The sequence below is a fragment of the Aulonocara sp. 'chitande type north' Nkhata Bay genome, linkage group LG20, assembly GCF_057382095.1.
Source record: "Aulonocara sp. 'chitande type north' Nkhata Bay isolate Kocher_YH1m ecotype deep benthic linkage group LG20, A_spYH_male_GT1.1, whole genome shotgun sequence".
In the NCBI taxonomy this organism is placed as follows: Eukaryota; Metazoa; Chordata; class Actinopteri; order Cichliformes; family Cichlidae; genus Aulonocara; species Aulonocara sp. 'chitande type north' Nkhata Bay.
Window position 1 is genome coordinate 25,633,315 of NC_141363.1, and position 137,272 is coordinate 25,770,586.

At 40.2% G+C, this 137,272-nt stretch overlaps 4 protein-coding genes across 12 annotated transcripts; all 4 read left to right on the forward strand.

The window, feature by feature from the left end:
• The first annotated feature begins 23,413 nt into the window (after positions 1–23,413).
• zfp64 (zinc finger protein 64 homolog (mouse)) lies at positions 23,414–27,700 on the forward strand. 2 transcript variants are annotated; one of them, XM_086278601.1, is made up of 6 exons: positions 23,414–23,649; positions 23,815–23,982; positions 24,060–24,203; positions 25,248–25,310; positions 25,401–25,652; positions 25,759–27,700. In XM_086278601.1, the coding sequence occupies exons 1-6, from the start codon at positions 23,628–23,630 to the stop codon at positions 27,168–27,170; spliced, it is 2,061 nt and encodes a 686-aa protein (XP_086134727.1). In that variant the 5' UTR covers positions 23,414–23,627; the 3' UTR covers positions 27,171–27,700. The 2 variants fall into 2 exon arrangements, with proteins under 2 accessions (XP_086134727.1, XP_086134728.1); XM_086278602.1 differs by having other exon boundaries at positions 23,919–23,982.
• A 13,681-nt stretch (positions 27,701–41,381) lies between these two features.
• Positions 41,382–57,286, forward strand: sall4 (spalt-like transcription factor 4). 3 transcript variants are annotated; one of them, XM_086278057.1, is made up of 5 exons: positions 41,382–41,558; positions 49,865–50,012; positions 52,065–54,497; positions 54,579–54,886; positions 54,994–57,286. In XM_086278057.1, the coding sequence occupies exons 2-5, from the start codon at positions 49,946–49,948 to the stop codon at positions 55,429–55,431; spliced, it is 3,246 nt and encodes a 1,081-aa protein (XP_086134183.1). In that variant the 5' UTR covers positions 41,382–41,558; positions 49,865–49,945; the 3' UTR covers positions 55,432–57,286. The 3 variants fall into 3 exon arrangements, with proteins under 3 accessions (XP_086134183.1, XP_086134182.1, XP_086134184.1); XM_086278056.1 differs by lacking the exon at positions 41,382–41,558 and having other exon boundaries at positions 48,692–50,012; XM_086278058.1 differs by lacking the exon at positions 41,382–41,558 and having other exon boundaries at positions 48,692–50,012; positions 54,582–54,886.
• Positions 57,287–59,441: 2,155 nt separating this feature from the next.
• atp9a (ATPase phospholipid transporting 9A) lies at positions 59,442–94,366 on the forward strand. The gene is made up of 28 exons (XM_086277008.1): positions 59,442–59,601; positions 61,974–62,118; positions 65,133–65,246; positions 65,444–65,552; positions 66,571–66,629; positions 67,545–67,596; positions 68,583–68,677; positions 68,977–69,057; positions 69,907–69,982; positions 70,428–70,504; positions 70,733–70,893; positions 70,995–71,137; positions 71,740–71,852; positions 72,526–72,735; positions 74,929–75,090; positions 75,668–75,760; positions 75,878–75,961; positions 76,919–77,089; positions 78,530–78,628; positions 81,165–81,254; positions 81,510–81,654; positions 83,113–83,177; positions 85,158–85,313; positions 86,601–86,665; positions 86,870–86,978; positions 87,069–87,126; positions 89,959–90,162; positions 92,494–94,366. The coding sequence occupies exons 1-28, from the start codon at positions 59,534–59,536 to the stop codon at positions 92,628–92,630; spliced, it is 3,141 nt and encodes a 1,046-aa protein (XP_086133134.1). The 5' UTR covers positions 59,442–59,533; the 3' UTR covers positions 92,631–94,366.
• A 6,999-nt stretch (positions 94,367–101,365) lies between these two features.
• On the forward strand, positions 101,366–120,429 carry nfatc2a (nuclear factor of activated T cells 2a). 6 transcript variants are annotated; one of them, XM_086277927.1, is made up of 10 exons: positions 101,366–101,818; positions 103,536–104,457; positions 104,564–104,732; positions 107,068–107,270; positions 107,370–107,542; positions 109,222–109,362; positions 111,206–111,261; positions 111,357–111,516; positions 111,613–112,293; positions 118,518–120,429. In XM_086277927.1, the coding sequence occupies exons 1-10, from the start codon at positions 101,761–101,763 to the stop codon at positions 118,571–118,573; spliced, it is 2,619 nt and encodes an 872-aa protein (XP_086134053.1). In that variant the 5' UTR covers positions 101,366–101,760; the 3' UTR covers positions 118,574–120,429. The 6 variants fall into 6 exon arrangements, with proteins under 6 accessions (XP_086134053.1, XP_086134054.1, XP_086134050.1 ...); XM_086277928.1 differs by having other exon boundaries at positions 111,357–111,489; XM_086277924.1 differs by lacking the exon at positions 101,366–101,818 and adding an exon at positions 102,804–103,152.
• The last annotated feature ends 16,843 nt before the right edge of the window (positions 120,430–137,272 follow it).

Consider the following 137,272-nt stretch of genomic DNA (forward strand, 5'->3'; position numbering starts at 1 on the left):
ACATTATGTGAAATCAAATCATCTCAGAAGACATAAAAAAGCTCTGATCAAGTGTTCGTCCTCCCCTTTGAGAGCCTTCAACAGCTCGACTACCTCCTCAATTACTTTGGGTGTCAACAGACAGCTATCTGCAACGAGGGCATGTTTTCCCACATAATGACAACTGATAGCTGGTGTCAGACAGGTTATGCTTTTCAATTTGTGTCTGGCAATAATAACAATTACAGCTCATGCAAGTCCTCATTACCTTACAGTATGAATTCATTTTGCTGTGCATATTTCCCAAAACGCTTATGTCCACACCCGTCAGCTGAGACGGGCAACGGGAAGGACAACACAGGATGGAAAACAAAATGGTAAACTTTGTTATGGTTGACCATTAACTTTAAGCAGGATTAGTCCTGCCAGACCTGCCTCTGATTCATTTTGGCTACTCAAATTGTCCTGCATTTACAGGGTGGGGTCCTGTTCTAGCTACCAATCCAGGAAGATTAATGGTTTAAGGAAAATATGGCAAAATTAAGGCTGCCGGCTGTTCGGTGACACAGATTTTCCCGTTAGTGGAGAAGATCTTATTGCTGTTGAACTAATTATAACATGAGTCTTTATTTCAGCATCTCTGCAGCATGCCAACAACTGCAGTTGTATTCATGCTGAGATGAACAGCAAAATTTTCAAGCTCTTGGCAGTGTAATTTGCACTAAAACAGGTGGTGTGGTGAGGATTTTAGGATCGAAGCACAATCTACCCCAAACAGACAAATATGTGAATGCGATCTAATAACATTTGTAACTCAGTGCTACGCTGTGTGTTTTAGAGTAAAAGGAGCATAAGCAGGATTACGTGGAGAGAGTGTTTCAGAATAAAAGTCCCATTCATTTGTGGCACAGACTCAGATTCATTGAAAAGAAGAAGTACGGCTCAGTTAAGCAATATCATAGATCCAAAACAAATAGTGTGAATTCAGCTTGTTAACAACAACATTTAGTTTTCTTGGAGGGAAAGGCTCTTTAAGTATTCCACTGAAAAACATTTCCGAATTTTTTTTTCTTAAAGAGACGTATACCAAACCAAAACTCATGTAATATTCGATTTCTTTAATTTTGACGGATGAATTCTATCTCCTTTGACTCTTGTGGCCTTCTGTCACCCTTAAAAGGAATGCACCAAACTCTCCCTTAATACATCAAATTATAATGTAGCTTTAAAAGTAGGTCATTACAGCAACAGTACATCCGTAAACAGTAAAAGATGGCTGCGTTGAGGGTCAGTGCTTCTGTCACTGAGCTGCGGTAGCTCATTTTCCCAGCCTGGCATCAGCCCTATAAGTCACTGCCCTCAGTCTGGAGACTGCCTTTGCATATACAACAAAGACAGACTTTTCTGGACACAATTCAGTGCTCCATGGTACAAGGCCCACCCACTCTGAAGTGCTTGTTTTCCCTTCATGACATGTGCAACGGTATTGTCCATCTGGCAAGAATTTCCCCAAAAAGAAGGAAGAAAAGAAAAGCAGAAGAAACATTAACTTGTTAATGAAGTTTGTATCTTTCAGTCTGTACTTTTAACCTATCTAGCAACTAATCTGAAAACTTTCCCTTACATATAATCTTTTTTAAAAAGCCAATTAAGAGTATACAGCGTTTACAAGTAGCTCTGAGACTGTAGGGACTGCAGTGCCTTGAGATAAAAATGCGACCATGTTCACATCTTCATTTACTGTTGTAGTATGCTAACATTTTCTAATTAGATCTAAAGCTTTGGGTGTTGGGAACATCATAAACCAAAGAGATGACATTTGACCTGATGATTACACCAGATGTAAAGTTAAGGGATTGCTATATTTATTACAATTCATCATGAGCAGGACACAGAAAGGGATCTGCATCCCAGATGAAACACAGTTAAGATATTTAAGTCTTGAACAGTGTGGTAAACCAGTTAACCAACATCCAAGTGACATTTCCATACGCAGAGCTATTAAGCGTGGCTAAAGAAAGTCACTGTGGGGTGAAGATTACCCAGAAAAAACAGCCTTTATGTGCTTGCTTGTGGTTCTCATTCCCGAAGACAAATGAGACTTTGCTGAGCTCACTGCTTGCCTGGTTGAGTCTACTTGCACAAACCTGGCATGACACTATTCACTCTTCTACGTCACCCCACATGGCTGTAATTTGAGTTTGGTCTATCAGCTTTTAGGATCAGCTTCAGACCAGATCAGGATTAAGAACACAGAGCCAAAGTATAATCACTATAACAAATCTGTCAGACACAGAATTTGTTCAAAACATACTAATGAATAGGTACTGGTATTCATAATGCTTTTGGATATTACTCTTCTTTAATTAAAATTGAGAGCAAATATTTTTCCACCAAAGTGGTGCCAGTGCCTAATCTAAAATTACAAAGCTGGAACCACTAATGCTGGTGCCTGTATAATGGGTTTTCTTCCCATAGAAGTAACCCCAGCTTCTGCTTTATAACACATAACCAGCTACACTCTAGCGCCCACCTGCAACCGCAGGGGCTACAAAATTGAAATCAACGCAGTGGTGCCATAAACTGCAATTCCTCTATTGGCCACATGAGGCTTGCTTCACAGCAAGTTGATCACCAGTTTCAATGTTTTTAAAAAATAATTTTTACAGATTGGACCTGTATGAATCATCTCCTCCTTCACGATAACTGTCCAACTCTTCCATATGAATATTGATGAGGCTTAAAGTTAGGGGCAAGGCTGTTTTGATTGACAGTTGTGCCCACATAGGCAGCTGGCTGCTAAGTGTCACCTCTGCAAATTCCATTCACTGGACATCTTGACCTTGTTTATGCTGTTTGTGCTTTATCAACTTATGTTATAAAGCATAAAATGGTTGCATCTTTCAGTTACTAGGAGAGAGGAAAATGAATTTTGATTACTATGACAGTCTCCTGTCTTTTGGAGGGGGTTTGCAACAACTAGTTATTACTGGCAGCCCATCGAAGGCCTGAAGACCAGTGTGCAACCCTGTGGCAAGCACTGGTAGCTGACTGGTTGGTGAGCAGATGTTGGAGGTTACTGGCAGTCAAACAAAGACCATTCACCTTCAAAGTAAAACCTTGTCCTTCTGAAACATGTTGGCTGCAGTGTTAAGGCATGGAAACGTCTATTTTGAAGGCCAACATTCCCTGTATTTAGATTCTGCTGCACTTTTAAAAGTTCCCCTACTGCTTGGTAAGTAGTTGGCGAGTGCAGACAAGTTCACATTTCCCATGCAACCATGCCAATCTGTTGGTAACCAATAATATTGCAAGAAGGTTTTTTGGTGAGCCACACCCTTTAAAACCAACTGCACTTAGCAAAAGCCAAGAGCCTTCAGCAAACACTTGCCAACCACATGGGGAATATACCTTCCTAGCAAGTACTTGCTGCCAACTGGTCTCCAGGCCTGACAGAGGCTTTTCAGGCAGATGGTACACCAGACAAAGGCTTAACTTTGTTGAGAGCAGAGGTTTAATATATGTTTACAGGTAGTTTTTGTGTGGTGTGACTGGAGGTAAATGCCAGCGTGTTCAACAAGTCTTCCAAAAGATAGCCTCTTGAAAATGTTCATGTTCAAATAATGTTTTGGGGAAGTTAATCTGAAATGATTAGGAATTATTTGAAGTCAGTATTAAGTGATTTAAGTGGTCAGTGCTGTGGAGTGTTCCAGGGATTTAACATATTCCTCCAACGTCTTTCTTAATTCTAGCTGACATCTTCCCGTGGAGGGATTGCATTGCACTGGCATCCGTGTGTGTCTGCTCCTTTTTAAGCACCATCCATGTGTGGCCAGAGCCCCACTTGACAATGACGCAGAGTGATGCCCCCTCAAAAGCAGAGAAAGAGGAAATCTGAGATGAATCACGTCCCATGGAGAGAAAATGTGTTAAATAGTACTTGGACACTGCAGCATGATAATTTTCTATCACAGCAGCCTATAAGTATCTGACAAGCCCTATGCTGACTCGGCAGTCTGTTACAAAATGGCAGGCGTGCCCTTTTATCTCGGTACATGTTTCACGGCAATTGGACAATCAGCCACTGCAGTGAAAATCCATAGTATTGATCGGCCTGTATCTTCTCTATAATTCTCCACCAGGAAATCCCTGATGACAAATTATATCTGCACCAGTTTTTGATTGGTGCTTTGATGTAAGCGATCTCCAAGGGCAGACTGAGGAACTGGTTGAAGCTTTATTAACTGAGTCTAAGCTGGCTCTTCCTCGTCTCACACCTGCCCAAAGCCAGACCTTCTGTCAGTCATATCGCAGGCAGACAGTCAAAACCGCTTCAGTGAGTCGGAATATACAGCTGCACATACAGGCCACCTAGCATCATCACAGAGAGACACGCAGGCCTACCGGTGGGAGGGATAGCTGGCTGTGAAGGTGACTGTCTGCCTCCTGTGTCTAGACTTGAAGAGCACACACACACACACATATGCCAATACAAGCGTGGCACAATAAATCTTGCATCAGATATCGCACAACTTTTTCCTGTTTATTTCAGGAAAGTCATTCCTGTATTTCATTACAATTTACAACATGTATACTGCATTTTTATAAGTCTATCCCGAGATAGTCACTGCCTTTTATTATGCCTTTGTAAATTGTGCGGCAGTGTTAAGTTTCAATTTACTGTCAGTGTAAGCGGTCATTTCATTCAAGCAGCTCCTATTCTGTTTCCCTTGCATCTGCCATAATGGCACTGCTACAGTGGAGCTAACCGTCTCCTCCAATCTGCTGTTTATGAACGCAACGCAAAGAGGTAGAAAAGGCAGCACAAGACAAATTAAATGTGATAGTGTATTCTATTGATTCTAAACAAACACAGGCCTTTTCTCACTCTCTGCTTTTAGCACTTGACATGTACAACGAGCCTTATCATTATGCACACTGTACTACTCCCCTTTTTCCTCAGTTGATCACCCTGACCACAATGCATTGCTCAACACCGTGGAGTGCACACATCAAGAGGCCTCTTCTAATCCTGGCGGGGTACTTAGCAGGCATCAAAATTGGCGAAGAACTTTTCCGAAATCCACTGTCATAAATCCGATGATTTTTGAAAGGAGAAGAGGAGAGAGAAAGCCCTTTATTGGAGAGTCGGGTGTGTGTGCTGGGGGGGTGGTGGTGGATAATGTTGGACATAATCCAGCCTCTGACAGAGGAGGAGGGGGAGCCAGCATCGTTCACAGAGAGGCATATGCTCCCTCCCTTCACACAGTCATGAACTACAGCAAAGCAACCTTTTACCAGCCAGTCAGAGAAGGATAATCTTTCCCCTCGTAGCACAATGCAGGAGATTACATGGAGAACATGTCAGTCTGCACTGGATTTGCTAGACACTAGATCTCTTGTCCCTATCGATTTGCAGGCTGCTCATTCATGTTTTCACACGGGTCTCACAGGCAGAGCGGCCAAAGGCATATAGTTAGGAAAGCAGCCATTCTCTCCTTTCTGCTCTCTTACGCTCTTTGTATGATTGGGTGCTTCACATTGTGTGTGTGCATGCATGCGCGCGCTTCGGTTTGCACCATCCTTTGCACATACATGCTCGCAACAGTGTCAATGTAACACCTGCTCCCGGTAAATGCGTTTTGTAATCACAGGACAAGTTAACCTCGACACCGCAGACTGCAGATGTTGTAATCCCTGGTGCTATTCTGTCGCTGTTGATTTGCTTCGGCGCAAGCACAATCATCGCCCTCATTTTAGGGGTTATAGTTTTCCCTAAAGCTTTGCATTATTAATCAATTATTACATTGCGCCCCCACCCCAACCCCATACCCCCACCCGCTCCCCAACACAAATAACAGAAGCTGCTACGGTTTACACACTGCTGGGCCCAGGTGGTTAGGATATTGACCATTATAAACTGGGCTCCTTCCTGTTTGTTTCAATATGCATCACAGAAATTTAAATTACAAAAGCAAAGCTGTAATCTAAAGCGGCTCGGGGAAGCATAAGCAGTCGGTTTATCAAACACAAACGTGTCTAAACTTCAACAGCATTTTGGCAAGTTATCAAACGTTATTTCATGTTAAATGAACTGTTTCTTATACAGTGCTTTTTACACTTTCTAAAACATGATTCACAAATTCATACAAGTACTTTTTGACCTATGCTTAAGGGCCTTCTATCTAACATTCACACACCGATGGATGGATCAGAGAGCAACTTGACGTTAGTAGCTTGCCCGACGATATTTGGCATGGAAACCGGAGCAGAAGCCAGGGAACTTTGTGATTAGTAAATGACCTGATCTACCTCCTGAGCTATAGCCTCCCCAATTGATTTCCTCGTCAGCTGTTTGTTTTATATATAATGAAGACATATTATTCTCATTTCCACATTAGCTACTCTTTGTTCTACCAAAACTGTGGCTTTTTGCAGACCCTCTGTTCATCTGCTACCTGAAACAAGCTGTTTTAAGTCCTTCCCCCCTGCCTGTAAGACATTGGGTACCTTTTGCAAACAGAAGGTTTGAACCAAAGGTGTGTGGGACTAAGTCAGGGCTGTTTTCCAGGGATATCCAATCTTATCATAGACAGCTAAAAATAAAAATTAAAAACTGTAACAGTCTCTATTTAAGTTGTTAAATCTAAATAGGAAAAAAAGAAAGTGAAAACTAATGAGAGTAAAACAACTAAACTAATGAAAACAACACTATACTGAAAGAGTTCATTTTGTAGAAACTTCACCCGACCAAAGTTTTTGATATAAACTAAAGAAAGTCTTTGGTGTGTCTCTTGGTCCTGAATGACAAAAGCCCTGCATCTTTTATGCAACTTTGAGGAGGGCAGATTAAGGCCCACTGCAGTAGACTTTGACAGAAGAGTCCCGTGGACTCACAATGCCCATTTTAAGGAGCAGAAAACAAGAAGTCCTCACTCATGCGTTTCTCAGTGATCAATATGCTAACTCTGGGAATGCTAAAATCGAGGCGGATGCTTGACAAAGATGGATAGATTTGCACCGTCCGTGAAATGTCACTGATTCAGTGGAGGATGTCACCTCAGGATCGCTCGGCTGTGTGATAAGCCTGACACATCAGCTTGGGGTGGAAAGTGGTGTGGCGCCACTCTCTCACTCTCCCTTCCTGTCAGAGCAGACGGATGACAACGACCACCGCTGCACCGAGTCCAGTGGGACCCAGGTAAAAATGAACACAATTAAAAAATGGATGAGTTGCAATCTGTGGAGAAAAGTCAATGTGTGGGGTTTCGGGTGGTTAGCGTCTGAGTGGTCGCAGAAAAGCAAAATCATTAATTCCAAGTGAGGGCTGTCAATCTAGATTTGACAGAAACACTCTTTTTTCGTATTATTTATTGATTACTTGCATGTCTGAGCACTTCTGTTTACTTGCAAATTGTAATCAAATTTCAGCACGTTAAACTGCTGAATACAACCACCTTGACATACTGTAAGTCCACACTCGCTGTGATCTATTCAGACTGACATACATCACTTTCATTTTCAGCACATCAGACACTCCTTGCCAGAGATTTCACTGATAATGGGAACAAAGCTCTGTCATTTTCCATAGATAATGTAATTGCCATAGCGAATGAGGCCATAAAGATGGCAATAAAGGTTTTAATTTTACTGCCTTCTTCTAGAATTTGACCCTTTGTGGTGCCCATATTTCTTCATGCCCCAAGGCAGGTGCTCTGAGACTCTCTATTTGTTCAAGATCAAAGGTCTGTCCAACAACAAGCAGCACTGACAGGCTGCTTTGGCATATGTTGGGCCTTTCTATTGGACCACGGGGAAGGTGAGAGAGCGAGAGGTTTCTGTTTTCTTCATCGCTCTGTCAGAGGGGCACATCTCTGGGGACATTGGGGCAGTTTGTGTGGTCAAAACAAGAGAGTTACACAAGGGGAAAAACAGCAATCAACAGAGTGGTACTTCACACTGACCCATAGCTTGACCTACTGTCAAATTCTCCACCTTCTTCTGTTCTGCTGCTCCCTTTTGGCTGATTTTGACTGATTGGTTTTGTTTTGTCTTTTGTTGATCCGTCTTCCTCCTTTTCAATTCTAGGTAGCAGGTATCATATCTCATGTGGTATTCCCAAAGACTCTGATTGTAATCCTGTTGCCTTCTGAAGGAAAAACACCAGAATCTGACAGAAGACAAAGCACCATCTAGCCACAGGATCCCGGGTAACTAATAGCTCAGGTCAAAGTCTGTCCTTTTATTTATAATCCTCAACAACATGAAAGATGAAGGGGTAGATTGAGATGCATAACTTCACCCCCTTTTTAAGCAGGAAGCCCACAGACACCAAAAATGATGAAATGCTTTGGCTGAGAGGTAAACTATTAATAGACTCCTCTACCTGAAACTGTCATTGTGATCCCTGCTCTACAGCCCTGCATCCACACCAGGAGCACCTTCCCGGGACCTGTAAAGGGCTGCTGAAAAGGACTATCACATATGCCGCGGTGCACACGGCAGCTACTGTACAGACGGCAGTGCTTATCCAGAGACCAGTATGCTTCATAATTGATAGTAGCGTGCATGTGTCAGTAACTCAGTGGGGTAAAAGCAAAGTGTGGGCATGCAGATATTTTATTTTGTGCTGATTCTGGATGTATAACTGCAAATCTCCACAAAAGCCTACAATGTTGTCGAGTCAAACAGAGGATGACAGTAAAACAAGGACGCAGGCATTTTTCATGGCCAACTAATTAGCTATTTCCCCTAAGAAGAACAATAAGAGCTCTTGTGTGTGTCACTACCGTCTGCTGTGCATCATGAATAAAATGCCCATTTTAAATATTTTGGGGACAACTTTCCGTATGTAAATCAGCCAACAGTAAAGTTATGTCAGAGGAAAAGTCACTGCCGATAGCAACTGCATTCCACAAATGATCATTTATTACCCGACACTATTTTTAAGGTGGGAAATGGCAGCCTCCCTTTGTCAAATCTAACAAGGGAATAGCTTTCAGGTGCTTATACCACTATAACTCATCTCTGTGACCTTTTGAGCAGGAATTAGGGCACTTTCATCCTTGCTCAGGTGCTTGTTGGAGTCCATTAGCATTTTTAAAAAGTGCTACAGAGTATAAAGCAAAACAGGGAATCTTTCATTAATAGACCTAGTGAACTTTAGCATGTTGGGTAAATTATGTAGAATCAGCCGATAAAGGATGGCTACAGCATTGCCGCAGACTTTAAAGCAACATCTTACTAGCATGAACTGTGCGGTTCATGTGACTATATTCCCTAAAACTCTCTCTATTTTTGCAACGTATTTAATATGAAAGCTAAGATCCGTGATACCTTCAAGCGCACGTAGCAATCATGAGTTAATATTTCCTTGCTTCAAATGTTCAGTACCTCTTTTATCATTATTCTCCAATTCAACATGCTCCTCCTTCAGGGAAATTACATAGCCAACCACCTAATCCCAGTCGTGTTGAGTGCTATTCTACGCTAGCAGACCAAATTAAACATCTGACTGAGATTGCTGAGAGAGACAGAACACACAGTCTTCTAACCCATTCTCGATTTTTGAAGCTCCTAAATAATTCATAGATAAAACAAAACACAACAAATACCTTGAGACGTGTGCTACACAGTAAGTTAATCCCACAAAATGAAATAGAACTTTATCTTGGAGCTTAAATTGAAGCAATACTGTGATATTAAAGTGTGAAAGAGAACACAAACACTGCAACAAATTACAAAATACCAGGGGGACCGACAACAGTATTACAGAGGACAGCCAAATACCATTTCATTTTAGAGTGTGGGACATGCGGTTCAATATTATCGTTATTGTCAATAAATTGTAGCATGCAAGCTAGTTTGAGTTATCACTGCCTGTCTCACATATCAAAGCATGGGGTATCTTTGATAATTCACAATTGTGCATTGTCAAAAATATCATGCAAGAGCAGCAGAAGCACTGGGAATAATAAAAAAAGGGGGGGGGGGAGAAGTTTGTTTGGGCCAAGCATGAAAAGTACTCCAGAATCCTAATGCACCAGATTGTGTTGAGATGTCATACCTTCTGCCGTCTACTCGTTTTGTATTACCACTTTCCCTGTGATCAAAAGCATTAATCTAAAAAAAGGCGATATCTGAGTGCAAATATCATCTTTATGTGGCCATTACTTATTAATCTTTATGTTCATTCCGGGGCCACTAAGTCATGTCACCTAGATGTCCTCTGAAAGCACATGGGCCGACAGTATATTGAATTACATGTTCCCCTATTTACTGGAAAAGCAGGTCTTGGAGATAACAAGAAAGGTGATATTTACAGTAGCCTGCAGCAGTGTGATGTGTCCTGCCAAATCACAGCTCAGGTGGGCCAAGTAACTTCTTTGTGCTAGGTGGGAGGATGCGACTATGTTAGACACACTGGCAAGATGCATTTTTAAAGATCGCTCTCATATCAGTGTGTTTAAAAGCAATTCATATAATTGTCTGTGAAGATGAGCAACTAAGGTTTAAGTATCATTTTGATTTTCTCCTGTTTTAGATTGTCTCCTGTAACATGCAAGTGTAGGACAAGCATGGTTGTAAATACCAAAATTAATGATGTCTGAATTCCATTTAGCTACTTTAGTTTCAGGCTCCTTGTATCGTGCACACTGCCTCACTGATAATCTGTCATGGCTCACTGGAACAAAAAAGAGCCATCGCTTTGTTATAGGTAACACCTGTGCTTTTACAAACAGTCATATACTTCAAGTTAAGACATGGTGTCCAGTGAATTTCCTCAAGGATGCCAAGGTTTATGTGGCAATAACCAGACAGTTGTATTAGGTTAATTAACACAATTTTTTAAGCAGATAGATAGATAGATAGATAGATAGATAGATAGATAGATAGATAGATAGATAGATAGATAGATAGATAGATAGATAGATAGATAGATAGATAGATAGATATTTTAAGTATTTGGTTTTTATAGTCATGCAACATAGTGTATTATCAAGCTCAGCTCAGCTCACAAGTCTGGTCAGTAACATTTTTGGAAAAACTACAGAAGATTAAGCATGGATTACAACCAAAACAATTACTCAATTAGCAGATTAGTTGATCAACAGAAATCAAAACAGCAAGAATTCATTTATTTTCAAATAAATTAGAATTTCCTCCTCACGTCTGTAACTCTGTATGCCTTCCTAGACCAGTAAATTAGCATTTTTCACCCTTTTCTGTATGCTTTTCTAAGCTCACAGGGCTAAGGCTCATATGTAGTCGAGAAATGTGTTAAGTATATTCATCACTGGCCAATTAAGCTGATTCTGACAGAGCCCAAAGTTGAAGCCATGACAGTAAACAATGCAACAAAAGTGAATGTTGATGCAAGGATGCTACAAATTCTAAAACATGGATGCTTCATAGACATCTTTAATGGAGCAACACTGTAAAGCCAAAATCACCTAGGTGGGCACCTGAGGTTATTGATATTAATTCAGTATATGATCAAATGTGAAATAAATTCACAACCTATCCTTCTTTTAATAAGTAATGGTTATGAATAAGTATTCTTGCACAATATTCTGACGTAACGGTGAATTGACCTTTAACAATTTGAGTGTAAAATGTCATCCCATGTGTGTAAAATGTAGAGCCGACTGATTTATTGGCAGGCCAGTATTACTGGTGAATATTAGCTATTTGCTGATCTATCAGTATCAGCATTTATAACTACCAATATATTAAAATGTGAAAGTACAGGGGAGACAGGAGAAACACCCTTCAATCATAAGTGTGGCTGTTACATGCTTTGTCCACCAGTGGGCACTCTGTAGCATCCCTGTTGACAACAGGTGTTTAAAACGCTACAAACACTCAGCCAATCTGAGAAGAGTCAAAACATAAATGAGCAAATAAATAATTATAAATATAAAATGTTAGGGGGAAAAAATAGCGATTTGTCAGGATATCAAATTTTTATATAAATTTTTAAACCACCAAACATCATTATTTATTATTTATTATAATATTTGGTGAGTTATTTGGTAAAATGGTACCACCATTGTTAGAAGATTACTGAGTTATAACCAAAAAAACATTTTGTCAAGGTGATCTTGACCTTCAAATACCAAATTCCAACCAGTTCATCCTTCAGCCGAAGTTCATGTTTTTGCAAAACAGTTTTTTTCCTGTGACTTTACAAGAATGCTGCCATGATGAGATATCAGCGACCCTGAGATTTGAGTTCATGCATGAGTTTGAGTGGATATTTGAGCAAGGTTGGAAAAGATTATCTTCAGGCATTCAAGAAAGACACATTTCTGTACAACCTAAAAACAGTCATAGGTGTCAAAGTTCAAGCTTCTGATTATGTTACATGAAAGTAAAGTGATAACCATTATGTTCTTTATTTTTGGTTGAACTCAACAAGTCCACAGGTGTCATTTTTGCCCTATAAAGTTGGTATTTTTCATCATCTTTTAATTAAAAAACATAATGAAGATATTAACCAATTTTGGAGGAAAAACACTTACAGTCCTTTATAAGAAGTTTTTTTTCACATTTTAATGGTTACATGACAACATGTGTTGGGGTAGTGTTACACTAAACATTCAGCATGCATAGTGTACTTATCGGCTGACTTCAAAGTTGCAGCTATGCACCTGTTTAATTTTGTAGTTCTTTCCTACCGGCAAATTACACAAAACATAAATCCAGATTTAACTTGTATCTCTCTAACTTTATGTATGAACAACATGACTGATTGGCTTTTATGTACATATGGAGCCAGTTCACAACAATAGTAGTCTCAAGGCACCTAAAGTTAAGCAGCGATGGCATATTTTCACTTCATTTCATTTTGTCTGCCTTGAACAAATAACTTCTCTGTTAAAATCATGAGTGTGTCAAGACCATCACAAGTTTCACACTTCATTTTTATCTTATTAGACAAATTTTAGATTTTCAAATTTGTTTATCTGCTGCAAATATCACATCTCAGCATGGCTTTGATCACAATTACAATCAAACTTGTTACATGCAGCCACATATAGATGAAACAGTGCTTTCATGTATTCGAGAAGTATGTGTAACCGACACAGCACAACTTCTTTCGGTTCTTTATGGCAATGCCACTGTTATTGTTTAGAAAGCTGTACTTTAATATACACAGATCACAACGCCATGGAGCCTGCGTCTCCTTACTGCTGCTGCCGACTATATTCTTGCACGAGCTATTTCTACTGTAGTTTAAATCATTATTTATTAATCTGCAAAAGTAGCATATTCAAGTTTAGGTTGGACATGTTTTCCTTGTTAATGTAACTTGTGACACAATAATACGCGCCACACGACTTAATTATTTCTAATGATATGTGCCTGATACAGACAGTGACATTGTGGCATATGAGCGAGAGCACTTTATGGTTAATAAAGTGTTTTGATCATCATATACAGGACTCGGGGAAACAGGTGCAGATGAAACAACTGGAACACATGGTGGAAGCCAGAAGCTCAGCACACCTGTTCCCTTCCTGCTAAACAGCCTCGCAGTGGATCGTCTCTGGAGCACAAAATAGCTTCCATCTCACACACACAGCACACATTTCTCCAATTCCAATTGCTCAGAGATGGAGAACAGACATTTGTCCCTTTTAGGGCCAATAGCAATAGTGATAAATGAAAGCAGGACTCTTTCTCTATGCTGCTGGAAGATCTTAATGCATTTTCCTCTGGTCTGTGTAGACAGAGCACTCCGCAGGGAGGGAGGGGAGGATAAGTAACTATAGGAGGTGGTAATGGTGTTGGTATCGGCTGGTGTTGTTTGCCCTAGCTGTATTGAAGCGATGGTCCCCGAGGAGCCTGGCACAGGGAGCTGGGTTTGTCAACCTTGTCTGAGGGACTTAATATGAAAACAACACTAATGAGAACCATTTCCATTGCTCTGTTTATTTTCAGAGATGCATTGAGCGGGGCATACACACGGCTCAGTGATCGCACGTTGCATTGCATTCATTATGGGGCCCTGGATGGGCTACTGATACATTACACACAAACACACTTATAATTGCATTTTTTTATTGTTCAGTGCTACTTTTAATGCTGCACTGAAGCAAAATGGGCTCCATCTGACCAAACACAACCGTAACGTTATGCATCTGGCTGGCATCTTTTATCCTTTTTAGAAACACTTACTAAAAACTAAAAATCTGCCCAGAAAAAACCCCACTACGTCTGTACACTATGTCTGTCCATTCTATAGTATGTGAGGAGGAATTCTCTTCATCAATAAATGACAAGCTTCAGCAGACAAGTATCATTTCCTCAAGCAAAATGAATCCTCCCGCGTCCATCTATTCACTCACAGACATGCCATTTTGAAAATCTCTCTAAAGTGACATTACTCTAGAGATTGAAACCACTATTTCATTGAGCAGAAAATTGCTATTGAATTTGGGGCTGAATAATTGGAAGCTATGTTCCAATGCAACCCACAGAAAAGGTGGAGTTATGTTTTATTGTCACACTCAAACCAATGACATTCTGAAGCTGAGCAGCACAAATGGTATGGGTATTGTTGGACGGGACATTGCTCTCCTTTGTATATGAGCCATATCAAGCAAGGAGTTGGAAGGCAATTTGGAAAGGATGCAATTCACTTTGAGCTGAAAGAAGGCCATGGATGGCATGAAAAGATATCAGCATTTTAAGGGAAAAAATCTGAGCATTCAGCTGTGTAGTTCTATGTTTGTTAAAGCCTAGACCAAACATTCATTTTCAAACATGTTTGCTGTATTGAAAACCAAAGAGGGCAACATTTTTCATCCAAATATATTTTTTTCCTTGCAAGAAAATACATTGTAGAGTCTGCAATTATAAAAGCCTGAATTAAATATTTTCATACATAAGCTGCTTCTGATTGCATGTATCTACATCAACAGCGGGCTCTACTCCTTAAAAAAATAGCACTTGTGAAAGCGGCCACCATTTAATAGAAGAATAACTGTTTCTGCTATCCTCTTTGCTGTATTTTGTTTTTAGTTTTGTGGCACTTCCTCTCCCTTCCTGCCCCTCCTTTTATCCAGTGATCGTTTTGTGAACCCTTTACCCTGTCATTGGTTTAGAGACTCCAAATGACTCTCTGTTTCTGCAGAAGACTAATTCATCCCCTTTCCTCCCTCCCTTGGCCACTGGCAATACTGATGACCACCAGAAAGACGCACACACACAAGCGTGAACACTTTTCATACAGCTAGACGTCGGCGCATGCACGTACACACTCACACATACACGCACACACTGATGGCTGCTGTGGTGTGCTGGTGTAATGTGCTTTGTTGTGTGAAGGTATCAATCAGAGGGGAGCAGATTATTAGAGTGTCTGAAAGAGATCAAACAATGTTGCCGTCTGCACCCACACATGGCTGATTTACAGGCAGGCAGATAAAGTACTGCAGCTCTCTGTCAGGGGCTACATGACGGCTCGCCGCGCTCTTAGGATAAATTATTGCAGAGGCCCGCGGTAATGTCTCTCCACCTAGCAACCAGCCGCTCCAGCCGCTGCCAGGGGAGCCCTGCTCGTCTGCCATAATGGCACTGTGTCCGGGGTCAGCAGTTACTGTATCGTTGCAGAGTAGGAGGGATATACACACATGCACGCGCACGCACACACACACACATATATATATAGAGAGAGAGACACACACACATCCTTGAATGCAAGCGCGTGCAGGTTTGAGCACTGTTTCTCGTTTGTCTCTACACCTGCCATAGGAAGCAATGCCAAAAGACACTCAGGGATGACTACAGGAGGACTGAGTGGACACAGGGGAGGTGCCGATGTCTCGCTGCAATTTTGCAGCAGAGCAACATTTTGAAAAACTGACACCAAGGTTCCAAACAAGACAGCGCTGAGGGGAGGGGGGTGCCATTATCAAAAAATAAAACTTGGCAAAAACATTACAGAAAGCCATTTGTAACACTAAGTCTGATCTCACTTGTGCGATTGGCCAAGAGGCAATTGTATAGACGCGTTATTTCATAGTACGCTCCAGCTGCTGCTGTCCTTAGGTTGGCATGTAGGCCAGCACAAAAACAATCACTTTGTGACTGATAAAAGCCTCAGAGGCATATTGACATATACCAGTGACTTTTAGAACAAAACACAGTACCTATTTGATCCACTTTCTGAAACAAGACTACATATTTTGAGCTGTGCTTTAGTAGACAGTGACAAAGATACATACATATATATATATATATATATATATATATATATATATATATATATATATATATATATATATATATATATATATATATATAGACAGACAGCAGGAAATTGAAATGAATAAGTCACTAACCTGAAGTGGATTTCACTTACAGATGACACATAACTATTTTATATGTCGCTGAGCTCCTGGCCTTTTATTTATTTCAAGATGGCATTTTTTTTTCTGAACACCGAGCAAGGTCAGAGTAAGTAAAATTCATCCGAGGAATTGGCAGGAAAGAAACAGGGCTGCAAAAAGAAAGCAGAAAAACTATAGTGAGATGCTAAAAGATAGATGCTGTCGATTGAGTGTAATGAATATTTTAGTGAGGTTTTCTCCATTAGAGCCTTTCAACAGTGTATTTCTATATAAAAAGAGGAGGGAAACTAAGAAATAAAAACACAAACAACTAAAAAATACATTTTTCCTTTTTCTTGAACCATGGCGGTCCACATCAGGAGTTCAGAAACTGGCTTTGGCTAGCCGCTCTGCCATTTCAGTGATGACTGGGTGATCGCCTCCTCCCTGCCCCCTCCCCCGTGTTATCTCGCTCAAAGCAGTGCCATCCCTCCATTGTAATAATGCCGCTTCCCAGCAGCCCTTGGAATGACCTTTCTTTAATTAACTGCATCTTGATGAGCAGATCTACATAGAATGTGAAGGTTAATTAATGAAGTATCACTGCTTAGTCTTAAAACCATCACCTAGCGGATGACAGCCAGCCCACCACTCTCAATTTTACCCCCGATCTCATTAGCGATGTAAGGCCAATGGACAGCTCGGCTCTGGCCAGTGGATCTCAAATAAATTGTATCAAAGATGGGCCCTTTGATATCCTTCATATGGCTACGTAAGACCATATTCTGACTCTACACTTTGAATAATATATGAGAAATACTCACAAATACACACTCACATTCTTGCATCACATAATGTGTTCATGTTTTTCTCTGAGGTATGAATCTAGTCAGCAAACGCATAAATAATTCAAATGAAGGTAAAATAATATTTCAATTAAGATCCATGTAATCTGTTTCCTGCAAACAAATACATGATGGATGGTGATGGATAATTCTTGTATTATTGCACAGTTTCATCTTGATAAGCTTTCGGTTTCCGTGTGATTTCATTTCAGGGCACATTTCAGCGTTGCTTATCATCGCAATTTGGAAAGAAGATCCACATTAGCGAATGTTGCCCGACGACTAAAAGTGTCTAAAGCTGGTAAAAGATGGGACGATGATGACTCGGGGTCTACGGTTACAGCGAATTTCCCAAAACTGGCTGCACTCACACAGCTTTTTGTCTATCCATATCCATCTATCACGCGGGAGGATGAGGTGAGCTATCGCCCACGTATGCTGAGCACTCCTAGCGCAGACACTAGGTGGACATGCAAGACTATCCATCACCGTGGAAGCTTGGTTTTGTTGCCGTTGATTACAAGATTTCCCTCCTGGGTATCACCGTCCAGGAAAGCCACCTGGGCTCACTTACCTCCCAACTTGCCCTGGACATTGGAAAGATGACCCGAAAGTATCCAAGATAAGAGAAGTTTTCTGACCCCTTTCATTCCGAATAAAAGCCTCATTCCAAAGGTGATGATTTCATTCATTCATTGCACCCAATCAAATGGTGCACATTATCCTGCTGTGAACATTATCCTGTTTCTTTCCGTGTAACGCTGTTGTCTATTTAGATGCACATGCAAATCTCCATCAGGAGAACCGCTACTGTCTCTGTATGAAAATTCCTCCTGAAAACAGAGAAAAATGATTGAAGCTCCCTCTGTAACCTTGTTCCAGCCCTAAAGTCAAAGCATTAATGCATGACTTGGCGTCGGGTAGCATAAGAAGCACAAAACAGCTTCCACAAAACAGCAGAGTTTGACAGGTGCGTGTTTATCCTTTTTATCCAACATCTGCAGGATAAAGAATAAAATATGACAAATATACTCAGGCCATCTGGATACGGCTAAACAAGCAAAGCTACCAGTCTCTATTTGTGTCTGTTAGCACTACAAAGTTATTGATTCTCACCATTTACCACTACAACCCTTTGACAGCAGACACAAGCTCATATGTTAAAACTGGCATGGCTGACTTCATGACAAGCTAACAAAGAGTGATAACCCCCTGGTGTCTTGTTGCTGTCTGTGGTTTTATAGAACACAAAAACAAAAGAATAACATATAAGCAGAAATCTCTCCACTGCTTTTATATCCGTGCCTAATCTGTATACTGAATGACAATGATTTCCAACCCTCATTTACGGATCGAGTCATGAAGAAAGACAGAGTGAAATCCCATTTTGTTGCCCTTAAATTGTTAAGATTTTGCCAGAGTAAACTCGATCCCTAATTGGTGTAGCTTTTTGCTACCAGTGATATAGTGTCACACCGTCACTGATGACTGTCAGGTAAACTTTCTATATAGAAGTATTTCTCCGTTGAAGCGTCTATCTGATTTCCCTTTCAGCACCTCGAATGACACCCCACTAAAAGCTGGCACAATACGCTTCCCGCACACAACGCTGTCACCAAAGACAACTTGGGAGAAGCGAGTGTTTTGAGAGTTTGAAACAAAATAGCTGGTGCAGCATTTCCCCATTTCCGTCTGAAATCCTTGACACCAGAGGATTTACAGTGAAGTGAAGTGAGGTGGGTGCTGTATGGAACGAGCTGTGGGGGCTGCGTTAGCCGGGGTGGGGGGTGGGGGTCCGCACTACATTCGTGCTGACAGGGATCCTCCCTGTAGCGCATGCTTTTTTTCCATTAGTTCCTTACTCACTCTCTTGCCCTCCAGACCCACAGAGTGAGGAAGATTTAAGTGGCCAGTCAAGAGAAATCCCCAAGGTTTGGCAGGTGTGAGGTCTGGCTTCATTATCTACAGACACCTCTGTCCAATTATGAGCCTTGCTCCCTCTGTGACGATGATGATGCTGTGTGTGTGACTATAGGTGTGTGTGTGCACGTGCGTATGTGTGTGTGGAGGGCATGAATAAGCCGCCCTCATTGTTATCTGTCTAACTATCAAGATTCTCTCTTCCATTGTGACATCATTGACAATTTCACACAAAAAAATGTATGCACGCGCACTCATACTCACACATCACAACCACGGACACACACGCGCACACAGCATGCACATGCCTTTTGTTTAGATTTAGCTCCATAGATCGGCCTAAACCTGAAATATTCGGCCCATGGCCTCATTTCCTCCTCTGCTCTACTTGGAAGAAGAAAGCAACACCTGAAAACTACTCGTGCGCTCACAGTAACGGTCACTTCCCACCGAAAATAATTAGGACTCGCGATAAAGAATAACCAAAGGCCCATAATAAATTACACACAACAATCCTGTGATCAAAAGTCTCACTGGTTTTGATACATCTCCATGGTTTCTCCATTTTGCTGACCCACTGGTTCCAAAATGTCAGCTACTACAAACTGGAGCAGTGCCTTGTAAGCTGCTTCAAACAAGCACAGGGGTCTCTTTCTCTGGACTGCTTTTGGACACCCCCTGCTGACACTAAAGTGAAACACAACCTACAGAACCTTCTTTCCAAAGCAGACTGGACTGATAAACATGACAGAACAGATGACAAAAATATCATCTATTTTAAGCGACGTGCACCTTAAAGATGGAGAGAAGAAACCTAATTATTTATTTGCTACTAAGGCCACATTTGCATTAATGCATGCTACCACGCTAGATCTTAATACTTGACAATACAGACAATTCTAAACTACATTATTTTTAAAGTGGGGGGGGGGGGGGGGGGGGGGGGGGGGGGTTAACATTTTTGTCTTAATTTATACCCCAGCATGTTCCTTGGGATTGCACACACTCCTCCCAGGGCTATGGCCTGCTATTGTCTATGAAGCCACATGTACCCTCTCCTCTCTGGTTTGCATGCACTCATATGCAGCCCTATCATCTGCATCACTTGGCAGATACAAAGAGCATAGCACTGATTTGCGTGTGAGCATGTGCGCCTTTTGTGTGTAGCACGGCTGCACTTGCTTGCTGTGCAAATGTGTGTGTTTGTGCGCATGCTTGTGTACAGTGTCTTTTTTTTCTTATATGATAAAGTGGGAGTGTCAGAGGCATCTGATGGTTCCCAGACTTTGGCTCTGTTTTATCTGATGCTGAGATGGCAGCTGTTGACCAAAGGAATTCATACATGTGTGTATAATTTGTCTTATGGCTCAAAACAAACTCGGGACATGGGACATCTTTTAGCCATTCAATTTGACACGACACAAACCAAAGGTCGCCGTGCGTGTTTTGGTTTCCTGAGTTAAGGACTGTCTAGAAATAGAACGGACAACAAATCTATCTTATTTTCTTGGAACTGTACAAATAACAAATCATTAACATATAAGAACAAATGCGGGTTGAAGCAGGTTGCAGCACAGCTCTGAACTCACCAATTTATTTGCCTCCTCTTAATGATGATAATCTTAGGACTGGCGGCAGCAAATGAGCTTCGCCTGAAAAAAAAAAATTGCATGAATTAATAATGAGCAAAATTACTCAAACTCTGCACACCACAACCTGCCGCAGCACGGTGGGCAGTGGGCCCTAAGGTGACAAAGCTGGGTAAATATTTTATGTCTAAATATGATTTTGGGGTCCTGAGTCTTGTGTCTGACAATGCTGGCCTTATCCTTGCAGAACATGGGTAAACCATTAAGCTTAGAGGAGACTTGGAATCCATCGGCAGCTCTTATCTGGATGCAAGCGAGAGAGATCAGGTTTGCGTGCAGCAGTCGGCTTTTGAGGCTTATGTCTGTGAAGTGAGTCGACGGTGTTCTTTGGGTGCCCTCAGGTGGAAGCCTGGTATAATTGCTGTTGACAACCTACAAGTCATTGTGCAATTAAAGCATCTGCCGCTCCTGTGTGGCAGTGGGCTGTGATGCCTTGTGACAGCTCGTAGCCATTAAGCAACTGTAAGCAGCTGGCGTGCCTCGGTGGGGGAAAATAATGTGACAGAGGCACTCCCCCCTATTGTTGCCCTTGTCTCATTGGGGAAAAGAGGGACATTACATCACTCACCAAATACACGGGTGTCTCAATGAATGGGAAAGGGGCATGTCTACAAATTAGGACTGGCACAGCTGGATGTCCAAATGATAGTTTGTTTCTGAATGCAAAAACTGAAAGTGCTTTTATTGTTTTCTAACAAGAGATGGAAGCCTAGGGAAAACACAATCAAGACTATGCAGTGTGCTCAACCAGGAGCTATTGGAAATTAATCAAATAGTGAACTGATTGATTAGTTCAAGTGAAAACAATGACAACAATTAGATAATTCAGAGTTTATGGATTTTTTTTCTTTTGTTTTGGTTTTTTTGGGGGGATGTAAAACAACAAATTTTCATTGGTTTCAACTTGTTACATGTTTTTCTTCTTCATATCACTGAAATTTAATATCTCTGGATCTTAAATTATTTTGAGCAGAAACTGAAACATATAAACTGGGAAAAACTGTGATGAGCACTTCTTGTTACTTTCTGATATTTCATTAAGTGGAAAAACGATCTGCCCAAATAATAAATGACTACAATTGTTGTTTGGGAATATTTTCACTGCGGTTATTGCAGTGTTTCTGAACTTAACGAAGTGACCAAACTGCTCAATCATATGAGAGAAAGAAGAATCCTAAGCTTCGAGTATGAAAAGTGAGAAAAACAGATTTACAGTTCTAGATCAAAGTAGGGAGCATTTTGGCCAGTTCTTCACTGCTGGGAGAAGGGCAGGAGGGACATAAGTCTTTTTTTTTATTACACCACCACTAAATCATTTGGGTGTCACATGTAAATGTGGTCTTTTGATGTACATTTAAGTATACTGAATTTGCGAGGGAGGGGGGGATTTATGTGAATGCAATTTGCACACTCTTTAGTCAGATGCAATTATTTATTTAATTAGCTCATTTTCATGTCTCCATGTCTCCTTCTGAGCTGTGTCATCAAATTTCAAACTGCTAAGAAAACAGTACTTTGTTAATAATATCATCAATACATTTACCATATCACTAACTGAACATTTATGGATTATACGTGAAATCATAAGTCAAATAGGGTGATAATCAACTAGTCACATTCATGTGGGTAGGCTATGAAAGGCCTTGCAAGTCTAAGTGTGTGTGTTCATGTGTCTAGTGTACTTAAATATGTGTGTGTACCTCCTGTCTGTCTCAAGGATTTGCTGTTTCAGCAGGGAAGGAATCAGTCCTATGCCTTTGCCATGCAGGAAAGTCAGCGTAAGGAAATTCCTGAGCTTCACAGTGGCAATCAGGCAGTTAAGGACCTGCCACTGAAAATGGAGCTGTATGTCAGTCACTTTCATGGCTTATTCACACTAGCACAACTGCTCTGGCATAAAAAAAAAGAGGCATTCTCATTCACTCACACCAACAACCAAGCAAATTGCCCTTACTTGAAAATGGTAGAGCATGTATATTTAAGTAGCCTACCATCTGAAAGCTTACCTTGCACACGAGCAATACTCTATTAAGTCGCTGCAGGCACCACAGCAAGTGTTAAGGCAATATTCTGCTGCCTAGAGTAAACAATAAAGCTAACTGCTGATTTCCGTGCCTACGTAAGTTAGAATTTGACATTTATATGGCCCAACAAATAGTTTCAACATGCATGTAAAAGCCATCGTTGCCTCTCTTTGTGACATTTCTAATAAGTAGTAACCGTTTTGGTGGCTTTCTAGGAACAAAGAGGTAAGCTAATAGCTACTATCCTCTCCAAGTCAACTAATGCAGCTACTCGTTAAACCTTTAAATAATATACTTTCTGTTTTTAAAGAATTTTAAATTTTGAAATCAGATTTAGTTTTGTTCAGCATCTGGAAAGCAGAGCCTGAAGACCTCGAATGGGCCGGGGGCACCACCACACAACGATGTTGCGTTCAAGTGCTCATAAATACGCAATTTCAGCTTTTAAAATCCCGGTTTGCAAAAGAATTAACACAGTGTTAAATAGATATTGGTTTATTCTAAATAGGACAGTCAAACACTAAGTCAGACAGCTTTATTAATAGTATTATTTAATGACTTATAAGTTGATTTGGGTGATCAGACTTTGTAGTTTGATTTTCCCACGTTTCCCAAAGCAGCATATGACGACACCAGCAAAGCCTTGTGCGGTTGCCGCAAACCCAACGTAGAATGTCGTAAAACGTGGAGTCGGCAGAGAAGTGAAGTGCTAGTTCTATTGATATGCAAACCGTGGTAGATTTCGCAGTTGGAAATAGGTAGTGATGTTTCATTGGCTACTTTTTGACCCCAGTCGGCATGTTTTAAAACTACAATGGACGCAGCGAGGACACAGAAAATGAGCTGATCTCCAGCAAAACCACCTCGAAAATGGCTGCATACACCGCTGAAGGTAAAACAAAACAGTTGCTAAAATTCATAACTGGAAAACAAATCTATGATATCACGATTTAGCTCCAAATTATTGTAGCTATCTTGTAATCACTTTCACAGATGTACATTATGCAACGTCCTATGAAGTCGTTATTTCCTGTTTTGTGTTCTCTGCCATCCGAAGTGGCTGCAGGTCATTCTGTGGTGGTGGAGGTGAGCCCAGATATCCACATCTGTGGCTCCTGCAAAAAGCAGTACAATAATTATAAGGTCTTTCTCGCCCATAAGCAAAATGAATGTTTCCTGTCCACACCTGACACCCCAACCACTACTGCCACATCCACTCTCACAGGTAACATACTCCTCTTTCTGCTTTTGCTGTCCATAATTTGAATGAAAAATTGACTTTGCCTGTCAAATTATTTTCAGACTCCAGCACTGAGTTTATTTTTGAGGAGACCTACCAGACCTGTGTTGTGAGAGGTGTCAAAAAGATGACCAAAGCCCCAAAGACACCTTCCAAAAAACTAAAACCTGCCCTGACTTCAAAGAGACACAGCTGCTGTTTCTCAGGTTGGTGCCTCTTGCTGCTGATGAACACAGATCTTCAATCTCTAACAGGAAGAACTGCACTTCCTGCCACTCAAGCCCCATACCATTAATAGCTGTAAAAAGTATTTGCCTCCTTCACTTTCCTGTTCCATATCATCAAGCAAACTTTATTAAGTAAAATACGAAGAAAACCCAAGTATATACAAAATACAGTTTTTAAATGCTAATTTCATTTATTATTTATTAGAATAAAAAAAGCTATCCAAAGCTGCCCGTGTGAAAAGATAATCAAGCAAAGTAATCCATAAATAACAAAATTACACCCAAGAGTGCATCGATGGAGCATCCAGGGGGTCACAAAAGAACCCATCTAAGCATCTAAGGAACTCTAAGCCTTACTTACCTCAGTTAAAGCTAGTGATCATTATTCAACAATAATAAAGAGACTGTGCAAAACTTGACTTTAGGAAAATATTCTGTGGACTGTTGAGACAAAAGTTTAACTTTTTGGCAGGTTTGCATCCTGTCACAGCATTTCATAAACAACATCATACCAACAGTCAAACATGGTGGTATTGTGATGGTCTTGGGCTGCTTTACTCCTTCAGGACCTGGATGACTAGCTATAATTCAAAGAACCATGAATTCTGCTCTCTACTACAAAATCAGTTTGGCTTATGCAGCAGGACAATAATCCAAAAAACACATTGGCAAGTTCAAAATTCCATTCCAGTTTTGGAAAGTGCTGTAAAACAGCCACCGCTGACACAAAATGCTGTGCATCAGCAAAAAATTGAAAAGAGAGGCAGTAAAGTAGAACTAAAATGTACAAAATGACACAAGTAAAAACAACCATAAAAGAGTTTTATAAACGCACCCCCACAAATTTATGGGCACAAAGCATCAACAGAGTGACAAATAGGCAAAAGAAGAAGAAGAAAGAAATCGGGAACTTTTTCACAGCACTGTATTTATTTAGTACAGTGTTGATTGGACTTTTCACAAATGCAGAGGCTGCACACAATTTAAGAAAATGTTTGTTTTGTTTTTTTTTACAATCTACAGGTTGCACTTTCAAGACACAGTATGGCCAAAAAGACATGGAACGGCATCTTAAAACTCACACCGGTACGCTAATGCTTTCAAAATATGTTCTTCAGTTGCAAAACCCCTTTAGAGTAAGGTTTAACCCCAGTTGTTTTTCTGTCTGCCATCCAGGTGAGAAGCCATTTGAATGTGAACTGTGCCACAAACGCTTCAGTCGGCGGGACAAGCTGAACATGCACAGCCGCTCGCACACAGGTGAGAAGCCACACAAATGTAAACACTGTCCCTATGCAGCAGCAGACAGCAGCAGCCTGAAGAAGCACCTGCGTATCCACTATGATGAACGGCCATTCAAATGCCAGATCTGTCCTTACGCCAGCCGCAACTCCAGCCAACTTACCGTGCATCTCCGCTCTCACACAGGTAGGTAGCCAAAAAAATCCAAAATTGTCAGCAGCTGTGTGACAGTTGTAGCTTAGAGACTGGTATTAAAACTGGCTTTATTTTGTTTATGTATTTATTTTCTAAGGGGATGCACCTTTTCAGTGCCAACAATGCGATGCAAAGTTCAAAATAAACTCAGACCTGAAGAGGCACATCCGGATTCACTCCGGCGAAAAGCCTTACAAATGTGACTTTTGTGAGTACTGCTGCGCCATGAAAGGAAACCTGAAATCGCACATTCAGATCAAACATGGTACGGAGAACTCCTTTCAGTGCGTGCACTGTGATTTCAAGTGTGCCAACAAGACTGCTCTGCGACAACACTTGAGAGAACACCAACCCACTCAGCCCATTCAGTGTTCCAAGTGCACTTACTCCTGCTCCAGCAAGGGGGCGCTCAAGGTCCACGAGCGGATCCACTCTGAAGACCGCCCTTTCAAATGTGACTTCTGCAACTTTGCCTCTAAGCAGCGCAGCAATCTTGTCATTCACAAGAAGAAGTGTCAGTCGGATAAGCTTGAAAAAGGCAGCGGTGGGAAAGGAGGCAGAGGTGGAGGCAAAAATTTAGGCACCGACTCTCCGAAGCCTGTCAGCTCTCGGTATCGAGCCAAACTAGATGCAGCTCGAGCCTTTTGCTGCGACTCGTGTGACGCTTCGTTTGTGAGGGAGGACTCCCTGCGGAGCCACAAAAAGCAGCATCGGGACACTCAGAGTGTGTTGCAACTCCAGCTCTCTACCCCAGCAGAAGCAGTTAACTTGGTTCCCGTTACCATGTCACAAACCAGCTCTGAGCTCGAAGTTCCTATCCCGTGTAACCCAATGCCTCCTTATAGTAATACACAGCTTAAAATCATTGTATCTCACCCGTTAGGCCAGGATAACCCCTTGCTCTCAACTGGTGGGGATGGCCAGAATAAGAGCAACATGGTCTTGCTTAGCCCAGAAAACCAGGACATGGTAGTTAACTCCATGATCCAGCAGGTCAACCTGCTGGCGCCTGTACAACCACTCGGTTCATCCCAAACCACAGAAGCCACTCTTGAACCCCAGACTGTCCTCCTGACTCAACTCAGCACCGACGATGCCAGCAACCCGCTCCACCAGGCCCTGATGCAAACGGCCATAACCGCTCAGGACTCGAGCAGCAGCACACAGACGTTCATCACCACCTGCTCTGAACTGGAGGGGCTCAATGCTTTGATCCAGGAAGGTGGCACAGAGATTACAGTGGTTACGGAAGGAAACTCTGCTTTGGTGACCACAGCACCTCTGCCTGATGTGGACATGTCCAAGCCAGCAGAGATGGTGACGGTTGAGGAGAGTGCCTTACCCTGTGAGGAAAGTGCATTACTGGTGCCAAACATCAGCCTGGGCAGCCAGAATGTGGTCATCCACGGCGTTCCACTTATAGTGTCTCCTCAGCAGAGCACGGTGGATCAGCTCTCCCCTCATGCACTCTATTCCAATTCACACACACTCGAAAGCATCCCACAGTGAACAGCGTTGTGTGTTTCTGAAAGTTAAAAAGACAGTAACTGCATCATAAGCTATTTCTCTGCTGATAGTAACTTGTAGATCTAACGGTAACCACTAAAATAGCAAGACTGTTGGCTTTGGAGGTGTCGTTTGTTTAGTCTTAACATTTTAGAATAAAACATCAATTTTAACATTGTTTCATGCACTGTATTTTCAAGTGTTATATTTGCAGGCATCAAAAATTGAAATTAAACCATATTTCAGTTACAATATTTAATTGAAATCAGGTTTAATTTAAAGCAACATCATACAAAAAAATAAAAGAATAATTCCGCAAATTAACAAAATGTGAAAGTGACTGAATGTATTTGTATGATGTATTTTTTATGTTTGTCCATTAGGTGGCAGCAGAGTGATGAGAGTATATAATGAAACTTGCTCTGCTTTATGGAGTATTCAGACTGTAAGTGTACTGCTGCCCCGTGGTATTGATTATACATATTCTGTATGTATAGCTTTTGTTAAAAATAAATATTTTTTTCAAGCCCTCATTCTGAATCTGAAAAAGTAGATGTCAATTGTAGAAAGCATTAGGCTGCATATCAAGGTCTTAGCTTCTAAAAGGCGACTCGCATTCCCGATAGATTTTTCAATAAAGAGCCAGTTTTTTGCTTGCTGCTTTCTATTATTCTTCCTATTTTTACATTCAGACTTAAGCACTTAGTATTTGCAGAGAGCGGATGCTGCACCTGAATAGGATTCTCCTGTGTAAACACTTGACCATTGATTTCTTTCTGGTCTCTGAGCACTAATGGCTCTGCTGAAGCAGACTCTTACATTTTCTCGCTCAGCATGGCCACAAACTCAGATGAAGTGGTTTGATGGTTTAAAAAACATGTTTGCCAGCACTGTAGGTTGAGAGAGTTGGTGTCTGTTTTAGACAGGGGACTCTAGCTAGTAAGATAAGTCTTTATTGTCATTGCACAGTAAGGGTATTACTGTAGTGTGTGTGCTTTAACACTGAAAATATATGAAGGATGGCTTTTCTATAATATCCCCATACTACTAATTTTCTTGAGAAATGCTGCACTTTTTTATACCATTGTGTTTCTATAAGATACGACTGCTACTCACTTGAAGGTTTTGTCTTTTTGAAAGTGCTAGCCAAGAATAGTTTGATATGAAATGACTGCTGTGTCTGTCAATAAAGGAGCAGGAGACAGCTACCTTAGCATAAACACTGGATATGGAAAACAGCTAGCCTAGCTGGGTAAGAAAGCATAGTTACTTATTTTGTGAATTCTGCTTTGAACTGAAAATTAAGGGTGCTAATTTGAGACATCCTTATGAAAGGGTTAGGCGTATTGTTTTAGAGACTTGGGTGTATCCAAACTATGCTAATTGTGTGCTGATTGGTTTGAGTGCTAGCTTTAGCCCACATTTGCTAATAATTGTTTTACGTGTGAATGCAGTATTTGACCTATCAAATTAAAATGCTACACTTATTTTCTGTTCACGCAGGTCCTCAAACAACAAACATGGTAGAAATCTAATCGTTTGAAATATAATCCATTGTATAACCCAGGATAACTTAAAATTTCAACTTCAATTATTTCCAGTGACAGAAAAAAGCTTCCATGGATAACAGTGCTAACTTTTAATAAATATGACGCCACCACCAGATGCCACAGAAACTACTACTAAAATCTTATTCGTAGATGGTGGTTACCATGTTTGGTTTTTGTTTGTGCATTTATGTAACTTAAGCAAGCTCTTTAGATTGTTTGCTGTGCTTTTTCTACTATTTCTCTATTTTCTACCTTGAAATTAAAAGACAGATCAAAATACTCATTTTGCTCCTAAATAGAAGGGAAAATCTGAAGTTAGGTTCTGTTTCTTGTATTATTTAAGCAACATAAAGCCAGCTTATAGTGAAGAATGTACCACAAAGAGAGCAGCATGCAAACACTAAATCTGCATCAGTTCTGCACTTGGGTTGCATTATGAGTGCCTGCACTCAAACTCAGATTTTTCGAACCACTCTGTGTCACCTCTTCTTCAGGTGGAACTAGGGGGGAAAAAATCCTGAAATTCCATTATGCATGAAGATGAGTGTTATGTGGGAAAACCACAAAGCACTCTGATGTATCTCTTTGATCTATTATCTAACAGACTTCCAGGCCATAATCCTAAGCACCCTTGAGGAGGACAGACCCTTTCTTTCCCCCTTCTCCTCTTCCACATGTGACGTCATAGCTGGGTTAAGTGCCTTTTCTATGGGTTACAATGTCTTAAGAGCCCTACTTGGGGAGAAGGTTTGAAGAGAGTTGTTATATTTATTTATTTTATTCTGTTTACATTTTTTGGAAAAATAGTGAATTGGTTACAGTATAAATCATACCCAATTTGGTCTGTAAGCTTGTTTTCATATTTCAAAGCTAACTAGAGTGCATTCTCTTGGCAAATCCTAAAGCTTTGCTTGCTTTTCTTTTTTTGATAAATGCTAGGATGAGTTTAAAATGAAGCTCTTCATACTGTATAGCACTTCTGTGTTCCTTCCTTCCTGTGTTTGAGATGCCAGCCTTTGAATGGGGGCCATAAATGGCTTCCCAAAAAGCAATTTCCACTCACAGCTGCTTAAAGAAATCGTAACTTGTGATGCATTCCTTCTGGACATAAATAGATCCAGAAAGGACCAGGTGATGGAAAGATGGACAACAACCAGAACAAGATGACACTTTGGCAAAAAACTGCCGGTGCTCTAAATAGTGTGAAAATGGTAGTAAAATAAACCTAAATGAATTGAGTTTGTCCACTTCTGTCATCAGAGGTAGCTATTAATCAGCCACCGAGTCCAAACAGTTTTTCATTCCTTCAGATACAATCTGTCCCTCGGTTCAACAGTGCATATTTGACCTTTGGTTTGTTTGCACACAATTTGCAATCCCATCAGTAAATGGCATTGAATGCCTTAATGAAATTAACTGATTGGCGAAGTATTGATATGGATTTGTTTTTCCGATGCAGGCATCTTCTGGCTGTGACACTATTGACATCTTAAGTGAATTTTGATTTCTTAGTGCACTGGAGGCTTTTATCTTGTCTGTGTTCAATTCTTTTTGTCTTTCTGATAGAAATTCATGATGAAAGCGGTATGTGATCAGCCGAGGGACAAAAAGACACCTCAATTTGCTTTTCTGAATGCAATGTGATTATTTGCTGAGACATTATTAGGCTATTGTAGCGTCTACGAGAGGAATCGATAGTATCACTTTAGGGCAAACTCTGGATTTAAAATGACTTTGCCTCTGTGGGTGGTTGTATATTTCACGCTGCATGTTTGTTCTTCTTTAATGAACTCGGGCACAATTCAAAGCTGCTCAAATTTGTTCCTGTGATTCTTGAGTTTTTCACACTCTCTCAAAGCTTTGACACTATTTTGTGGTATTTATTTAGCATTTGAGTGTTTGGGGTGTTGTTTTTGTCTTTTGTCGTCTATCTTGGGCTGTCAGGAAGCATTACTCTGACAGGCCCTTTTGTTGTTGTTACTTTAAGATTGAAAGCAGAGTTTAAAACCAGTCCTCGGGGTGGGGGCAGCAAAATAAGTATAATTTTGAGCCAATAGGCATGGCTTCAGTGGGAGCACAAGAGCCCATAAAAGTCCTTTAGTGGACAAAAGAATGCTACAGTATCTCCTGCTCTTCAACACAGAGCCAGTGCCTTTTAAAATAATGTCTTTTATTCCTCTGTGACAATGTGGGCTTCACCGTTTTGCAGCGATAGCTGCACGTAATCTTGTGAATGCAAATAACCCGGCTATCAGCTTTTGTGATTCAGGAACAAAGACATTTAGCTATTGTTTTCCTGTCTTGTTTCTGTGCCGCTAACCCTATACAAATGCATGTTTTAATGATTTTGGCCGTGCACATCAGTGCCATATATTCAAAGGGAAACAAGCACTCAGTTGTTTTCTTTTATTCCATATATGGTCGGATGCAGGTTTTGCTGGGAACCCGAGCCAAGTGTTAGTCTTGGGCCATCAGGTTTGGCTCTGCGCAGATATGGGATTTGTTTTTTTATGCTCGGTTTTGCGACAACCTTTGATCATTCTCATATGTCAGCATGTTGCTTTGTGTGTTCTCTGTCCGCATAGTCTCATAGTTTGCAGAGCAGCACAGTCAGTTTTTGTGTGCTTCAACATTTGTTTTCATCAGACTGCCTTTATACGGTGATTTGATTGTTGTTAAGCATTCCATAATTGCAGTCATAGTAAGTTTGATAATAAGAGTATTTGTACAATTACTGATGTGTTTATTATAAGGACACACTGGTTGTTAGTCCCTGGTAGGAGTTGCTTTTTACACATGTAGCTTTTGAATCAATACTTATGTGTTAACTGTGAATATTGTCCTCAAAGAAGGAACAAAACTGTTGCATAAGCAAACAAACCTATTTACAATTTTAGAAATTCCATTGGTTCTCAGCAGATGCCTATGAGCAAGCAAAATATTTTCTCTGTTCACGCATGCCTTATCCTAAAACAACAAACACGATGGAAATCTAATCTTTTGACATACAAGCCATTGTTGTGTGTGCGTGTGCGCGCACATGCTTGTGTATGCGCTTAAGTCTTTGTTTACCATGTGTGCTTTCAGAGTGCTTAATGCGCACAGATACTGCTGCCTCAATAATTCTTACACAATGGGAAACACTGAAGCCTTTGGTGGATCTGAAACACTTCACCTGAGAAATGTGGGGGTTTTAAAACTGCATCCCCGTCAAAAATCTCCCCAGTTTTTATTCTTTTTGTGTGTTTGATGTATTTTACTTAATTAAAACATTTTCTTTTTAATGAACTGCAGAAATACTTTTATATTTCTAAATCTGTTGTGGTGGCCCTACATACATTTATTGCATCCTACCTATAATTTCTTCAGTGTATCTTGTTTGTGTAATAATCATTGTTGATCATTTACTGCACTGCAGGAGTCACTGGCAGAGCCATAGAAATGTTTGAGATGCTCAGGAATGGAATGGTGAAGAGATGAAGGGTAAGATTTAGACTCTTTACTAGTATTAATATTACAATTAATACGATAGAGAAGAAGACATTTCCAGTTTTACTGTTACTAGTGAAAAAGCTTTGGTGAACTGGGGATGGCCAGCCTTTTTTAACCTTTAAATAAAGTTGTCTTTGTGCCACCATAATGTCCACCCAACCCCATGGAAAGTCATAGCCTGTCCATATTTGATGTTTGTTTGACCCCATAAGGGCACGAACCTTGGCTAATCCTTCATCTGAGGACAAAGCTTATGTTTGCAGTGACATCATAAATGCCTGCTCAGAGAAAACAATGGCTGATGAATTTAGCTGGAGTCCAGCACACTGGACAGCAGTGACACAGAGCCGTCGGCCGAAACTTCCAGTGTCATAGAAATGTTTCAAACAGTGACCAACACCTTGGCCAAACATGCAGAGTACTCCCAAAACGAGGGGAGCTGTAGTCTGAAGAGATCAAAATGCTGTGGTTGTTTTAGGGACAGTGGCAGGGAGAGCCTGAGCACGGCTGGGATCATCAGGTTATAACACCAAGTGTTTATATGAATCTTTGTGACTGTTGGAGACAGTCAGGGATGGGGCACTGCTCCTGGGGGAAGAAAGACACTTTGTTTTTATAGGCTGCCTGGAATGTGTTGAGGACTCTGGACATCTGCTTTATTAGCATATGTGAATCTACCCCCAGCTATGTATCTCCTGGTGGTCTGATAATGGATCTTACTGTTACTGATAAATGTAAATACAGACTAGGATGCCTGGTTTGCGTTTTTTGCGCCGTTTAATTAATGGCTTTATTTTCATAATAATGTTTAGACATTTACATTCGAACCCCTGACTAAAGCATAGGAGGCAGGCTTTGTGAAATTCATGCTTTTTTGAATGGAAGTTGGGTTTTTTCCCCCCTGTTTTCTCAGTTGCACTACTTTGCTGTTTCAGTCTGGCTCTCCTGCAGCTTATTGGTGTGAAAATTCCTCAGAAGCATTCTCAGAGTCATTCTCGGGTCGTTACAGATGCACCCCACCCATGCACTCATACCGGCTCGTGGATTACCATTTTCTTTGTTAAGCTAATTGCATTGCATTGTGTCTGTTTAAAAATCAAGCAGGGGGTATGTGAGCCTATGAATGAATGCACAAGGACTTATGGATGAGATGTATTTTCTTCACATGTAAATTAAATAATTGGCATTGTTGGATATGATTTTTAAAATGACTAATCGATTAGTTACATATTTTTTTCTTGCAGTTCTCTGCTCGAACTCGATTGTATTACCCTGTTATGAAGTCGACTCGGGTTGTTTCCTGCTATCACGTCTTCATGACAGAAAATTAATTAGTTTATGAATAATGCACCATTTCGCTTGCGATAAAGATCATGTGGCAAAGTGCCTTCAGACAGATATCATCTATTAAATAAACCAGGCTCGTGTAACCTAACACCTTGTGGGGAATGCACTCAATCAAGCCTATTGTTTCTGTTCACATACAGTTCCTTCGGTGAGATAAGTCTGACCTGGCCACGGAGATAACAACAATGCCCTAAAAGCACTGATGAGGCATTGACTGTCAGCGCCACAGTTAGCAAGATTTCCACCCAGATTCATACGCAATTCAGGTTAGGCAAGCAGCTGCGGTCATCAGAGGTGCATTAAATTAACTTAATAAATAATACAGGGAAAGTAAGCCATTGTTGCTAATATCACATTATCCCAGACTAATATTCAGACTCTTAGTCAGGATGTAATTTAGTGAGCTGGTGCCTGTGGTGTGATTCATGCAGCAATTTGATCATGCCACCATTTGAATAGGCAGCATAAATATTATGGCACAGAGGATGTGAGTCAGGACAGAGAATCCAGTTCACTGGGCCATTACTTGAGTTGAAAGGAAAAAGAGGAAGTTGGTTTGAAGATTTGTCACCATCAGATCTCTCTGTTTTAGAAAGGGGGTTGGCTCAACAAAGCTCAGGAATGTGAAGAAAGATCTGGGTGTTGGGAATGTTTGTTCCCATAAATAGGAGCGACTAGTCGCCAGTTTCTGGGTGGGAAGAACAGCTAATAATACTATTCCAGCTGCATTATTATAGCTCCATTATTAACTGATATAATACAGAGAATTTTAATTTAATTTACATAAAATATATAAATAAAATGATTTCATAATGTGGGACAAAATAGTGGTGCCAGTATTTGGTGGTTCCAATCAACTTTCTTTATTTCTAACAAAACCTGCTTCAAATGCCTGAATATGCATTATGTTTATCTTGATCAGCAGGTTTAGTCTGTTGCCACAAATCTGCAGTGCAACAGGTTAATCAAAACTGACCCTTTGTTTCGTGTCATCCTCCTAAAATGCAGATGTGGTTGTCTTGTTGTATGATTTTGGACCTAAATTCCTGCTAGAAGCTCCTTTGAGGCAGTTGTCCATGCTCAGCCACTCATCACTGGTGGTGGTTGATGTATCCATCTGTGCCAGCAAAGGGGAGCTAATCCCTGACAACTGCACGCCTCTGACACCATGTCTGTTGCACTGCTGGTTGTGCGATACAATAGCTTCTCCTCTTTTGTCCTTGAAATTGTTTTAATTAGCACCACAGCAGGGAGAAGTCGAAAACATAAGATTGAGACAGTAGGATGGACAAAAGTACACAAGTATGATAGTACAGTATTGCAAATGACAGTCAGTGATATAATTGAAAAGGTGAGTGATGTGAAAGCAGCAGTGAATCAACTTCAAATATTATAAAAGCATCTAAATGTTTATGGATAACTGAAACTTCCAAAGCACACGATGCCTTTTTAAATCATAGTTAATTATGCTTATTTTAAAATCAGCTACTCTTCCTAATAAAAATTATGACTTTTAGTATATTTTATTTACTTATTGTTCCATTAGAAGTATCGTCCTGTAGTTGAATAGCCAGAGACTAATTTAAGTGCGCATTAATGAGTATTTCATGAGCGATACACCCACTAGAAAGTTTTAAAAAGCAAATTACTTTAAAACTCTAGAACCTGTTATGCTTGCTAAACCATGCTTAACAAGTGCAATGTAGGTAGATGTGTGCATGTGGGGGTGTGTGTGAACATGCATGTGTAGGCTGAGATAAGCCACAGCCTCATGCGATCACACTTGTTCCACCACCGAGACTTGGTGGACCTCCCAGCAGCCGACGAGAGGTGCGCATGATCCGAGAGGATCATGTGACCTCTAAAATGCCGCAATAATCCAATATCCATGTCTGTTAGTTGTGCGCGTCACTTTCTGTTGGAAAGTTAATGCTCTGAATCTTTGTGGAATGCCAGCCTACGTGTTAACTTTAGATATCGATAAGGAGAAGACGGGGTCGTCATTTTAGGGCAAAGGTTGCCTTTAGTTTCTGTAGATTAAAATGGAGGTTGAAAAACTTAGATTGGCCATTTATGTAAATACTCAACCCCCCCCTCCCAGTTTCTGCTCTCCCAAGTCAAACACCCATCCCCCTCAGACTCTCCTCTTCTCCTTGCCCCATGAGAGGCGAGATGGTGGAGGGGGAAGAGAGACAGAGATCCCAAACCATCTGAATCCCTTTTAACTAAGTGGACTGAGAGCAGTAGGGCAATTATTCCACCATGATGCATTCCTTTTCAAAAGAGGATGCCATCACCGTGCAACAAATGGAATGCAAGCTGTGTTATGGCCAGTGAAGGAATGCCACATCCAACTCACAGAAAAGTACATGAAAGAAAACATTAAATCAGGTGCTTTAAAAAAACTATATAAGTTGAAGCGTTCTATAAATTTATTAGGACCACAATATAAAAACAGAACAAAACATGTAAAGCAAAAGACATTACTTGAAGTTAAGTAGTATTTATTATGCAGAATCTCCTCAGTCGGGATGCTGCTGATGTTAGCAAAAACAAATATCAATCAATCAATCAATTATGATTGGTTAAGATGGAGCACAACTAAAATGCTTGTTACAAGTAACTACAGTTCCTTTTAACCAATATGGTCGACTAAAAAGTAAGATGTTTTCCCTGAAACACTGCAAAAACAAGTGTAAAATAGATCAAATAGTGACATTTGAGTGAAAATCAAGTATATGGATAATAACTAAAAAAAATAAAACTTCTGTATAGACAACCACAGTCTGTAAATTAGGTAACAGTTACAATGGCCCAGATTGCTTTGTAACTGATTAATTCATGTTTAAAGCATATTTCAATAGATTCTCCCATGTTCAGAGCATGAATGCTTGGATAAACAGTGTGTGGTTTGTGGTAGCTGACCACAAGCTGTTAGTTTTCCTGAGATTTGATTATCTATCACTTACATTGTAGGCCAATTTCCTCCAACTATAAACACAGGCTTAATGATGAAAAATACAGCTGTGTGGTGTTTGAATGGAGAAGCCTACAATTAACTAAGATTAATAACAGTGTGCTGTGATGGAGCCCCCCCCCCCCCCCCCCCCCCCCCTCATACTCGGACCCTCAGGCAAAAGTTCTGTGAGAAAAATTTTCTCATTTTCAGTCGCAGCGTCAAAAGGGATGTGTTTTTTAAAGGTTTGCCGATTTGTCTGTTTGGAATTTGAAGGCTTTATTTTTCTATTTCTGTCAATTTTAAACTTTATTTTACAGAAAATATAAGAAAAAAAGGCAATTTTTTTTATGATAAATCATTTATTAACGCCTCAAAGCAATGTTTGCTTTTGTAGTTTATTATTGTTTTATTTATAATAACAATGCTGTTAATTCTTTAAGAAGATATAATAAAAAATTATACACTTTGTGGTCATTAAAGATATGATTTTAGTCTGGCGGGGGTTCTTTTCCCATACCCCACCTGTAGATTGTGCACCGCTGATTACTCCAGACACCCTTTCCAGGTCCACTTCTTCAGTGTTTAATGGAGCTCATCGTCCCCTACTAATTCTCTCACCATTTCCCCTGAAACTGGACACTCTGCCACATGTATCATCCAATAGCACCTTTCTTAGGAAGTGACTGGAGCATGGAGTGAGAGCTTTAGCACTTCTTTTAAAGAGTAAGACAATAGGAACAAGACAAATTTCCAACTGAGCAGCTGTGTGGTGGAAAACACTTGCCTTTGTGTAGTCCTTCCCACAGTCGCATAGGGGCTGTCATATGCTCAGCATTTGCTCAACTTTTTTAATGGGTTTTTGAATGCATGTGGGGTGAAACCAAACACATCCTTAGATGTGTGAAAGTCGCAGGGTATAAAGACAGATGTATGAATGCTCAGTTCCTATTCTCCCACCTCATCTCTGTAATGATTTAGTGCCTGTTTAAAAAGAATCGCCTTTTTTGTCATATAGCCACAGATGTTTCCGCCCATCTGTCTTTTATTTATGGCTGATAAAGCAGTATATTTACATTCATCCTTACAGAGTTAGATGACAGTAGTACATTTGTAAATAACAGTGCTTTGTATCTATATGCTAAATTGCTAGCTTGGTTCAGATCTGTAGGAAGAAACAATGTGTCTTTGTATGTGACCTCATTGTTCCTTGGTTGAACCTAAGTCCATCTGAAAGCCTCACCACTAAACAGCCATCTTGGTAATTCCTCCAGGTATTTATTTAGAATATTTTTTTATTGTTAGGGAAAATCAGCCGCTCTTTCATAATCTCAATTCTTTATTTAGCAGTGACAGCTATTGAACGTGACACGCGAAATGAACGCAAATTAAATTTCATTTAATGATAAAAATGAAAATCAAGCATTAGGATTTATAATATATACTATATATTATTTCAAAAAGCTTTAAATGTTTGGAGGGTTTTTTTAAATATACCTTGCTAGTTTTAATTATTTTTGCTAGCGTTAGCTGACAACCATCTTCTCTAAATGGGTCACTAATGTCTTCAAAAACAAAAACAAAAATGTAGTGGCTTCCTTTTGGGCATTTCATAGTGGCCAAAATGCCCCAAAGGGCTTTAAAACAGCAGTTGAGGGTGCTTGTTTAGCTCATTGGGTTGAGCAGATTGCATAGATATGCTATAAGTCTGAGGTACCTGGGTTCAACTCCATACCAAGGCCAATCTGCTGTGTTTTTCCCCTGGTCTTTCTCACAGTTTTACTATTTCTTCCCCACTGTCAGCCATCAAAATACAGGCTTTAAAAACAGCTGTGAGGTTAATATGGTCTGGAAGTGTAGCTGGTCATTCTACTGGTCATTAGATTACAGGTGCTAACCCTGGTTACGACCCCAACTTCCACAATTATTCAGTGATATCTCAGTGGCTAAATGCCATCTTTTATATGCAGTTTGTTTGTTTACTTTGCTTTAACCGTTGGAGAGACTCAGCCAAACATATTTCTTTCTTTGTATTCATGCTAAGCTATGATTTATGCCGTAGCCTCATATTAACCTTACAAACATGAGTCAAACATTCAATAGTTGAGCAAGAAATCAAAATGTGTCCAATTTTAAGTTTGCAAATGGGAAACAGTAGCTTGAAATCTCTGCAGTCTGTGTATGAAACTTCCCAGTGTCTGCGTCGTGTTAGCAGGCAGTTTCTGTGTGTTGACACACAGAAAGCAGTCAGTTAAATGCGTCTGCGAGATAACTCCAGTCCGAGCCTTTCATCCTCTGGACATTTGGACGGAGGCTCAGACAGGTCAGGGTTAATGACAGGCTGTCAGTGCACCTTTAATGTACTACGTGTTGAGTAAAGGCCGTTTTCTCATCCGCACATAGATAATGGTTTTGAAAAGAAAAAGGTCAACACTGATAAATAACTGGATTTTGATCATCAAATATTGATGAAAAACGAATGATTCATGTCCCAACCTACACTACCCAGGTGAGTTCATATTTCATATCAGTGTAACAGACCTCTCATCTGTCCTGAAAAACATTTCCTTTAGGGAAGTCTGACTGTAATGGAATACTAGTAAAAAACAGAAGAATGTGCTTTAATTTGTCAAGGGGATCTGAGCTGACAACTTTAGTAAAGTCCACTATAACAACCTTCCAGGGCCCCTGACCTAGGGAGGGAGTGACCCCTGACCTTATTTGGGCCTCTTTTATGAGGACTTTTTTGGCTGAGCCAGATGGCTAAACTATCAAAGGGTTTTTTATGAGAAAAATCTGCAGGCAAGGGTGGAGTAGTATATTTATCTCATTGTCTGGAGGACCAAGCCTCTGTAACTTCCGACTAGATCGGGTAGAAAGAGTTGAAGACGAGTTACATAGCAGAGTGTGCACGTGGGAACCTACGCACTATCGATGAGCATACAAAATATGAATTTGTAATTATTGAACGTGAGCTCCATTCTCATGTTTTAAGCCACTGGAGGTGGTTCATTAGACATACTTTTATATTTATCTGAAAAACATATTCATGCACACAGCATCCAACTATACAGAGCGATGTGTTTGCAAGATATTTAACTGTCTGGTCTAAAATTTATTATTAGCAATTTCTTGTTTACTCAGTCATCCAGTCTGCAACCAATGCAAACAGCAGCAGCAAGCAAGGAAAAACGACTCAGCAGCTCAAACAACCTGCTGTCAAATAGCGACCGGCAGCAGAATGAAATGAACAGCCTGTTGTTGAAAGAAGCTGCTGCTCTTCTGAAACTTTTTACAAGTAATGCAAAACTTGTGTATGGACACATGTTGTAATGAATCCGATGTGTTGTTTACTAAAGATCAAAAATGTGTAGAAAGCAGGGGAATTTGCATGTTTGGGGAAGGGAAGAGTTGTGTGTCCCAGGGTCACTATAACTTGCTCTGCTCACATCACTCATGTTGCATCTTTATGAGCGATGGCCTGTTTTGTTGGATTGAGTTTCTGGGGAAGCATTTAGGGCCCGTCTATGAGCTGTGCAATACAGGAATAGATTCAATATTCCAGTAAATGTTTGACGGGACGTGAGCTGTGCATAATCCGGAGCACGTGCTTGTACGTGCATGAATCGGACTTGAAGCTAATCATAACAAAGCTACTTTATGTGTATAGTTACACAGGTGAAAATCCCACTCAGTAGCGCCTTCTTATACGCTTGGGTCGCACAGCTGTTGTAAGCATTACCAGTTTGTTGTTCTCTACAGAAACAAACTCAGCTGTTCCCTCTGAGCCCACTCATCATCATCTTTGGACTTCTGTATAGACAGAGGCACAAAAAAAGTAGACACATGTATCTAATGATTAGTAAGAAAAAAAAAACAGGAGTTTTAAAATAGATCTGAGACCAGATTAGTCATGTATATTCAATTAAAATATAATTTGAAGGATTTATATATAAGCATTCACAATTGTTCCCAGATTCAAGATGAATTATTTATGAATTAACATCACTAATGAATCATTTATGTTATAAATTTTTATAACAAGGGTAACCTAAGCTGTGGTTTGCCTGGTTGTTTTAATGTGGCCATACCTTCCCTTGATTGCACTCAGGGGTCGAGTGAGATCTAAAGTAACTGGAAGCAGTTAAAATAATAGGAGCTTACCATGTGTTTGAGGTTATAAGAAGAGGAGGAATGGCCTCTTTACACAGAACAGCCACACTGAGGACTGCTGATGTTTACTTCAACATTTGGAGGACCTGGAGAGTGTGAATGATAAAAGTTTCTTTAGAGGGTTTTCATCAGGCAGGTCAAATCACAGTGCTGCATTACTTTGCATTGTATCCTGCCTCTTTGTGTTAATTTTGCATTATCAAAAAGCTAAAATCAAGTAGTCAATAACAATGACAACAGCTGAAAAGCAGCCGCTGCAAACAGAAGAAAATCGAAGCAGTTTTGGTTATTTTCCTCTGTCAGACAACAACTCAGCACATGTACACACCCACCTGCATTCAAAAATAGTCATTCTTACATAGATTCCACATAAGCTGTCTCCTCCCATTTTCATTCACAAAGAGAAGCGTGGTGGTGGTGGGGGGTAGGGAGGCGGGGCTAATCTTTTTCCAAATTTGTATGAGTCACTGAAAGAGCACAACAGGCATGTGCCATGTGCTGCAGAGAATGCCACTTGTTTTCCAGCTACAGTGGGAAAAAAATCACTTAAAGTTTGACTGAAACTGTTCACCATACAGACGTTTTTCACTTAGGCGTCCTTTCAGTTTAGTTCTTCGCCATTTTGACTTCACAGTTTGATTTGTGTGTCTTGCAAATGAGCTAGAAACCAGATTTATGGGGGGGATCCTTCACCTTAAGAGGTTTTTTTTCTCCTAGTTTCACTGTTAAATCTCCTAAAGTTTAGAACACAAAGACCCCTCGGCGCTGACCAGCCCACCCCGCAGATGGCCAGAGGATCAGAGACTGTCAGCACGCTTAAACGAGCCAAGAGTCGAGGTTCCAGCCCTGCGGGGAGGACGGAGCATGAATGGGGTATTTCCACCAACTTCTATAGCCCCCCGCTGGGCATTTGTAAAATGATTTGTGGCAAATTTGTTTAATCAATATGGATGCGGGGGAAGTCTAAAGTCTTTCTTTTGCCTTCTTTTCCTGCCTGTAAATGCATCATTGGTCACTACCTATGATGACGACAAGATTACTTTCTGTTTATCTGTGCTTGCATGTGTGTGTGTGTGTGTGTGCATGTAAATGCTAAATAGAAGCATACCTGAGAGAAAGCACTTATTTATCAGTAGTTAACTGGATAGGGCAGGGATTCAAACAAGCAATGCAAGTTTGAGTGCTTCATTGCAGAGAGTTTCTTTTTAAAACATCTATTGAATGTTTGTTCTGAAAGAAAAATCCACTTTCATGTGCTCTAGCTGAATTTTATCGTTTTCCCCTCCTTTTAAGTTGTATTTGTATGAATCAATAAAGTAATTAGTGTGATACGCTGCAAAGGTTGGAATGCAGCTTGAGAAAATTTTGTCAATAATTCGTGGAAAAAATAAATAAAACTGATGTCGAGAGCTTAATAAGCCCTGTTAATAATAAATCCTGTTTTTAGATTTGGGAGTTTTATTTATATTAGGAGTCACCAGCTTTGGGATCTTTTATGTGACTCTACTAAGCACTGTATTCGGTCTGCATGGTGTCTTTGCAGACACGCAGGTGGCTTCGATCCAATTCTTCCAAGGCTGCTGTCTAGAAATCAAAAGACAAAGGCACTATAGGGTTTTCTCCTTTCTATCCAGCTTTTAATTTACAGTTTTGCTTGTTAAAGAGTAACCCCACCCCTTTTCTCTCTATACTTCAAACAATTCCTTATATTACAGGAGAGAGTGAGGCTGTTTACATCCCTCGAATTCATTGTTTTTGCTAGAGGAAACATTAAAAAGTAATTGTACCATAAAATGTATACATTCAGTCTGAGAATAATAGATACCGTGACCTATGTCCTGCATTTTATCCTGGATCCTATGCAAAGTTATTATTCACAGCCCTTTTCAGATGCCTGTTACTGACTCTTCCTCTAAATTGTTTGCCATTATAAACCTTGCAAAGCTCATAAGACCATTTGTCACACACCTTTCAACTCCACTGACTCGAATGAATTCAGCACACTCTCCAAATGTTTCTTTTTTTTTTTTCAAACTTTCTATCTAAACTGTCACAGCAGAGCTTACCACACCACAGCCCCTCCACAGATGTTGGCAGAATTCCTAATTTTATTCTCTTTCTCTCAGCCTGTCAGTTTTGAAAGGGGGAAGCAGGACAGAAAATAATCAGCAGAACATCCCATAAGTCTCTATGTGAGGGCGGCAGATGTGGGTGTGGAGGGGGGGAGTTGCCACTGGGCCTCCCCAAAGACCCATCTGACTATTGTTCAGCAGAAAAGCCATTTCTGTGGTTGCTATAACAACCATAATGCACCCTTATCCATGTTCCTGTGCAGTACTTGTGGTAGTATGAGATCTGATTTTTTTAAACTGTATTCACAAGAATGAGAATTAGCAGTCTTATTCAATTATTTTTTATTGTAATTTTTTAATCAGAGTGCTATTCAACATGTAAGCCTGCATGGGACAAGAGGAAGATACTTCTAATAAGTTTTTATGAGCACACAGTAATAAGAACTATGATATTTAGGCTGCTCGTCTTACAGGAAATGCGAATAGATTTTTTGTTTTAAGTGCCCCCAAGTAAATACTATTGAATACAATAGGCAGAAGCCGAGGGGATAAACAGTTTCATTCAGTGCTCACAAAAAGCCGTCAGTACATCTGGTACGTCAGGTCCACGGCTGTCTTTGTCTGCAGCCACTGTAAACCTCCACCCAGAGACTCAAAGCCCACCAGGTGTTTTAAAGTCTGTGGGCCACCGCATTCACTGTCAAGTGCTATAGGCTGCCAGTTTCTTTTGTATTTAGAAAAGATTTACCCTTTCGATTCCCAAGGGCCCTTTAGAGTGCTTTCAGCTGATGGTAAATCTACCACTTAATTTGCATTTAATAATTTACTTATTTATTTATTTTTAGATCTGGTTGCATTGCCACTAGTAATGCAAAAATTAAAGGTTTATTCCCAGATATTTAAAAAAAAAAATCCATGTCTGACAATGTCAGCATTATGGCAACACTCACTTTTGTCTTCTCATATTTAAGCAGTTTTAGGTTAATATGATTTTATATGTTCAATAAGAAATTCCAGATAGACTTTCTGCTTTTTTGCAAAAACTGAGCATGTGTGTCCCCATGATATCATTGCTGACACACAAAGACGTGTTACAGTCATTAATGTTTCATTGGCACCATACCATACATGTTCTCATCCCCCATGAACCAGCTGAGTTAGTTTCGTCTTCAGGTGACACTGAAAACAATGTGATCTTCCAAAAGAACACAATAAGAGAAATGTTAGAATTAAATTATTTGTACATAGTTTTCCCTTTCATCCCGCCGCTTGAGAGTGATTATTCATTAACTTAAATGAACATATATAACCAAATTTGGATGGTGCGCTGTACTGCTGTATAACCATTATATTCTCATAAGCTAATTAGAAGTGCGAGAGGACTGATATCCTGCAGCCCCTCTGCTCACCACTTCCCACCCTGTAAATCTTTATGGCCCTGACCCAGATTGCATCTCAGATTTGAATGATTGGCCCCCTGTTGACTCACAGCTTGATGTGGACTGCCCAGCTCTCCCTATCTCTTTGTTTATTGTGTCGCAGATTCTTTAAGTTTCACCTCCTCATCCCCCAAACTATAATTCCTTTAGATAATCCCATCAAGATTTGTAAATTAAGAGTGCCTTATTGTAATGCTTTTCTCCCTGACATCTTTATTTTCTTAAACAGCGTCTTAAAAATGATATATCTGTGGTTGTGCATTAACTTCTTTAATGTGTAAATTCAGGTATCGAATCTTATTATTGCACAGACTTCTTTATTGTGGCTCTAACTAAAAAAAAACGAGAGTGAGAAGTGGACACAGTGGGGTTCTATTCATACAGTGAGCCCTTGTTTCCCCCAACACTCTATTGTTTATTGATGAAGGCAGTTGTCATAGTCATGCAATAACAAAAGCCTGACTATTGCTGTGTTTACATCTGCACAGGAACCACTGGGCAATTCTCCATTAAATTACAGCCATGTGTGGGCCACTGATCTCTCCCCTCACCCGCTAGCCCCTGTGCCACAGACACACACATTCACACAGATCCCACACTCAGAGTTGAGCTGGATATTAAACTGTTGCCATCACTGTAGACCAGGACTTAACAAATAAAACCAACACTGACTCATTTTGTGATGTCAGCGCCTGAAATTGTTTAAAATTGTGTGCCGAAACAGTTACTTCAGTTTGGGCAGAAACTACACCCGAAAGCTAAAATCAAAGAATTCACGAGCAGAGTAGAAGTTGTTTGTGGAATGCTGTAGCACATAATCTCCTCAGGCCCCTACCCCCCATCCTCTCAGTCAGTGGTGTGAGACAAATAAGCACTCATCTCGCTATCTCTGAAGACACAGATCTAGTTTAAAGAGTTTTTTTATACTTCCTGTTCCACCCAGGTGTCATAACAATTTCCGGTTAAACTCTTTACATGGAAACGCGTTTGTTAAATTTTAACATTTTATAATCAAGTACCCTCGATGAAATGGTTTTTTTTTTATATTTACTTGAAATGGTATATATTTGAAATTTTATTTGAAATGATATATTTTATATATCCCAAAATAATTAAGACACCTCTTAGAAAAAAAAGCTAGACTCACACTCAGTGGCCCATGAAGAATGCAGAATGCACAAATAAGTAAACATTCTTTGTTTAAAAAGCTTAACTGCTTTTATTGCACTAAATGCACACAGATGGGTCCTGTTTCTCTGAAAGGTTCACATGTCCACTGGAAATGTCAGGTTTCCACACTGCAGGCTGCATGTTGGACCTGGACTGAACCTGGACTTAACTTCACATTTACGACGATGACAGAGAAAAATTTCCCCCTTCAGCAAACAAATGTTAAAAGAGCCTTTTAGCATCCAGCTCTGCACGTACAATGTTCTGCACAGTGAAGGTCAAATTTCCAAGAAGGGTAACAAAACGTGCAGTCCATTTTTAAATAGAGAGACAAGTTGTTGTTGTTGTTGTTGTTTTTTTTTAAAAAGAAAGAAATTATTAGAGACAACCCATCTACATCTATGAAGAAAATTAGTCAGCTGGTTTATCTAATAGGCTCTACATAAACAGAAACATTCACCGGGAAAAACAATATTGGCACAGCCAGCAAACATCCAATACCTTTCACCTCAGTGCCCTCAGCCTCTATTCTAGGCCGATGCTACCAAACAAAAGAACAAAATACACGTTCATGAAAAGGAGGACATTGCAAAGGGTGTTTGCTGATCAATAACGAAAACAGTCGGACACTATAGTAATTGCAGAGAGCCACTATACTTGTATTTTCTAGATAATGCCATGTTTAGGTGATTGAAAATCAACAGTGGCAGGGAAAATGACTGTATAGTCTTAAGAAAAGGCACATTGATTGCCTTCAAGCAGCGCTCACGTTCTGATATGACAAATATGAAGGGGGAAATCACTGGACCTAAGTAACAAAAAAGGTCACCCAAACTGTTTTCATTTTCTTTTCCTATCCTCAGCGTTGCTTACCCTTTCCATGGGACTCAAGTCTTGCATGAAAAAAAAAAACTATTCCCCTTTGTCCTTTGTGTAAATTTAATGACGTTATTTATGACTACAAGGGAGGAAATGTTTTAAGGGGCACCTGAAGAAAGCCATCAAAGGATAAAATAATAAAACAGGATCTGGGAAATACACTCATAAGAAATCCTGATGTCAGTGAGCAAGAAGCTAGTCAACCATTAAAAGACTATTTGTGGTGTCCTGCTGGTGAGAAAACATCTAAAAGGGTCAGACAGCCTGGCATGGTGTTTTTTTAGGTCTTTACATAGAACAAAAATGCCATTTTTCCCTTTTGCTTCTCCAGTAGACAGTTAATTATTTGCAATCTAACACGTGTAATGTCGGTGATTTGATCAAGGAGCTCGGGAATGACACTCAAATGTCATCAAGAGTGTTGATGAGGGTCATGTCAAAGAGATTCATAGCTAATGATACTGCGTAGTAGCTTTTATGTGCTATGAGCCTTTAGGTTTTATCACAAGAATGCACAATTTTACAAAATAATATAACCTCTACCTTTTATTTTAGACTTGAATATATAGAAAAAAGCCAAACGTGGTGTGTTTTCTTCAAACTCTGCAAGATTCTGTTTATATCACTTTATTTGACAGCAAGGAAGAGTAAAGGTTTTCCAGAAATAAAGCTAAAAAACAAATCTGCTTGTTTTGACAGCAGCACTGATTGTCACACTGAGGTGAAATGGCTCACCCTTCCCCGATTGCTCTGTGCCTTTCATCTTTTACTGAGTCCTAAAAAACACATGTTCAATTCACAATTCCTGAGCAAGTGTCAGGCTGTTATTGTTTGTCCGCTGCAAGGTCGTCGTAAAGCTCATCGAGTGACACATCTGAGAAACTTAAAGTCTCTCTATCCCACAGCACTCTCTTGTGAAAAGACAAGGAGGGGGTGAAAATTAGGCCAGGATATAGAAAATAATAACTCAGTAGTTACTGTCCTGAGGCTGTTTTCAAGCTGCCTTGTTGGCCGTTTATGAGACCTTCTGTCACCAGTGTAGATATACTATTGTCAGATACATGACCTGGTCAAGGACACAGTATTAGGTTTGCTTTCTGCGTTCGCTGCCTCTTCTACTGCTGTTTCTCTTTTCTCAAAAATTACATAACTGAAACTGAACAGTGCAAAATGATCACTATAGATTTCAGGCACCAACAAATGCGTCTAACCTCAACACAAGGCCATTGAATCTATATGTCTCAATGGTGTATTACATTATACAAAGCAAGAATGTGTGTCGAATAGAAAACAGTTTTTAGTTTAATTCGCTGGTATATTTAATTATGATTATTTACTTATGGAACTTTTTTCCAAGCAGTCAGCCATTTTTCCAAATTTTACAACTGTGCACAGTTTAAGTTGTATAGATTGAATGTTGAAGAAGAGCGTATTGAAGTATGGTTTCTTATTGGGGCTATAAACTGTCTAGACAACACTCCCCTCTTTTTCACCTTCAGCAAGTCCCTTAAAGGACATTTGTTTATTTGAATATAATGCTGTGTCTTTGTCTCACACTTATCAGCTGTGGCATTATATAACACTTACTGAGGCATTTTAGAGTGATAGAGAATGGTAGAAAGGCCAGTATCACCAAGAGTTACTGAAACTTTGCATACTCCTGTCTGTAGGTCATTTAAATGATATTTTCTTAAATGAACATCAGCGCTTTCTCCTAGTATCAATCACTCTTTCATGCGTGGAGCTACTTGTTAAAAGGAAAATCCAAATTAAAAATGTTTCCTGAACTTATCAGGGTCAAAAACATGTTTTGTATAAATAAATAAAAAATTGAAAGGATACAGTGCAAGCTGATCTGATTTTCACATAGGAAGTTGCATGAAAACCAGCCTTAACTACAGTGTTGCGGTTTATACTTTTGTTTTTTGCTTTTCTTAAAACTTTAACGTTCAAGCCTCAATCTATGAAGCATGAACACACTTGCCCTAACTTGCCTAATAGACTACAAGATCTGCATTTATGTGTCAATTGTGCTTCCACGAACAGTTTAATCCCTTTACAAGCTTTATATCTGTATGCCTGTTGCTTCTTTTCCTGTCAACATGCATAATTTTACCCAAAATACACTTTTGTCAAACTACAGTGACCTTCACTGTCCTCTATGAAAGCAACACTTTAGTATGCCCTTGGTATACCAATTAATGTCTGCATGAGTTAATCTGCGAAAAAGACCTACAAATAGAACTCCAAGGTTACACTACAACCATATTCTGCTATTCCTATACTTTGCCCCACACACAGTCTGCAGCAAGACTGTGTGTTTCCACCGGAACATATAGCACCCTTTAGAAATCTGTGGGTGACTGCTGTTGTGTGGTGAGCTATAAACATGCAGGAGGTGATCACTGTGCTCTGCATTAATAAAGGTTCCCCCTTTGTAAATTCTCCTTTGTGATGTGTAGTGAACTTCCTGGAATGTTTTTTCGGCACACCGACTGTGCCAACAATGTGAATGCCAATGTGAAGCAGGACCAACAGAGTCATTCCAGCATCATCCTGATCCCATAACAGAACCCTTGTTTTTTTTTTTTCTTTATTTTGATTTTCCCCCCTGACAAAACAACATTATTATGGCGAGTACAGCAGCAGGAAATACAGTGACAGATTCAGCCTCTTTAATAAATAATACACCACTGCAAATGGTTAACCACACAGCAGTTAGGGACATCACCTAGCATCACAATAATTTATTGACCAGCTCCTTCAATGCAAAACCACACATTTTGAGCTATTTTGAAAAAAGAGTTGCGTAGTGGGGGAGCTTGACCGTTTGGCTTTCTCATTCATTCAAATATAACCAACAAGACGTTGTTTTCATTTCATGTTTGACTCTGTTTCCTGTTATGGCTCAACGGTATCCTTAGATGACTGTGTTCCCTCCATTAGTGTACATCCTTGAGACAAAACTACTCTAACGTTTCATATTTAGGAGATCAACATTTACTAGTGCACAATATTCTTTTTTTAAAAAGATTAAAGGGAGGGGCACATATGTGCATGTACATGGTTATAGCCTATGTTTTGATGAGCATAAACTGACTTTCTGTAGAACTATTTTGCCATATTTCCCTGTAGGAACATCCTACTTAGTCTACAGTGATGCTATTGGATACAAAACGCTGTATGTAAAATATGTGGAGTTTCCTGGAAAGGGATGGCCAAAAACCCATAAACAATAAGTTGCTTTAATGAAAATAAATGGCATAAAGTAGGATCGGATCATTAAATTTCGCTGCTTTGAGTTTAAAGTCAAAGAAACAATATTTGGCTGAACTCTCGGTCGCCTTTGTCTTTCTGTGGCAGGCAAAATATAGTTTTCCTGAACAAGGAAAAGTACTATAAGTTGGGTGTTATTAACCCTGCCTCCATCCAGAGCGCCATCCACTAGCATGGCTCCTCCCGCCCCCTTCTGGCACTCTGCTCCGCTCATCAATAGGGAGCGCATTTAAATAATGTGTGAGCGCTTGGATCAGAGCCAATCAGCTGTCAGGGGACCGTGATAAATCGCAATGCATTATTGATAATAATAATTACGTTGACATGCGCATTTCTACTTCAGGGGTTAATTTTCCGAGCCGAAGAATCTGTTGAAGAAGGGGAGGAAATTTGTCTGTAACTCTTTGCTCCTGATGGTCGCACCATGTCGCGGCGCAAGCAAGCCAAACCGCAGCACATCAACTCCGACGAGCCCGGATCGATGGAAAATGGTAAGTTTACGCAAAAAGATGAGCTTGTTGGCAAGAAAAGTTAACATGTAGGAATGACACAGTATCGACATTTTATTTAAAAGTGTGGAGAGGGGCTGCTTTTACATTGTCCTCCTCGCACTTTGACCTGTTGCTGTCCCTCTCAACTGACCGGGGCTAAAACTTCGGTCGAGAAGCGACACATTTAGAAATCAGGTGCTCCACGAGGGGCTCTTTTAAATTGAAACATTGTAAGCTTTCTGTCTCTCTCTTTTTTGGTAAAAGCCGAAAAGCATCGTTTATTCTTGGCTCTGTTTTGTCTTGTTTCGTTGTTTATATTGACGGTTTGATTCTAATGAATGAATTGAGGTTGTTTCGCGGACTAAATTAAAGACGGTAAAGTACTTTGAACTTTTTGTTGATTCATTGAAGGGCACGTTGCTACATTTTGGATTGTTTACGCTTTTTACATTTAGAATAATTACCTAATTTGGTCAGGATGCCTGTCGTGTAACTTTATTTCATTCACGTATTGCGAGCTGGTTTTACTGTTAAATTTGAATCGGCTTTTTTAGATTTTGCGCAGTACCTTTGACTCTTTGTGCCGGATTCCCATAGGTATCGTTACAGTTTATTCTGCTGTAATTATAATTATCCGTACTTTCTGCCCCTTGTAATTAATAATTGTGTAATCTGGCGAGAGTTTATTTGCAAATCTGCGCCTCAGTTGGAAGTTTCAGACAAAGGTACCCAAAACTGTATGAAATATGACTCTGTAGTAAGCCGACCTAAAGGCAATAAATCCCCCAGTTTAATGCATGACTGTTTCCTTTCGTACATATGTGGAGAGGTGGGGGATGGAGCAGTGGCCTTTTTGTGGAGACTGGGTGGGGGTGCGTTTTGGTGTTGCCATAAGCAAACTTCAGCGCCGCTGTAGCCCTCATAATTAGAAAACTTGGGATGACAAGTTTTCCTTTTTTTCATGAACTGTAGAGCATAAAATGCCAAAAGGTTATGCATGAATCTTATTCAGCCCGCATAAGCTGAACGGTTATCTCTGACCTCCTCATGTTGTCCACCAAAGGTGATCACAGGAGGCTCATGCGCCGTCAAGTGGCGAGCGAGTGTGCTGCGTCCTGTAGTTATCTAATGATGGATCCGCTCTGATAAGGACTTTTTTTTTCTTTAGTTTTAAATGCTGCTAAGCTGCATCATGGGTGCTTTTCCAGTCGACGTTAACAGTGTTGCAGAGCCATAGTTAGCGCTTCCTCATGGATCAGAATGTAATGCTGTTTGCAAATTTTTCGTGACACCGCCTCAGTGCCGCCTGGTGAGCAATTAACAAGTCCAGCAGATTCCTTGGGCAAATGCAAACAGGTGGTCTACCCCCCATTCTTCCAGGCATTAGCATTTAACAATACACCCAGTTGTGAAATGGTCTCTGGTTAGCACACAAATTAAAATGCTCACTTGGAGCACTTATCAATCTTTCAAAAGACTGAAAAATGCTTGGGAAGTGTTTTAATAAATGTAAAGCTGTCTTGTGTTTGAGCCATTCTCATTTATACAATATAAAACCTGCAATTTAGAGAAATTGTTTCTATTGTTTCTGGGGTTAGTTTAGTGTAAGGTGTTTCCTTTTTTGTGTGTGTTTTTTGGTGGTGGTGGGGGGGGGGGTCTTTTTTTTTTTCTTTTTTTCTTTCAGAATCTAACTTGAGTGTAACTTGATACTCAATCTGTAGCTCTTTGTTTCTGTGGACATTGTTCTAGGTAGCCAAAGATAAATGATTGCCCTCTACAGGCCCTTTGGACAATAGAGCAATTCACAATTTTTACAGCCTGGTGCAGTTACCTAGAGAGAGTGGACAAAACGGGGGGGGGACCCTTTTAGATGTGATGGTGTGAGCCAGTGAATAAGTACATTACACCAAATCAGCAAAATCTCAGATCTTGACAAATGAACAAAACATTGTAGCCTTTAATGTGTTACAGGAATTACATTATTTGATTTGACGAACATGGTTGTAATTGTATGAGAAGTATTAATGTAAATATTTTATTCTCTCGTTGAAGGGATTCATCAAGGTGATTCCGCTGAGGAGATTGGAAATGAAGTAAAGAGGTTCAGAATGGATGAAACCAGAGTGTGCACCAAGTGCTGTGCTGAATTCTTCGACGAAGAAGAATTTCTTGAACATGAGAAAAATTGCACAAAAAGTCAGCAAGTGGTCATCATGAAAGATGGAGACGGCAGTGACGAGCCTGAGAAATATTCACAGGGTTCTTCTGAAGGCCTTGCCAGTGATCACGAAGACGGCCACTCCAGCAATCATTCTCCATCGCGTGCCAACACAGACCAGCTGGAAAGATTGGAGGAGGAGTCCAGTGCAAATGCAGATGATTCCAGACACCAGGATCGGGGAGAGATGTCTGCTAGTCCTGTGATGACTTTCCAACCCTCCCCGAAAAGGCAAGATTCAAATGTTACTCTTGAAACCATGGCTGACACTAAAGTGGCTGTTTCCCAAATTCCTTCAAACACTTCTCAGACTTCACAGGATGCCATGCAGGCCATTCCAGTAATCCTGGAACAGCTAGTGTGCCTCCAGCAGCAACAGCTACAGCAAATCCAGCTCACCGAACAGATCAGAATCCAAATAGCCATGATGGTCCCACAGAGTCTCCAATCATCAGTAGAGTCAACAATGGATCCTCTGAGAGCCCTTGGTGCACATCTCTCTCAGCAACTGTCTGCTGCAGCAGCACTGATAGGAAAAAGAACCGGCAGTCAGAGCCTTTCCATGGAGAAACTAAAGCAAGGTAAACTACCTCTACCCACTGGCATGTCTCCTGCTCTGAATGCAGGAATGGGCTCGATGACATCAAACACAGACCTTTTAAAGGGTGCTCCAGATCTAGCCGGACGTTTACCAGTACTCATGCCACAGTCTTCAGGTGTTCTGGGTTTCCCTAGCGTGTTCAGTGGAGTCCAGGCAGGGATCGATGCCTCCAAAAAAGTGAAGCCCAAGATGCTGAACATCCCACCGGAATCAAAGAGTGGGGACCCACTATACAAGCACAAGTGCAAATACTGTGGAAAGACTTTTGGCAATGACAGTGCCCTCCAGATTCATTTGCGTTCTCACACCGGGGAGAGGCCTTTCAAGTGTAACATCTGCGGAAACCGTTTCACAACCAAGGGAAACCTCAAAGTGCATTTCCAGCGGCATAAAGACAAATATCCCAACATCAGCATGAATCCTCATCCTGTACCCGAGCACCTTGACAATATTCCGACCAGCAGTGGGATTCCCTTTGGTATGTCCGTACCCATGGATGAGTCAAACATAACCGAAATGAAGCCTGTGCTAAGTCACCCAGCGGCTGTTTTCAGCCCATCATCCATGCCAGGGTTTAAAACATTTGATGGCTTTGGGGGTGATCCATTTTCCCAGAGACCCTCGCCATCAACAAGTAATGGCTCCCCAAATGTTTCGTCTGTGTATGGCCAAGACGTGGGCCTGGAGCCCAACCAGAAAGATGCTAAAGAGATGCTTGGAGCATTGCACCACATGAATGGTAATTCTCTCTTAGGGGAGCAAAGCTCTGGAACAGCAAAACTTCAGCAGATGGTGGATGGACTGGAGAAGAAGACTGGTGATCCCAATGAGTGTGTGATCTGCCATAGGGTACTGAGTTGTCAGAGCTCACTCAAAATGCATTATCGCACACACACTGGCGAAAGGCCGTACAAGTGCAAAATCTGTGGCCGCGCATTCACCACAAAGGGTAATCTCAAGGCTCATTATGGTGTGCACAGGGCTAGCACTCCTCTTAAAATGCAACACTCATGCCCAATCTGCCAGAAAAAGTTCACAAATGCAGTGGTTCTACAGCAGCACATTCGCATGCACATGGGTGGGCAGATCCCCAACACCCCCATGCCAGAAAACCAGTTTGAACCAGCAGAAGCAATTGTGCCTTCTCTCCCAGAAGAGAAGTCTATCGACGCCAACGGATTTGAAGCCAGCATGGAAGATCAAGAGCCAGAGCTTAACAAGACAGCAAATGACTCCTCCAGTTCCCTGCCATCTGCCGCTGAGGAGCAACCACAGAAGCTTGCAGCCCCTGTAATGTCCAGCCTAGATGTTTTGAAGAATCTCTCCAATGCTCTTGCACTGAAACGACAAAATAGCACTACTTCAGAAAGTGAAGGAACATCCAAAGAATCCCCACCAGCTCAGAGAGAGCAGGAGTATCAAAACGGCCGTAGTCCCTCCATCTCAGACTCGGCTGCGTCTTTTCGCTCCTCTTCTCCAGTTAACAACTTTAATGGCAAATCTCCTCAGCCTGCTCTTGATGAATTTCCCCAGAGCGGGTCAAAACCAGAGTCAGGTGACGCTAAAGATGAGTCAAGTGGCGCACTTGACCTCACAGCTTCCAGCAGCTTCACCCCAAAAGCAATTAAGGAAGAGCCTGGCATGTCTTTTTCAAATGGAGACTATGGTAAGTTTACAAGTTGAGTGAAGTGTATTAGATGCTGTCATCTTGAATGTGTAGACCTAATCTTCAATCTTTCTGTATTAGTAGCTTCCAGTAACATGCCTTTCATGAGGATACCACCAACGTTGGCCAGTCTAGAGATGAAAGTTCCCCCAGAGAATCCTCTGGGCCCTCACGGGTTGTTCAGCTCCCATGTGCCTCAGGGAACAGCCATGCCCTCCTCAGTCTCCCCTGCACCACGACGATCAGCCAAACCACATGTGTGCCATGTCTGTGGCAAGAACTTCTCCTCTGCCAGTGCCCTGCAGATCCATGAGCGCACACATACAGGAGAGAAGCCTTTCGCCTGCCACATTTGTGGCAGGGCTTTCACAACGAAGGGAAATCTAAAGGTGAGTCATCACTTGTCTGAGAAATGGTTAAATTAGGCATTAGAGTTCATGTATATAGATGATGTACTGAAAAATAAGTGTTTTGGTTTTTTGTTTTTTTTTTTAAGGTTCATATTGGCACCCACATGTGGAACAACTCATCAAGGCGTGGCCAGCGTCTGTCTCTAGATAATCCCATGGCGTTGATTGCAATGACCCCAGATGCAAAGATGATGCCAGAAATGATGCAGGCCCCCAAAGAGCTGGTCGCTCCTCCGATGAACTTTGACCCATCTCTGTGGAACCAGTATGCGACTGCTACCTTCAGTGGTGGCCTGACCATGAAGACCAACGAAATTTCTGTCATCCAGGGAGGTGGCATCCCACTCCCTGGGAGCCCTGCTGGTGGGCCCCTGATTGGCTCCACTGGAGGCCTCATGAAGATTGATGGATCCCACTCAGGCTTGCCTGCCACCATGGCTGAAATTGAGAAAAATGGCTCAGACAGTGTGCCAAAATCACAGTTTCCACATTTCATGGAAGAGGGCAAAATAGCAGTTAATTAGTTTCCTTTGTCTTTCTTTCTTTATCCATCAGGTAATAAACACATTCACTTTTGTGAATGTCTCTCTTCTTTATTGAGGTACAATCAATATTCTGAGAAATCCTTGTTGATTTGCTGTTAAATTGGTTAAAAATGTCCAATTAACTTTATTGCAGCTATTTTCCTCCTGATCTCAGTGATTCTTAAATGTTATTACTAGTCAAATCTGTATAACTGCTAGGGATGCATCAATACAGCAGCTTATTTTTTTTCAAGGACATTGACAAAGAAGACTTGCTGATCTTTCGATTAATGTCTGTCTATTGTTGCATAAACTTTGATGGCATGATGAAGCGCTGAAAAACTTTATTAATTTAGTTATAAAAAGATTTCTCTGGTTCCCTGGTACAGAAAGGGAGGAGAATGACAATATCCCAAGCTCATGATTCCAGTTGGTGCATCCCTAAAAACTACTGTAGTTGTATTTTATTTCATGTAATTATATATGCGGGTATTTGTTTTCTTTTTTTTTTCCTTTTTTTTTTTTTCCCCAGTGAGTTGTTTTGTTGTCTCTCCAGAAATTGAATGTATAACTTACTTGAAACTGCTTTAATTCAAGACTGTCTCCTTGATACTTTTGAAGGATTTTGACTTTAATAGGAAAATAACCTGAACGTGCCAGCCTGATGAGTCAGAAATAATGACGTATTTGACCACATGTGTCCATACTACTTCCCCCTCCTGTTGTGTGCCATAGGTTACATGATATTGTACATATTTGTAGTGGTAAATGTTATTAGCTTGTCTGTAATTGAAGAGGCGTTCTGATCAGATTAATGTAATGGGCAATGCAAAAATCTCTCAAAGTGCAACAGTTCAGTCATAGCTGAATTTTGGTTGCACTGGCGCCAGGATACAGTAGTTAATAACTTATACCCTTTTCCAAGTGCCTAGTCTGATTTCATGGCACCATCTGGTTGTAACAAAGGTGCTGTTTGACTTGAGATATTGTGTTGTGACATGGCATGTATATCACATCTTTGTCAGCTTACTAAAATCATTTTTTACACCCACGTAGTCCACTTCTACAACTACGGAGTAAAATTTTGTTGGCTGAGCTCTGAAGGCTATCCCATGCTTAATGTTCTCATGCCTGCACTTTATTTAAGGTTTTAGTTTCATTTACATTGTATAGATACATTTACGTCACTGCTTAATTGTACTGGCTAAAAGGGGAAGAGGTCAAGCCAACATTTGTATGTGTATTTCCTTCCTGTAACAAACAGCTGTTTACGGTAATATACAACTTGTAGCATGATTAATTTATTTATATTACACAGTGCTTGAGTTTAGGGGTAAGTTCTACCTCTCTTAGATTTTAGTTGTCCCACATGCCCCTTACACTCAATGCAATGCTCTGTACGTTTCTGGGTACATTGTTTAGTTTAGTTTTTCCGATAATGCGATAAGATTTCTCACTCTCAACCTGCTGAGTTGAACAGTAATGAATGTATGTCTGACACTTTACACAACTCAGAATGGTCCAAGTGCTTTGTAGGTCCCTGCTGTACATTCCTTATTGATATGCATTTGCCAAGTTGTGCCTTTCTTTAGCAACCATGTCAGAAACTGCTTTCAAGTTGTCTCTACAGTTCAAGTAATGTTGAGCCAGTTTGATCCGTTTACAGTGTAAATATTTCTTCTTCCTTTTTTTTTTTTTTTCTTTTTTTTTTTTTTTCCAAAGGTTTCCTTCACATAAATGTTTTCTGATTTTTGAAAAATAAAATCAGGGTGACTTTTTCAACATTCCTCCTGTCATTACTTCAAAGATCATCGAACTTTAGCGATGAAAATAAATAAATACATTTTTAAAAAGCCTTAAGACTAGACAGCATTGTGCTAGCCAGACCTCTAGGCTAATATTTATGGCTACACAGGCTTGTTTGAATGTACATAAAATCCCTTATTTACATAAATTCACCCTTCAATAACTACTGGAAATTTTCTTTTCTTTTTCTAAATTCTCATTTCCCAACAGGAGCTATTAATCCTTTGCCAGTTTGCATTCTCAACGAAAAACTATTTGCATCCCCAACTGAAGCATGGTATCCAATCGTCCATTTTTGGTAATCAGCACAGTGGCCTCTTCCTGAGGAATTTTGAAATGATCCATTAGTTTGCATAAGTCTCCCTATGGAATACAAAGTAGTTCCAGGCAAACAGAGTGAGCAGATATACAGAGAAACCTGTAATGCAAAAATACAGAATGGCAATCAAAACCGTCAGATGTCTTTGTTGAGAGTTGTTTGCATGTCAGCTCATTTTAATAGTACCTTTTATGCAATATCATTTTAGATTTTGTAAGGGCTAACAAAAAGATGGCTCTGTAGTGTTGTGGTTTACACATTCACCCTACCAAGCAAAAGCTCCCCAGTTTGAGGATACACAAATCCCTTTGGGGATGTGTCAGGAAGCACATCTAGTGTAAAAATCTGCCAAATCAAAACATGCAGAGCTACCTGCTGGGAAAAGCTTTGTGGTTAAGGAAGCAGCATTACAGACAACAAAAAGATACAAAGATAGTGCAATGTTTTATGCGTATATCTGAAACATGACGCACGATAGATGCTTTCATAGTGGCTGCCTTTTCGCATCATTTTTTCAATCGACTCTTTCTCTGTCACAGGCTGAGGTCAAAGTTGTGGGATGCAAATTTAATTGCTGTAGGTTAAACTCATTATACAAATTTTACAATTTGCTACAGTCGTTTAAGTTTACCCTTTTGTCCTTGCTCAAGCCTTTTTAAATAAGCACTTTACAGTCTTATGAGATCTCTTCTAATGTGCTCAAAAATGCCCCAATAGGCTGATGACTGGCCCATTTGACTGCATTACACTGGGGTGTGTTTTAATATTGGACGCCTGGATGGAAGGATGGATGGGTTCGATTCAGTTTTATTTACATAATGCCAAATCACAACAACAGATGCCTCGAGGTGGTTTTTATTGTAAGGTAAAGACCCTACAATAATACAGAGAAACGCTTTTGACAGGAAGAAACCTCTTAGAACCAGGCTCAGCGAAATGGCCTTCTGCCATAGATGGATGGATTGAGCGATATGTGTTAATCACATTACAGTCTATCAGATCACATCACTTTCTACTCAGATTGTTTGTGGGTATTTTGGAAAGATGCTGAAATTAGTGAAAAACAAATCATTACCACTCCTTTCTAGTCTTAAGAACCATGCTGAATAAGAATAGTGCTAGCAAATATGGGTCATAAAAACTGCACAAACCTGTGTTTGGAGAAAAGCCTTACTGTCACCCAAACCATACCCCAACTGTAAAGCACAGTGGAGAGAACAACATGGTTTGGGGCTGCTTTGCTGCAGGCTTTGCGGTCATCAGGTAGCATTGAAATTAAAACGATAACATTTTAATAAACATATAAACATTTATCAAGTAAAAGATATTGTACAGCTGAGTATCAGAGCAGCAGTCCTTGAGATGGTCCTATCAACATGTCAGAAAAATGACAGAAATAATGAAAAAGGAAAAAACAAGGGGTTGGAAGAGTTAATAATAAAGCCAATAATTTTTGATTAAAAAGAGAAGACTCCTCAGTCAAGACAGTCCAGAAATACTGTATGAAATTCAACAGCTTGTTTATTTTAATGTCAAATAAAATCTATGACACTTAATTCAGCTATTTAAACTTTTTAGTGCCAAATTTCACTTGTTAACTGTTTGCTAAAATTTTTTGTCTCTCTCGATTTTCTTTAAAATATATATATTTTTTACTGTATTTATTTCTAATGTAATGTGTCCTGGATTTCCTGTACTCCTCACTGTGTCTCGTTCGTTTTTGGTCTTTCCTGTGCCACCCCATTGAAAAAAAAAATACTATTACTAGTACTATACTATTAAAACTAAAACACCTTATTTGAAAAAATAATACAATAAGTAATTATTAATGACACGAGTGTGGTATAGTACTCCAGTGGAAGATTGGTTTGCTTGGTGTAGCACTGTCCCAGCTGTCACTCAGGGAAGCCTCCGCCCAGCAGCTCCACAGCCAAGCGGACTCCTTCCAGCTTCCACCCGCGACAAGGGGCTGCAGGAATGACCGACAATATCCCTCTACAACCCGTGAGGCGACCGAAAAGACACGACAGTAAACACAGAAATGGGTAAGGGCGTTATACAGCTCGGTATTATCACTGTGAAGCCATTTGTTTACGTGCTTCGCTCGTCGCATCTCCTGCTGTCACTGTAGCGGTTAAAAGTGTTTACAGGAGCGCGTCGACATTGTCTCAGAAACCAGCTAAGCAGCTTTCTGGGTAAAATATATCAGTACGGAGGGAAACATAAGGACGAGCAGCCCGTAGATGTACTAATAAATATGATGTAGCTATTCATTGTAGCTTTGAAACGGCTAATGTTAGCCGGACACATCCTTGTTCCGGGGTTGCAGTAGCAAGTGCATATTAACGCCCATTGTCAATATTTGCTCGCCTGACATTAAGTTCAGGCTGTCTGCCCTGATTTAAATACATTCTGCCCCTAATTTTTACATACGGACGAAGTGATCCTCTGTAGTGTTATTTGACCACCACAAAAAGGGGCAGGCCTAAGAAATAATGATGGAGAAAGTGGAGAGACACAGTGCTGAAATGCTTCCAGCAGACTGATCAGGCTGCCATGGTGATGTCACCTCCTGTTATAAAGACTCAAGATCCTCGAACGAGCTATGATGTTGCAGAAATAAAGGCCTGCATATATACAAGGATGATGGGTGTATGATTTCTAGCTGGCAGTGTGATATATAGTGACCATTAGTGCAGCCAGTGCACTTTCTTTGCCTCCTACAGAGTGAGGCATGCCAAGGCGAGGGTTTATTTGTATAGCACACTTGAATAAGACATTTGAGGGCCTTGCATAAGTCTTTAATGATATCAAAGAAACACGTATACGTTGGATTTGGTGTAATAAAGTAAAATGATTGAGGTTTTAGTTTCATTTGCTTTCTGTCTAACATTCACACACATTCCAGTGGATGCCCAAAACATTATGCCTATCTGCTTCTCGTTGTTTATGAGCTCTGTGTTTTTGAGATTATGTTACATAAAGAGATTTTGTTGTTTTCCATTAACTAAATAATCTAGAGCATTTAAGCAAAGGTGGATCATGACTTTCTTTGTAAAGCTCCTTAGTAATTTTTTAAATTAAAGATATCAACAAACTAGTCGGTGCTGTGTCTCAGGAGGTCGAGTGGGTCTTTATATCAATATTTTAAAGTGATCTTTATAAAAACACTGATGGAGTGGGAGAGCTCTGTATAAAGCACTTACACATTTAATTTGTATTAAAAATTCGGGATTGGGCGGATTGTTTGTTTCCCCCATTTGTGAAAAAAGGTTAAAAAATAATATGAGAAAAAATAATTAATATAAGTCTTTCATCTCTCCATCACGCTATCTTTGAACTTTGTTCCGACACATAGTTCATCCAGCACAACGGATAAACATGGCAGCCGACATCAGGAAAGGTCATCTCATTGCTGATAACAGTCCACATTTAGGTGTCCCATTTATTAGTGAATAAACAGCCACTCTAACGGTTGATGTAAATATAGAATTATACAGAAAGACTAAAAAGCATTAGAAAAATAATCAGTTGATATACAGTACTAACCTGTATTTTGATAACACGTACATGTAACACTCATTAACATAAGGGAGAACATTTTGAATATGTCAGCTTGGGTGTTTTAGCTACTTTTCACAGGTTAGCATAATGACTGCTCATTATATATGCCTGATACTACTCTAAACAGTTAATTAGGAAACACAGTATTGCATAACAAATACAATTTAAATTGTCTGGATGGGTGGGTTTGAATTGCCATTGCACCAAAGTCAGATTAATGGCCTGTGTTATGCTTTCCATGTTTATTCTTTCTATGTCTGCAAGTATGAGGGGGTCTACTTGGTTCCAAGTGACGTAAATATTATCACTGCAGGGTTGTTGAATTATTGCTACGGTGCTATGATGTTTTTCTTTTAATTTGTCAGGCCTGGCAGACAGGATATTGTTGGCATCTAAGACTTGAGTCATCTGCCATAAAAGTCAAATATGTTGTTTACAGTTAGGTTCAATTATTAATCGCAAAGCCACTGAGCTGTTCGTTGGATTTTACGAAATGCTTTGTTTTCTTAGTCTGAAGGGAGTGACCAGCTTTTCCAAGATAAAGTTAATATTTATTTTTCACGGCATGATCTTTCCAGACACCTTTGGTCATGGGTCTGTAGCTCAGTGCAGTGTGCGCTGTGGGATTTGGCTACAATAAGCAACACATTAACAAGAAGATGTGAGAGGAAATTCATTAGGGTTACCTCAATGCAGCTCTCTCAGGGTGTGGAGAGTGAATTCAAATACTTCCCAAATATTAATTGTCTTTTCGTCACATAATAGTCTTTGTCTTTGCATCCTTACTACAGAATCAAACACTGGAATTAAATGTGAAGTGTTACTTGTGTCTTCCATCTCCTCCTCCTCTCAGGTGCTGCCCGTGGTCGAGATGCTGTGGCATGGGTGACTTCCGTCCCCGCACCGTGTGGCTCGGCCACCCAGAAAAAAGGGAGCAGAGGTACCCCAGGAATGTCATTAACAACCAGAAGTACAACTTCTTCACCTTCCTGCCTGGGGTTAGTGCCAGTCAAAGGTCACCGCTTCACCTGCCCTTTGTTTAACCCCCCGAAGCCGTCATCCAGCTCTTTCCTCCTGGTCATGATTCACTGTCTGTTTGATCGGCACATTTTCAGAGCATCATAGGATATGTCTGTCTTAATTGATATTTTTTAAATCCTCCCTGTTGGTTGCTTGTAATGTAAGTATGCAAGGCATTGATGCTCATTTCAAATTATCCTTCTTCAGAGTATCAGGTTTGGTTTAGTTTGGCCTGCAGCTAGTAGTTATTTTTAGCATTGGTTGAAAAATGACAGTATTAATAAAAACACTAAATAGAGTAGGGTGTAATCTGGGTTCATCCACCATAACCAACTGTGAGTATTTAATGTCATGTTTTGTTAATCAACCAAAAGTCACTTTTACAGGAGTAACCAATAAAAAAAAGCAGAAAAGAGTGAAGTGTTTGTTTTATAAAAACAGCTGACTATAAAGAAAGTGACCGAGTGATGCATCTCCAGATAAGATCAGGTCCTTATGAATGACAAGTGCTTTTTTGGTTCTTTAGTTTCCTATAAGAGTACTGTAGTCTGTCTTTATGCTTACACTAAACCTAACCCAAAACATTGGATGATACATGTGAGGATATGAGAGATGCACTGTTTGTGCGGTCTTAGCCCTGATATGCAGGACGGGCTTGGTTTGTGAATTCAATATTTATTACTTTATTCCGATTGCATCTAAGTAGTATAAAGAGATAATTTGCCATTTTTAAACAGTACAATGTTGCATATTCGAATGAATGAGAGATGCATCATAGTTTCAGCTACCAGCTGACCAGCGCCTGCGCAGCACCAGGTCTTATACAAGCACTTTCTTGATATTGCGTGACAGATGTGACTTTGGTTGGATATTGCATGGAAGGCAGTTACCGAGCTATGTGCCTTTGATTTTTGTATTTTCCCTAACTTATTTACATATGCATTTGTTTTCCAGGCATTCAGTTGTCTTAAGATCTTATTTTTGCTTATGGAGTCAGACGTTCAAAGTAGCTCAGATTTGTTTGTAAAGCAAAAGACAAGAGCAAAGCCTTTTTGCATTGCAAATCAAGATGCTTTTTATTTACCCTGGTTCATGTGAAGAACTTCTTTTCTCTAGATCATATTTAAAACATATTTGTTGCTCATGTGCTTTCCTCTTAGAGGAAAAGTTTTTCTGATAGTAATCTCACACGCTGATGGTAATGAAACTGAGCAAAGCTGTAGTGTGTGTGTTGAATTTTAGACTGACGCTGGCAGATGAAAAGTAGCCATATGTGTTTGCACATTGCTCCATATCTGTTGGTTCATGAAAAGATTTGTACGCCTAACTGAAAAGTGTACTTCTTTAGTAAGGGTGCGTGAGATGCTTATATGAGCTGTGAAATTATACACCTATAGATGCTGCCAGATTTGCTGCAATGCTACGTCTGTGGTTGGTTTTTTCGGATATTGTGTGTAAATGTGGACAATGTTGCAGTTAATTGGAGTGATTTTAGTTCTAGATTAACATCTTTTAACTTAGATTTTTAATTCACTCAAAAGGATACGATTGCAGTGTCAGATCATTTTCATTCTTTATTAATTTAGTGTGTTAACATATTGCCAGTTGCTATTTTTGCCACTTTCAACTCTGTGTCATTGCATTTCCTAAAAGGCAAGCCTTTAGCTGTCTCTACTGCATCTCCAGGCTGTTCTAGACATTCTCGGACACAGGTATTTGTTCGTGTAATTACACAAACGGTCAGACATTCAATGCTTTTTAACCTGCCAGCTATGTGGAAAAGATCCAGGTGATGTCTGACTGTCCCAATTTATGGCAAAGGAAGACTACTGAAGATAATAGGCCAGCAAACTCACAGCTAGTGGTCTTCCTATGCGCTGGTATACTCAGATTGCATCGTCATCTCAACCAAGAGAGCATTTCCGTTAGAGAGAACAATGTCTTGCTGGGTGCTGCATGTCAGTAATAGTGAAAGATGAATCCAGCGTCCGTGACGTCACCTAATTGGTGGCGAGTCCACATTTTGAGGCCTTATTTTTAGTGTTTTGGATGCGCCCATTGTCGTTTTCTAAGGCTAAAAATCATCATGTTTGCAAGAGAGGGGCACACTTGACAATCAAAGACTCCACAGCTGGGATTTTAAGACTTAGCAGCATCCAATATGGATGTGTTATTAAAAGATTCATGCAGCACACATTTGTTATGGAGGAAAAGCTACTGGTTGAGACCATAACCAGTTTTTGTTCAAGCTTGTAAACGTACTTTGTAATGTAATTTTTAAGATGGGAAATGACTCGCTTTTGTAGCCAGCCTCAAGTGGTCATTAGAGGAACTGCAGTGAAAACAGATTTGTTTTAAATAACATATTATACTTGTTACACAAAACTAAAGATAATGGAAAGAAACTACAAAAAAAATCCTTCAGGCATACTCAAAGGCATTTTCATTGATGATCAGATGACAAATAAATTCTCTATTAAGTCACATACTGTCAAGCAGGAAAGTAGACTTTTGAGGGGGAAGGTTGTGACATTGGTGTATGGTTGAGGCAGCGAGTGAGCATTTTCCTGTTTTGTTTTGTTTTCTGGGAAATGGCAGCACATGTTATTTTTGGGTAAATTAAACCCTATTTAATATGAAAGCTGCTTTTATCTACTCCCTTATTCACAAGAGGTCCTCATATCTGAGCAGCATTTTAGCAGATTTTTACACTAGATGCCCTTCCTAACGCAGCCCCCGGGGGATTTGTGCCTCCTCTCGGGATCCAACTAGGGATTTTTTGCTTGCTAGGCAAATGTGTACTACACCATGAAGCTCCTAAACCCTACTTAAAATAATACTTGGAATTCTGTTTGTCACAGTCCTGGTTATTATTCTTTGTGGGAAAGCCAGAAACTGAAAATCGTGTATATTCAACAACAGCCTCCATATGCACATTGCTTTGCGAAACTGTGAATATTTCACTCTTGATCCTTTGCCTTTTTGTTCTCAGGTGCTGTTCAATCAGTTCAAGTACTTCTTCAACTTGTACTTTTTGCTTTTGGCCTGCTCTCAATTTGTCGAGGAGTTACGCTTAGGTGCTCTCTACACCTACTGGGTCCCTCTGGTATGTGGCATTTCACTTACTGTTAATCATTAAGGTCAATCAGCTTCATTTTCCATTATTTGTGTTCCTCTTCAATGCTTTTTTAAAATGTACTTTTGCTGAAAATTAAGGTTTAGCTATTTCTTTTCACTTCCACGGTTGCAGCACTCACATAAACTTTATTAGTTACTTTTTCACTGTGACTTGTCACTCTCCAGGGTCTTGTTTTGATCATTACCATCATGCGAGAGGCAATTGAAGAAATTAGGTGCTACCTTCGAGACAAAGAAGTGAACTCTCAGATTTACAGCAAGCTTTCAACAAGAGGTAAGAACTGAAAGCAGGTTTTACCTGCGTCGATTTCTGTGTTGCATTTTTGTTTTCTTAGCAAACATGTCTATTAACTGTAGGAGGTTGGTCCTGTTAAAACTTATTGGGGCTGGGGGAAATGGTGGGTAATTCAAAGCAGAGATGTAAAAGTGTACATAAGAGGCCTTGGTATAAAGTGCTACCAGCAATAAAAAGCATGGGACCTCTTGTGGTTTCCATCACTTTGCCTCTTTGATGTGGCAGCTTGTTTTACCCATAAACACAATGACTGGTTGCCTCCATGGTGGCAGCCCCTCTGCATATTTTGTGGTTTATAGAAACTTTATGGTGTCAGAACTCGGTGTACTGGTTGCAGTTATTTTGTCTAAGTTCCTTTAAATTGTATGTTTATGAATACACGTGCATGAGATATTGCCATATGATCAGTCAAAACCATCTAGAACATTTCATCACTTAATGCTTTTCTGCTAAAAGCTGTGGTGTGAAGTGTTACCGAATAGGTCTTTTTTGTGTTAGCGTGTAAAATGTAAAATGCATTTGTAGAGTAAAGTTCCATGAACCCGAATGCATAGCGATATTAATGTGCTTTAATGTCTTACATATGCAAAGCTCAGAGGTCACGGCAGAGTTCAAGGGTCAGTGATCTCTTCCAAACAATTTTGCCGTTCATTCCAAGTGGAATGAAAGAAAAGGCTCAACTCCCCCAGCATTCTTTCAAATCTTCATGGAGACTTACTTTCCCAGATTCACTCAGGTGACTAGTGAGCCATGCAATTCGCCCAGAGGTCTGGGTTTTGTGAAGACATATTTGCTGAAAAAATACCACATTCTCTCACTAGCTTATAATTAGGGAAACTTTTAAGACAAAAATCTAAATGTTGGGTGGTCTAGATTCCATTTAAATTCTTAACTACATGACTCACGTAAAAGTTTCAAATAGCTTTGTGTATGTGAGACTTTAATCAACATTCAAACTTGCCAAACACTTAACTTTATGTTTTCTTCTGTATTTCAGGCACTGTGAAGGTTAAAAGCAGCGGCATTCAAGTTGGTGATCTAATAATTGTGGAAAAGGTTTGTTGAAGTTTTTTTTTCATCCACATCTGTGAATAGTTTTGCTTTTTAGACCTGTCAAGTTACCGTTTATATGACAGCTAGTAATGAGGGGGTTGTTAATCTTCTGTGCTCCACTGGTGACTGAGGTGAAAAGAGTTAGTAAAGATTTTGTAATCTTGTGATCAATGCTGAGTGTCGGCCTGTCAGACTCGATGCGCGCGTGGCATATGTGAACATGAAATGCCTTTTAATTAGATCTGAAATACAAATTCAATTAAGCGCTTTAGTTTTATCTCGAGATTTCATTTATAGTTTCTAGTTCGATATCTGTGTGAGTTTTGGATCTGCTGTGTTGCTCCCCTCGCGGACAGACTGGAGTCCCTGAGGTCTTTGTACATGAAATGTGAGAAGCGCGTTCTGTCTTCAGTTTCCAGCGGAGGGCTTCTCTCTGAATCACTCATTAAGTGCAGTTGAGGGAAAGGTCACACATGTTGTCCTACACATTTTGCTAATATGACCGAGTGATTCCGAGTCATCTGGGTTACAATTCACAAAGTCATCGGTGGAGGTGATGGCAAAAGTTTTCAAATAAATCTCACTTTGAAAAGCCATGCGACTTGCTTTGTTAAACTGCTATTAATCACGTGAACTAAATCTAAACAGTTAGATTTTGCCAAAGCGGTCATGTGAATTTAATGTGTAATATCTTGAGTGAAATGGCCGGGTCAGGCTGAGTGTAAAAGCTGGCTTGGGTCCTTTTAGGGCCATGACAGAATGATTTGCTGAGGGGCTTAATATTTTTGACTGACTGACTGTTGGTAATGTGGCACATGAAGTGAAAAAAAGTCACAAGAGCATAAGGAGGTAGAAGGAAAGTATAGAATCAGGATGTAAGGTTCACGCCATTTTTTTTCTTTCTGCCTTTCTTTGTAGAACCAGCGTGTTCCTGCTGACATGATCTTTCTAAGGACCTCTGAAAGAAATGGTAAACATCTGCCGGTCATTCATCCATATATCCACAACAGGCCGGCTGGGGAAATGAGTTGTTTAAAAAGGCGCTGAGGTGCAGGGATTAGCCCTGAGCTGCGACAGGAAGTCCTACATTGTATAAATCGGAACCGTGACCACTACTAAGTTATCACTCAAAGTTATTGTGGCGAGTTGCCACGGCCACATAGACAAAACATTGTTTGATTTTCATCTTTGTCTCTGACTAATTTTGTCTTTCAAATGAGAAGATAATGAAAAGGAAAATCAAGGGACACAAAAAAAAATCAAATGCAAAGAACAAAAAGAAGACAAGAGGGGAAGATCCCTCATCTGAATAATCAAATATGGATTAGTGTATCATTTGTGGGAGATGACACCAAACATTGACTAAGGCGGTTTAAATTGAAATGCACAGGCTGCTGCTGTTTTATTTATAGCCTAGAAATCCAAATGTGACTAAGAAAGAAACGCTACATGCTTGTTGTTGTTGCGTCTTCCTGTTGGGGGAAGAAAAACATCAACTTTGTTTTACTGGAAATAGTGCTCGGTTATCTCCCATTCCATGTGGAGGCCATTAGGTCAATTATGAAGGGCCTAGGATAGGATTTAGAGTTTTGGGCAGGATGACTCATGCTGGCCAGTGGGGGGGAAGGGGTCTGGTAGACGCTTCCACTTCTACCCCAACAGCAATAAACTGCTCAATCCTGTTCCCAGTAGTCAGTGTTCATCTGTGACCCCATGTTAAAATAAATTCACACATAACATTAACTTAAAAAATTGATGTTTATTAGAAAAGATGAGAATATGATGAACTCGCAGTCTAGCCTTCAGTATGGTTGATAATCTGCTGTAGGCAGTGAAGTGATCAATAATGGAGCTTATGAGTTTCCTTCTTTGAAATAAAAACCTTTCTGTTGTTGCCCCCTAGAGGTGACTGTTTTCATATGGCGTCAGTAGCAGCTCTTGTCCTCTCTTTTCCAGGCTCCTGTTTCCTGCGGACTGACCAGCTTGATGGAGAGACGGACTGGAAACTACGCCTCCCAGTGGCCTGCACGCAGAGACTACCAACTGCTGGCGTGAGTTGTAAACTGTAGATGGAGGCTGGCAGTAACGATTCGACTGGAAACTGAATGTTTGCCCTGTTGTTGTTTCTCTTTTTCTTTTTTTTTATAACAACTAATAAATACAAGAGTAATTTGAACTGAGAGAAACAAGTCTTTTATTTAGCCACTACATGCTAAGTTAAGTATGCAATCTAAACATTAAATTCATTAATAATTGTTGCATGTACAATGTTCTGCACCATGTAGGACTTGTAAAGCCTTTTCTTTTCTTCTTCAGGTAATTTTAAGTCATGTTGTCTAATCTCTCACAGGACCTTCTCCAAATCAGATCATACGTGTATGCAGAAGAGCCAAACATTGATATCCACAACTTTATCGGAACCTTTACCAGGGTAAGTGGTTGCATTGTTACGCTGAACCCTAATCTCCCTTCAGACATGTTAATCTCATCTCCAACATCTGAGTCTTTGTCACTTTTATGCTCGAGCTGTAACAGAAACCGTGCTGAACTGAGTACAGTGATATCAGTGTTGTTAAATACCCCTCAACAGAAGCATGCAGAAAGAAAGATGCTCATTGAAGTGTATTTGTGCTCTCAATTGTTGTCTTATAGAACACAATTTATTGGTTTCATCTATAAAAACTGTGAAAGTGACACTTTTAAGTTGTTGAATGTCTTATTTTAGATCAGGAGCTGTGATACAATAGTGACCTCTCCAGATTGTACCTCGCCTGTCGCCCAGTGATAGCTGGATTAGGCTCCAGTTTCAGCAATCCTGAATTTGATAAATGGTTGAATAGATATTAGATCAGACTTAAAAATGAGTTTCCTTAAAGCGTTTGAGGACCCCACCGCAACAATCACTCAGCTACATCGATAAAAAGTTGAAATCCTGCAAAACTCTTAACATATAGCACACCCCAACAAGTAAAAGAGTCCAAATTTAACTCCCTAGCGCTTGCTGTGTTATATGTTCTAAAACATTGAATGTCTTGATGCATGCTCAATCATCCAGGTAAGTAAATCTCCAAAAGTTGATTCTGTTCATCTGACGTAGCGTTTTGTGGGAGAAATGTTTCGTCACTCATCCAAGTGACTTCTTCAGTCTCAGCTGACTACTAAAACATTGAATGATAAAACCGATTAATAGGTTATCTGTGGCTCAATTAGGAGAAGCAGAGACGAGCTGGTTTCTGTCCTTAGTAATCATTCTGCATGTCTGTTGTATCAACTGTTACAGGAAGATGGAGACCCACCAGTTAATGAAAGCCTCAGCATTGAAAACACCCTGTGGGCGAGCACTGTTATTGCCTCTGGTAAATATCTGACTGGTGGTGCATCTATAAAGCTGTTAATATCCAAGTAACCAGGACCTGCGTGTTCACTAAAGCACTGATCCTTCATAGCTGTTGATTTGATGGTGTATCTAATCAAATCTACACTCTGGAAAAAAGCCCAATGAGGTAGCCCTTTCTAAAAAAGCAGAGGCACCGCTAACTATAATTGTAAAGAAAGTGTGCTTCGTCTGTGGGAGAGTGAATCCACTTTAACCGGCACAAGCATGTGTTGTTCATTAAGCAATTAGAAATCTGCGTCCTCCATTCAAAATGTCATTCTTCATTTGGAAAAATCTATTCATGTCAAGATTATAAGTCTGGAAAACGTCTTCCTGACATGCTGTGTTTTATGTTGTACCTTTACTATATTGCCCTGAGGCCGTTTTTTTTGGTCTTTTTTTTGTCTCTGCCTCACTTACTCCAGGCACAGTGGTGGGGGTCGTGATTTACACAGGCAAGGAGCTGCGCAGTGTCATGAACACCTCCAACCCTAGGCACAAGGTACAGTAGTGTAAGCCAGAGCTGGAAGACAGAAGTCTGATCATTTAATTGCATGAAGGTGTTTTTCCTAGTATGTGTTTTTTTTATACAGTATATGTGTGATTGGATTTAACTTAATTATTCAGATAAATTAATTTGTTGCTTCACTTATTTACATTTGCATTTTGTCAGTACACAGATCTTTTATATTTACAGTAAGTAGATGCTTTATGTTTGCTTCTCTTATAGGTTGGTTTGTTTGACCTAGAGGTGAACTGTTTGACTAAAATCCTGTTTGGAGCCCTGGTTGTGGTGTCACTGGTCATGGTGGCCCTCCAGCACTTCGCCGGCCGTTGGTACCTGCAAATCTTTCGCTTCCTGCTGCTCTTCTCCCACATTGTGCCCATTAGGTCCGACTTAACGCTCTTTTTTTAATGGCATCTGCAGTGCTATGTTATATTTACATGTGAGGAATGAAAAATTGCGTGCTTCCTTGTTTTATCTGATGCAGTTTGCGTGTAAATCTGGATATGGGAAAGATGGTTTTCAGTTGGATGATTAAGAAAGACTCAAAGATCCCTGGGACAGTGGTGAGGGCAAGCACCATACCTGAACAGCTCGGACGGATCTCCTACCTGCTGACTGACAAAACGGGTAACCTAGCATACCGTTTTTTGTTGACCTAGTTGAGCAGTAACACGAGAGGATAAAGTGGTGAGGATTTTCCTAGGAGGTATTCTGTAAGACAGAGTTTAGCTGTTTCCTACCCTGCAGCGTTGCTATGCGGTGGGTTTCTTGCTCCCTGAGACTTACAGGACCTTTAAATCATAAAAAATCAAAGTCTCTCATCTATACACACCTTTAGAGCATAACACCTCCACCAGTGAACCTCCACAGGCAGGAGGTGTTACTCGTCAGATTTACAGCCCTCATGCCTAATAAAATGATCGGCCATTTCCACATCCAGAGAGCGATAAGGCCAGTGGGGTCTTCAGGTCACACTAATGTATGTGTAAGTCCCCTGAAGTCTTTTTGATATACTGGCAGAAATGCTTTTAAAGTAAGTGTGAGGATACGGAGGTTGTGTGTAGTGTCAAATGCTTCTGGCATTTTTCTGGTCACCATATGTGGCTGTTACAGGTGACTGATTGTTGTTTGTTAGTTAGATAATTGAATCTCTACAATAGGGTCATAATTTGTGCTGTCAAGCGTGATAACTTTTACTGTTTAAATGTCTGTAATGTAACTTTCAACAGGAACTCTTACCCAAAATGAAATGGTGTTCAGACGGCTCCATCTTGGAACTGTGGCATATGGGATGGACTCAATGGATGAAGTACAGAGCCATGTGTTCAGTGCCTACACGCAGGTGAAAGGTGTTATGTGTATCTTAAGAAGAAAAAGTGACTAAATTGAGCAAACTGTGTCCCAGTATTCAGAAGAAGAGATTCAAATTTAAAAAGCTCTTGAAAGGATTAAAAAAGCAATTTTTTTTTTTACAAAATGTATTAGTTTGTGATTATTGTTCAGCTGAATGCTTCCTGACCTCAAATGACATTCTTTATCCCTCTTGACACCAGAGGTTAGTAGAGCAGGAAACAGGATTAGCCCACAAGCGAAGCACTGACCGGACTCCTTTAATGACACCATCATTAACCCTGAGAACATGCAGCCTTCTAAAAATAGCAAATTCACAATGCAGAAGCAAATAGTTCATATTTACTCTGCACATCTGGTTATGTTTACAGGCTGCTAACATAGCGATAATGGAAACTGTTGAAATGAAGAAGCTAGTTCCTCAGTCTGTGAAACATTTCAAGTGTTAATGCAGCTTCCTCACAAACTCTCAGTCACTAGTGGCCCATGGTTTTTTGATCTTTTTTTTTTAAGTTGACAGTACTGATAATTAGCTCTGTTGGCTAGAATACTTCCCCTCTCTTGACAGCTGGCAACAGTGAAAGACTCACATAAAAGAAGTCTGTTAAAACGTTTATATTCTTTGTTCTTCTTGCACTAACAGTACCTTCTCTAATTCTCTTCAGCCCACCCATGACCTTCCAGCCTCCAGGGCTCCAGCAGCCACTAAGGTTCGAAAAACCATCAGCAGTAGAGTTCACGAGGCTGTGAAGGCCATCGCCCTGGTGCACAACGTAACACCCGTGTACGAGTCCAACGGCGTGACGGACCAGGCCGAGGCCGAGCAGCACTACGAAGACACTTGCAGAGTCTACCAGGCATCCAGCCCAGATGAGGTATCCAGTCCAAGAAAATGCTGTTTTATAAAAACCTATAAGGCATATAATGATATGCACATTATTATTGTGTAAAACAGGGGTGTCCAACTCCAGGCCTCGAGGGCCGGTGTACTGCAGGTTTTAGATCTCACCCTGGGTCAACACACCTGAATCAAACGATTAGTTCATTACTAAGCCTCTGGAGAACTTCAAGACATGTTGAGGAGGTAATTTAGCCATTTGAATCAGCTGTGTTGGATCAAGGACACATGTAAAACCTGCAGGACACCTCACTTTGATCCGTACACAAATGATGACTCTAAAAGACTGTTTTCATATCAACGTGCTGAAGTTGAAAGTGTGATTAGACCTTTATTATTCATTCATCAGATGATATATGTTAATATATAAAGCTGAACTCTTATTTTTTGATGTTTCAGTTTGAAATGTTTAAAATGTAGTTACTCTACCCAAACCTAAGACCAAGAGCAAAACAGGGAAGCAGATTTCTAAGCATATAAGATGCGTAGGTTTGTGTTTTTGGTCAAGGCCATTACAAGAGTGTCTGTATTTCTTGAATAGGGAGAGTCTCACAGAAATGCAGTCCACACTGATGTCCTTGATCAGTATGAATTCTTTTGAACGTCAGGAAAAAGGCTGCGGACTTCGACTCGATCCATTTCCTGCCATGTAAATACGGATTTCCTTAATGTGCTCCTCAGCCCATTGCACTTAGCCCCCTCTGAGTTTCCTTTTTTTTTTTTTTTTTTTTTTTTTGCATTTTAATAGCACCCAATACACTATGTGGTGGTCACCAGAAAAGAAAAAAGAAAAAAGTCTGGCATCGGTGGTTTGCGTTGTTGGTAGGAAATGGAGCCGTTTTATTGTTTTAGGTCACAATGGATAAAACAGTTGGCTTTGAGTTGCTGAGACCTGAAAGTTGCATTCAGTCAGTTTGATACAATCGAGGCAGATTCAGTTTGCTTTGCAACAGCTTTCAGGAAGTCTTATTTATAGATCTGGTTTTGTGTGTGAGCACATTAGATGCAATGTCAGTGACTGTTAAATGTATGGTTTCTACTACTGTAATGTAAACTGACAGTTTGCCACCATCCGCATGCAGATGAAAGTAGTTTTTTTTTTTTCTTTTTTTTTTTTGTTCAACATTTATTAAAATTTTAATAAATGTTCGTTTGTATGGTTTGGTTCAACGAGGAGTGAAATCTGAATCACTTTGCTTTCTGGCTCATAAAGAACATGTCAGCCATGTGGTGTTTGTGAGTCAAGCCATCTGGGTCAAGCATTATTCAGTCCAGTTACAAATGGGCCGCTAACTCAGATGCTTCTGTTATAAGGTAGTGCTGTTGTGGCAGACACCCGATCCCAAAATTCCTCCACAGTGAATATTTCTAGACTCTGACTAAGCATAATCTTCATACTTCCCAACCTGTATGACAAACACTTCAGTAGTCAGAGCTTTGATGACGCTAAAGCGTTTCTGGTCAGACATTTTTAGGCTATGTGGTGCATATTTCCAAAATAAGTAATTTTGGTATCCCAGAATCTGTGATTTTAAAGTTGTTGTAGGAGCAGAGCAGTCTCCCTTATTGTCTCTTATCTGCATCTGTTTGGCTTCTCTGCTGTTCGTCCTGGCAGAAGATGGATGATGAATTGGGAATGTGATCTGGTTTCTAGTCTGGAAGTTATTGGGCAATGCCATCTCCCCTCATTCTCTCTCCCCACACACACACACACACACACACACACCACCCCCGCACACATGCTTCTATTGTATTAATGGATGTCGTCTGTTGTGTCCTTCAGAAAGGAACAAGCAGAAACTATATTTTCAGTTAAGAAATGGACATCTTCCCAGTTTTTCAATCAATAGTCTTAAGTGCTGAAAATGCTTGAGCTATTGATGTTCTCTGACAGTCTACTTCAAAGTGGCCTTCGCTGTTTTCTGTGTAATTCAAGTAATGGAACATCATATTGACAATGCTTTTGCCATGAAAATAATAAAATGACCCAGGCAGAGGTCACTTTCTCTTAATGGGTTCTTGAATGATGATAATATTTTATTTGGTAGAAATATGTGTTATTAGCTAAAAGCTACATATTTTGCCTTCTTATTGTGCTCTATATATATTTAGTGTCAGTTGTGCATTTTAATGACCGCTCACTAAAGCCTTTACACTGTGCTTTTGATAGGTGTCGCTGGTGCAGTGGACTGAGAGCGTCGGCCTTACACTTGTAGGAAGAGACCAGTCATCCATGCAGCTGCGGACCCCTACTGGCCAAATACTGAACTTCACAATCCTTCAGATATTTCCCTTCACTTATGAGAGCAAAAGGATGGGAATTATAGTCAGAGTGAGTGCCAAAATTAATATTATTACTAGTTGTTAGTGTTAGTAGTGGCTGCTGTCCATCTTGCTCAATATATTTTGATACAAAGGAAATGTACTGATTTCCTCACATCTCTATTGCTTAGAAATTACTTTCAATTACAGTCAATGTAGGTCAGTGGTTGTTGCTATGATGTTGATTCTTGCTTGGTGCTGACTTTAACAAGGAAAACAAACGAAAAACAGATTTGTGCTAAAGTGTATAATCTGAGAAAAACCTCACCTTGTGACCTCTGACTAAGTCGGATGACTAACTTTATTATTGCTGGCTGGGATATTGCTCAGGAAGCCAGGGATTTTTAAAGTTGACTTCCTCCTGATAATATTTTCAAACACTTTTAAACTCTCTTGTGGATACCAAAATAAGTTATGAATTTCTAGGCAACACTAAATAATAGAATGGCGCACGTGCACTTTGGCTTGTGCACGCTGAGTAGAAATCCCCCTGCGAGAAGCACGGCTGGGTAATCATTGTACCAAATATTAAATACAATTTTATGTACCGTTTGCACATGATAAAGCACAAATCAATGTTTTTCTAGGATGAATCAACAGGAGAGATCACTTTCTACATGAAAGGTGCCGATGTGGTGATGTCAGGCATCGTCCAGTATAACGACTGGCTGGAGGAGGAGGTATGTTTCTATGTTTCCCACGAGTCATGCCGCATACCTGATGACACTGATTTTATTCCTGTTAATAGTAAATCACAAACTTTTAGATCACATGCAGATGTTGTCTGTGTTTTCTAGTGTGGGAACATGGCGAGGGAAGGTCTGAGAGTCCTTGTGGTTTCCAAAAAGTCGCTGACAGAGGAGCAGTATCAGGATTTTGAGGTAACAGCCCTCCATGAAATTGACCTACAGCAATCTAAGACAGAGCTCAGAGTTGGGTTTCAGATTCAAGTATGAGAAGATGGGGCTGTTGAAGTGTGCTTAGGTTTACGAGCGTTGTTATACATGCATTGTTTGGTCCCTGTCTAGTAAAGCCATTACAGTTTCAACAGTGTGATAGTAAAACATGCTCAAGTTACATTAAGCATCTGTCGACTGACAAGCATTACACATGATATTGATATTTGGAGGAGACATGTTCAGCATTTCTAAATGTCAAAGTGTGTCCTTGGGTAATTAGACTAACCTCTGACCCCCCCTTCAGTATTTCTACCCCACTGTTCCTCACATACACCAGGCCCCCCTCATTGTTTGAGCAGGGCATGGCTGTCTTCCCTGCAGTTGTTAGCCCCAGGCCTATTACTGAAGTGTATAATTGAGTGAGCAGAGCTGGTGGGCAGCAGTGAGTCACCAACTGAGTCACACACAGAGTTTATGTTTCTGTATGAGTCACTCAGATTGTTTTTGCTTTATCTCACTCACAAATTGCCCTCGAGCTGAAATGCTAAAGATGGGCGTTAACTGATTGATTATGTCTGTCCTGTATGCTGTAAGTACAGTGTGCTGTATGTATAGCTATTTTGTTTAACAAAGCTATATTTATAGCTTTCAGGGCTGCTTGACAGTTTACATTTATACACAGATTTTTGTATTTTGCTATTTTTGTATTTAAAGTATCAGTGCATTTAGGATGGTATATAGTAGGTAGACTGCAAATTTGGCCTTATGTATGCACAATGCATGACATATTCCTAGCTCATTTTATTCCTTATTTGTTTTTCTTGACTCTCCTGGCTGACAGCCACATTCCTGTTTTCTTCTTTTATTCCTGGCTGTTTCACTTCTTGCAGTAATTTCACAGTATTTAAACTTTCTTATCCTCCCACTACGACTCTCCAGGCACGGTACGTGCAGGCCAAGCTCAGCGTCCATGACCGCTCTCTGAAGGTGGCCACAGTGATTGAGAGTCTTGAGATGGAGATGGAGTTGTTGTGTCTGACTGGGGTGGAGGATCAGCTCCAGACTGATGTCAGGCCCACTCTGGAGATCCTCCGCAATGCAGGCATCAAGGTCTGTGGGGTGGGGTGGGGTGGAGTGGGTAAATGGCCTTACAGTGCACAGTAGCAACAAACTAAGAAGACAAGCACATATGTTTTTCATATTGGCTGTATGTATCTCAATACAGCCTTCATTTTTTCCATCCCTTAAACTTTAAAACTGACACTTTAGTTATTTTAGATGTTCAATTCAGGCGACGTCCACACTAGCCCGGATAGATTTGAAAATGGCGTTTTCGTGAAAACGTTCCGTGTCCACACTATCATTTTCAGTCGTTTTCACAGAGTTGTGCGTCCACATTGAAACGGCCAAAAACGCTTACGTTCCAGTACTGTGCTTGCGTGAAACGCACGACGATTCGACCTACCTCATTTCTGTCAGCCGTTTATTTACTTTCTGGCTCTTTGAAACGTCTTTTGAAACGCAAAATATTGAGGAAAAGCACCGAGTTTTTTAAATGGACTAACAATGAGGTGGAGTTGTTGCTGCGAGTAACACAAAAACAGCGTTTTCAAATGTATCCGCTTTGGAGAGCGTTTTCAAAACGCTGTCTCAGTGTGGACGGAAGGCTAAAACGGAGAGGAAAGATTCGTTTTCAAACGAAAACGTATTAGTGTGGACACAGCGTCAGTCTTTGAAAAGGATGCTCTTTCCCAGTATGCTCTTCATAGGTGCTAAAGCACAAGCGTAGCTCATATGTTTCACACCAAAAGGTAAACAAGAGGCACTTAAACTAAACTTCAGAAAAAGTAACAAATCTCAGTTTCTCCGGTTTATTGTGACCATGGCAACAAATATGATAACGATTCAACTTACAGTCTTAAGTCTTTACTCTAAGCCCGTTTTCATCCTCTGCTTTAGTACAGCAGACAGAAATAGAGTCAAATTTCTTTGGGTCATGGCATTTAAAAAATTTTAAAAATCAGCGGCTATGTAGTTTTCCAAAACTCTTGACAAACTACTGAACATGGAGTCAGTTTCTTCTTTAAAAAGTCATCCAATAAAAAAATAAATGTGTGTGTTTTATAAATAAACCACACGAACAGAACATTGCTTTTTAAAAGTTACCACTCATGTAATTTGTTAAAATGAAATTCAGCTGTGTTTGGGTGGAGTCAGAAATGTCAAGATCTGAGGATAAAATCCCCCCAAACCTTTTTTGTGATATTGATGAATCAGTCATGTCAATTCTCTTATATGCAAGATCCAAAATACTAATGAGAAAGAATTTGGATGCTGTGATACCAGTCTGTGTGATGACTTGTGTTATTTTTGTTTGAAGCACAAGATCTAAACTAACACTGTTTTTATTGGTAAAATTGCTCCACAGGCTTTGTCTTAAAAGCCCGTGGAGCAATCTTTACAAGCTTTTATTATCAAGATGATTCTCAAAGTCTTATATCTGGGTTTAAAGACACTGGAGTGGGATTTCTGTCTCTGTTTCCTGTGTAGGTTTGGATGCTGACCGGAGACAAGCTTGAAACGGCCACGTGCACTGCTAAGAACGCCCATCTGATCACCCGCAACCAGGACATTCATATCTTCAGACCAGTAAGTCCAAGAAACAGACCCGTCTTTCTCTTGTGCACATATCTAGTGGGTAATAGTTGATTTTACTCCAGGGCTGATGTCAGTTCAAAGCTGCCCTGACAGTTTCTTGAATCTGTCAACCCACGGGCATCCAGGCTCTGTGACCAAGGCCCATTAGCTAGTGGTCATACAGCCCAACACAGCTACGCATGCAGGCCGAGCCAGCATCCACAGCTGAATAAATCACCTCCCACCAGTGAAAGCATCCAAGCCACTGTCAAAGAGAACAAACAGCCCTTCGCTCAAACAGAGGAGAAACCAGCTGAACCACTCCCAGAGGGAACATGCAGAGGGCTCACTTCCTAATTTGTTTTGCAGGTTTCAGGCACTGTAGCTGCTTTGATAGTCCCCTTCTGCCTTAACCTCTGGATCCATGCCAGAGCAGAAGGAGCGTCTGCCATATAGGAAGGTTAGAACTTGCGTACAACTGTGGTTACTGGAAGAGAATAACAATGGTTGGCAGTGCTTAAAAACCTCTGTCACCGGGGGACGGGGGTGTGCTGACTGGGCCTGCTACACACACATCTGGATTAGTTTCCTGGTGGCCACCAATGGCCTGAACTGGACTGACGTATGAATTGTCAGTGGTTGAAGGATATTCATTCCAGAGCATAGCTTTTGTTGACAGATTAACACCATGCCTTGTCAGTGCTGAATTTTTGGAGAATTTGAGTCTATATTTGAACCTGACACAACTGTAAAGAAATTCTGTTTATTTTTTCAATTTTTTTTATGCAGGATATTATCCCGTTTCCCCTTTCCATTTTTCTTTTAACACACCCTTTTAATATTTGCATTGTAATACATCAACAATACACTACAGGCTAGTTGTGTGCAAATGTAAGGACAAACCCTGAATAATTTGCATATGCATAATTTTCATTTTAACCTCCTCTGTGGTAAGTATAAAAACATTTTTACAATAGGGTGAAATTACCTTATGCCTTTTTCGTGTCAACACATGCCTCTTTAAGACACAGTGCTCAGCTAAAAGGTCAATAATTTTACTTTTTAATTTAATCTGAATGATCTTATGTTCTTTCAGTTCAGTCATTTACAGTCCAGCTTTTGTGATATTAAAATCTTCTAATATTTCTAATATTTTCTAATATTACAATTTTAAGGTTTTTTGTACCAGCCTTGCCTGCATCTGTGGACTCAGTTACTTCCTTTTCAGGTCGTGTGTCACTCCCATTCTCATAAATGCAATAGCTTTTGATACCTTTGGTGGAATTTAATGAAATATACTCACTTGGACTCAGAGAAAAACTACTTATATTTTCATGGGAAAATGTCAAAGTCGCTTTGACGTAATGTTCTGAGTAATTACATGTGGCAAAAACATGTAACTGTACTTGAGGTACAAGATCAAAATTGGCCTAAACTCAAGAATTCACAATCTATTTATGGTAAAATTTTATGCACTTGTCTAACAGTTGCATTTTCAGTCTGTGCGGTGTCTTTTAGTTGATTACTTGGCTGAACCTCCTATGTCTTTGTGCTCTTCTCATCTGCTTTGTGCTGCACATTTTGTATCCAAATGCTCACTTTCACTGTGACATCATCTTGTTCTGCAAGAAAAAGAAATCGTGCAGTTATTCACCAGTATAGCAATATTTCACATGTGGTCAGATGCTCAATTTGTGTCACCAGTATTTGATTCTGACCTCTCAATTAATAATCGTAACTAAAGATATTTTGTAAGGATGGACAGGCGTGGATATAAAGTGGAACTTGACGGTTGGAAACAGTAAGGTTTTAAACTGAGTGAAGTTTCAGGCTCATCCTGCTCTTTACTTCTATTCCCTACATCAACCTGATATCCGCCTGTAGGCTCCACAGAAACATTTAATTGTCACTCCAATTTTATTTCAAACACAAGTAGAGATAGGAACCTATATGCCGAATTATACTTGCTATTCAGTAGCTACATGGTGCTGTTTAATAAATTAAACATTTGCATTTATATAGCGCTTTTCAAGGCGCTTTACAATTCCACTACAATTCCACTATTCATTCACTCTCACATTCATACACTCAAGCTACAGTTGTAGCCACAGCTGCCCTGGGGCAGACTGACAGAAGCGAGGCTGCCATATCGCGCCATCGGCCCCTCTGGCCATCACCAGTAGGCGGTAGGTGAAGTGTCTTGCCCAGGGACACAACGACCAGGACAGAGAGCCCAGGGATCGAACCGGTTACAGATGCGCTTCCCAACCCCCTGAGCCACGGTCGCCCCCTCAGTCACACAACTCACACTCATGAGTTGTGTGACTGAATTCTAGTGTATTTAGCTAGTTGAATGTCAGCTAGGTGTTTGGTTGCTCTAACATTTGTCATTGCTGCAGTTGGAGAGAGACAAGCTTCCCTTCTTCTGTCTGATAACAGAGAGACAAACATGCAAAGCCTGGCAGATTTTCCCCTGTGATAATTCTACATTAGAGTGTTTTGTTGGGGCATACAAGTGCATTTAACAATGTGGTTGCTATTGGTATAGGTGACAACACGAGGGGAAGCCCACCTGGAGCTCAACGCTTTCAGGAGAAAGCATGACTGCGCTCTGGTGATATCGGGGGACTCGCTTGAGGTAAGTGTGCCACTCAGACTGTCTAACCCACATCCCCATTAACTTATATCTCCTTATGAAACTTTGACATATATTCTGCATGAAGCGTGCACAATATATCACTCTGGAAGTGGTGTCTGTGGTTAGAGTCACTATCTCAACCACAATAGGAGCTAAACTGTAAGTTGAGTGGAGGTATTCGAGCGCCACAGCTGAAAGCAGTTAAATGTGGGTGCCTGAGTGTTTTATCTGTCCATTATGCTGGTTTTCTTGCAGGTTTGTCTGAAGTATTATGAATATGAGTTCATGGAGCTTGCGTGCCAGTGTCCCGCTGTGGTTTGCTGCCGATGCACCCCCACTCAGAAGGCTCAGATAGTCCGACTGTTGCAAGAGCGCACAGGCAAACTCACCTGTGCAGTAGGTGAGTGGAAAATTTAAACTGGGCCAGCATGTTTTTCATTTGTTTAAAGTTCTTCCTTGCACTGTTTTTTTGCTGTTGTTGTTTGTTTGTTTGTTTTAGTTTTAATATGTGTTTCCAACTTTATAATGTTGTTATGCTATTATAATAATGAATAATAATGAAAAAAGCTATATCTCTCTATATATATAAATCTACATCTCTCTCTCTCTCTCTCTCTCTCTCTCTCTATCTGTCTGTCTGTCTGTCTGTCTGTATATACATACATATTAATTACATACACACATTAGGGGTGCAACAATACTCGTATCGATATTGAACCGTTCGATATAGTGCTTTCGGTACGCATATGTATCGAACAATACAGTTTCTTTTATTTATTTTATCAACTTTTCTTCTGACGATGCTGTCTGTGTTGAGAGCTCAGTGGATCTGCGTTCGACTACTCCGCCTAGGCTGCACTGTTGAGTGCAGATCCAATGAGCGCAGTGCAAGCTAGCAAGACAGAAGCTAAGCTCGTTGCAACATGGCAACTGCCTCAACGCTACCCAAAATTGAACCTCCCCCACTCTCATTCAGATCTGGCGTTTGGAACCATCTTGGTTTTCATGTGACGTATGACCCTGATGGTAAGCGCATCATGGACAAAAGTAAAACAGTATGTAGGACGTGCCACAATGCTCAATTGGTGGGAACTAGTGCGTTAGCGCAGTTAGCTCATTAACGTGTTAGCCGTCTAGCCCCACGCACAGGACGATCGTTAACGGAGATTTGCCGCCTTATGGCGTTAATGTCATTTTAACGAGATTAACGCTGACAGCACTAGTGGGAACACAATGAATATGACTGCACATTTACTGCAAGTGGAAGCAGACAAAAACAACAAGCACGCATGCTACAAACTTTATCCGAGTCATTTAGACAGCCGTTAGCACATGATTCTCCTTAAGGGGACCTGATATGTATAATATGCTGCTGAGAATATAGCCCAGAAGAAGAGTATAGTATAGCTTTTATTTTGGAAAGAGCCATTTCTCTGTAATAAACTCTCTTTTCCAAAGATGAGTGATTTCTCGATCAGATAGATTTATTTATTTATTACTTTGTTGTTTCAGCAACATTAAATTTAAAAACTGTACTTTTGAGATAAAATATTTTTTATAATTTTAATAAATGACAAATTAAAAAGGCATGAACATTTTTTTGTATCGAAAAAATATCGAACCGTGACATCAAAGTATCGAACCGAACCGTGAATTTTGTGTATCGTTGCACCCCTAATATATATATATGCGTTACTCTAAATTGCAACCCAGTGAACTTGTAGGAGCTTGGATCTCTTAATCAGGCCAAATTAAGGGAGTGTCTTGTGAACATGCACTTGATACTTTCACTAAAAGTTTGTATTGGTGAGTCACTGATGTGAATCCTGACACCTCTATGGCTTTTGTTTTCTCTTAGGGGATGGAGGAAACGATGTCAGCATGATCCAGGAAGCGGACTGTGGCGTGGGAGTGGAGGGGAAAGTAAGACTCTCCATCTCATCGCTTCACATTGACGTGCCACTCGCACAGATTTTTGCTTTCTGTTTCCTGTCAAGATCTCTCTCACATTCAGAGAGTTGTAAAAGGACATGCACACAGATGATTCCTCTTTTTGAGGAACTATTGTGTGAATAGAGGAAACAAAATGACAGGATGCTTTGTATTGTATATTTAACATAAAAGTAAGAATCTCCCATCAGCCCGTCTCTTCTACTTCTCATTGTTCTCTCTGAAAGTTGCCTGTCAAGTTGGTTAGTATGCTCAGACATGGATCCTTGTATTTGTGACAACAGTGGAATTACCGACAGCAGACGGTGCAGCTGTGCTCCTGGTTTAGTCTTTACTCTTTACTTTTTAACATAAAGTAAATAAGCATATTAAAATATGGAGTTTAGTACAGCTGACCTTAAAAGTTAAAAACTGCTCAATAGTTGACTGTAAATTTTATCTTTATTATGAAGAGAAACAAACTTACAAATCTGGTTGCAAACTAAAAGATGCTGTAGGTGACATACATCAGCGGTCCCCAACCTTTTTTGCACTACAGACCGGTTTAATGTCAGACCATTAAGGTGTCGCACATAAATACAACAAAATAAAATGATACGACCAAGACAAAAACTGTGGTATTTTGTAAATATAATAATAAACGCGAATTCACTGTGTAATTGTGTAACTTTATTAACGGCGTCCTCCTGAAATGCGCCAACAACAATGAGAGTAACATCCTCCTCTCTGTCCCTTAATGCTCTTTGGTTGCTGTGGTAACGTGTAAACATTTCTTTCAAAATAAGACACACAACTACAACACGGGAAAAGACCCAGGGAAACCGGGTAAACGATAAAAACCATAATTTCACACCCGGGCCTCAACTCTCGTGGCCCTGTACCAAACGACTCCACTGATGTACACAATTTATCTTTTCCGCTATCTTCTGTGTATTTATCGTCCATCGCTTTTCTTAACTGCTTATCCGTATAAGGTTTCACACAGCTGAAGCCTGTCCCAGGTGATATTGGGGCGAGAGGCTGGGTAAAGGATGACAAGTCCGAGACAGGGCTATCAGAGGCAACCATGCATACTCACATCCACACCAATGCAGATTCTGTGATTCTCAGGTTTTTCTTCTGCTATGTCCAAATTGAGAAAGTTCACACCACAGTCAATCAAGTTTTTCCTACAACTTTTTCTCCATATTTTTAGCGTGGCATCGTTGTCCTTTCTGCAGTGAGAACCACTGATCTAAGCTAACATGTTCAACTTTGGATTGTAGGGGAGATTCTATGCAGGCACAAAGAGAACATGAAAACAAATAACAGCAGGCTGGAACTCAGAAACCTTTTACTGTGAGGAAATGGTTGCTTACTACAGTACCACCATTCTGGCAATGATGCCCCCTATCCCAAAGATTGTTGGGATAGGGGGCATCATTGCCAGATCTTAACTCTCTCATTTCATGCATACTGCATAGACAAACTCGTTCAGACTAATGTGCATAAAAAGCTGAAAACCCATTTGGATTTTGGAAGGAAGATGGTGCACTCACAGGATGGACTTGGCATCTTAAATACATTTTTTCTGTATGTTCCAAACATAATCTTATGATGGTAAATAAAAGGTGGAAAACTACACAGTTATTCCTGGGCTGCTTGTCAGAGAGGAAGCTAAAGGTTTAATAACAGAAAATCTGCAGTTCTTCTATGAAAATCCTCTGGTTCTAACATCTCAAACATGAATATTTGCTCGATTTTTAAACAGGTGACTTATTATGTGCAATGCTGCTTTTTGTAAATTTGTATTGCTAATTATGAACTTTATGCTTATTGTACCTTCAGTCTGTTTCCCCCCCCCAAAAAAAAATGTTTTATTTGTACAAAATCAATTCACAATACTCAAAGCATGCTTTTCAGGTCAGTCTTTGCGCAGTATGTCCTCAGTGTCCTCTGCTGTGTGTTTGGCAGGAAGGAAAGCAGGCCTCTTTGGCTGCCGACTTCTCGGTGACTCAGTTTAAACATTTAGGCCGTCTCCTCATGGTCCATGGGCGGAACAGCTACAAAAGGTCTGCGGCCCTCAGCCAGTTTGTCATCCACAGGAGCCTGTGCATCAGCACCATGCAGGTAGACTAACAAATACACAGTGTCGTATTGGTTTGTGTGCATGAGTCATGTAAACATCAAGCTGAATAACTTAGAACTACAAGTATTTTCCACTTGCTGTGGGATAGTTTCTTGTTTTAGTTTGCAAAACTGTCACTACTTTATATTTTACTCCTTTATCAGTCTCCAGTTGTAACAATTTAGGTAATGCACCACACACTTGAGAGGGTGCTTTTTTCTGTGTTAAATATTGTGCTGGTAATCAGGATGTCAAGATATTTCAGTATGTTGTGAATTAAATTTAACCTTCTAAAAACTTCAGTGATCTAGAGATATTTCTCTTTTCTTTATTTTCTTTACTCCCATGCTCAACTGCATAATGTCAAAAAAAGGTTGAGATGATTACAAGCAAAAGGACTGTGTTTAGTGTTTGAATTTAGCTAATCGGTTTGGCCCTTTTCTGCTTGTTTGTAGCCAAAACCACACTGCAAAAAAAGTGTATGCAGCCTTAAAGTTAATGCAGGGAGGTGTTTTTTGTTCTTACTCACAGCACCTAAAATCTAAATGTAGAGAGCATCAGTTTGGGGAGAGGCAGGGAGAGGTTTCAGGGGTGGTCTTGAAAGGGCGGGATGCATGATGACTCAGAGAAGGCAGTCTGTGGTGCCCTTCTAAACTGCCCCCACCAGGCCTAACAAGTCTGTCTAGTTCCCATGTCCCAGTCCAACATCAGCCCCCGCGGTGGAGGGGCAACCCATGACTCATTGTATCGTGGACTTTGGGGTTTTGGGGAGGCCTTCCTCCGCATGTCTCACAATAACACCAACCACAGCTGGAGCTGTGACCTCTCCAGTTTGCAGCTGTCTGACTAATTGACATCTCATCATTTTAAACTGTAGAATTTACCATTGTAGTCCAAGTATTTGCAGTAGTTTGATTTAGAATGATGTCCTTGTGGTCACCTTTTGATTTTTGTGTTCCCACAGAAGGTTAATGTTTAAGCTGGGTTTCTTTTAATGGGGCGTATTACACTTTCCCATTTTTTTTTCCATAGAAATGTTATTAGAATTGGTGGATGGTTATATTAAGGATGGCCAAAGCAGTTACCCTTAAAATGTGAATCATGCAAAAGTACTCGATTAAAAATGAGTATAAAAGGCCTCCTTTAATGAAAGTATGGTGTTTTTTCTGTCATGGAGTTCAAATATCAGTGTGTCAATGTTCCAATACTGCTTATAATATCATTTGGGTGTTGAAATGAGAAAAATCTCAGATAAGAGTTTCTCATTTGTTCTTCTTCTGTTTCTTTAGGCAGTTTTCTCCTCTGTTTTCTACTTTGCTTCAGTCCCACTCTACCAAGGATTCCTGATTATTGGGTAAGATACACGCTCTGAATGGAGATGACTTATCAAGAGAGCATTTAGCTGCCTTGTGTCCCTGGCATTTCCTCTGTGTTAAGACTATTGAAATGTTTAAAAGGGAAAATATGCAAAATCTTACAATGAAAGATTTCAACCAATTTGTACACGTGACATTTTATCTGGGAAGTATTCATCACACTCGATTTTTGTCTGTTTCAGCTATTCCACTATCTACACCATGTTCCCTGTCTTCTCCCTGGTGTTGGACAAAGATGTTAAGTCAGAGGTTGCCATGCTATACCCAGAGTTGTATAAGGATCTTTTGAAGGTATCTAGTAAATGTTCGCAAATTAACTATTGCTGTGCAGGCACGTAGCTTTGAATCGGTGAATATGAACGCACTGTCTTCTTTTCACAGGGTCGACCACTATCTTTCAAGACGTTCCTATTATGGGTTTTAATAAGTATATATCAAGGTAAGAGAGAGTTTGTGCAAACTGCTGGCAATGAGTCAGTAATTCTAAATATACTTAATTTTTAAGTACTTTACAACATCTAAGCTGTATTTCAGGTCATATGTTTGTTTAAATGTTTGTATCTGTACAAGACGTCTACACTGGCAGACTGATGAGTCACTCCCCGTCAAACAAACAAGATATATTGCTTAGGTTCATGACTTATCACTCTTGAAAAGCCCACACACTTTCTTCTTTTCTTTAGGGACTTTGTTAAAGAAAAACTTGAGGTAACTTTCCGACATGGACCGTTGCAATGAAAGCTGTTTACGCGGGCATTCTAAACTACACCCCGAAACCTTTTTTGTCTATTTCTGTCGAAACACTGTATATCCAAGCAGTGGTAAGGGCGTTTTTTGCAAACCACTTCTCTGTGTTTGTATCATTCTTCTCGGTCCTATTCATGCTTGTATGTTAAAGGAGGCACGATTCTATTAGATAGAAGAGTGCTACTGTTACTGGCCAAAGATTACTTTGGAAAATCTCTCATAACAACCATAATATGCAGGAAATGCCTAAATGTAATGGTGTTTTAAGGAGGTAATGAAGTAGGCTTTGTTCTTCTTATATAAGAGCAAATTTTTCTCTTTTAAATTAATATTTTGATTAATTAATTTTTTTTTAGTCTCTGTAATAAGCCAAACACATTGGCCACTTTATTAGGTACACCTTGTCAGCCTACCTTAATTCTTTACTGCGATGGTTCAACGAGGCACTGAAAACTTTACTCTGAGATTTTTGGTACATATTGACAAGACAACATAAAGTAAATAAACAGTTGCTGAATCTCCCATTTCTCCACATCCACATTGCAAAGGTTCTCTATTAGGTTGATCTCTGCTGACTTTGGAGAACATTGAGTACAGTGAACACGTTGCGATGTTCACAGCATTTGAGCTTTGTGACATGATGGTTTGTTATCGAGCATCAGAATCAGCATACTTTATTAATCCCCAAGGAAATTATGTGGTTACAGTTGCTCCAGTATAAATAACAGAAACAGACTAGACTATTTAACAATATGTTACAGATTTAGGAAATTTAAGAAATAGCACAATATATACAAATCACTCAATAATTAATATCAAGGATTGACAGAGGTGATTGCAATTATAAACAGGGGTGCACATAAGTGGTCCGCAGGTGCGCATTCGCTGTCAAAATAAAAGACGCGCACCAGATAAGAAGTCACAACGCGCGTTTGCGTACATAAGATTTTCTGGAGGAGGACAGACATTTGTTTAGAACTCTTAAAGATGTTGAAGAAGCGCCTTTAAGCAATCACCTTCAAAGAAATGTCAGAAGGAGTCGGAACTGCAAAAGAAGCGCGTATTCTCGGAAAAGTGGTTGCGGGAGGTGAGCTGGCTTCAAATAAATGATGAACGCGCAGAGATGTGGTGCAGAATATGCCGTGAAAATCCCACTCTAGCGGACAAAAACACTGCCTTTTATAAGTGCGTGAACGCGCGTTGCAACTTGTCATTTGGTGCGCGTCTTTTATTTTGACAGCGAATGCGCACCTGCGGACCACTTATGTGCACCCCTGATTATAAATCAAGAATTGACAGGAATTTTACATAGTAGAAAAGAGCATGTGCAAAAAGGCTGTAACTATTGCAGTGTTTACAGTGTGTTAGATGGAGGAGCTGTACAGAGAGATGGCCACAGGCAGGAATGATTTTCCGTGTTGTTCAGTGGTGCTTTTTGGTAATCTCAGTCTCTCACTGAATGTGCTCCTGTGGCTAGCCCGCATGTCGTGGAGTGGGTGGGAGGTATTATCCAACATTGTCTTTATCTTGGACAACATTCGCCTCTCCGACACCACCTTAAGGGAAGCCAGCTCCATCCCCACAACATTGCTGGCCTTACGGATCAGTTTGAGTCTGTTGGCGTCTGCAACCCTCAACCTGCTGCCCCAGCATGCAACAGCATAGAGGATAGCACTGGCCACAACAGGCTGATGGGAAATCCTGAGCATTGCCCGACAGATGTTGAAGGACTTCGGCCACCTCAGAAAATAGAGACGACTCTGGCCCTTCTTGTAAAGTGCAGTGGTGTTTTTAACCCAGTCCAGTTTATTGTCTATGTATACTCCAAGGTATTTATAGTCCTCCGCAATGTAGAGGATGGTACACTGGTGTTATCGTCAGTACCCAGCTAGGCAGTGACATGTAAATGAAGTTTAGTTGGTATCAAAGCGTGTCTGTTCTTAGCATGTCAGCGTGTCGTACATTCAGAGATACTCTTCTGCATATCTTAGTTGTAACGAGTGCTTGTTTGTGTTACTCTTCCCTTATTGTCACTCGAAGCAGTCTGGCCATTCTTCTCTGACATCAACATTACATTTTATCCTAGAAAGCTACCATTCGCTGGATATTTTCTCTTTTTCGGGCGATTCTCTGTAAACCCTAGAGGTGGTTGTTTGGGAAAATCCCAGTAGATCAGCAGTTTCTGAAATACTCAGACCAGCCCTCCTGTCACGAACAATGGTGCACATTCAAAGTCACTGTAGTCACACAAACATGCAGACACCCCCATTTGGATTCTCAGTTTGAACTAAGCACCTCAGTTTTCCTTTTATTCAAAGCAGAAGTTTCATTATTGTCATTGTTATACGATGAGATTACCATAAATATTTTATATCTTCATTGTCATTATTTTAATAAAAACAAATTGTATCAGTGTAATGGTAAACAGCTTATTTCAAACTGTGGATGAGCTGAGGTGGTGGATCAAGTTAAATTATCACATTTTTAAGCTTTAATTACATTAAGGCCTCTTTTTCCTCCACAGGGAGCATCATCATGTATGGAGCAATGCTGCTCTTCGAGTCCGAATTTGTCCATATCGTTGCCATTTCGTTCACCTCTCTTATCCTGACTGAGCTACTGATGGTGGCTCTGACCATTCAGACATGGCACTGGCTCATGATAGTTGCCGAGCTCCTGAGCCTGGCTTCTTATATCGCCTCGCTCGTCTTCCTGCACGAGTTCATCGGTAAGTTAACACGATCACACACAGATGCCTTTATCAGACAAAGAGTGACTTTCAGGCTGAAGCGCTGTCTAATTCATGGGGAAGCAAAGGAAAATGCATTCATTTCTGAATTGATTTCACTACAGTGTTATTTTGTTTTTTTGCTGACCTTGAAATAGTACGTCAGCAGTACAGAGACCCCGCTCATTCATATTGTGTCTCTAGTGTATAATAAACAGCGGTATGCTGAATATTAGGAAGTCCAAAGCTGACTGTATTGACAAATTCTCCTGGTGTGGACGACAGTCAGGCATGCTGTAGTATCAAAGAGGAAATGCCTACAGTCCAGTTAGTTTCCTGTGAGCTTCCAAGGTTTATGTGTTTATCACAGCAAAGGTGTGTTAGAGAATATTACCCAAAAAAATGTTCCAACCAAATAAATAAATTCATAGCCATTAAAAATCTAAAAGAAAAACATTCATAGAACAACAGTTTATTGCCCTGTTGCACCCACACATTTACTTTAGTTGACAAACAATAAGGCATTTTTAGTTGTGCCATATTAAGATTCGTGACATACACAATACTGTGACCAAGGGCTCTTCAAGGTCTTATTTTGAGCTTTATGTGGGGTGTGGAGTTCCATTTTCAGCCTGCAACCTCGACCACTGAGGATCATGACTGGCATGTGGTCAAGAATACCCTTTTGGTACACGTTTTCTCCCTCTTCAAGTCAGACTAGAATAGATTTTAAAGCCTATTCTTCTGCTGAATGTGCAGTTTACACTTTTAATTGGACATTTTCCAGGGTTTATTTTTCTGTCTCCTGCATTCTAAGCATTCTGTACCCATATGGCTTTAACTCAAAAAGACTTGGTCAAGAACTCCTGAAGGAAATTGTGTTCTTTTTTAAATATGGAAAATGTATACCATAAAATTGTAAACTGCGAGGTGTGCATTTCCAGTAAGACACTGATAGGGTTCGGGGGTACAGATGGTGTGATGTAAGGCAGTGTGTGTGTGTGTGTGTGTGTGTGTGTGTGTGTGTGTGTGTGAGGTATAAGTGCATGCCAGTGTTAGAAAAACAATAGGAAGTAGTTTGGCCTGCTGAAGAACAATGAGCAGCATAGAGGCTACTTCAAAGCCTTATTGATGCAAAAATGAAAGCAGAAGCATTATACGCATTAAGTGTGTTTCAGTGTGGTCGTGCTTTCTGAGATCATCATGGTCTCATTTCCTTTTTTCATTGCACAAAGAATAGTTTTGAAGTACAAAAATGATGTAGCTTTATAACCCCACATCCTGTCTGAAAATCCTCTTATTGTTTCCATCACCTTCTAACGCTGTAACCGTTGTCTCTACACCCATGAGTATAAGATAAGATAACCTTTATCAGTCCCACATGTGGGAAATTTGTTTTGTCACAGCAGAAAGTGGACAGTGTAAAGTTATATAGCAAAAATTAGAATACAATAAGAATAATATACTGTACACAACTGTACAGAATAGAATCAAATAAAATACTATATACAGTAGAATAAAATATACAATAGGATAAAAATAGAATACAAATGCTGTATACAACTGAGTGAAATTACAACAGAATAATAATATGCATCATTTTAATTAAAACACCTTCAAAACGATTAAATTCCCTTAAACATAGGTTGGAGTTTCCTCAGTCTTTTTAGCGGTGTCACCACTTTACTGACACATTAGTACATGTTAGCTTTTAGCTTTTAGCATTAGCTAAAAATTAAAACACCACTTAAAAAATTGTCAAACAAAACAAACAAACCCTGGTGGTTAGGCTCAAGGTTAGACAAGGGGAAAAGTCATTTTATACCCATTGACCCTGAGGGAGCACCAAGTCTTGCAATACTGAAATTCTGAAGGTGATGAAAAAGACCTTGGTAGCCAGCATTCAGTGTGTGAAACTGGGAAGATGTTTAAGGACAAAAAGAAAAACAGCTGCTGTTGATGGTTGAAGTCAGTGTCTGGAAATACTTAAAAAGCAAACTGCACTGTGTGTGAATGTGTTTTAGACTTTATTTATGTGCATTTCTATTGCAAGTTTGCATTTTGATTAAAAGTCTGGTCTTAAATTTCATTCAAAGTGGCATTGAAAAGGTATTTAAAATTCTGTACCTGCAGACACCCTAAAACAACAACAATCAGCTTGTAGCCCAGACATAAAGAAGTCAGAACTGAACTCTTAACACCTGCTGAGTTGCAGGTGCGAACAAGAAAAAAGAGAAAAATGTTTTCCCTCCTGAACTCTTGTATGATGGTGGGACATGTCTGTTTGTATCCTATGACAACGATCTTACCTTTACCTCTTTTTTGTGTCAGATATTTATTTCATCACCACCGTATCGTTCCTGTGGAAAGTGACTGTCATCACGCTGGTGAGCTGTCTGCCCCTGTACATCCTCAAGTACCTGCGCAGACGCTTCTCTCCACCCAATTACTCCAAGCTGACCTCTTAAACCAAGGTCTCCTCCGACAGGTCTCAGGATTTGTTATTTGCGGGAAAACACAAAGATTTTCCTCTCTTTGAACTGCAAACCTGCACCTTGACCAGAGAATCAAATACAGATAAACGCCCTTTAATTTTCTCTGAAAAACTCTTGTTAGAAATGTCAAATGTAGACTGAGTCGACAGGGACAGATTGTTTACTGGTTGGGAGAGTTTGTGTCAGTTTAAAAAAAACAACAACAACAAAACTGTGTTAATTGCATGTATTTTCATGAAAGGACAGATTGATTGATCGTTATTGTGAAGAGCACCTGCAACAAATTGTGGGATGGATTAGACTGACCAGCTTAGACTGGTTTCAGTTGTCCTGTCAGCATTAAAAACATCCCTAACATTAATATACCTGAAACCATTTAGTCTGAATGTAATAAATGCAAAATACAAACAGCTTTCAGTGAATTTTACAGGTCCAATTTGTTCTATATTTAGGAAATTACACTGGAAAGTTAACTCATTTAGACATCTGTAGCTGTATCACTGGTTTTGCAAAGGAATTTGGTCTAATTTCCAGTTCCATCTTAAATAGTAAATTAGTTTTTAATCTAAGAACTGGAATTTGACGTAGCATTTTCACTCAGGACTTGGGTCACACTCTCCTTAAACAGTTATTTCTAAACAGAGTTTGAGAATTGTACGGTTACGGTTAAGTTTGCTGGCTAGACTGCATAAAACAGACGTCTGCAAGTTTGTGCATTTGTTTATGCGTCACCTCGAAGCTACATCCCAGCACGGCGGAGGTGGTGTGGTAGTTTATTTTAGCATGACCCGTGGTGTCTGATGTTAAATCTGTCCTTGTCTCATTGTGCGGACCCTGAGTTGTTATTGTTTGTGGAGCGTGGTCAAAACGACCACAAAGGAGTGCCGGTTATTTGCAGCCGAGCCTTCCGCCGGGGCTCCCGACAGGCTGTTTGTTCACAGGAGAATGCACAGTCTCTAATGTGGCCACTTGGGCAGGCCAGCAACGGCCACGCTTCAGCATTGCATGATGACTCACTGTAACAGTGACCTAAAGCCATAACTGAAAATACCCCGGTGACCGGCGTCCAGCCGCCACCTTTCATGTCAGCTAATCCAGGGCCCCCTCACTTCTCACTGCAACAACAAAAAAAGGGATCAAATCAACACACTACTCATCCAAATGTGAATATTGTCAATAAGTATTAGTACTGCACCTTCAAAGAAAAGCTTCACGATGCTACACTCCTCATATTTCATTTCACTAGTGGTGTGATGGTGGACTGTGAAAAATCAGCAGCTAACATGACCACATTGTTTCAGTTTTAAAAAGGCGTTACTTTTCTCTTATGTAATTAATATGTCAGTATCCAGGGTGCCATAATTAATTTTGTATGCTAAATGGGAATTTCAGTCTTCACTGACTACAGCAAGCTGTTTGCACTGAATCTTTTTTTTTTTGTACAACTAATTAGTATATTTTTATGTTGTAATTGAAGTGCAGAGCGTAAATGATGCTAAAATGGTTTGCTTGCTTGTAAATAACATAATTTTTAATTTATTGCCATGTTTTATTTAACAATGTTGTTTGCACTCAAATGAGCAGAACAAAAAAGGGAGAACTGTGCTGATGTTAATGTTGTGATGATAATTAATAAACATGTTTTCTTTAATTGTGCCATCCTTGGGGATATTTTTTTACTTTTACTATTCTTCTTCACACCATGATTTCCAGACGATCCTGATCCTTATATCTTAAAGATCTCAGCTGATATCATTGCCGAGCCAATCGCTCACATTTTTAATACGAGTCCAGCTCCCTACCTAATATTTGGAAAGCTGCCTCTATTCTCCCTTTCTTTAAAGGTGGAGATCATCCTGAAATCTTTGAATCTTAGGTAAGTTTGCTATTATAAAAGTTTTTAATCTGCTTACATTTTAAGGTTATTTTCAGTCTGGTTTTACGACTAGGGACAGTATAATTACTGCTGCTACAACTGTGATAAATGATCTCATAGGTGCCGTGGGCAGGAAAGTACACTGTGCTGTCTTGTTTCTGGATCTAAGTCATTTGATTCAGTGGCTCAAAGATTGCCCCTGAAAAAAGCACTTTAATGCTACTCTTGGTCCTGAGGCTGTTAGGCTAAAGGATTTTGAAATTATTTTGTAAATTGAACTCTGTGTTTATGTAGAGGACCCTAAATTTGTTAACCCTAAAGTTAACTAAGGGTGTGCCGCAGGGCTCTATTGTGGGGCCTATTTTATTGCCTTGTTTTATGAATGCTTTAGTAAAGAACATTCCTGCGAAAATACATTTTTATGCTGACGATACTGTCATGTACACACATGCTGCCTCTGTGGGGCAGGCAGGCTGGATTTCACTCATTCATTACAAACTGTATTTAAAAGTGATTTTTAAATATTTAACAAAATTTATGTTCCTGCCTGCAGGAATTTGATGATTTGATGCAGGAATTTGTGACATCTGATGGTAAATGAAGGGGTACATACTTACCAGTATATGATTAGATGACAAGTTTCTCTTTAATGTAGATGTCACAAATCTTCTTTGAGTTCTAAGCTCAAAGTAAAGTTTGTTTGTTCTTTTTAGAAACTAAAGTTAATTTATTTTTTATTATAAGAAAAAATTTTTTTATTGTACTGTGGATTATTTTATTACAAAGCTTGTCACTTACCATGTCTTTATGATTTGGTAGTTTGGCCATCAAATACAACTTGCAGAAAACAGCACTGGTATATTTCTCTTCTATATTTGACCTTTGTACCCTTCTCTGTCTCAGTACCAACAGTTACAATTAACGAGGGTGTTTGTTTTTGTTACTATGCACACCGGACATGGCATAATTTACAAAAAACCTAAACTTAAACATGGATATATATTTGGTGGTGAATTTAAAAGCATCACAAATGAGCACCACTTTAGCTCAATAGGTGAGCATTGCCAGAGTGCAGCAGCCCAGGTTTGAGTGTGACCCTTGGCCCTTTGCTGTGTGTCTTCCCCCTTCACTGGTCTACTATCCAATAAAATAAAAAATAAAAAAGGGGATGAAGGAGATTTCTTGATTATTTTTCTTGAGAGGCCACTGATAAGGCTACTTGTATACTCTATTTTATGTTGGTTTCTTTTAGAGCTTTTGAGATGTTTTGAGTAGATATGGCTGCTACCTAAGCCAGGCCTCTCCTGCAAAAGAGATTTGCTCTCAATGGGACTTCCTTGTTAAATAAAGGTGATAACTGTAATCCCTTTTGCTCAGCGTTGCCTAACCAAACGTCAGTGGTCAGCAACAGGCTATGATAAGAAGAGTATATAAAGAAAACATTTGTGAATGAAACTTTAATGCTTTCATTTCCTCTGAGCGATCCTTGTTAATGGAGTTTGGATTGAAACCAAATTATGTTTGTCTGCTGAAGCAATCCTGGCTTCTCTGGTTGTGTTCCACTTCAGTTTCTGATGAGGTGCAAGTTACACAGGACACACAGAGCCTGGATGTTTGGCTCTCTCTCACCAGAGGAGGGAGTCCCTGGTACCTAGAGACACTTCTGTTTTCCATTCATGGTCACGACCTGCATGTTTTAATCTTATTTCAGTCTTAATGAGAAATAATATAACACAAAATATCATCTGACTTTATTAGAAATATTATCACAGCTCATAAAATCCATAACTTGGTGGAAAACGCATCTGTTTTAAATCAATGTCCATGCTCTGTGAGAATTTTTAGAAGCAACCTTATTAATTGTTCATGTAAGTTAAAAGTGTTTGTGTTTGCTTGGCATTTCAGCTCAAGGATTAAACAGGACTAGATTCTCAGTCATAAAACCTTTTCCTTTTTTCAAAATGCAGTCAAGCGCCTCAGAACGGCATGTTCAAATTAAAACTACAGTGTTTATCCAACTTTTTTTTCTTGTTCCATGCCCAAATGCGTAAGTTATACCATTAAAAGAAACCATTTAACTTAATCTGTCCCATGAAAACTGAAATTCCACTCCAGAATCAACAGAGCTGCCTGCTAACCTCAACATTTTGGTCTTTCCTCCTGTCCCGATGCCAGCTACAGAGCTCCTGCTGGCTCGCTGCCAAGTTCACTATCCAGTTAACAATCTCAGTAAATCTTCAAATTAACATTTAGTATTTCACAAGATTTTGACTTTAAGGCTTTGAAAAAAAAGGTAGCATATAGCTTTTATGTAACAGATCTAAGCTAATTACCACAACATCGCTGCATTTTATCTTTGGCACTTCAACACATGAATTTGTTTCCAGCTTGGAAACATCCTCCACACAACTCCCAGTGGAACAGCGCAAGAGAGAAGCAGACTATCATGAATCTGCTACAGAATATACCACCAGCTGTAACAGGCCCCTGACTAGAGTGGTTAATACAAATGATAGCATGGAAACATGTGGGATCTATACCCAACTTTAAGGCCAAGGCAGCCACATCAACGAGGTCCCAAAGCCATTGCCAATTTCCTACAGACAACACTAACTTCTGCTGCATGGTTTCAGCCTGAGGTCAGCCTTGCTTCTGGATTGGTTAAAGGCATAATGAATTCGCGCAATAGACCAAATTTGAATAACACTCCTAGGATTATAGCCCACATTAAGCTTATCTGCTGAGCTGCTTTGAAATAACAGAAACCATTGACGGATTATTTGAAACGACACAAAATAATGAACACGCCACTGCAGATGAATTGTTTACTACTCGCTGTTATTGCTCTGTGTAAACACTGGATTTTGGCAATGACAGGCTCCTCACAGAAACTTTGCAAGGCATGAACACACACCCTTCTCTGACACTATTTATAACCCTGTGGGCCTGGAATGCTTTGATTTGTCTCGGCACCCACCACTGTTAAAGAAGGGCTGCATATGTGTTTCGCTGCCTCTCCCAGCGATCACTAATGACATTGGGTAATACCTCCCAAACTAATCAAACAAAACCGCCCAAAACACTTTAAGACTTTCGTTGCAGTATAAGTAAAAAAAAAAAAAGGAGTGATTAGTTGTGATTGTTGAGCCCAAAATACCTTCAATTGTTGTTATAAATGGAGTTGTAATAGGAGGAGTAAGGTTTTTTTTAGCTGCAGTTTTGGATAGGATTTATTTAACTTTGTTATGACTACCAAATATTGACTTTTATGCTTTCATTTTTGCACTGATAATAGATAGAGAGAGAGATCTAATGAAACACTGCTGAGTTGAACTGGAAACTTCAAGACGACAGACAGAAAGAAAGAAGTGTCGACAAGGGGGGCGATGTTGTTTCGTGAGATTTTATGTGGTGCTGAAAAGGGGAAAATCCGTGAGCTGCAGTCTGCCACTTTTCCACTGGATTTAAGACACTTGAATTCTTTCTACAGACATTCCAGTATTGATCAGAATCCTATTACATAATGAGCTGGTTTCGTCCAGCGTGGATGTATGTAGTTTCCATGTTAGTGGAACATATTAGTTCATTTGCACGATTTGGAAAAAGAAGGACAATGTTTTCCACAGATCTCAAGTTGTGGCAGGAAGGAAATAAAGATTCTTTATTGCACAATGACAAGGCAGCACTGCCCAAACTGAAATCTTGTCAGTAGTGGTCTCGCCAGCCACCGCAGCACTTGTCTAATATCTGGTGATACTTGTGAAACACATTCTAATTTTTTAAGGCTTCCACATCATTAAAAGGCGATCCATAAATGTTTGAGGTGTGCGCTGACAGCTTCTGCAATAAGTTTTGAAAATGATTCCTTTGTGCTAATATTAAAGTCATATTTATTTTGCTTCGTGTCACTTCACTTAGATGTTTGACTTGACAGAAGAACGTGGGGCGGGGGATTCAACTGGGTACCTTCCATTCTTGCAGAGACTTGCTATCTCCAGTCTTTGGATTAAGCTAACTGCCAGTTTTCTCTGGCCTTTTTTTTTTTGCAGGGTACCAACATGTCAGTGGTGTCAGTCTTCTCATATGATTGTTTTTTGGTATTTAGCCATTGTTTGCATGCTTTAAACGGTGTATGACATGGACTTAAGCCCACTAAAACTAATAAACCTGTTGATATACTGTTATGTTTTTAATTTTCTTTCTTTGTTATGGTCTGTATCCTGCTGCTCACCTGAGAAAATTTACAGTTACTCCACTTATTGTCAAGAGGTGAAAAGTTCAGAGCTATTGCAAAATAGAAAGCAGCTATACTTTACCTGGCAAGTAAGAGAGGTGATCAAAAGACCCAAACAAAGTCAAAAGTCCATGCTTTTCATTGACCCCTGAATTTCCTGGGAGAGCTTTCCATTGGACAATTTAATATTTCCATATGCTTGGTTTTAGGAGCTCAGCGGCACATGTTACCCTTGGAAAACTCTAACAGGGCAGTGCTCTAACCCAGACAACTTTACCTCAATTAGCTCTTTAACAGTGATGGAAAATACTGCATGACCTTGGAAAAAGTGGGCTCATGAAAAAAAAAACAACGGAAGTGCAAACTCGACTGTCTGGACACAGGCAGTTTTCCTTTCTTAAGCCTGTGCCATATTCATTTACTCATTCATGATTTAAGTTGCATAAGTGTTCCGTAACAGTGGAGGAATTTAGAGCTGGTAGACGAGCCTGCTGGATGGTTACCCCCAAAACGTAGGCTCTGGCCACTGTGGTTTACAGACTCATTGCAGTCACCTTGTTCGCCCAGCTGTCTAGCACAAACTCCCTAACACAGACTGATCAATATCTCAATCCAAAATAAATCCTCTGATTACACCCCCCTCTCTCTCTCAAGTACACACATTTTCCTCTGACTGGCCTTGGGACTAATATGACTAACGTAAGCATGGGATCACTCCCTGAGGTTATACTGAGGCTTGGCATTCCAAATGTAGATGCAGTCTGAGACAAAGCAAATGTGCTTTTTAAATTTGCTTTAACCGGTAACGTTAACATGAACTGGACATGTCATCACTCCTGTGTTCCAGCAGCACAATGTGTTAGCTAATGCAATTTTAAAGGCTATATCTGAACTTGCTGAAAACCATTTTGCTAACTAAAGAAGTGAGACATTTGACTGTTTGAGCTGGAGCACCTTTGTGGGTTTGGTTACAAATATAGTCTCAAAATAGCCAAACACACACAAAATCTTTTGAAACACTTCAGATTGTTCTTATTATAAATGAAGACTGTTCAGTGCCTGAAAGAAATTAAGAATTCATATAACAGTGTGCATAATTCCCTTTACAGAAGAGCGCATATGGTGGTAAGTAAGGACTAGAATACAAAGATAAGTGAGAAGTATCCTCGCAGGTCCTCAACCCCTACATCCCAGCAGTGCTGTTCTTTGAAGAAAGTAGTACATTGTACAATGAAATAGTATAAAAACTTCAGTTTTTCTGGCAAATTTTTATTTTGGGGGTATTTTGAACATACATACAAACTCCACAGATGTCATAAGTAACACACTACACTTAATGCAGCAGAGTAGGCTTGAGTTCTTGGCACTGACATGGTAATGTATAGTTTAACTTGGCTCTTCTCGATGGCTTATTCAGCATGTCTTCCTCTCCTGGGCAATATGTGAAAGTCTTAATGTTCTATTCCCAGTTTCTTAATTATGCAAATATATTCTGGATAAACTTCAGCTTCTTAAAAACATCGCAATTCATCACATATGGTCGTGAAACAGTAGCGGTTTAGCAGGAGCACTGATCTACAACGTAAACTTTTTCTCTCCTGTCCAAATGAAAAATAAAGACCTTTTGCTGCTAGGGGTGATTTATGACGATAAAACTTCAGAACCATTCTTCCTGAAGTTTTCTGTCAGTATTTGTTCAGAAGCTGGAAACCTCAGCAGGTAGATAGATGAGCCACCCCCCCTCCTGAATTCCCAAGAGTGCGATTTTAAGTTTTATGAGACGAGAAAAACTGTGCTGTGTGAAATATCATTCCTATTCATTATTTAGTGATTTATTCCAAAAAGATCACGTCTGGGAGTAAAAAGATGAAGTCTACAATGTAAAGTCCCATGTCTTTGTGACCTCAGGTGATCTCCCTCCACAATGCAGTAAATGAAGTTTCTTGGAATGAAGAAGTGAGCCTGTGATTTAGATGTCTGGCAGAAACCTTCATACATAACAAATCTTTAGCTCAGTTAAATCCAAAATAGCATTATTCTTCCTCTCCTCAAATGCTGGGTTATATAACTTCTATATGAATTATAAATGTGTCTACAGGTCTGTTGGGGACACGCTATGTCCTGGTCTTGTTCAGATTTTTTTCCAGCCAAGTATTAGAAGATGCAGCAGATTTCCATTTTAAAATGGAAATGGGTAGTAACGTCTTCCCACAATGGAAGCAATGGAATTCTCCATATTCCATGTTCAAAATTAGCCATAGCCTAAAAAAGGATTTAGTTTTTGCTCCAAAAAGCTACATCTTACTACTGCCTGGTCTCTCATAGTTCAAACTGAACTGTAGAAGAATGAGTAGGGTGAACTATGTTAAGTAAATTTCACTTAGCGTAGCCTGTGATTAGACTTCAGAGCTATTTTTCATTTTTCTCTCTCTTTCCTACAATGTCCTACAGTAATTTCTTCATACCCACAATGAGGTTCTTGTGTGCTACTGTCTGAGAGAACCGCAGAAATGCCTTGGCGCAGGAGCTGGAGACGTCATGGATTCCTGAGTGTGGGGCTTTGCAGGAAAGCCCTGCGTCTCCGACATGGACCAGCTCCAGGTTTCCATGGCAAAGCCGCACAAACAGGAGGAAACACTGAGGGAATCCCGTTATTTTACAGCATTGGACCATTATAAACACCCAGAGCGGGGAAGGAAGCCGCTCTCGATACTCAAGTAATCCTTATAGAGCTCTAGGAAGAGGGGCTTCATACCAGAGCCACTGCTGATGCGGCCGCATGTTTTTGAACAGAAAAGGAGTTTGCGCGCAGCTGCCGTGTCGCAGCCTTAACTTGAACGTCTACAGAGTTTTTCTTTCCTGTTTTACTCCGCTTTCAGCATTTTAACCGAAGAGAGTTTCTTCTGCTATGGTTATTAGAGGACACTAGTTTTTCCAGCTATTTCTTTCTTTTTTCTTTTTTTACATTCCTGTTTCCAGTTTTTTGTATCCAGATGTTCAGAGAGACTTGGAGGCTGGCACAGTACCACACCATGAGGTCGATGGATCAAGGTACTGCTGAAGTGTTGTGATTATCTGGTAATCAACCCATTTGATTTTTAATTTATAGACTAGTGTTAACTAGTGTGTTCATGCCTGAAATGCTGCAGTCATTTGTCGGCTGTCTGTCTAACATTTCGGAGACAGCTGGGATGTTGATGTTTGGCGCTTTAAATCAGCATACAGCGCGTGCTTTTGAAATCACGGTCGCCTACAAAGTTTTGATTGCCATTGAGAATTACTTGTTGGATTGCACGATGCTGATCGGGAGAAAGAAGGGCACTCTGCACAAGTCTACCAAATGCAACGTAGCAAAGACCGATAGGCTCATGCAGAGATTGATTTTCTCATCAGTTAATGAAAACTTGAAGATGCTATCGTCTTCTCTGATAGGGATACACGCTTTCCGTCTTCATTAAGGATTTAAACAAATAAGCCTATAATCAACGATTTAATAAAGTTGTGATTTCTATATAACACCACCAACGAGATCAGAAAAATTAAAGTTTACTGCCGTTGTTTAGCTTTTTGCTGACAGAGCACATGCTACCGGTGTAAGGAACGCCCTGGTATGTGTGCTGCGTCGTGCGTAAATCCGGGGATACCCTCAGGAGAACCCGTGGGTTTTCAGTGACAATAAAACAGTACGTCACTACGAAATCCAGTCCGGGACAGGATTTATTGTTTGACGAGATAATGCATCAGATAAAATAAACGTTTATATTTTCAGCCATCTATCCTCTTTAATCTAAGTCCACGCAAAAGCGATGCACAACCGCGTTTTAATGGTAACTCAGCTTGACAGGTGTCGAACATAGTCGGCACCCTGCTATGTCACCATGTCAAACACCCGGGGGCAGCAACAGGCTGTGTAGCCCGTCAAATCAGTATTCTGTTTGATCTGAGCAGTTAATTCACGTCCAAACTGCACTTGCGCTTTTTGTTGTTTGACGCATCAGCATAGAGAGAAGGCGTGATCGGACTCTCGGGGATGAACATAAAGAGTTTGTATTCAGTGTGTAAATAGACCCGCCTCCGTACGAAAATAACCGCGGCGAACTGAACAGGAAACGTGTGCGCTTCACCTTCTGCTGCTCACCGATGCATGAATTGACAACAGGTTCCCCAAATCCACATCTACACCGCAATTCGCCGTCCACGTCCCTGCCGCTTCGTGTGAACTCAGAGGAGTAGTTAGGAAAAAAATAGACAGATGACCTCCTTTTACGACGAAAAAGATTTGGTGGAAGAGCTCAGTCGAGTCAGCTGCCCCGATGAGGATTTGCAGTTTGAGTACCTGTTTGAATATGAGCCGCCGTGCAGTGACTTTGCAGGGGGGCACCAAGGTTTGTCCGAGACTTTTCTTTTTGGCACTCTGAGTTGGCTTGCCTTTCTCTTTCTCTGCTGTGTTGACCACTAGCGAGGCCTTTAAAGTTGCTTAATGTGAATGAAATGAAAAATGAGGAAGTAAAGTTGACTTCGCAATGAGGATTCTGACGCCTCGCCATGTGAAAAAAAAAGAGTCAATATTTCAGCTGATAACTGTATACTTGAGCTAAAAATAACCTGTGTTGTTTTTGAAAAGAAACACGTTTTTGATTAAGATTCATTCATTCATTGAGTGATATTGGTAAAGAAAAACATGCGCTTTTCTTTAAAAACAAACATATGCCCGTTTCTCTTTCAAATGTGTGCATTGTAATAAATGTAAACATTTTGTTCCCTGCAGATGACTCCAACCTTGGACCCCCAAAAGTCCTCAGTCCTGAATCTGAGCAGGCTTACCCCTTGGAGGAGACCTCACCCTATGGTATCAAGTCGTGCAGCCCCGCCTACAGTGAGCACATCGAAGTTCTCACAGGATACGAGAACCAGGAAGCCAGAAACTACCTGGACAGTACCCGACCTGCAGCCTTGAGCCCTCGCATTGAAATCACCCCCTCACGTGAGCACTACAGTCATGGTCGGGACTCTCTGCAGAACCACCATCTAAACATTAGCCCCAGACCTACCCTTACTGTCCCGGGCCATGAAAACCTTGCCTACCGTGAGCCCCAGTGCCTGAGTCCTGCCAGCAGCAATTCCTCCACCAGCTGGCACTCTGAGAACTATTCTCCCTGGGCGTCACCTTGCGTCTCCCCAAGCAGTGCGCAGAACCCTGGAGATCTCTGCCCTCGATTGCAGAACATCCACACTGGCTCCCCTCGCACCTCCCCAGGCACCTCTCCTCACACCAGCCTAGGTGACGACGGCCTCGGACCCCGTTCTCCCTCACCAAGACCAGGCTCTCGCTCCACCTCCCCACAGGGAAAACGCACCTACGACATGTACAGAAACCCAGGATTAATCCCTGGGCACCGGTCCCGCAGTCCTTCCCCCAATAACGGCCATGAAGATCACAACATAGGCGCCCACTATACACACACCAGCCTTACTGATGCCATGAATGGTTTTGGCACCAATCATCCAAACCTGGTTCCCACTAAAATAGTGAAGACATCCAACCAGGTTTACACTCTGTATCCAGAGAATCATGGCGATGGGAACTACATGGTGTCCTGTGATCAGGACATAAAGACCAAACCTGCTGCAGAGCCTTTCTTTGTTATTCCTTCAGTCTGGCCCAAGCCTTTGGTTTCCAGCCTCTGCAGGTAAATTGGCCATGAAGTGAGGCTTCACTCCGATAAGCTCCCACTCTCCATGTGTGTTTATTTATGCAATAATTCTATAATTTTATGAATAATTAATATTTTGCAGCATCCCTGTGGCTTCTCTCCCACCGCTGGAATGGCCGATTCCTCGTCGCACCGACCAGTATGAACTGCACATTGATGTGCAGCCTAAACCACATCACAGAGCTCACTATGAAACAGAAGGAAGCAGGGGTGCAGTCAAAGCCCCCACGGGAGGACATCCTGTTGTGCAGGTATGGCCAAAAGCATCACTATAAAAAAATTAAGTAAAATTCTTAAGCCTATGATTTATTTTTAAGTACTAAATCAGTAAATATGAATAAATCTGTTTTTTACTTTGGTGAATAACCATATGAAGTCATGTTGTCAGGGTTATTCATAAAAGTGCACATTCATAGTTATTTCCATTCCCATATTTTGGGCTCTACTTCAGTAGTCTAATGATTCACAGCTAAACCTAATCCTTATTTTTCTTATACTGGTCTGCCAACTTTCTTCCGATTGGCTGGCCCTTGTAAACAGGAGGTTTGAACACGGGTGGAGATTCTGTGTTCACATACAGAGCTGTGTGCCTCAAATCGTTGTATTACAGGTGTCCGTTTAACTGACATCATACAGAACCAAGCACAGAAAAAAGTGCCTAGAACGGTTTTTAAGAGCAGTCTGAATTCTGTTATCGTCCACCGCTGTGACAGTATACACAGCAGCAAAGTAAGGAATAAGGAAACTAGTAACAGTTCCGCTTTAAATTAGCCGTCCAGCTCGAGAGCCTCAGGCAACCCTGGTGGGAGGGCTTGCGTGTAATAGTATTTCCTACTCATTATACACTCGGCGGTAGTGGTGGTATTGTTGCCCGGGGTCATCTGTATGAAAATGAGTCTGTGTTAGTTATTGTGGCTACTGTCATGGCACCTCTCCATTTTTTTTCACTTTCTAAAACAAATTGAAATAGCTGCTGTAACCCCAGAAAAATGACGCATTGAAACCAGGGTGCACACTCAGGACAACCCTCGGGTCACTCATCAACTCTAACACTCAGATTTTTTTTTCTTTTTGGTGTTAAAGCTTAAAATAGTCTGCAATAGTGCACCTTCGCCGTATGGTTTTAACCACATGTACATATTTGTTCTCATGCTGTTCTGACTTCCTCTTGCACTCTGTGTAAGAGGTTTTGACTGTGTGGTTCTTGCGTTAGCTGCGTTGAAGTATCGAAGCGTTCAGCCCCTATGTGTAGAAACTGAATATGGCCTGTGGTTATAATGATTGCAGACGAAAATGAAAAATACTAATATTTTAGTTTTTCTCTAGTCACAAAATAAGATTCAAATATCCACTTTAAAATTAGCCTTGACACAGTTACAGCTGGGGTCCATAAATAGATACAACTTCCTTTTCTTTGTGTTACTGTGGCAACATTTCACTGCTGTGTTTGTCTGTGACTGTGGGGACTTTGTGGAAATTAAGCTTCTAATGCTTCTTTTCCATTTTATGCCCATCCCCAAAGGCCTCACCCTGAGGTCAGTTCTGCCTGCTTTGCCGGCCAATCAGATGGTCAGGCCTGGCTAGCCACGGTTGCACTCCTTCACCTCCTCTTTCCCTTCCTCTGCCCTTCTTTCACTCTCTGTGTCCCCCCCTCCCTCCTTCTCTTCTTCTCTTTGCCTCTCTCTAAGCTTCTTGCCCTCCACTTTACTTTTCCTACACTGCGCTCTGTCATGACTCACGGGTCCTGCCAATGCCATGACGACTGGCCGGCTGCTCACATGGCCTTTTGAGTGTTTGCAGTCAGCTTCCTTCTGTTTGGAGGGGAGCATGCTCATTCATGTTGCCATAGCTTCTGTTCACACTGAGCAGCTGCTGTCAAGCCTGACAGTTGCATCCACTGAGATGATAATTTCTTCAAACAAGTTGATTTTTTTTCCCTGACCGCAGTTAAACGGAGCTCTTTTGAATGGAAATTATGTTTCGAAACAACTTTAAATTAACTTTGCGTGTTGCAGGCTAATGGCAGAGGGACCCGAAGCCTTTTTTTTTTCCATTACCCACAATCCAATTCATGTTTGTGCTCTATGATAAAGGTTATGCACTACACAGTTTGCATAAAAACAGCATTTAGATGCAAGTTGATGCTTTGTGGTTTTTGCAGGTTTCCTTAGGAGGCAGTAACAGGTTAAAAGTAGCATCTTGGTCTTTTCATGTTCGCGGTTTAATCAATATGGTACTTGTCATTTCAGCTAAACTTTAAAAGATAGAATCCCCGCTTAATCCTTCATCCCATCGGAAAGAACAAGCACAAGGCCGTAGGATTTGAGCTCTCTGCTGGCTTCCGTTCAAGGCTGCAGAAAAAAGACTCATGTGTTTGCACGTGGGTCTGACACAGATTTGCCATCACTGGAGGGGGGCAACATCTGGAAATGCAGAGTTAGAGAAAGCGGTTATGGAGAAGCACAACCAGTTAAACGTGACTGAAATATTTCCTTCGTACTGTATCTCTGCTTCCTTGCTTTCCAGAGGATGCTTTAAGTTAAAAAAAGAAAAGAAAATGACTGAGTGCTATTTCTTCGTTTACAGTTACATGGCTATAGAGGCAAGGAGCCTCTTGGCCTGCAGATTTTTATCGGTACAGCTGACGAGCGCATCCTCAAGCCTCATGCCTTTTACCAAGTCCACCGCATCACTGGCAAAACAGTTACGACCACCAGCTTCGAAAAGATTATCAACGGCACCAAAGTCCTCGAGATCCCGCTGGAGCCAAAGAACAACATGAAAGCAATGTGAGATAAGCATAGTGTCCACTTTTAAACCCCAGATCTGTCTTTTCGCAGTCTAATGTTTTAAATATTAAAGTTCTGAACATTTCGTTCTCGTCGCAGCATCGACTGTGCTGGGATCCTGAAGCTCAGGAACGCCGACATCGAGCTGAGGAAGGGCGAGACGGACGTCGGTCGGAAAAACACCAGAGTCCGACTTGTGTTTCGCGTGCACATACCTCAGCCCGGAGGACAGCACGTCTCTCTCCAGGTGGCCTCACATCCCATTGAGTGCTGTAAGTAGCTGCACACAATTACATTTAACAATATGTTTTATTTTTGCGTTATTGTAACTACTAATATCGTCCTGATAGACCATGAGCTTTTTGAATTTCAGCATGTGCGCTTCCCATTGAGGTCAAACTGCTTTTCAAGAGTTAACAAAACTTCATACAAAACAAACATAAAAAAAAGAACCCACATTCAAATGAGTTTGGAGCTTGCCTGATAGTATGAAAGACCTCTTTATGCTACCAGGGCTTCCATCCAGTTGGTGGGCACAGCATGTGACAGTGTCTGTGTACTTGTTTGTATGTGCACAGTAGTAAAGTCTGTGTTTGGGTACATCAGCGAATGTGTACACAGTGTTATTAAAGCACCTGGTGTAATCAAAACTCAAACAAGAAGGGCCTTTATCTGGCTTTAATCAACACCCTGGTCAAGTGTTGCACCATCTGCTTGCAATATGCTCCTGCCATTGTAAAAAGTCATGATGCAGAATACAATATTATGTTGTAAGTATTTTTTTCCATCTGCTCGCGGATCACAGATAGGGAGAAACAACAGTTACTACCTCCTTTTTTTTTTTTTTTTTTTTTTTTTAAAAGGTGAATTTCTGAAAAATCATTGTATGTGAAAACCAATCGAGCGTAAAGCAGCGCACAGTAACACCTGTGCTGCATCTGTCAGGCGTATTGTTAAGCAGAGGGTCAGTGATGGGGTGTTTGAGGAGATGAGGCACCTGCTTGTGTCATCCTCTTTGTTCTACCCTTTTTCAGTGTAGTAGGTTGAACCGGCCGATTTAAAGGTCAGCGGCGTGTTTGTCAGTAGCTCAGTTCCCATCAGTAAATGTGGAGATTCAGCTGAACAGGAGATACGGCTGAACTGATGACAATAGGGCACCAGTGAGGAACTGTCTTGTTTTTTTTTTTTAAAAAGATGAATAAATGAATACAAAGCTGATGGCTACGGGAATATTATCTGTTTCCCTTTAACATATACATATTACATAACATGTCCATTTCCAGTTAAACAGGTGTATTTCTTTCCGCACGTTTGAGTATTGTATGCATTTTTGTATCGGCCTCATCTAAACGTTCAATTCGGTTCTCATATTTCAATCAACTGGAAATATTTGTCCGATTGAATGATTTGACTGCACAGCACATTTACAGTTTTTAGAGGTTGCATCATTCTTTTCGGTGTTAGTTTTATTTTGTTCTTTGTGTCTGTACGGTACTTGATTGTAAATGGGCTGAGACAGCAACAACTCCCCTTTGCTCTTGCAGGTTGTGATTTGACTGATTTTAAGCTTCGGCTGATTAAAACCGAAAGCACTGGGTGAGATTGTTGAATGACTCAGCATCAAATGTTTAGTGCCAAACACTGTCACTTCTTGGTAATGAGTTGTTTTGCATTTGTGAGAAATCAATAGTGAACTTTCAGATCATCTGTTACATGCTTTTTTTTTTCTTTTCTGCAGTATTGGGCTATGACAAAAAATTGGTTATGTAGTCTGTGATATGTCAGAGCTGGGGAAAACTGCCAATACCTGCTGCATAGCGTCCAAGTAACAGCATAGAAAGCAAAGAAGTTCACAAAAACAAAGAAAAACAGAAAATCCACACACTGGAGAAAGTGACACCAGTAGAAAGGCAGTAAATGTTGCATGCCACCCTTTTGTGTGTCCCTGCAGCTCAGCGTTCAGCTCACGAGCTTCCCATGGTCGAGAAGCAGGACATGGACAGCTGCTCTGTTCTGGGTGGCCAGCAGATGATCCTGACTGGGCAGAACTTCAGCTCCGATTCCAAGGTCATTTTTATGGAGAAAACACAGGGTAAGCGGCATTCCAAAAACATGCTTTGCTTTCAAACCAAATCAGTGACTGAATTCATAAAATCTTTGTGGTGTCTGTCGATTTGTCAATTCCACTGTTGCACAACATTGTGTGACAGTAACAACACGACACGAACGACAACTAATGAGTCATAATTGGCCGTGTCTGTGCACGAGGTCATAGCTGTTACGTGTCTTCGCTTTCATTTAATAGATGAATCTGCGTGAATTATTTGCATGATCTGAAGGATAACGCTGCTGCCTGACTTCCTTTTGACCTTTTCTCCCTCACCTTCATGTCTTATCAGTCACACGGGCCTCTCGTTATTTGATCAATGGTGTCACATAAAAGTTTGTTTTATTTGTTGAAACAAATGGACGGAACAAAAGGATTTATTTTTAGCAGCGAGGAAGTGCAGTAATTTTTCTTGCCTTCTGACATTTTTACGCCAGACTGAAGCATTTGTACTATGATTGGGAGCTTTTATGGTTCTTGTCTTAGGTCAAAGGTCAGAAGTTCTGTTGTTCTGGGTTTCCCTTATTTTGATTAAATGGCATCAATGCTGTATTTTTAAATCTACAGGCTACCTAAAATAAAACTTGGACATGCACATCGCAGGTGCTTCCCCTCCTCTCCTCCTTCTTCTTCTTCTTTGGGGTTCCCTGCTGCTGTGTTATGAAACAACAGCAATGGATAGTAATACAGAGATGGAAAAAGAAATCTTACAAAGAGGGGTTGCCGATGTTTTGAAGAGTTTGTGTATGACACAAAGTTCTGGATCAGTGAGGCTGTGAAATCCCTCTGAATCCCTCAGTTGCTATTGGCTGGAGCTCCCCTGACTCCTGTGCTTGGACAGGGAAAGCTGTACGGAGAGAAGGAAAGCTTCTCTGTCCAAGTAAATTTTCTTTCTCTGTTTCCAGCTTCATTCCTTGCCCCCTTTCCCCCCCCTCCACATGCAATTATCTCCAAAAGTACACGCAGTCAGGGGTATCCCTTGGAGTAGAATTGCAACAAAATGCAAACAAATAGAAATGCCAAGAAAGCAGAAATGGTCACGTTTTGTAGCAGTGGAGAAAGTTGATCATAAAAAGAAAGCTAAGAAAAAAAGTTGTCAACATGTGTGGAATCCCCCCTTTTCTCCTGCTGACTCATTTTAGCCATGTGTTATTAATTCACAATCTGACAGAGGGTTTCCCAGCTGCACTCCAAACAGAACTCGCTGCAGCACATGTCCTGTCATGTGTTGGGGCATGTGGAGTTTACGTTCGCAGGCACATGTTGTTTTCAACTTTTGCACATAAATGACAGCTGCATTTAAATCTAATGAAGTGTGAGATAACGTAAACCTTTACCGCCATAGATATAATCCAAGGTGTTTCACCTTGTTACGTTACTATTTAGTCGGCTCAGGACGTTCAAAAGTCACATGTCTTTCCGAACAATGGAAGGCTGTATGTGTGTTTGGGGTAAACCTACCGATCCTCTATTGTTGGGCGTGCGTTGTGGGGTAAGAGGAAGTGGTTTCAAAAGTGATATCATCTCCAAGCACAAAGATGCCTTTTCTGTCGACATGAACTGTAACTCAAATGGGACTCGTGGGGACATACAGTAGATTTGTCTAGTAATGCACGTCCCTACGTTTGAATTGGTGAAATAAAATAAGCAAAAATACACTTGAAAAAGAAAGAAAATTAATTTCTCAATCGTTTTAGTTTCACCGGTTTCCAAATTTGCACGTTGTCAAGTACATCTGGAAGCAATCGACCTCACTTACCCTGTAGAATTAATTACCACATGTTCTTAAGTGTAATTAGGTTTTCGCTTTCTCTTTCCTTCTTTCTAGATGGGCAGCAAATCTGGGAAATGGAAGCAACGGTGGATAAAGACAAAAGCCAACCTGTATGTATTAAACATGACACTTAAATTCTGGATATCTACCCTTTAGTTCAAATAAATGAATCACTTTCAGTACATAATAGAGCATTGTCTTGTAGAGTATGCTGTTTGTGGAGGTGCCGCCCTACCGGGATGCATCTGTCTGCCATCCTGTCAAAGTAAACTTCTACGTCATCAATGGCAAAAGAAAGCGCAGCCAGCCTCAGCATTTCACCTACACACCACTGGCATGTAAGAATGCTGCTCAGCCTCTTTTTGGTATGCTTTTTTCACATACTGCTTTTAAAGAATTATATTTAAATGATTTTCGTGGTATTGTTCACAGCCATCTTACTCATTTTTTCCCCTCCTCAGCTCCATCCATTAAGACGGAGCCTATAGATGAGTATGAAGCAGAGCGCATGGGCTTTGCCATGCCTCAAATCTTGGGCTTATCTCCTCATTCCTACTACCATAGCCCACGTGGCATTCTCCACCCAGACAATGGCCTGGTCTCTGGCATGGCTCCCTGCCAGCGCCTCAGCTCCAGCCTTCCAAACCAGGATGCACGTTTCCAGCAGCAGAGCCCGGCCATCGTGTACTCACGTGGAGGCAAGAGTCTGAGTGGCAGCCCTGCTATGTGGCAGACCGGAGGGATGATGCCTGACCCCCACAGATCGGTCCTGGTCCACACGGGCTCCCCGGCTCAGTCTGTGGGGCCAATCAATGCAGGTCAACACCCCTCTATCATCCAGTTCTCTCCCACCAACCACCACCTGATCCGAGCAGGTGAACCTCAACCCCTTACTGGGCCTCAACCTGACAACCAGCAGATCATATACTGCGATAGCTATTCCCCACAGGCAGCTGCCACCCATTCACCCACACCCCCCCAGGTAGCAGTAACCCACCCGCAGCACTACCCCACCGTGATTCAGCAGCAGAAAGGCAGAACTCCAGCTGGGACGGGGCAGATGGACGCTTCGGCAGATGGACAGAGACGAGTGACTGTCAAGGAAGAGAATTTGGACCAGGCCTACCTAGATGATGGTGAGTGTAAGTTAATGCTTTTATACTCAGTGTGAGTGGTCAATTGCAGCTTGTGTCTGAGTCTCCAGATTCAGGGCCAGACAACGTGATCGATAGGTGCAGTTCCGATTTGATAAGATCCACTAACAAAGATATGACTTTTCCCAAGAACAATTCAAGGATATTTACAGTATCTCCTTTTCACATATCCTGATCCAGTCTGTGTGCGATAGTATTCCTCTGAACAAAGCCAGCAGAACAAACTCGCACTGTTAAAACAATCCTTGCCGGGAGGTGCAGTTATGTTCCATTCAAGGTGGAAATAACAGGGATTGTGAGTCATATGTTTATACTTGTGCTTGTCAACCCCACTACCCTCTGACAAAATTAATGTCAGGCCACATCCAGCAGCAGGCATGAGGTTATACCTCTTCCTTAGAATTTCTCCAAACCTCCAATCTTTTAAAATAAAACGAGCAGCTCTGAACGCGGTGCAGTATTTTTCTTACCTTTGGTTTTTGTCAGCCGGGTGGTTTTTAAAGTTAGACTTTGCTCGTCAATGCTCTGCTCCATTCAAAAATGCTCATTCTGCTGGTCGTAGGGGTTCATCTGGCACTGGCAAACATCAGGAAATGAGCTTTTTCATGCATTAAAGACAGGGCGAGAGGGAGAAAAAAGTGTCACTGTGCTGACCGCCCGGACATGTTGACACTGTTATGAAGTGAAAAACAACTTCCATGGCAACCATTGTCAAACAGTGGAACGTGCTGCCTGGGAGAACTGGGGAAAGCCTTTTTGTTTGTTATAGTTGGCCAGGATTTCTCCTTGGCCCTATGCCCCTCAATTCTGTCGGGGAGCCCACCAGAGGTTTAGGTTTTTTCCGACCACGGGATTCTGCCAATCTGGCACAAGAAATTCCTATTTGCAGCTGCTGTCCTCCAGAGATCCCGCCTGATCCCTGTAAGATAGCAGGAGGGTGGAGGGTAGTTCGCAGGAAAAGGGAAGGAGCTGTGTGTGTTTGCACATGTGCGTGCTTCAATGGAAAAAATGAAACGAAGAAAAAAGGCTAGCAATGGAATTTGTGTTTTTTGGATGGAACTTGCAGGATTTTCCTCCACAGTAAACAGCAACAGGGCTGTGAGCTGGTGAATTAACAAGGAGTTAGAGAAATGGTCAAACTGGGGCCCTCTTTCATCCTCCCATCATCAAAAGCTGATGACGGTCAGTCATTTTCCCCAGGTGCCCCTGCTTGAGTTTAACTTTAACCCTTTATCTCATGAAAACTACTTGCAGTTCCTGGGATTAAAAACTGTCTTTTATTAATCTGAGCGTCAAGTGATTTTACAATTTTCAATATGACAATGCCAGTTCTATAAGTTCACACCATTCCTGAATGTAAAAACCTTATTAACCTTATGTAGCATTTGTAGCTCAATTGCTCTGCCATTGTCTTATCACTCCCAACAGATGACATGCCACCTACGCATGCCATCATTGCTATTTAGTGAGAAAAAGAGGGGGGATTACCCAAGAGTCAAAACATTTTTAGGGGGTGAGAAGATAGGTGAGGCAGAAAAAATCCCTTCCAGTTTGAGTGGAAGGTTGTTGAAGTTTGATCCTGACCGCATAACACTCATTTATGTTAGGTAAAAAAGTGTTTTATAGCCCTAAGTGAGATTGTCAACATTACTCATCAAGCCATGTGTTAAAGTCTATAGTCATTTTTGAAAAAGAGGTGATGCCACATCCTGGTATCGTCACACTGTTGTGGTCCGTAACTGTCACATCTCAGAGGGACTTTAAAGTGTGTCAACTCCAGAGACGAGTGTTGAATGAAAACCCGCTATTTGTTCTCTTACAAAGTGTGGCTTCTAATTTCTCCCATGCAGAGGGCTTGAATTTTTATGCCCTTCGAAAAGTTCCCGTGCCCTCTGCTGGTATTCAGACGTGACCGTTCTTCTGTTGACTGGTATTTATTTACATTATCTAGTCAACTTGGTGAAAGATGCCTGTCAGAGCCTGCCTTGTTATGAACCGCAAAGGTCAAGAATCACCCCCATCAGTTACTACATATCATATAGTTTGTCAGAGCAAAAATAGAACAACTGGCACAGCGTACAAAGGCTGAAAGTGACAGATTTGGTGGGTGTGGAATAAAGCCTGGAGGCAGTGGAGCAGGTGAAATTGTTCCAGCAGGTAGAGATCAGCGCAGGAAAGATAAAGCACATAGCAACAGCCTGGTGGACGTGCATTAGTCTCAGCTCACTTACATCTCATTTGAAAGACTTAAAGACTCAATCGCGCCCTTCCAGATGCGATTATGCTACAATACAGCTTTAAAATCTGCAGTCTGCACTGTGTGTAATACGAATACGGTAATGCGAATTGTTTTTTGTTTTTTTTAAACCTGTCCAGTCCGACATTTTTAGCAAGCAGAATCATGGTCTGAATGCTTCGTTGTGCCAAACACATTTTCTTTGCCAAAAGGAGCACTATAGACTCTGTTTATTTATTTTATTTTATTATTTGCATTAATATCAGAGTGGGTATTATGCTGGAGCAGACATGGGGGGAAGGCCAGGTTGGCTAAAGTAAGGAGAAGGTGGCGGAGGAATAGAAAAAGAGGAAAAAGGGGTGGGGGCGACAAAAGTCTATTCAATTCAATTTTATTTATACAGTGCCAAATCATGGCCCTTTATATTGTAAGGTAGACCCTACAATAATACATACAGAGAAAAACCCAGCAATCATATGACCCCCTATGATCAAGCACTTTGGTGACAGTGGGAAGGAAAAACTCCCTTTTAACAGGTAGAAAGCTCCAGCAGAACCAGGCTCAGGGAGGGGCGGCTGCCGTGACTGGTTGGGGTGAGAGAAGGAAGACGGGACAAAAGACATGCTGTCTAGGATGAATCTAACAGACATGCTGGGTCTCCAACTGCTGCATCAGCACCTGAAAGACAAAACAACCTCTGTTTGTTTTGTCTTTCAGGTGCTGAAAATCTGCAGTCTGCACTGTGTGCAGTACGAATACAGCAAGGGAGTAATTTATTTTAATTCAAACTGCTCCTGAATGCTAATGTGCAACAAAATGTATTAAACCAAAAAGGATTTAACACCTATAAAAAAATCTTCTTTTTTTTTTAACTTAAGGCTCAATCTGACAGTTGGACTCTCATAGGAACAGAAAATGAATTATGGAGAAAATGTCTTCATGCAAATCAGATTCAAATCGGTCCCTTCATGCCAGCGTCAAGAAAAATAACAATAACACTCGCGAGCAGGTTTTTTCACTGTGTGTGTGTGTGTGTGAGCTTTGGTTGAAAATGCAAGCTTGTCACTCTAAGTGCTGACACACCAGAACTGTAGTTAGAATAGCAGTTAGATGTCAGTCCGATCCCTCCACTTTCTCTTTTCAGTGGATGTGTTTTTAGCTTCAGTGTCATTGCAGTGAAATAAGAGCTTCATTTAAATAGATTCGGTCATATGAAAATATTAAAAATACTGTATGTCCAAACATGTACACTGTATGAACATGCAGATACTTGCAGATGCACAAACGCACACATTCCAGCTCACAACAGGCAACTGAGTCAGCTACTGTACAGAGTTTCCCCTTTCTCTCCCTCCCTTTCTCTCCCCTCTCTTCCCACCTTTGGTTGGTAAACAGTCCAGCTCATTGGTATAGAACTCAGGAGCCAGACACTCACCTATTGAACAGACTAGTCTGAGTGTTCCCTAGGCCTGCCTCAAATTGCCAGTGTGTGCCAACCCTTCATTCGAATCAGTAAAGCCCCACTGTATGTTGCTCCTCTGTGGCACTCTTGCTCCTTCTCTAAGCTGGTTTTATACTCAGGAAAAATCCTGTGGCACTGCTGGATAGATGAAAGTTTCTTTAAGGCATTGGGTGTCAGAGGGAATTCCACTACAGACTAAAATAAACAGGGAGGCCGATGTTGTGACGACAGCAGAGCATCCAGTTTGGCTACTCCTGCAGTGCTGGAAGTCTCAGAAGCTGCTTTGGCTGAAAAAATGCACTCAGCGCTGAGCTGCTCTTTCACAAAGGAAGACAAGGGAGAGGCTGAGAGAAAGAAACAAAGACTGGGTTAAGGTTAAAGGTACTTTAAGTTTGAATTAGAATTATAGTTTGTATCCCCTAAAAACCACACAACACTCCACCAAAAACGAGTCAGAAAAACAAACCAAAAAACATAACACGACTCTTCCTAGCTTCTAATATATTTTGTGGTCTTCGGTTTGCTCTGTGCCTGCTCAGAAGTGCAGCTGTGTGGGTGAGATAATGTCAGACATTGTTTTACATGAGCTTAAATGTAGTCGCACCCTTAGCTTTGACACTATGTAAATTAAAGATGGAAATAGAACATACACAGTTGGGCTGAACTGAGTTAATCTATCTTTATCTAAAGCAAGATGGCAGTTTTTTTTCTAACAGTGGTTAGAAAATCAGATTTGAATATTTCATATTCGTAGGTGTGAAGTTACAGAGGCAGCTTAATATCTTAATATATATCAACTTTTTTGTATTCTTGTCAATGGATAATTATTACATATGTAGCCCAATGAGCATGAGCAAGTCATTTTCTGTAAGGTTAGAAAGAAGGCAACTTATGTTAACCTTGGGTTCCCACAACACAATAATAACTCAAATGTTTCATTCATAGATGACATTTTATTGGGTTCATGTATGATTTGCTGATTTCACAGACACTGAAATACCAACTTCAACAGTAACAGTAAATGGCATAAAAAAGTACATATTGCAACGTACTATTTTGTGTATTAGGAATAACAAGTCATGAAAATTATGACTGTTGTGCCATACACAAAAATGCAGATGTCTCACTATCTGGATCCTGCTGCTGTAGCACCGCACGAAGCTGCAGGTAGTTAATAAAATCAGAGGAAAGACTCCTACAAACAGCTGTAAGCCAAAAACTCGCTCAGAGCAGAAAAACCCAGCATGTTTTTTATTCGAGTGGCATGAAATTAAAGGTAAAAATGTGTGTGAAAGTTGGGTATCCTTATAAATGACACAAGTAAACATATTACTCCTTGTTTGGGTTCTTATAAAAAAAAATGACTGACAGCTTAGGTGACTGGTTAGCATGCTTTTATTCCCTAAACTAAGCTAATTGGCTCACGACTGTAGTGGGTTTCTTGTTTACCCTGTTAATAAGGAGGCATATTTCCTAAATAAAACATCTGACTAAGGTGTATTTAATGAGGAATACCAAGTCAAACAGAATCAGAAGCATCCTTTTAAAAAAGAATGAAAAAAACAAACTCTAGCAGAAAACTCTGCAAACCTGACAGACTGCTATACGAACTACGCTAGCTGGATAATCACATTTTAACGGTTCAATAAGCCAATACTAAAATGAAGGCTATTACCATGGTTACAGAATCACAGGCATAATATGCTCTGTAATGGCTTTGTCACAGGCAAGAAGCTTTTTTTGGTCCTCTTTGAAATACTTTTATTACTCATCCGTCCTAATGACTTCCCCGGGGCATAGTGGAAGCAGTGGCACCAGCCTATAATGTCTGAGAGCCAGAGTGTACACAGTAGGCTGCCAGATAAACACCACAGCTCAACACAGACGGCATGGCATTTGTGAAGCAGTGACATATTACACATAGTCATCATTCCTAGCTTCTTAACGCTGAACTACCTAAGCAGGCAGGAAGTTTAAGTAAGACTATACAGCAAGTAGTTACACTTCCTTGTCTCTACTATTTGGCTGTTTTACTCAGCAGATAAAAACAAAACTCCATGAACTCAAACCTGTGCTGCTGAGAGAGATAAACAACTGCACCTATTATGTGTGTATTTATTATTATTTCGAATGCAAGTTGTATGCCCCCCCACACACACAGTGCTCCTATTTTTAGAGCTGTGACACCATGAAAGTTTCCATTTCAACCCCCTTCCTCTGCTGTCGGTGTGTGTTTACACACACTTGTAATCGGCTGAGCAACAACCAGCAATTGCTTGCTACCTCTAGAGGTTACTCTATATAAATGCAGCATTTGTCTACCCTCCATCGACGCCCTTCACAGGATATCAGTCAGACTGTAAATGTTCTCACTGAGGAATATTTCCAATAGGAATGTTATCAATGTCACTGTTTTACGTTGTCAGGAAGGCATTGTTTTCTTATCATTTGGAAATTTCTTTGTGAAACTGATCGCGTCAGTGTCTGATATTGGCGTCTTTATTTCTCTTGCAGTGAATGAAATCATAAGAAAGGATCTGACGGGCGTTCAGGCCAGAGGTCAGACATAGAGGAGGGACTCCAGCAGGAAATGACAACATACCCTTACCCCCCCACCCCGCCGACAAACAAACAGACAGACAGACATTAACGGGCAGTCCATCGAGGTGACGCATTTCCACTACCAATCAGACCTTCTCTTCCTTATTTTCGCTACCCATGGTGATAGAAATATGGCTGCTGTGTTTGTTTTGGATGTTTTCCTGCCATAAACATTTGGCAAACAGAAGATTTAATTTGACCCGTAATGTCTGCCATCAACACCCGACAGGTTTCCAACAGATAACACCACTGAGGAAAGGCAGAAAATTGTGCCTTACGTTGTTCATGATGTTTTTCAGGTGGAAACACTGTTTATAACCAAAGAGAAAAAACATAAAATGTTGAAGTCCACAAACAGCATAGCCATAATGTCCAGACAAGAAAGCCGCACCGGTTTGCCTTATCATAAAAGACGACATCAACAGGTTAATGTCGCGATGTAAAGTCATCACACGTACAACGTTCTTTGTTTTTTGGTCATTTTTTCCATCCTTTGTGCACAAAGTGCGTGTTTTGTCTTTTTGTATGTATTTTTTTACATGTAAAGATTGACCAAAGCTTACGTGTTGATCATCTCATTTTAAGTGCAGTTTCTTGTGAAGCGCACACTGCTGCCTTAAGCATATACAAATGAACTGTTGTGACATCTCCTAATATGCACTGTTTTTCAGAATGGGATTTCAATGTTTATTATTATTATTTTTATATATTATTTGTGAATAATGCACCGTTTCCTATTCATATAGTATATATTCAATTATATCCAGGTGCCAAGATAGCTTTATGGGGACGTGTGCTTCATTTTGAAATGATTTCCATCCACAATAGTTGAGGTTTTATTTCCCAATATTGCAGCTAACAATCTAACTTAAGTCTCACTCATGCAAACTAAAGTGAGATCATTTGATTTAATTTGATATTTTGTTCTTTTTTTAAAAATTGTAATAACAACTCAGCAACAAAATGTCCAAAGTTTAAACTGTGTATTGTTTTGTGAATAGCTGCATTTTGAATTTATCCACAATGGCCATCATTATGCTTGGAGCTAATTGCCTGTCTATTCAGAACTATTGTGCTTGCAGATGCAAAGAGCATAGAAATTATTTTCTGTAATTGCCATAAAACATAAGCACAAAATAGCTATACAGTCAGGATTACCAATGTGCTCATATATCTCGCCTTAAATAGAAAAGCACAAGTTTAAGTGTAATTCTGAGTGAACAGTAGTACATTAAATACAAAGTGCCAGTTATGTAACTCTAAAGCAGTAAAATTACATTAAAGTAAAATGTAGGCCTGAGTCGCAAGAGTTAGCACTTGATGTGGACCTATTTGATAGAAAATAACTATATTTTGTTATATTCGTAAAGCTAATATTGATCATTTAAGGATATTTCTCATTGAGCCAGTGCAGTACAAGTGCATCTGACATTTCTTGAATGTAATTTGTATGAAACACCTTTTTCCCCTCTTGTGTAAATAGTAAATAAAGCGTTAAGAGAAGTAATTTGTTGTCATATATCATTTTCTCTCTTTTTCTTTAGAATACACATATGTTGTCTTTGTTTTATTGCCATGTATCTGTAATCTGAAGGGATTTACATTAACCTTACCTATAGTAGTTTTATAGTATATTTTTGTCTGTCTTATTATTTTACATCCTATGGTAATGGAAATGTTATTAATACTGTCTTATTCAATTTTCTATGATGAGAATTGTCATCAATCTGTTTGAGCCTTTGTGCCTCTAAAAAATTTAAATTAAATAATAAAAAAAACCTATTGATGCCATTTTTGTATTCCTGAATGAAGCAATAAATAATCCCGCCACACATTATGATGGTGTTTGTTTAAATGTGTCACTTTTCCTATTAATGGAGTGAATGAATAATTTAACATGCATTTAGATTCTGATCAACCTTAAATATTCTGGGCATATAAGCTAAAACGGTCTCTTCATTTTCGAGAGGAAAATTGTAAATTAATAGACCCAAAGAAGACAGTGACTCATCAACTACTCCCTTCCTGTACTGCGCCAGGGACAGATGTAGTCCTATTCATCGGAGACTCTGTATGTTTGCTAATAGCTTATACGGAATGAAAATATCCAGAACTCGACCCTTTGAATGTCATGCGGTATTTACACGGGCACACGTGAGGGAGGACAGTACACACACAGTTTTGAATCCTCCTTCAAATAACAAATAACAACAAGAAGGGGACTCACATGCTACCCCGAGGCTGCAGTTGCTATGGAGATAGCTTGTTTGGTGTTCGGCCCATTTTCGGGAGGAGGGCTGTGTGAATGAACCTTGTGTTCAGGAAGTCTCTGGATATGACATCATCATGGGTGAAAAAGAAGCACGTGGGCTTCTCTGCATGAGGCGTCTGCGGCCCACTCGCGCACAGATATGCCTGGATGACTAATGTGCCCTTTAGCACTCTATGGTGTAATGAGTTTGGAGTGCATACAGATTAACTGTGTGAAATCGGTTAAGAATGAAATACATGATGAGCATGGCATTTCATTCAGCTCATTTTTGTGTTATTTCCAAAAAAAAAAAAAAAAGCGCTCTGAGATCATCCTCACAAAAAGGCCATCAAGCTCAACTGAGCACAAAATTTATATTTTGTTAACTGCAAATGAAACGCCACACTTAAATCCAGATTTAAAACATGCCCAAGTCACAACTGGCTAATTACTTCATTAGCCGGCCGTTTAGGTGCATTGATATGGCGTTAAAATATGAGTAAATATGGCAGTGGAAGCTGCTGAGCAACAGTTGTGTGGAATAAAGGTGGCTTTATCCTCTTGCAGACACTTTGAAGACTCATTTTTTCAGACATGAGTCAGTGTCCTGGGCTTCAGGTGAGTAACTGCTCCTCGTAGTATTGGGTTTAGTGGGTGAAAAACTTTAAATGCTATAAAAAATAAAGACCATAATTAGACATGATGCATTTTGGCAATATTATGGTTTTATTTAAATTAAATATGCTTTTGATTATGTCCATTTAGCAGAACTTAAAATGACCAACTTTTAATCATAATCTCACTTTGACTCAGGTGAAACACAGATTGGGAAATGACCTTAAAAAAGATTAAATCTGGTATAAATATCGCGTATCCCAGCTAAAAATGATGAAACATAACATGCACAATTTATAGCTTGTATTACAGTGACAGCTAGTGAGACCAGAGAAAACTAAAAGTAAATGGTGAGCTCTGCTGATGTCCTGCAGAGGGAGACAAGAACTTGTGAATGGAGCTCTGAAACAGGAGGGGCTGTTTGACAGCTCTCCACTGGAATCAAGAGACAGTTACTGAGGTACAGAACACAAGTACACTGTTTTTGGAATAATGGGAATACTTCAACAGCGTGCTTTCTATTTTTTCAACCACTGAACTGGCAAATTCACTCACTTCAGAATTGAATTTAACGGGGCACACATGAGCAGCTCACAAAAGCTTCTTTGACAAAGCAGCTGCATGCTTAATTTAGCCTTTTAAATACATTTTATGATGTTATACCGTTCTGAAACCATTTTTGGCACCTAAACAGTAGATGCCGCAAATGCAGCTTATGAAATACAAATGCAAGTCTGAATCACATTGCTCTAAAAGGGGTTCAGTTTCCCTTGGATGAACAAAAAAGACTGAAAATTACATAAAAGAGCTGATGGGCAAAAATAGATTTGACAAACAGGAAAGAGCCTCTTTATGGTTAGCTAGAAGTGCACAGTTACAGATGTGTTTGGCATGGGAAATATACACAGCGGATGTCACTTTGTAATCATAACATAAGCCTAAATCATCAGTGTTTCAAGGACTCTCAGTGATAGGTTAGTAAGAGATGTGTGTGCTGTGCAGACTGTAAAACATGCAGAAATGTAAGATGTATTGAGATCTACATTAGAAAATGAGCTGATCGTTGAGCACACTGCAATAACTAATTTAATACGTTAAAAACGTTAACAAATCTCTGCCTGGACAGTAAACTCCAGAGAATGGAGAATGAGAAGAAATACAATTAACGTGATTATTTATCTTCCTGCATAAACCGTATCAAACTGATTCAGAATAGTTGTGTTAGCTTAAAAAAATTAAGAGTCAGTGGCTGTTACATCAGGATACAAATCATGAACAAGACAAAAAATTAAGTCTTCCAACTAATTTACATGTATCTAACTCCTAAGTACAGTTCTGTCTATATATTTTTGCACATTTGTTGTATTCTTGCTCCTGTGTACCATCAACGTGTTTTAAATATAGCAATTAAGATATTATTGAAGTGTAGTCTTTCAGCTTTACATCAAAAGTCTTAACAAAGTCTATCTTAGGAATTATGGCCATTTTTATACATATCTGCCCATTTTCAGAGGCTCAAAAATAATTAGACAACTGACCAACAAGCAGTTTTATGGGCAGGTGAGGCCTGCTTCCTTGTTGTTTTTCTTTTATGCAGCAAAAGATCTAGAGAAAAGATCTAAATGCAGTTTCAAGTGTTGAAACTGCATTTAGACATGTCAGTGTTAGTGGGTGTGGGTGTGGGGGATCAGAGAGACAGCAAAAACCTTATGAGTGGCCAAATCAATAATCTGGTGCATTTATTAAAAGAAGGAACGCACTATTTAGCTCAATAACAAGCCAACAGTTAATGCAATGCATTAACTGTCTATGAATTGAACCTGAAAGTTTTTCACTTCAATCACATCTCCATTGTTTTATTTAAAATCCACTGTAGTGATGTACCAAGGCAAAACCTCTAAAAACTGGCCATTCTCCAAAAATGTATGGACCTAACTGTAAAAAAAACAGCATGACATATATTGTATGTGTCTGTATGTAACTTGTATATGCTATATTCTATTAGATTATTCTCCACCTATGTGACAACTCAACTGAGCGTCCATGGCTATAGTGTATAAATGTCAAAGGGAATATTTGCAGGGGCAGAAACCAGTCAGGTGAGGGCCACGACCTGAGTGTGTACACTTGTTTTCAAGAGTCATTAAAAGTTGAACGCCTGTGGAACTTGTTAAATGTCTAAGTGTTTTTAAAGTTATGTAGTGACAGTAAGATGGGGTGAGTGCTGAGCACCTCAGTTTTGGAAGTCTTGAAGAATTGTTGGAAACTGTGGAGTTGACTACGGTGAGAAGCGCTCACAATGAAACTCTACATACAAATAACTGTTAGTAATTTATAAAAATGCACAGAGCAAACTGTTGATGTAATTTAATAATATAATAATATTAAACTTAACCCCTAGAGGTTACTTGCTCTTGTTCGATGTGCTTCAAATTGTTATTTGACGCCAACCAATAAATTAAGAATACAAATTTGTTATAAGATGAACAGTGAAAGGGGATGTTATTTTTAAATGCCAAACAGTGATACAGTTAAATGCTTTGCTTTGTTTTAGGTGCGACTGGTTTGGTTACTGGGAGTCCACTCAGTTACAGGGTTGGTTTTTGGCTAGCATTGTTCTTTTCAAAGGTAAAATACCATCAGTGTTCCACCAGTGGGCGGCTGGCTTCCTGGCTGTGGTACAACTGTCTGTCCTCTCCTCTGTAGTCTCTTTTAGACTTTTAGTGTTTGTTCTCTGGAGCTGACTTGACAAACAGAAGGTTTATATTCTGCATTACTCATCAAGCAATTTGATACCTTATTTGATACCTCGATGTATTACCTAACATCCTCAAATTATATTTTGCAAAACACCTTCAATACATTAATGTGAAAATCCTGAAAGAACTGTATAATGCCTCAGGCTGCGTATCCTTGCATTCAAGGCAAATGAAACAAAATAAATGCTTTCTCAGTTGTGCAGATCAAGGCCAAAAACATCCACAGGCGGACTTTAATAGTCTATTAGACTTTATGTTTTGTCATCACTGGACAAAAGAAATCAATAATAACCTTTCAGCACAGTGTAATTTAAGTGCTCTGAGAGGGAAGTAGACTGGCGCACCTCCTTGAGGCTTTGTTTTCATGCTTGTAGCCTGTGAGGGACACAGATCTTATACACTTGATCAGAGAAATCAGATCAGGAAAGCAGATTAAAATAGTAAAAAGAGCAAAGCAGTTCATGCACAGAAAAGGCTATGGTGGTGCAATGGGTTTAGTGCAGAGGAATTTCACCAGGGAGAGCAGAGTTTCAACCCTGTGAAGCCGTGAATTCAGGGTTGGCTTTCTGATTCCATAAGAAGCAGGTGCGTTTGCCTGTGGTCATGTCATTAGTGGGGCTTACAAGAAAGGATGAGCTTCGGCAAGGGTCTGTCTCCTTTTTAGATTTCGGGTGTTTGTTAGTTTTTTGCCCCACTAGATCTATCTATCTATCTATATATATATATATATATATATATATATATATATATATAGCAGCTGGATAGCTGATCTTATGTATATATGCTATACAATGAGCTACATCCCCACATAAATTTTTAGTGCCAAATGATAAATGTCTGGATGCAGAGCACATTTTAATTTACACCTACAGCGACAAAACAAAGGCAGTGAATGTGGAGAGCAAAACAAACTGTTCTAATGGTTCATTATCTATTATCACCAGGTGGCGAAATCCCACTCTTGCTCCTAGGTTAACAGTGACATCAGCTCTGAAGTGGTCCAGAGGCTCATTAAATCAGAGGAAACAGACTCCTCTGGTAAATACAGCTGCCGCCCACCACCAGCACAAGCATCGCACTGATATATAGTTCATTTCTATAGTTCCTTCCACAGGAAGCAGTGTTAAAGGTCCTGTGTTTACATAATGCTTTCTTCATACTGTAGTCCTTAGGGGACTAATCGGGAGGATAACCACTGAATATATACATATGTGGATTTATGTAAAAGGCACTATTTTGAAACCGTGCTTAGTGACATCTCATCTGTTGTATGTCGAAGGCAAATATTTTCCTGAAGAAATAATAATAATACACTCAAAACACACTCAGCTGCAATCAATCGTTCCATTGTTATGATCGGTGTTTGCTTTGTTCTTTTCCTTCGTGTGCCGCCTTCTTTGTGTTGCCATTTCCTGTTTTTCACACCGACTTCCAGCATCTGTCAGTAGGTGTGTTTGTTTTTTTCAGTTACAGGTGGGCATACATGTGGGTGCAGGGTTGGTGGTCAGCTAGTTTTGCGAGCTTATGATAGACTTAGCCTTTGTTTGAAATACACAACATTGTATTGTTAATGAAGTCTATGAGGAATCGAATCCCTTTCTTTAATCATAAGGCTGATTGTAATACTTTCGAAACAATGCGACTGGAGAGATTGCTGTAATATTTTGGATATTAAAGATAATAAAATCATGAAAGTAATTCTGGTAAAAGCTTCATATTTGTGATTTAAATTGAATTATTCAGTACTGTGCAACTTTGAGCTGTGCATTTATACCATCACTATATTTGATGTTTTGAAACCTCACATGACAGGTGGATCTGAATGAGCAACCATGGGACACTGCAGACTCATATGGTAGCATCACATCACAAACTCGGTCGAAACTTAACCTTACCATGCTTTATTTTTCTTTTTTACTCTAACTTGGACCATCATTTTAAAAAAAAACATGGTGGATTGATTCAATAAGAAGTAACGACCAATTGAGACCAGGAAAAGGTTCACTAAGCTCATAGATGAAGGCAGCCAAAGAGGTTTCCCACAGACTTCCCTGCAATCTCTGCAGTTGTTTTTGCAATCTGAGGAGTCGCCCCCTGCTGGCTATTAAGAACACTACACATTTAAGATGCTTCCACAGTGAATGAAATGGATATTTCCATTCACAGATATATTTAGTTGTGTTTAATGCTAATTATGTCTCTTGAACAATCTTGCTGATCTGAGCTGAACTTCTAAATGTAATTATTACTTTTTCAGTGTTGTTATCTAAGACCTAGCATTGTTGTAGACTGTTCTCGCTGGCTTTCATTTTATGCTTTGACAATTGAAAACGGACATAACAGTAAGAATTTTCATACTGAACATTTTACCCTTGACATGATATTGACATGATGGAATTTCTGCAATAATTCTGTATCTTTACTACATTCTTGCTGCAAATATAGAATAAATGTGACTTTTCCTGCAGTGTTACAGGTGTCATTTGAGGGTTACGTGACATTTACATAAGTATTTCTGCATTTATTCTTGTGGCAGAGGAGTGGGTGACTTCTGGAGCACACAATAGCTAATTTAATTTCCCCTTCTTGATTTTTCTAACCCACAGTTATGCTTAAAGTCATCAGCCCATGCTACTCTGAAGCTACAAACTACAGTAAGCCTTTGTGGTGCTATGGCTGATAATGCTGTAAGACTAGTAGATCTTATCTATGACTGTTTCCTCCACTTTTCAAATTATTTCTGGTTATCACAGAAGCAGTAAGAACTTGATGGTGTGAAGATGTTCACCCACAATGGTGCTTTTTCCTTCTTTTTTTTCTTTTTTGCACTTGTTCCTGTCTAGTTGTTGTCATAGAGAGTGTTTCAGTGAAGTGCTACCAGTAAGTCAAGACCTCTGTTATGATGGACTCTCACATTTCACATGCACTCACTGCGTGGACGCCTCAGGAGAATAAAAATGGCATCAGGAGTTTTATCTCGGGAATCATCATTTAAATGTGCAGTTTTCTAGAGTGAAGCAGGGGAGATGTGCCCTGCAAAATCTGGAAAACGTGTATTTGTCCCTCTCAGTAAAAACATGAAAGCAGCAGAAGACATATATTTGTGCTATTAAAGCTTATAAAAATAAAAACATATCCACAATAAATTGACACAGAAAAAAATAAAAATAAATAGCCTGTATTCCAGTCCTGCACTCAAGAATACAACTAAAATTGCCAGAACATCATTTATTTTGTATGATTATATGATTAAGACTTACAGTCAGTAACTTAGACCACTGATTCATTCCAAATGTACTTATTGTGTTTACAGTAAGTTATGGTAATAAGCTGAATGATAATTTTCCCAGCAACTTGGATAAACACAGACCTTTAGCATTCAGTTGTATGTCAACACAATTCCAAAGAGGAAAGACATCAGCAACCATCTTAGAGAAGCGACTATTGCTGCCCATCCATCTGGGAAGGGTTATAAACATTTTCAAACAATTTGAGGTCCATTATTATGCACTGAGAAAGATTATTCACGAGTGAAAAATACTGAAGATGATCTTCCCAGTATGTCCTGGCAAATTTGCCTCAAGGTCAGACCATGTAATGTTCAGAGATATTGTAAAAACCTACAAGCTACATCCCAGACATCCATCAGGTAGCATGTTAGATGTTACAGTTAATGACAGTACAATTAAAGGCAAGATAAAATAAGTATGTGGTTTTTTTTTTTATTGGAAATGTTGGCAAGAGAAAGCCTCAGCTTTATGAGGACAGACTAGACCACTGTGGAAAGGCTGTAATTGAACGCCCCTCCCTGAACCTGGGTCTAGTGGAGGGTTTTTTCTTACTGTTAAAGGGGAGTTTTTCCTTTCCACTGCTCATAGAAGTCAACTGGTAGTTGTGGTTTTCTCTGTTCTCTCTGTAGGGTCTTTACCTTACAGCAGGGGTGGGAGAACTCCAGCCCTCAAGGGCCGGTGTCCTGCAGGTTTTACATGTGTCCTTGATCTAACACAGCAGATTTAAATGGCTAAATTACCTCCTCAACATGTCTTGAAGTTCTCCAGAGTCCTGGGAATGAACTAATCATTTGCTTCAGGGGTGTTGACCCAGGGTGAGATCTAAAACCTGCAGGACACTGGCTCTCGAGGCCTGGAGTTGGCCTCCTCTGACTTACACGATAAAAAGCTTTGAGGCAAATGTTGTGATTTTGTGCTATATAAATAAAATTGAAGGAACTTGAATTAAATTAATGGACAGTGCCACATTTGGTGAAAACCAAGCAGGACTTCCTACCATCTGTCAATGGTCAGTGCAAAGAGGAATGATTTGGGGTTTTTCCTGCAGCCACAGAGCCGGGGCATCTTCCACCCCCCAGTCACTGAGTTGACAACTCCTCTCTATACCAAAGTATGCTACAGTCAAATTTCAGGGCATGTGAAGCTTGGCTAAATTGAGTCATTAAACAGGACAATTACCCCAAGGCTAGCTGAAAATCTACAAAAGAATTGCCTAAAAAGAAAAGAATGAAGGTGTTCCAGTTATTCCAGTCAAAGTTCAGACCTCAAAATGATTAAAATGCTGTGGTGGGACCTTAAGAGGGCTGTGCATTAAGAAATACTTGCAGCCTCAATGAACTGAAGCAATGTTGTAAAGAAGAGTGGGTCAGAATTCTGATTACGACTTGCGGTCATACAAAAACAATTACTTGAAATTACTGCTGCTAAAGGTTTTTCTGTAAGCTGTTGAGTATGTGCTTAGTTTTCATTTAATAAATAATGAAACAGTGCAATATGTAATGTGTTGTTATTCATCTAAGGTTGTATTTAAAATTTTAGAACCTGGTAAAGACCAGAGGGGAAACCTTAGAGAATATACTTTCTTTTTCACATGACTGTTCGCTGATATTAGCATGTTAGCCCTGTCATAACTGCCAGTGTGAGACGTTATCATTTAGCCCAGTGGTTCCCAAACTTTTTTTGCTGGGCCCCCTTTGTTTTACAAGAAAAATGTTCGTCCCCCCCACCCACGCACAAACACATCCTCCAACCACACACACCCATATTTTGCTCCATTGCGGTTTATTTCACACCTCAAACATTTAGTAAACAATTAAGCAAATACAAGTAATCTGCAATAAATTACAGGTAGTAAGAAAGTAAACTACTAACTCTTTTACGCTACGTCCACACCTACATGGGTATTTTTGAAAACGCAGCTGTTTCGTCCACACGTAAACGGCGTTTCGAATCACCGAAAATGGAGATTATTTAAAACTCCTTTTTACGTGTTTACGTGTGGACGAGGAATACAGAGTTGTCAAAGGTATGTGCCTTTTTTCACGTCACGCTGTGTGCCACGTTATTGTTTACATGAGATGAATTGCAGAATGGCAGATAGAGACAAAATACTGTTAATATGACTATCTGCAGGTTTTACATGCTTACATACACACGCAGTTACTGTCCCTCCATTTAGAAAGGCAGAGGCATCACGGTGTGATTATTTTACATGTATTGTTTGTTTTTTTCCCCCTGTGTAATAATACTCAACATTGCTATCAATGCATTTTTCAAAAAAATGCCTCTCTGTACAAAATGGGTTTAAAAACATAAACAACTGTGGGATACTGTTTGTCCGTGATTTGAACCGGGGAACAAATCGTGGCAGGACCAGCCTGATGTTATTTGTATCCCGCTGTAACTTTACTGTATAAAGAGCAAACATCTCCAAAATGTCAGGAGTAGTTAGTGATTTGAGCAGCCGAAGGGAAAACCAATTCTGCAGGGGAGACCTACCTTGGCACTTGTGCAGGTGAAACCAAAGGGCAGATATGCTTCACCACATTTTCTCTTCTTTGGCTTAGAATGACGTTGGTTTGGAAACATATTCAGCTATGCTTCATCTCCTGTTTTGCGTTTCTGTGGCCGCCTGGTGATAGCAGTGTCCAAGCCTTGTTTTTTTTTTTTTTTCCTTTTTCATACTGCGCCCCCCCCCCAGGGGGTGGGCCCCACACTTTGGGAAGGTCTGATTTAGCCAAACCTCCTTTCTGCCTGTCCGTAAAGAGCTGGGTATACAATTGTGAATGGAGCCTTTTTAAAATTTTGTTCATCTGGCCCCAAACTACATTAAATTATTAATATCTCTAACAGTTTTTGGGATGACCTTGTTCAATTTTGGTGTTGACTATACTTCATTATACCGTATTTGATTCCTTTACAAGAAAAAAAAAAATTGAACAGAATTCACAGCTTTTAAAATTAGTTCCTTTTTCAGTTTGTTACATTTGTGTATTATAGTTTTAATTTTTGAACCATCATTCCTAATTATGAAAAAGGAAGACCCATATCGTCTTCAATGGTGAAAATGGTGAAAAACTGGCAAAGAGCGGGAAAACATGTCAAGTTGAAAACTGACACCACAGATGTCCTGTTACTTCACTTATACATCAAATCCAAGAGCTAATTTACATCCAGCGGAAACATGAATATGAGTGAAAAATCTGACAAAAATAAAATAAAAATCTAAGTAGTTGCGCAACCTCCCCAAGAGAGAGCTGGCAAACAAACAAAACCAAAGCACCACCACTAAATCTTCAATTTTACATTCATTGATTAAATATAAAATCTGATCAGCTGCATTTTAAATGCTTTTTAATGCGTTCAGTAATTACAGAGACAGTGACAAGACCAGCGTGGAATAATGATATTTCTCTAACAAAGTTTGAGCAAGATAAAAAATAGATAAGTAAATGCATTTTTCATTACATTTAATAGAATGACATTGTTGTAATTTGCTAATAATAGCCATCATCACAGAGACCTGGGACCCCATTAAATGGCACACAACAGAGCTGATAGAGTATTGCCTGCACAGATTGCGCTGAGAGGAGAGGCTGTTATTTTGCACAGCTATAATCAAAGCCATAGTGATCAACAGACCTGCTGAGTTATAAGCTGACATCTCCTTAACACTAACAGCAGACGTTGGCTCTTGGTGCTTAAAGTAGATTTAGAGAAAAGCAGAGTAGAAGGAGAGAGTGAGTGGAGGAGAGAGGAGAACGACTTTTTGGCATCTCTGTGCTTTCCCCTGGTAATTTGAATTTTTTTTAATCACTACGCGTTTCTGTGAAGCCTAACCAGGCAAACAAAGAGGCTTCAAGCAATGCAAAAAAACCAAGAGAAGACCTTGGATCTGGCCTTGCTGAATTAATGAACCACAACTAATTGGGTATTCAGTTACTCTAAGCCCTTTGCCAAACAGGTCATATTCAGTATTCAGCCCAACAGGAGTGGTTAATCCCCACAATTGACTTTAATCTAATTAGAAAACAGATCTCATGTGTATTTTTTAGTAAAAAACACACACATTTGTTTTCAGTCTGTTGCATAAAAAGTATCCAAAAACACCAGTTTCATTAGATGGATCTCCCCTGCTGTTGGCGGATGGAAATACAGCGTTTATAAAAATACAAATTCATCAAACTGCATGTGCATCGCATGTTCATGCATACTACATCTACACTCTTCAGCTCATGCCTCAACTCCGTCACATAGCAACGATTTGGTCTCCATAGAAACGGAATTAAATTTATAACAAAGGATATTTATAACAAACTTTCATCAACAAATTCCCTGAATAGAAAATGCTATTCTAGCAAAGCTTATTCTTTGTTTTTGTTTTTGTACTCATCGAGGGACTGCCTGAGATGTTCTGGTCGTTCGTTTCAGGTATAACAATATAAAAAATGCAACTTGAAACGCAATAATGGTTCATTCATTCACTTAAGATGCTGGGAAAACACCAGATAAATATATATATACTTTATTTAGTGTTGAAAGCTCTTTATTTTAAATAGGAAAAAAAATGTAAGGAAAATGGTTTTTAAACTTTATTTAGGGGGGAATCATAAAGTTTTTTAAGCATTTTCAACATATTTTTTTTTTAAATCAGATTTTTCTGGGGTTTACATACATGTATGACAACTGAAACTAAAGTTATAGCTTTCTTTATAATAACCCAGAAAACAGAAAGCTGAACAAAACCTTAATTTAAACAAAATACATTTAGATCTCATTTTAGAGTCTGCCTAAATGGATGGAGTTGCCTATTTTTTTTTTATTGGTAAATCAAATGTGGATGTTCAATCTTTTATTGCTCTAAGCTTGTTAAAAGATTCTCCAGACTAAGAAGCAGAGAAGTTAATTATTCAACAGACTAAATAGATTTACTGGGACTTTACTTCGCACTGGACTCAATACTTCACAGTGGCATTTAACTCCCCTGAGCCTGAACAGATACCGTTTTTAACACAATAGTCTTCAGCTCTGGTCTTTGAGATTCAGTTCTTGGCAAGTTTAATAATTTAAAAATTATAGCCACCCTACATATTGATTTAAACTGTTCTATTATTGCATACTTAGAATGAAGATCAGACACTATAGACTATAGACACTGTAGGCAGGATATCAAGTCCACTCTGCGTTTGCTTTATATTTCTTTGAATGACTGGTTGTTTATAGAAGCTTCATAGGTATATCTGTAAAGAAAAGTCTGAAAGATCTTTCAAACCATTTTCAAGATGATGTACAGTACATGTTTCTCGTTTTCACAACTCTCCCGGTGACCAGATGACAGTGTCTCTGCAGGGATGCGTCCTGCTGCTGTCCATGAAGCCAAAGGTCATCAGCTGCTCACCGTCAGCAGGATGAGAGTCTTAAAAACTTGCTGCACAGTGGGAACTCTCACTTTCCTGTGGAGCGATTAACAGGAAAGCAACTTTTTTTCTTCTTTTTTGTTGAGAAGGAATCATGAATGAAAACAGAGCTGGGGAAGAACGAATAACTTTACAATCACTTGTGTAATAGTTGCATTCACTGCTGCAATAACTGAAATGGCTGTAGTGAAAACTTATGTTAACAAGAGGGAGGAACAGGGGTGAAGAGTGGAGGAAGGTGCACACAGGTGGACTAAATTGTATGTAAAAGGTGCAATCTGAAACAGATAGGAGGCTGTACGGTGGTGGCAGAGGGAATGTTGGATATATTGGACAAAGGATTTTTAATGTGGAGCTGCCAGGGACAAGGAAAAGGAGAACACCACAGCACTGGTTTACTGAGGTCATAAAGGAAGCTAGAGAGTTGGTGGGACTGAAAAGGAACATGAACGTGATTTATTGATGAACAGAAATTAGGTAGAGGTGGTTGGTGGTTAGACTCTGATGGTGCGTCTCAGCAGAACTGCACCCCAGCTGTGAAAGGGATTAGAGCAGGACCCCTGGAGCCTAGATGCTGGTGGTGGAGATGAAGGTGGCTTGTATGGAGCCTGACATGAAGAGAGGTGGAGATATGGAGGAGGTGGATTGCACAAAGGCGTCTGCAAAGGAGAAGGACAGTGAGATTTAAAGTAGGCGTCATGAATGCCGATTGGCCTGGAGAAGGCTGGGAGAGGGTGATTGGACTAGACCAGTGATAAAACAAACAGTTTGACAGCGTGGGAAAGTCGGAGAGAGCAAGCTTAGATTTAGCCAGCACCACCTGCGTGTGGACAGATGTGAGGCCACAGATCTTCCTTATTGAACCTATATATAATATACATTTAGTTTGCTTGGTTTGGTGAGTTTAATTAATTTGTTTAACCCTTTAAAACCGGTCAGAGCAGGCACGCTCCGTTTTGCGTAACTATTTTTAAATCCTGGTAGCACTGCAACCATGTGAGCTAGCGCAAAAATTTTTTTTGCATATGAAACCGGAGGAGTTGTACTTACATCTTATGCCATCAGCTTGTCCTAGGTCACGGTTTCCATCCACATATAGCTTTGCAAAAACTGCATAAAAAGCGCTTGCAGCAACAAAAATATAATATTCCAGAAACTTGCTTTGGATCCGATCAGCTGTTCATAACACTTCCTACGTCCATCAGCTGAACTATGCATGTCCCTGCCCAAAACCGGAAGTGACGTCATTTTCGCGGAAATGTAGTTTTTTACCATCAAGGCCTCATGAGCTTATCAGAAACCGGAAGTGACGTCATTTTCGCGGAAATGTAGGTTTTTACCATCAAGGCCTCATGAGCTTATACTGTTGTTTTTAAAAGTTATGTTTGACTTTATGACTTTCTGTGTCGTTTCTGGGATGCTTAGGACTCATATTGCACTGCTGGAAATAGTTTATTTTGATGCATATGCTGCTTTTTTGCAAATTTGCACTATAATATTTATTTTCGTTTTTCCTGCAGTGTATAGAAATTGGTGTATTTCAAAAACAAAACTATGAAGACACTCAAAATAAATTTCCTGTGGTGGGAAACTAGTTTGTGCAACTTTTTTGTATTTACAGTTTTGAGGGATAAGCCTCTTAAATTTCTCTAACTAGAAATATATATAACGATTTTAAATTTTTTTGTCGTTTATTGCACTTTTTTGCAATTTATGTAATTACTATGCACTTAATGCATGCATATTATTAAAATTTAGGCTGTAATGGTTGTATTGATGTATAGCAACTTGAAATGCTCCCAAAAATGGCTCTACAACATGTAAAAATATAATATAAGCTCTGGCGGACTTGGTTCTATGGTAGGTCTTAAAGGGTTAAACACTCTTTTATAAGCTCCATCAATTCCTTGTTGCTGAACCTCTCTGGTGTTTCTCCAGTCCATTCAAGCTAAACATAAGAGAACCCAGGGTGAAGCTGGCTGAAATTTCCATTGCATGTCCATTTCATTTCTTAAAGTAGCTCACTGTCATCCCTCCATACATATTTTTAATGGACAAAAGAGAAATTAAAATGAAATCCAGACACAGTGGCTACTAAGAGGTAAACTTATATTAAAAAGTGGATCCAAGGTGTCCCCAGAGTCAGAAAGCATAATAACTCTGTGACTGTCAACAGCATTTTCAAAGTGTAATGCTTATTTAATATGAAGCTGCAGTGAAAAACTATTGTGACCTCAGCCTCTCTACTTATTGGTCTCTTGGCCTTTGACTGTGTGGATGGGTGTGTGTTCTCACTTGATTGCAGTTTTCCGGTAAAGCATGACTTCATCTGTTTTCATTACTCAGAAATAAAAAGTCTTTTTCTTCTTCGCTTTTCAGCTGCTCCTTTTAAGCAGTCGCCACAGTGAATCATCTGCCTTCATCTCATCCTATGATCAGCATCCTCTTCTGTCACACCATCAGAATCCGAATACTTTAGTAATCCATAAGGAAATTTGGCTGTTTTACTTATCAGCCTTTGTTCCTGTGTCTGTCCTTGTCTCATCTGTTTAGTTATTTTTAGTGGTCCCTGCCTGGCTCTCCTGTCGTGTCCCCTTACCTATCTTGTTTTCTCTGTCTTGTCTTTGTACTGTTAAATGAGTCTTATCTCCTTATCCAGCCTTATCCCATGATGCATTGAGTATTTCTTCTTCAGTCACCTTTCTCACTCACTATGTGCTAATAGACCTCTCTGCATTGAATCATACCTGTTATTAATCTCTGTCTCTCTTCCACAGCATGTCTTTTATCCTGTCTTCCTTCTCTCACCCCAACCGGTCGCAGCAGATGGCCCCGCCCCTCCCTGAGCCTGGTTGTGACGTAGGTTTCTTCCTGTTGGACGGGAGTTTTTCCTTCCCGTTGTCGCCAAAGTGCTTGCTAATCCGGTTGTTCAGTCTGACGTCACTAGCCGTGTCTGGGCCTAAACGCCGCTGCAGGTCCATATATCAAACGATCACTATGGCATTACTGAGAGTTGAAAAATTGTCTAAAGTCTTTCATCTTTAATAAAATGATCAGCGTTCTGCTCTACCAGGTGTGACAATTGAGTTTAACATCCAGGCATCCATGAAAACGGAATTTATGACATTTAACGGAGTTAGAAGTTAGCAGGAAGTTAGCTCGCTAGCTTCTATCTAAATACAATATAGCATGTCCTGACTGCGGGGTGTTGGAAACAAATTAAAACGTACAGCTCTGCTATCACTTCCAACATAAATGAAGACAGAAAACTAAACAGCAGTGACGTTTGTAGGGTTACTGAAGTTTGGCTAGCTGGTATATAATGATGTGCTACGTGACCGCTAGCGACACAGCTATGTTAGCATAATATAAACAAGCTAACTTTTTTTCCACTCGATAAAAGTTAACGTGAGTGTTCTCGGTGGTTAGGAACAAATGTAATCGCATGGCAGGATGCTGTAAAAGGACCAAACTTCAGCCAGGAGAACAACTGAGATAATCCATCCACAATACGAGGTTAGTCATTCATATACTGCTGCATGGGCTGGGCTGTAGTTACATCCTAAGGTTTTAAAAACTGAGCTTAAATAAATGATTAGCGGTAATAAAAGCCGAGGGAGGTCAACAGTGATCACTGACTGTTTTAGGAGCTTTTTGAGATCAAATAGAAGAAAATACATAACATTAAACATGCTAACAACACAAAAGCCATATTAAACGCAGACTACTTTAGGCCCAGAAGTAGGATTCGTCGCGTCATCACTGAACAACCGGATAGGTGGTCATTTCACTGTTGGGTTTTTCTCTGTATATATCATTGTAGGGTCTACCTTACAATATAAATCACCTTGAGGCAACTGTTGTTGTGATTTGGCACTGTATACATAAAATTGAATTGAATCTCGTCTCTGTGTTTGGGGTACTTTCCTCCCTGTGCCAAGTTGGTATGTCTGAACTCTGGGTCTGTCCCTGTTGTTGATTTATTTTGATTTTGTTTCTTGTCCAGTGTGTGTTGTGTTCAGTTTTGCTTCCCCTGTTGTTACTCTGATTTAGTTCACCTGTGTTCCCAGGTGTGTTCCATCTCTCTGATTACATCATGTACATTTAAGCTTTCTGTTTCCCCTTATCGTATGTTCTGATCTCTCTCATCTCTCCTCTAGTTTTGTGTCCAGTATTTCATTTATAGCGTCCTAGTTAAGTTCCTTGTGTTCTGTCTCTGCCCAAAAATAAAGCTGCCTTTAAGTTTAGTCATGCTTCCAAGTCCTAAATCTGCCTGCTTCACACATCACATCCTGAAACTAACATTCAAATCATATTAACTCTGACAGTTACACAG

What these genes read in the sequence shown, in the direction of transcription:
- zfp64 (XM_086278601.1), top strand. Translation starts at nt 23,628, where the DNA reads ATGGCTGCATACACCGCTGAAG. An exon ending in ACACAGCTGCTGTTTCTCAG is followed by an intron (nt 24,204 to 25,247) that starts GTTGGTGCCTCT and finishes TACAATCTACAG; the next exon opens with GTTGCACTTTCAAGACACAG. An exon ending in GCATCTCCGCTCTCACACAG is followed by an intron (nt 25,653 to 25,758) that starts GTAGGTAGCCAA and finishes TTATTTTCTAAG; the next exon opens with GGGATGCACCTTTTCAGTGC.
- sall4 (XM_086278057.1), top strand. Translation starts at nt 49,946, where the DNA reads ATGTCGCGGCGCAAGCAAGCCAAACCGCAGCACATCAACTCCGACGAG. An exon ending in GCCCGGATCGATGGAAAATG is followed by an intron (nt 50,013 to 52,064) that starts GTAAGTTTACGC and finishes CTCTCGTTGAAG; the next exon opens with GGATTCATCAAGGTGATTCC. An exon ending in TTTTTCAAATGGAGACTATG is followed by an intron (nt 54,498 to 54,578) that starts GTAAGTTTACAA and finishes TTTCTGTATTAG; the next exon opens with TAGCTTCCAGTAACATGCCT.
- atp9a (XM_086277008.1), top strand. Translation starts at nt 59,534, where the DNA reads ATGACCGACAATATCCCTCTACAACCCGTGAGGCGACCGAAAAGACAC. An exon ending in GAGCACTGTTATTGCCTCTG is followed by an intron (nt 69,983 to 70,427) that starts GTAAATATCTGA and finishes CACTTACTCCAG; the next exon opens with GCACAGTGGTGGGGGTCGTG. An exon ending in AGGCATCCAGCCCAGATGAG is followed by an intron (nt 72,736 to 74,928) that starts GTATCCAGTCCA and finishes TGCTTTTGATAG; the next exon opens with GTGTCGCTGGTGCAGTGGAC.
- nfatc2a (XM_086277924.1), top strand. Translation starts at nt 103,020, where the DNA reads ATGACCTCCTTTTACGACGAAAAAGATTTGGTGGAAGAGCTCAGTCGA. An exon ending in GAGGACATCCTGTTGTGCAG is followed by an intron (nt 104,733 to 107,067) that starts GTATGGCCAAAA and finishes CTTCGTTTACAG; the next exon opens with TTACATGGCTATAGAGGCAA. An exon ending in TTTTATGGAGAAAACACAGG is followed by an intron (nt 109,363 to 111,205) that starts GTAAGCGGCATT and finishes CCTTCTTTCTAG; the next exon opens with ATGGGCAGCAAATCTGGGAA.